Source organism: Vipera berus (assembly GCF_964194415.1).
Source record: "Vipera berus genome assembly, chromosome: 3".
Lineage (NCBI taxonomy): Eukaryota > Metazoa > Chordata > Lepidosauria > Squamata > Viperidae > Vipera > Vipera berus.
This window is the reverse complement of record NC_138204.1, coordinates 80,372,286-80,516,464: the sequence shown is the minus strand read 5'-3', so window position 1 is coordinate 80,516,464 and position 144,179 is coordinate 80,372,286. Positions and strand designations below refer to the sequence as shown.

At 39.0% G+C, this 144,179-nt stretch overlaps 4 protein-coding genes across 8 annotated transcripts in view; all 4 read left to right on the top strand.

Moving 5' to 3' along the window:
* The window catches only part of LPAR3 (lysophosphatidic acid receptor 3), a 35,304-nt gene extending 10,822 nt beyond the window's left edge, over positions 1-24,482 (top strand). The window contains exons 2-4 of one of the 3 annotated variants that reach the window (XM_081326078.1): positions 7,263-8,019; positions 10,966-11,016; positions 21,029-24,482. In XM_081326078.1, coding sequence (XP_081182204.1) covers positions 7,284-8,019; positions 10,966-11,016; positions 21,029-21,360 — 1,119 coding nt within the window. In that variant the 5' untranslated portion in view covers positions 7,263-7,283 and the 3' untranslated portion in view covers positions 21,361-24,482. Of the gene's footprint in view, positions 1-7,262; positions 8,020-10,965; positions 11,017-15,779; positions 16,413-21,028 lie in introns of those variants that run through there. The other 2 variants (XM_081326080.1, XM_081326079.1) reach the window with 2 other exon arrangements.
* A 31,323-nt stretch (positions 24,483-55,805) lies between these two features.
* Positions 55,806-87,645, top strand: SSX2IP (SSX family member 2 interacting protein). Of its 3 annotated transcripts, none has more exons than XM_081322401.1 (14): positions 55,806-55,844; positions 62,238-62,365; positions 63,604-63,770; positions 63,907-64,107; positions 67,495-67,605; positions 69,312-69,447; positions 70,043-70,118; positions 70,201-70,378; positions 72,978-73,128; positions 75,273-75,409; positions 77,306-77,431; positions 79,388-79,499; positions 83,714-83,834; positions 87,188-87,645. In XM_081322401.1, the coding sequence occupies exons 2-14, from the start codon at positions 62,323-62,325 to the stop codon at positions 87,357-87,359; spliced, it is 1,731 nt and encodes a 576-aa protein (XP_081178527.1). In that variant the 5' UTR covers positions 55,806-55,844; positions 62,238-62,322; the 3' UTR covers positions 87,360-87,645. The 3 variants fall into 3 exon arrangements, with proteins under 3 accessions (XP_081178527.1, XP_081178526.1, XP_081178528.1); XM_081322400.1 differs by having other exon boundaries at positions 77,258-77,431; XM_081322402.1 differs by lacking the exon at positions 83,714-83,834 and having other exon boundaries at positions 77,258-77,431; positions 87,188-87,300.
* An 8,805-nt stretch (positions 87,646-96,450) lies between these two features.
* LOC308666611 (vitellogenin-2-like) lies at positions 96,451-122,774 on the top strand (the record flags this gene model as incomplete). Its single annotated transcript, XM_081325505.1, has 36 exons — positions 96,451-96,490; positions 98,611-98,631; positions 99,942-99,962; positions 100,810-100,958; positions 102,216-102,461; positions 103,033-103,200; positions 103,392-103,537; positions 104,391-104,583; positions 104,786-104,937; positions 105,116-105,293; positions 105,425-105,547; positions 105,749-105,952; positions 106,364-106,581; positions 107,563-107,660; positions 107,878-107,996; positions 108,169-108,270; positions 109,035-109,148; positions 109,236-109,422; positions 109,939-110,008; positions 110,990-111,175; positions 111,652-111,766; positions 112,340-112,517; positions 112,612-112,724; positions 113,035-114,021; positions 115,009-115,062; positions 115,663-115,743; positions 116,686-116,865; positions 116,969-117,111; positions 117,870-118,008; positions 118,447-118,558; positions 119,184-119,370; positions 120,133-120,224; positions 120,625-120,722; positions 121,053-121,203; positions 121,550-121,711; positions 122,554-122,774. 36 exons carry the CDS (start codon positions 96,451-96,453, stop codon positions 122,664-122,666), a joined length of 5,640 nt encoding a protein of 1,879 aa, XP_081181631.1. The 3' UTR covers positions 122,667-122,774.
* Positions 122,775-127,346: 4,572 nt separating this feature from the next.
* LOC308666958 (di-N-acetylchitobiase-like) lies at positions 127,347-138,927 on the top strand. The gene is made up of 7 exons (XM_081325990.1): positions 127,347-127,514; positions 131,109-131,247; positions 134,423-134,631; positions 135,336-135,507; positions 137,851-137,948; positions 138,067-138,228; positions 138,674-138,927. The coding sequence occupies exons 1-7, from the start codon at positions 127,374-127,376 to the stop codon at positions 138,860-138,862; spliced, it is 1,110 nt and encodes a 369-aa protein (XP_081182116.1). The 5' UTR covers positions 127,347-127,373; the 3' UTR covers positions 138,863-138,927.
* Positions 138,928-144,179: the final 5,252 nt, after the last annotated feature.

The window sequence follows — 144,179 nt, the reverse complement described above, 5'->3', positions numbered from 1 at the left end:
TAAGAAATATTACAATAAAATATAGATGATCAGAAATGTTTTGTCTTCAATACTAATCAGAAATACATTCCTCTTGCCAACTCTATTACATGAAAGCTTTTGATTTCCTTTTGCTCTTTTTTATTTTTTATTGAAAAGTTTTATAAAAGTTACAATATTATCCCATCCCCAACCCACCCCTAACCCCCCTCCCCTCCCCCACTTCCCAAAGCTGATTACAGGGTTACAAATATATAATAATCATAATCTAACTAATATTAACCAACTATATAAATAACCAAATACATAATGCACTTTAACCCGCCTATAGCATAATTGCTTTCCTTTTGCTCTTGAACTATTCTTAAGTAAGCTTGTATGGTACTCTGCCAAAATACTAGGCCATTAGTTTTGTAAACCCGCACTTGGTGATGGAAATCTGGTAGCAAGCCTTTTCTCTGCAAATCAAGTTGCACTGCATAATGTTACACAATGTGCAAAGTTAATGATTCATAAAGCAAGTATTAATTTAACAAGTATATAAAGGTAAAGGTTCCCCCGCACATGCGTGCTAGTCGTTTCCGACTCTAGGGGCCAGTGCTCATCTCCGTTTCAAAGCCGAAGAGCCAGTGCTTGTCGGAGGATGTCTCCGTGGTCATGTGGCCAGCATGACTAGACGCCAAAGGCACACGGAACGCTGTTACCTTCCCACCGTAGTGGTCCCTATTTTTCTACTTGCATTTTTACGTGCTTTCTAACTCATAGGTTGGCAGAAGCTGGGATGAGTAACAGGCGCTCACTCTGTTACGCGGCACTCAGGATTCGACCCGCCAAACTCCCGACCTTCTGATCGACAAGCTCAGCGTCCTAACCCACTGAGCCACCACGTCCCTTAACAAGTATATAATCAAAGCCTAATCACAGCATTTGTTTTTACACTTCACATTTACACAGTTGTTTCTCAGTACTCTTCTCTCCTATAACCTCAAGTGGCTGCTTTGTTTAGAGTTAACCTTTTGATGGTAGGTGCACTTATATCATGCTAGTTTTTCTCAATGAGGCCATTTTGGGCCAGTCACACACACACAGCACAATCCATCCCACAGTATTGTTCTTGTGGGGAAAATAGGGGGAGGGAATTTTATTGAATATTAATGTGTATGTGTGTGTGTGTGTGTGTGTGTGTGTGTGTGTGTGTATGTGTATGTGTATATGTGTATATGTATGTATGTATATATATACACACACACATACACACACACACACACACACAGACAGACAGACAGACAGACAGACAGACAGATAGATAGATAGATAGATAGATAGATAGATAGATAGATAGATCTTTGGTCATTCGGGTTTTTCCCCACGTAGAATTGAAGGTGTAAGAGCAACGTTTCGACAAAATCTCATCCGTCATCCTCAGGCTGGTGGCTTCAGCTTCGTTCTTCTGGGAGAAGTGTGTGGTAGTGGCTGTTTGTTCCTCTTTTTTAAACTGCCAGAGGGGGTGTGTTCTGTGGGTGGAGGTGTGCTCTGATTGGGTGGGGGGTTAGCTGTGTTCTGATTGGGTGGGGGTGTGTTTTGAGTGGATGGGCTGGTCTCAGCTGCCAGCCTTAGACCTGAACTGGTGAGTTGTGCTGCTTTTGTTCGGCTCCGTGTTTGTGGTGGTGCCATGTTTTTATAGTGGGTGTCAGTTTGCTTATTGTGTGGTTTGGAGGGGTTTAAAGTGGCTGATGTTGCAGCTGTAGTTAGGTTTCTGTTTTGTGGTTGTGTCTCGTTATCGTTGTGGGTTCGGATTTGCTTTTTGAATGGTTGTCTGGTGGTGATGTCATGTGATGTTATCATGAGTTTGGGTCTGGTATCATTCTTGGTGGTTGGGACTCGTCTGTCAGTCAAGGCGGGTTTCCAAATGGCTGGTAGGTGAGAGGTATCATCTTGTTTGTTCATGCTGTGGGGGCGTTTTTATATATGTATATGTATGTATGTATGTATGTATGTATGTATGTATGTATGTATATGGTTCCTTCAAGTCAGTCTTGATTTATTTTAGATTTTTTAGATTTTTTAGATTTTTTAATCCTGCCTTTATTATTATTATAATAAATAAGTGAAGGTGGTGAACACATCTTCCAATTTATCCCACAACAACAAACTTGTGACGTGAATTAAGTTGAGAGAGAGTGACTGGCCCAAAGTCACCCAGCTGGCTTTGTGCCTAAGACAGGACTAGAACTCAAACCATCTCCCAGTTTCTAGCCTGGTGCCTTAACTACTAGACCAAACTGGCTGTCTGGTTACACATCACTTACTCTTCCTCAGAAATCACAGGACTTACCCATAGATGCTGCTCAGTAACTAATTTATCACGCTAACCTAACCTCCTAACTCTCTTGAAGCACAGAGAAAGAAAAAAACCACAGTTGTCAAACTGATAACAAACTGAAGATTGTGTGGGTTGTTTCAAGATGCAAACTCATAGATGAATGGTGATGCTGGTTCAAATACAGCAGCATCCTATCACCCATGGTTTCTTATACCCAAACATGAAGTGGTGCTGGGCAAGGATGAGCAGAGTGTTGGTCTACCTGGGTAATGGGAAGAGGGCTGACATTTTCAATGCTAATCAATGTCAGAGAGCTATGTGAATTCCATAATCAAATAATTCCATAATCAAATATTCACTATTTTATCAGATGGCTACATTGGTAAGTAGAATATAATGAGCTGAAATCCCTCTCTTTGTTGACCTAAAATTGGGTGTTCATTGCCAAAAGGGAAGTTAATTCATATAGAATAAATTGCAGAGATTGCATTTTCATAATTCTTGGTCCTTAGTCCTCTCCACATTTGGTACATTTTTGCTTTTCCTTTGGTAGGTCTTTGAAACAGAGGTTGCTTGATCTGGGGTGGAGTGTTTTGTTCCTTAAGGATTCCATATTCTACTGTTTATGTAATTGGCTGCAAAGATATGTCTAGCTTTATTTTTCAGAGTCTAAGATTTCCTAACAAGAAACCTGAATCTTCCTGTGTTTGCCAATGTATTGTTGATAGGAACAAGTAGAGGACAGGACTGGACTGGTCGGAAGGAGTAACACTATAGCAATCGAGTAGAAAAATTGAGAGTTCTATGGTTTATTAGTGTGGTTTGATGTTATTATACTCAAGTGATTTTCTTTGCACTAATTGTAACAGATTTGCTACTGTTTCCCAAAGCTGCAGTACAACTTCCTCAAGGTGTTACCTTCAGACTCAACTATTGTTTTATAAATGCAAGTTGTTACATGTTATTTGAACCTAAGACTTGTGCAATTACATTTCATTCGACTTTCTTTATGGATGTACGTTTCTGAAGTAAAATATGTCTTTCTGATTCGTTACAAGCCAAAAGAAAAGACTATTTTACTCTGATTAGCTCACAAATGATGCATTTTAAATTAATATTCTCAGTGATATCCATAGACATGTAATTAAGAACTGAAAACTAGCTATTATTCCCTGGGCATACTGTATACATTTTTTTTAAAAAAAACAAGTGTCATAATAAAAATGATTCTTTTTGAAATTTGGGCAGATTCCATCCATCAAAAAAAAAATTTTTTAACCGTTTTTAAAGTACATTTTATATTTACAAATGCTTTCCCTTAGAAAACAAATCTGAACTGGAGCTTTTGTTTTGGGGACTTTTCCCAGTCCTTCTTCATTGTTTTATCAACAGCTCTGGCTTTTTGTATTTTCAGCTTGAATATGATTGACCAATTGGAGAAAAGGAAACATTTCCTACCACACTTCACCTTCTAAAACAGGGGTGTCAAACTCAATTTCATTGAGGGGCGCATCAGCATTGCGGTTGCCCTCAGGGGGCCGGGTGGGTATGGTCAGGGTGGGCGTGGCCTACTGGGTGGGCGTGGCTAGAGTGCGTATGGCCTACTGGGTGGGCATGGCCAATTCGCATCAAAGGTGCCTATGGGAGCCTGGTCAGGAGTGGGACAGATCTGAGGGTCTCTGGCAGAAGGAGGGTCTCTGGGCCAGGGCCAAGGCAGTGGGGGCCGTTCCCTCACTGTTTTCAGGATGGCTTCGCGGGCCACATGAAACCACTTTGCGGGCCGGATCCGGCCCCTGGGCCTTGGGTTTGACATGTCTGTTCTAAAACGTTATGGAGATACTAGTCATTTCCACTCACGTATTCTGTTTTGGTTTCCTACCATTCTAGATGTGTGTCTCCTACAAAATTTGAGCTACTGTAAAGAAGAGTTTTGTCCTATGAGACGAAATGTATATATCCGTATAGATCAGCAAAAAAAGCAAAAGAGCCACTGGGAACCGGTTCCATCACATATAAAAAAAAGTGGGAGCTGCGCGCGTGCATCCACGCACGCGCATACGCATAAAACAAAACGTTTTACGCATGCGCAAAACCTTTTGTTTTTGCGCATGCGCGTGCGTGGATACACACGCGCGGTTCCACTTTTTTTATGTGGACGCACCTGCACGCCAGCGGCGACGGGTCTCCGTGGTGATGGGCGCTGGGTTGCAGCGCCGCCTTCAGCCCGGGCGTCGCCGGAGCCACCCCTGGGACCTCCAAACTGCCGCCCGAACACCCGCTTGGAGACCTGCTGGTGCAGCACCAGCAGGTGTCCAAACGGGTGTTCGGGCGGAGGTGCGCGTGCACCTCTCCAAAGGTTTGGAGAGCTGCGCGTGCAGGTCTCAAAACCTTTGGAGAGGTGTGTGCGCACCTCCGCCCGAACACCCGTTTGGACACCTGCTGGTGCCGGTTTAGAAAGCTTTCTAAACCGGCACCAGCAGGTCTCCAAACCGCACCTCCGCCCGAACACCAGCAGGTCTCCAAACGGGTGTTCGGGCGGAGGTGCGAGAGAGGTGCGCGCGCAGCTCTCCAAACCTTTGGAGTGGTGCGCGCGCACCTCCTCCCATTCGGAGTGGTGCGAGCGCACCTCCGCCCGTTCAGAGAGGTGCACGCGCACCGGGCGACTGGGAGCCGCAGGTTGCCGACCCATGGTATAGATAGAAGGCCGTTTTTCTTTCTCCTACCACTGATACAAATAGAAAATTCAGCTTTGCGTCCTAAATTTGTAATAGCCATCTTTAAATTATAACATTTAATAGTGTATACTAAGAAAATCGAAGATTTTCTGTGCTCTTGTTTTCTGATTTGAAGACATTCCTCTACTGACATTCTGGGAAACTTAAGAGTATGAGGCTGCACAGCAAGTAATATTAATAATCAGAAGACAAAGATGTTAGCAAATAATATGAAATTAGAAGATTTAATAGAACTAATGTATAAAACTGTTTTTAAGATTGAGAAAAAGTAAAATACATAAAAATGACAAATCTTAATTGTATGTTATTTCAGAAAAAATGTGTAAATATGTTAAGATGAAAGAAATTAAGGGAGACACTGTTGGGGAGAATTTATATGAAAAAAATGAATGTTTTGGCAAGAATGTTTTTCAGACAATACCTATTTTGACAAACAATGATGCCATTTAAATAATGGCAGAAAGATATATCTAAATTTGGATGGCAAAGGAATAAAAAAAACCACAAAATTGTTAAAGATGCAAAAGAAAGAGAAGGACTGGGTTTACCAAATTTGAAATTGTATTTTCTTACTTGTTCTATCTGGATGGATGTTGCTGAGAAACGAGGTATTTTTAGAGCTAAAAGATCATGACCTGAGGTTTGATAGCATGGATATTTATGGTATGATGATGTTAAAATTAACATGGATTTCAAAAATCATTTTATTAGATGTTCCCTATTGAAAATATGGAATAAATATAAACCCAGGCTGTGCCTGAAAACACCTTTATGGATGTTGGCTCAAGAAGCATATAATAGAAGAGAAACAGCAGACAAAGACAAATACAGGTAGTCCTTGACTTACAACAGTTCATTTAGTGACCATTCAAAGTTACAACAGCACTAAAAAAAACCTGACTTATGACCACACTTACAACTTTTGCAGCATCCCCATGGTCATATGATTTACATTCGGATCCTTGGCAACTGGTCCATATTTATGACAATTGCACTGTCCCGGGGTCATGTGATCAGCTTTTGACGAACTTCTGACAAGCAAAGTCAGTGGGGAGGCCAGATTCACTTAACAACCAGGTTGCTAACTTAACAATTGAAGTGATTCATTTAACAAGAAAGTAGCAAGAAAAGTCGTAAAATGGGGCAAAACTCACTTGACAAATTTTTCACTTTGCAACATAAATGTTGGGCTCAAATGAGGTCGTAGGTCGAGGAGTATCTGTAGTTGATGTATTGGAAAAGCATCAAGAGGAATTTAACATTAAATCAAGAGCATGAGGCAGAGTCATGGTAGACTTTTGGACAATTGCTAGGACAGACGCAAATGCCTTTGAAAGCATCGCTTTGTTCTACATCTGATTCAGTAAAACACTTAAAAGAAGAGCCCAGAATGGCTTGGATTGTAGAAACACCAAGCCATAAACCATGAGCACAGAATGCTTGCAGTTACGCATTGCCTGTAAATGAAGCCAAGCTTTTGTACTATAACTTGGCAAAATATGTGACCCAATCGTCTTTGTCTTCTTCATCTTAGAACCACAACTAATCTATTTTGTGATCTATGATCAAGGGATTTCAATCTCTGTGGGACAGAAGAGAAATCCTTCTCTTTCCTTTGCATCTTTAACGGTTTACATTTAATTTGTGGTTTTTATTCTGTCTAAATTTAGATATATCTTTCTGCCATTCTTTAAATGGTTATCATGGTTTGTCAAAATAAGTACTGTGTTTAAAAGTTTCAGTAAACACCAGGGGTGCTTAAATTCATTGATGGTACATGCTGCTGAAGATATTGAATAAGGAATATTTATTTATGTATATTATTGTGCATTCCCAAAGTATATCATAGCTATTGTATTAAAGTTATGGCTTATATATTAAGTCTGGATTTGAAGTTTGGCACATTATCATGTTTAACATTTCATTAGAAAGAATGTAATATTTCAGGTCAATGGAGTTCGCAATCCTATCTTTGTTTATTTAAAATGTTTTATTCCTGCATGAAAAATGCAGAAAGTGGAAGAAAATATCTCAGTTCTGTATCTAGCTAATGTTGCAATGTACACAGAGCTATATTTTGGGCAACATACAGTCGTTAAAAATGTTGATTTAATGGTATTAATGTGAATATCATTTTGGAGTGAAAGTGTAATAGTTACAGCAATTGTAAAAACATAATGAAGCAAAACTTTAACTACATTTTTTTTATCTTTCCCCCCCTCTAGAATGCAATTCCCAAGTCCAGGATGAATGAATGCCACTATGATAAACGCATGGACTTCTTTTACAATAGGAGTAATGCTGATACAGCAGACGAGTGGTCAGGGACAACTCTTGTAATTGTTTTATGCTTTGGGACCTTTTTTTGTTTATTTATCTTCCTTTCAAATTCATTGGTCATAGCTGCTGTGGTAAAAAACAAGAAGTTTCACTACCCCTTTTATTATTTGCTAGCCAACCTTGCTGCTGCAGATTTTTTTGCAGGCATCGCTTATGTGTTTTTGATGTTCAACACTGGCCCAGTGTCAAGAACATTAAGTGTCAATAGGTGGTTTTTGCGCCAGGGACTTTTGGACACCAGTTTGACAGCTTCTCTGGCCAACTTACTGGTAATTGCCGTTGAGCGGCACATATCTATTGTGAAGATGCGGGTTCACAGTAATCTCACAAAGAAGAGGGTCACATTTTTAATTTTGTTGATCTGGGCCATAGCAATTTTCATGGGCGCGGTGCCCACCTTAGGCTGGAACTGCCTGTGTGACATTTCTACCTGCTCTTCTCTCGCTCCTATTTATAGCAGGAGTTATTTGATATTTTGGACAGTCTCCAATCTGGGAGTTTTCTTCATCATGGTTGTTGTATACATAAGAATCTACATGTATGTCCAGAGAAAAACAAACGTTTTGTCTCCGCATACTAGTGGATCCATCAGCCGCAGGAAGACGCCAATGAAACTTATGAAGACCGTTATGGCAGTGTTAGGTAAGAGATGGGAGATGGTGAGCTGTGCTACTATTATCTAGTTTTAAAAAGTGTTTTTCTCGGCACCTGTAAATGTGTGTGTATGTATGTATGCATGTATGTATGTATGTGTATGTATGTATGTGTATGTATGTATGTGTATACACACACACACACATACACACACACACATACACACACACACACACACATATTTGTTGTTCCACCCTTCAAGTAATTAGGACTCAGCCTGTGTTCTTGTGATGTATTATACAATCTTGGTCCCATTCTTCAGAAAAATATACTCCGTTTATTTACATATTTAATTTAATTTAATTTATTATCATTTCTATACCGCCCTTCTCCCGAAGGACTCAGGGCGGTGTACAGGGCAAGAATAAAACACAGAAATTTACAAAAATTAAAAGATAATTAAATGCATGCCCGATTAAAATACAATTGATACATAGTAAAAACCCCAATAAAAATGATAAAAAACCCCACCAATCCCCCCTCAGGCCAGGCCGGCTTGCTCGAACAAGTATGTTTTCAGATCGCGGCGAAAGGAGCGCAGATCGGGCGCCGTCCGGAGCTCAACCGGTAACTGGTTCCATAGCTCCGGGGCGCCCACAGAGAAGGATCTCCCCCTGGGGGCCACCAGACGGCATTCTCTGACCGGTGGCACCCTGAGGAGGCCCTCTCTGTGGGAACGCACAGGGCGCAGGGAGCTTGATGCCGGCAGCATCAAGCTCCCAGCATATGGTTGTCGTGTAACATTGTGGGGGAGCTATGCAGCTGCTGACTCACTGCTAAGGCTTAAATTCCTCCTCTTTAGAGTTTTAATGCATGGACTGTTTTATTAGTGAAAAACATTCCATTTGCAGTTAAGAAAACTGATTCACTTCAGAGTCACTTAAATTCCCAGGCTGGTGTCTTAGTGCAAAAAGAGAAGTCTCCCCTCAAATGACTAGTTTAGATGGTAGTTTCAGCTTTCACTGTTTGTGAGGCTCTTGATATTTATGATAATAGCTTAATTTGGTCCAGTTTCTATCCATGCGAGTACTGGGGGAGTTGTTTAAGGATCATCAAAAAAAATCATGCAATACATTTGGCATGTGGGAGTAGCAGCAAAACAAGTCAATACTGTACATAGGATATCTTGTTAAGGTGCTGTATCGGAACTATTTGGTTAAAAGATAGAATCCATCAAAGGGCGACAAATATCAAAAGGCAATGTGTGAGTCTGTTAATAAGTAATAGAAGCACTGAAGTGAAAAATGGGGAGAAGTTTGGTTTGAGTTTGATAGTTATCACATATGCTCAATTGCCTCTCTAATTTAGAGGAGAATTGGTGTATTCTGTACTTCAGGCATAAATAAGACATATCTAATTAATTAGTTAACAGATTTTTAAAAACACCTTGGTTAGTTGCTTGAATGTCTGATATGGATTCTTAAAAATTGGGGTAACTTGGTGTTCTGCAAAACTAGTTTCAGATACTGGCATAATCTGAGAGGTCAAATTATAGAGGATTTAGGGAATTTGTCCCCTTTAAAATCGCTTGTCTTCTGACATAATTCTTTTTGCTTCTTTTTGACAATCTGGATTCCATCAGATGTAATGGATGACAGTTCTCATCATTCTCAATTATGAGGATGCTGGCTGTAATTTAGCATATTTGAAGGTTATCAGATTAGGACAGTCTAATTAAAAGTGTTAACTTTACTTAGCTCATGTCATATTTCCTAATTTGTTAGCAACTTAGTTAGGATTCCTTTCTTATGTAAGATACTTTTACAAAGATAATTTCTTCCCACAAATTCATTGTCACCTGATAGAAAAGTTGTTATGTTAGAAAGAAACATCTTGGACTCAAGCTGTTGAGCAGGTGTTCAGAAAGGAAGATGAAGTAGCCTTCAGAAGCCTGGGGGTGGCTGCTTGTAGCCTTTATCTCCTTTTGAATAGCTTCTTTCATATTTATGAATATGCCATGTTAATCTTCTTAGAGTTGCCTTCTTGACAGAAGATAACAACAACAACAAAAAAGCATTTCTCTGTCTTGCTGGGGACATCCATATTGTAACACTATGAGATAGACGTAACACGCAGAAGGCCAGTTTAACATTCTTATCTGTGCTAGACTCAAGGACATAGTCTGGTAAGTCATTTCAGTCTGGCAGACGGCTTGCTTCTCATCTAACGAGAATTTAGAGGGATGGGGGGAAAAAACCCCTATCTATATAACCTAAATAAAAAGTGGAATACTTAATAATAAACGTCAGTAATAGCCCAATTCAGGAGAAGGGTTCTGCACCTAGAGTGCGGTCTTCTATTACTTATCCAACTCTTTTGGCACCTCTGTCTGATTTTATTTAGCAGATGGAAAACTGTAGTCCATTTCTTAAATTGGAACATATCATTTGGCAAGAGCTTGAAATCGGTGCTAAGCCAAGTAAATCAATGCTATCACTGTTATACAGATATTTTGTATGCTTATAAATTGTTCGGTATTAATGTAATCTCTTGCCCTAAGCAATAAATTATGCTTAATTACAGTTATAATGCTCTTGTGATGTGAAACTTCTTGCAGAGTTTTTCTTTCTTCTTTAGGTGGTTATACATTTCTTCTTATTTTCATTTCCTATCAGAGCATCTGAGATCGATGTTATGGGGTGGCACAACCAAGACAGTCTCTCTAGAAGTGGTGCTAGATCAAACATAAAGCTTTCATAAAGTGAAGATTAAATTAAACCATAGTTCACAAACGTTGGCAGAATTTCCCAGTAGTAATTGGTTGAAATCCAAAATATCAGCAATACATTTCCTTTACTATGAGTAAAGCCAAAACAAATACCCATATTGCTGTATTTATAAAAGGAAAACTGTTAAATAACACACACACACACACACACACTCCTGCAATTTAGTGCTCTCCAGAAATTTGACTGCAAATCTTTTCTCTCACAGCCAGCGCATTGTTGGTAGAGTATGGCTTCCAAACACAGTTTTTCAGCACAGGTAATATTTACTGGGGCATTTAATTCCTGCTTAATATAGCTTTTTGCTGAAATGAATATTCGTGGTCGCTAGCAAAATTTTAAAAAGGGAACTTATGCAAAAATTTAAAACATAACATCAATTAACAATAATACTTAAAAGCATGGCATAGGAGATCCATCTTTACAGATTTTTGAGGTATCAAGAGTGGGGGTCAAATGCAGTTCCACACTAATTCTTTCCATAGCTTGGGAGCGATACAGGAAAACGCTAACTTCTATGTGGCAGATAAACAAACCTCTGACAGTGAGAGTTTTTTTAAAAAAGGGCCTTTTCTGTAGATAACACCAGGACAAGTTTGTAACAATGGAGGTGGTCCTCCTAGAGCCATGACCCAAGCCATTAAGGGCTTTAATGTTAAATTTTGTCTACTAAGCAACTGACATCCAGAACAGATTTTTCAGTACAAGCATAGCATGATCCCTATACCTTGCAGCAATTAATAGATTTGGGCTGTGCTTTTTTTGTAAAAGAAAAAGGTGCCAGAACTCACACATGTCATACAACCCGTCTTGCCTACCCTACAAGGTTCCATCCAAAAAAGGTGCCGGAACTCCGTTCTGAGCGTTCTATGAGAAAAAAAGCCCTGGATTTGGGTATATTACTAATTGCAACTTCCAGAAACTTTTCAAGAGAAATCCTTTATAGAATGTATTGGATTGTAGTAATCAAGCCAGGGTCTAACCATTTGCATAGTTGCAAGTTCCACATTTTGGATAGAGAGGACCATTGGTTTGAACACCCCTCCCTCAACAGAGGGGGAGGAATAAGACACCCCCTATCTCCAGTTTACAATGCAGCCCTTGCAGCTGTTCCAAGAAGATTCCACAACCAATTGCAACCTGATTCAGGTGACTCTGATGGCACAGATAAACCTCCAAGTGGCCTCAACAGTTTTCACAGAGAGTGCTAACAACCAGATGACTGCAAAAAAAAATACAATTCTTCCACCACTATCCACCTATCCTTCTATCCCCACACTTCCCAGTTTCAGTTGTCAGGAGCTATCCTTCCATCAACACACACACACACACACACACACACACACACACACACACACAAAAACACACACACACATCAGAACTGATGAAGAGTCTTAATGAGAAGTGAAACGTTTTCTTCCTCAAAAGAGAAAAACAGTCCAATTGCCTTTTGAAGAAAAAAGCACTTTTGAGACAACCATTGCATAGATTTAATTTAGTAATTTAGCCCACATTGTTGGTATATGTCTATGGAGATTCTCAATCATTCAGGCCATGTTTGTCCCAAAGGTGCCTTTCAAAAGGCAACTGGACTTTTAAACTTTTTTTCTTGAAAGCGTTTTGCTTCTCATTCAAGAAGCTTCAGAACTGAAGACGTTTCTTGGATGAGAAGTGAACTGTTTCCAAGAAAAAACTAAGAAAGTCCAGTTGCCTTTTGAAAAGAACCTTTGGGATTGTTGATACATGTTTTTTACAGAAGGCACTTTGATTTTTTTTTTACTTTGCCAGGATATGTATTTTTATATTGTAGTTCTAACCTGTATTAGTGTTCTGTACCAGCCTGCTTGCAGAAAAGGCAACCCCTTTACAGACGGCAAGAGGCTGGAATACGTCTGCCAAATTTATTACAAAAACAAACAAGACACGAACCAAGATACCAAGAGCTTTGAAACACTATCTGAGCGGTTGCTTTCAGCAAACCAGCCCTCCCCACACAAGTCCTTTATAAAGAGTTCAGGGCGTGGCTTCTCTCTCCCTCCTTCCGGGAAGCCCCATTGCCTTCCTCTGTTTACTCCTACTTGACTGCCTCCTGCGTCGGGCGTCCTTGAACAGGGCCAGCTGTGGGTCATCTTCATCCACACTGTCAGGCTCACACAGCTGGGTCTCCATGGTGACCAAGTGGGAGGGGCCTGCCTGAGGGCTATCATCAGCAAGGTCTTCAACACCCCCCTCCTCCTCTGAGTCGTCCGACCCAACTGCCGAACCCACAGGCTGACCCTGAATCACAACAATTAGCCACCCACAGTCATGTTAGCGAGATGGGTACCCAAAGAGATCAATTAAAATAATTAAAAAGTTAACTTGCTAAATCTAAGCAACTTAGAAAGAATCTCAGCTGCTTCACTGCAACAGGTACTACAAGTAGTCCTCGATTTACAACAGTTCATTTAGTGACCGAAGCTACAACGGCACTGAAAAAAGGGACTTATGACCATTTTTCACACAACCATTGCGGCCTCCCCATGGTCACGTGATCAAAATTCAGACGCTTGGCAACTGACGGTTGCAGTGTCCCAGGTTCCTATGATTACCTTTTGCCACTGTCTGAGAAGCAAAGTCAATGGGGAAACCAGAGTCACTTAACAACCGTGTCACTCACTTAACAACTGTAGTAATCCACTTAACCAGTATGGCGAGAAAGATAGCAAAATGGGGCAAAGCTCACTTAACAAATATCTCACTTAGCAACGGAAATTTTGGGCTCTATTGTGGTCATAGGTTGAGGACTCCCTGTACTTTAAAATCCTGTGATTCAAAGCCAGGGAGTACTCTCTAGATCAGGGGTAGGCAACCTTGGCTCTTTTATGACTCGTGGACTTCAACTCCCAGAATTCCTGAGTCAGCATGGCTGGCTCAGGAATTCTGGGAGTTGAAGTCCACGAGTCATAAAAGAGCCAAGGTTGCCTACCCCTGCTCTAGACAGAGAACGTCCTCTTTCAGGGGAAGAACATCCCTATCCATATAAGACAGAATCACTGCCCCAAGTCCAGGTCCCTGTTTATTAGTCTTCTACTACGACTACCTACTCCAGCCCAGTGTTAAACTTAATCAGTGTTCGAGAGTACCAGCTACTTCTTTGAAGTTGGAGGGCGAGGAGTGATATATCTTGATGCCATCTAAGGCTTCAGATGTGGCCTTACATGTGGCTTTAAGCTTCTCTTTTTAGTACGTAAGTGAAATTAAAAACTTGACAGCTAGATGAGGAACTGGCTCTGTCACATACACATGTGTCTGGGCATTGTATTTTTTTGGAAGGGCTCTGCCACACATGTTTGCAAATATAAAACTGCACTTTATCTTCCAATTCTAAAATGCTAAATCCATTTAAAACCTACCAAATGCAGTGCTTAGTTGTTTTCTTCCATAGGAGAATGCTGTCAATCCTTTGTACAGAAGAGAACAAAGAAATATATTTGGTGGACACCATTTTGATGTCAAGATTCAATCTGCCATTAATTACTTCAATTTCTGGAATTCTGATCAGCCTTTATGGTGACTCATAACCTCCTAATGCTTCCCCCCCCATGGAATTCAGGCCTGCAAAACCGCATCTCTAGGGCAGGTCTTAAGATTGTGGATTGATTTCCAAAGCGTAGCAGATATTTAGCAACCTAAAAGATTAAAAGCCTTCAGCAGGAAGGCCTTGAAATCTGAATAGGATTACACCCTGTCTCTTTGTCATAGCTTTTTTATTCTTCAAACCTTACTTATTTTTTATTCTTGCAGAAATTCAGGCAACTTTTTCTCTCAGGAATATTCATACAGAAAGCTCAGTTGATGAGTTCCTGCAATCAGGAATATTTCAAGGAAAAAATTTTACAACCCTAGTTAGGAGTTATAACACTAATTCTGAAATTTTTATTTCAAATAAGATCGGTTGGCATTAATGATTCAGCTTTTAATATACACAGTGCTTTTTTTGTAAGGCGTCATACAACCCGCCTTGCCTACCCTACAAGGTTCCATCCAAAAAAGGTGCCGGAACTCCATTCTGAGCGTTCTATGAGAAAAAAAGCCCTGAATATACATGATCAGAACTGCAAATGAAATGAGCATCTGACACGCAACTCTTGCTCTAATTAAGTACAGTTAACAAGAATTAAAGATGCCTCAAAAGACTTAATGCAAATATGTGCAATTAATGCACATATTTGCAATGTTTCAAGTATGTTTCATTGCCTTTGGGCGGGGAAAAAAGGGGTTTTCCAGTATGAACTACTTGTAAAACAAAGCATCTAGCCATTCTAAACTGATGGAAACATTTTCAGAAATCAGATAAAGGTTCTGTTTGCAGTAAGCTATAACTGATTAATTTGCTCAGCAGAACAGAAATATTTTCTTTAAGGTTGCACGTCATTGCAATTGCTTTTCAGAAGTTTCTAATTCTTTCTCCTATTATGTTTAGAGATAACAATCTACCTAAATTTTAGAATGACTGTTTCCACTCCCTGTATCTGCGTATTTTAGTGGTTGAAAAATTACTATGCTGCTTTCATTTATCCTAAGTTGTCCAATGTCTTGTTTTATTCCCCAAAACTAGTTCTCCATTTCTTAGATATTGATTTGTGGCAATGGGCCAATGGCTAGTGTTGTAATTTCTGAATTTGAGCTCTTTGCTGGAGCCTGACAGTAAGTGTCGGGGAGGCCCTGCTGAAAATTCTTTTGCCATCAGAGTGTTTGGACAACTCTTTTTAGCAAGAGGGTAGAAGATTGAACAGCCATTATATCCTACTAGCTAGCATGGCTGCCATCATCACTGGAAACACAAGGCATAGATTCCTTAGAATAATAAAAAAAAACCTTGTAGACTAACAGGATTGTATGCTGACTGCTTTAGCTACAGTAAGATTGAGTTTGCTGTAAAGCAGTGTTGGAAGTAACAATAGTGTATGGGGGCTTATATTTCTGCATCTCTTCTCCAAGCTCTTGATGCTTAAAATTGGACTCTTTTCTTTCTTTCAGATCTCTTGCTATTAATTCTCACTTCATCTTGCATAATAGGCTCTTCCTGATACATTTGACCTTCGCATTCACAGGCCAAAAACTGTTATCTGTAGCTAGGGAGGAAACCTGTATAAAAATTTACTCCCTCTTCTTACTTAAGATCTTTTTTTTTTAATGAAGACAAAGAGTTTTTATTTTGGCCAGTTTATTCACTTCTTCATATTCCTTTGGAATAGAAGACTAGAAACCAGAAGTGTATACTGTACATTTGTCATCCAGATTTATACACTCAGTTGTTGTTTAGTAACTGCGTCAGATACTATAGTTCATTTAATAGTCTCTGCTTTCCTCCGAAATGAATCTTTAAGTAGTTAACCATAACTAGAAAGAAGTGGCTAAAAGGATGATTAAGCAATCTGTATAAAAACATGGGAATTATGGTCAAAATATGTACAAATTATATGTTATATGTAATATGTATTGTATAATATATAATATATACCAAGAGCTAGGAAAAAAGTGAAGCCGGTCATTACTGTCCTGAATTCCTGATGCATCAAGGAAAAAATGTACAAACCTTTGAATGATACTACATAAACTTCTGTTGAATATTATACTTTTTCATGTCTCAGATCAGTGTGTTTCCTGACTTTGGACAATTTCAATTTCAAGTCATTGTGCTTATGTGTGACGATGGGATTACACTTCAAAGCATATAGAAGCTGCTGGGTTGGAGACAGTGCTCTAGAAACTTCTTGGTTTGCAGATTACTTTTACAAAAGTATCTTGGCTAAAAATTCAAAACAACTTTTTTGAAAAGAAAGAATATGGCATTCCAGGCAAGCCAGCACAAGACTTTTGGTTTGCTAATTTAAAGTGTGCTTGGCCGTTGTTGTGACATGCCTATATTTGAGAAGAAATGCTCTTATTTCCCTTAAGTCTCTCCTCATATAAACATATATTGCTTACATTGACAGTACACAAACATTTTGAGTGGATGTTTAAAAATGTACTTTCCAGAACGTGGAATGAAGGAAGTAATAATTGGAGCTAGAGGATTTATCAATGCAGTTTTAAGGAAAGACTTTAAGAGAAAATAGATTTAGGTTATAAACTCTTTCAATAGACTGGTGAATGCGGCTAATATTGTAGCAATGTTACAGAATATCTTCCAAGTCTCAAAATCATCCGAATTCTGAGAAGGTAACAAAAATATATATTCTGATTTGAAGAAAACAAGACTTGCAGTCCAAATGTACTTGCATTTTTAGTATCATATATGAAAGCAATGGGTACCACTTAGAGCAGCGGTCTTCAAACTTGGCCCTTTTATGACTTGTGGACTTCAACTCCCAGAATTCCTCAGTCAGGCACTGGCTGAGGAATTCTGGGAGTTGGAAGTCCACAAATCATAGAAGGGCCAAGTTTGAAGACCCCTGACTTAGAGCAATCTTATGCCTTGATGGGTTACAAATGTTTGAAAGTTTGGTGTAATTATTAAGGTGCTAGTCCAGAAACAGGAGACTCTTGAGTTCTAGTCTCCTCTTAGGCATGATTGCCAGCTGGGTTAGTTTGGCTCAGTCCCTCTCTCGCTCATAGGGTTGTTGTTGGGAAAATGGAAGGAGGAAAGAACATTATGTAAGTTGGTCACCCTGAGTTACTTAGGTAACTAATAGAGGCAGGATTTTTTAAAAAAATCATAAAAAAGCTTCATTACACTTTATTTACTTGTCCCATTTAAATGTTGTTCCAAATATGCTAATATTCATGTATTTGCAAAACATAAAAGGACTAGCCATCTGCATGCTGTTATAACTGCAATTTCAGGGGAAAAAAATAAAATTGAATGTGATTATGTTTAAAAATTGAATTTTCCCCAATTTGGTATTGTCTAGATATGGTGGAATTACAACTCCTATGATGATGGTAAATTATGTAAGCTGTAGTCCAATACATCAGAGAGCAGCAGATTGGGGAATGTTGCTTAAGATCATCTGTCTTGACACTGCTTTCTATAATTATTACTTATAAGAACTTTTTTCAACATCTGAAAATGTTCCATATTAAACCCTCTGTCTTGAATGTGCTTTGAATGTTAAATTATTTGGGGCTGTAAATTAGATTAGGAAGTTGGGACTCTAGAAAGAGTACAGAGAAGAGCAAAAAAGATGATTAGGGGACTGGAGGCTAAAACATATAAGGAACGGTTGCTGGAATTGGGTATGTCTAGTTTAAAGAACAGAAGGATGAGGGGTGACATGATAGCAGCATTCCTATATCTCAGGGGCTGCCACAAAGAGAAGGGAGTTTATTTTTCAAAGCACCTGAGGGCAGGAGAAGAAGCAACGGATGGAAACTAACCAAAAAGAGAAGCAACCTAGAACTAAGGACAAATTTCCTGACAGTTAGAACAATTAATCAGTGGAACAACCTGCCTTCAGAAGCTGTGAATGATCCAACACTGGAAGTTTTTAAGAAGAGACTGAACAGCCATTTGTCTGAAATGGTATAGGGTTTCCTGCCTAAGCAGGGGGTTGGACTAGATGACCTCTGAGGTCCCTTTCAACAACAACAACAACATCATCATCATCATCATCATCATCATCATTACATTCCAAACCACTTTCTATTGTTCCTAAAAAAAATGCAAGAACATAATTGTGGAGTCACCAGGAATCAAGCTTGATTTCCAGACTTTAGCATTCTGTTAGCTACAATTCATGCTCATGTGGTGCAGAATGGAAGCATCTAAGATACACATGCAACCTTGACCATATAATCTTTACTCACATGTTGCAGTTAGAAAAATGAAGGTTTTCCTTAAAGTTGCACAGCAACAAGTCGGGCAGAAACGTAGGAACTGAACTCAGCTCACCTTCCCTATGTCCTAAGAGTTACTGAGCTGGATATCAGTTGGATGGTATACTGGTAAATTGAACTCTAGGCACATAGTTGAAACAATTATTTCCACATTTCCCTGGTCAAAAGATATCCAGATCACTTGAAGAATACTTCCTTGTTGCCACAAGAACACTTTACTAAAATATTTGTAAACTTTAGAAAAGAGGGGAAAGACTACTTCAAATATAAACTGTGACTTTAAAAAAAAAGCAGATTTTCCTCTGTATGATTTCTACGGCCTGCCTTTTGTGCAGAGCTGTAATTTTTCTATTTTTATAAGCTGGGCTGCAATTGTGGCTTCAGCTAAGCACACATTTGGTTTATGAGTAGCCTTTTTCTCTCTTTCCCTCTCTTGTTTGCAGTGAAATCCTAGAGTACAGACTTGCAGTGTTGGCACTAGATACGAAGACATAATACATTTGAACTGCTTTATAATTATTTAATGTATTAGAAGGATTTTTAAATATTGTAGTTTTAATTTTTAATTTAATAGACTTTCTGATAACTGGGAATTTAATAATGGGATGTAAATAAAATAAAATGTACTGCCTAAGCTTTTCTAACTTGCTCACCTACACTTTAGTAATCGTTCTATTGTGAAGCCCCTTCAACCCATCGTTTAGTGGGTGGTGCAACTATTACAGGTAAATAAGATTTGCTACATTTATTTTTACCTTCTCACCAAACTCTAATTGCAGACTTGTGCTATATTACTTGAACGAATTCAATGATGAATTTGGGTTGCCTAGAGCCTGGAAATCAAGTTTTATTCCTGGTGACTCCACAATTATGTTCTTGCATTTTTTGTACATATGTTTAAGCTGTTCTTTTTTTCCCTGTATTGTACCTTCTAAGCAATACAGTGTTTCAGGAATACCAGCAATCACTCAGACTTAATATCTTTAGAAGGCGATAAAAACTGAACATAAGATGGGGACCTTCTTTTTATACTGAGAGGCTAGACCAGTGGTGGCGAACGGTGGCACTCAGAGCCTTCTCTGTGGGCACGTGTAGCACTGCTGCCAGCAGCTTGTGCAGGTCTATTGGGCTGCCGCCCGGAGCAGCAGCCCCACCCAACACAAAGGAGAAGAAGCAGCCGGCTAGCAAGCCCGAGTAGAGGTGGTAGGGCATGCCCACATCCAGCAAGCCAAAGGCCACCCCAAGCAGGAAAGGCCAGATCCCCATCGTTGCCAAGGCCCCCCAGTCCCGGCTAGGATTGTGTACCTCTCCCCCATCTATGTGGGGCCTCCTGCCCACCACCCCACCCACCTGGATCTCCCCCAACCCTGCCCAGCCCCCACAGGCGTCCCCACCCCATGCCCTGGGGTAGCCATGCTCACCCAATCTGCCATGACAACCGCAGCCACACCCACCCAGTGGGCCATGCCCCCATGCTCCCCCTGAGGGCACCACAATGCTTATGCGGCCCTGGCACTTTGCAATAAATAAGTGGGTTTTGGGTTGTGGTTTGGGCACTCGGTTTCTAAAAGGTTCGCCCTCACTGGGCTAGACTAACTTATTCTCAAAGAGAAAGTGATGGAGTGGGAGTAGAGAGAAAGATTATTCATTTCTGTCCATTACTGCTGCTTCCAGAATGTTACTAACCATCAACAGTCTCCTACCAATTCCTAAGGAAAATTACCTCAAGGAAAAAGTACTGATGAATTTATACTCTCAAATTTTACTCCAGGATTGGATTAGAAAAGATCCTGTGGAATCGTATGACCAACTCGTAATCTATCAGGGCTCCTCTTTTTCATAACAGATGAAATGTGTAAACACTGGATTTAAAAAACTGTTATGTAAGTTGAGGAGACATAATCTTTCTAGATGTTGCCATCTGAAAATTCCTCCACTTCTATACCAGCCTGGAATTTTTTTTTAAAAAAAGAATGATGTTATAACAAAAATTTACAATACAGGCTATCACAGCAAAGAGAGAAAGTTTAAGTCTGTAATTCACATGATGCTCTCAGTGCTTTGTGAAACAGTCAGCCACTTGATTCATATCAGTTCATAAAATATCTTGTAGCATTCCATGCTATCTTGAAGTTTCAAAGTGTTTTAGGCAATAATAATAGAGAATTTTGGAGGAAGAATAAGTTGAGCCTCCTTCTGCAGATTACCTAATGTAAGACTTCCAATGAGCATTGGTGGCTATAGTATACTTTCCTTTGAAGCAAGTATTAAAAAAATAATTTGGAGGGTAAAATAATGGAATCTTGCCCATCACAATCTGTAGATGAATTTTGCAAGTGTGGTACTGTTTTATGCCTGTACATTTTAGGATGAGTAGCATTTTTTTAGAAAATGCAAATTTGTTCTTCAACAATCCTTTTAAATCTTTCCTCTGTTTTCCCTCGTAGGTGCTTTTATTGTGTGCTGGACTCCTGGACTTGTTGTACTACTCCTTGATGGTTTGAATTGCACTCATTGTGAGGTTCAGAATGTGAAAAGGTGGTTCCTTCTCCTAGCTCTGCTGAACTCGCTCATGAATCCAATAATTTACTCTTACAAAGACGACGAGATGTCAAATACTATGAGGCGCATGATTTGTTGCTCATTTGAGGAGAAAAGCCAGGAGCGCCGGTCTTCGAGGATCCCCTCTGCGGTGCTCGGCAGGAGCATAGATTCCTCGAGCCAGTACTTGGAAAATGGCATTAGTCAAGTGACGATCAGTGGCAAAGAAAATACATGAATTCCTCTCCTCCAAATGGGGACCGCAGCAGGGGTAGGCCACAGTCCAAATGATCTCTGAGCCACCTGAGATCACTCAACCCTGAAACCACAGAAGAATATGTTCTCTGTACCAAAACCCAGATCCCAGGGTTACCTGACATCTTTGTAAATAATTACTGGATGGGAAAAAAATGTACTTGAAGGGATGTGAAAGAATAGAAGGAGTGGTTTCAATTCTGCAGTGTTCCTTTTAAGACTGGAAATGGTACAAGCAGCATTATGGAGTCTCCTTCCTCAGAGGTCTAGGCAGTGGTAAGATGTCACTGTGCCAGGGCTGCACCTTAACAGCCAATTGTGGCAAGGTGGCAGGGTCAGCTTCTCAGGGGAGGGGGGGAGGTCCTCATCCTCTAGTGTGGCTTTATTTTTACATCTTTTGAGGGCTGCCATCCCCAGTTACGTTTTTTTGTGCCTGGCACAAAAGTACCTCAGTTGCCAAACTTTGGACTCTCGGTGCTCAGCACTTCCTTCTGACAAACATTTGTTTAGAATTGGGCATTAAGCAAATACTCCAAAGCAATGAGTGCTTTTCTGCCACCCCAACAAAGCAGCTGGTTAGGTCTGTGGTGCCAAGTAGGGCATTTTAGTGGCCCAGCAAGCAGGAGAAGACATTCTTCACTCTCAGGTGGCAAGATATGGATTGCACCACCATTGCAGAATTGGGGTTGTTCCCTTTTAATAAAAAAACCACACAAGTAACCAGGATATTACGGAATAATGAAAGCAAACTTCTCCACAATGTTCCAGTTCTTTACATGAAGGGCTTTTTCTTTTGCGACTTTCATTTTTGTAATAGAGAGTATTCGATCACTTTTGCTACCTCTCTTCTGTCTGAAGTGGTACAGCCCAGATACCAATTTCTTTCTTTGGGAAGGAGTTAGGCCAGGATTAGTTTGGTTATTCGGAGTGGCTTTTAAATTGTTTGCTTTAGGTAGCAGCCTACAGCTGCTCTGAACTCTGGGACTTGCTTCTGAGTAAACATAGTCGGCTGTTTAGTTTTATAAGTGGAACATTGTACGTGTTCTGCAATTAAGCATTTTAATAAAGATTTTTCAGTCTGTAAATGTGAGCTGTAGAATCAACATTTGACCTTTATCTGCTATTTAACTTCACCCCATCCACCCCCAATCCGTGTAAAGTAGTAGTTTCTACACATGGCATTTTCTGTTCCAGAGGGACAATATTTAGTAGCATTCCCAAAAAAAATTACAGCATGCTAAAATCTTCCTAATAACAAGTTATTCCATGCACATGTAACTCCCAATACTATATTAATAGGTCTAGAATGGCTGGGCTTCCAAAATAGTAGCATCTGTTTTAATTGAAGGAGTGGACTGATTGTGGTATGTCATTAAAAATATAAAGGATGTTGCCTTACAGTGATTTATGTACATAAATCCCAGGGTATTGCTAACAGAAGAACATTAGATATTTTGTTAGTAAACAATTTCTTGAATGCATGTCATTTATCAGTATAGTCAAGTTAGTATGTTATAACCAGAAGAAAAAGAGAAAAAGGCAACAATATTTATCAGCTGTATTTGATAGTAGTAATCGTTTCAGGTTAGTCTAAGATCCTGGAAAGATTTCTGCAAAAGCATGAATTTGTACATACATTTATTATGATATTTTCATTTTTAAAAATCTTAATATGTACAGATTGCTTTTACTATGTTACTTTTTAAATGGTTTAATGCCTGTGGAAAATATGAAAAAAGGGATTATTCAGTGTTTTAAATAAATGCTTTGTATCTGAGTTTGAGCACCTCAAGTTACTGCGGTTTTTTTTAGAAGAAATACTAAAGGTCTAATCACACATGATGTTAATCTCATTACTGCAGTCATGTTTATTTAATTATATGTGATGAATGGGTAATGGTGGATAGTTTCTATTGAGGGGAGATTTATCCTTTTTTCATGCTGCAATTATCTTTAAAAAAATCCTGCCTGCAACTAACAAATAAAAAACAATCACTAAGATTATGTATGGTTAAGTTCCAAAAGGTTGACTGAATTGTTCCCATAAAAAAGGGATAAGGAATAGCTGCTTTCCAAGGTGAGAGGAAAATACTATTTGGTATTTATACAGTATGTATTCATTTATTCTGAAACATGAATGTTTTGGCCTCAGTTTGGAAATAACCATGTATTGAAAGAAAGAGGTGCATTTTCTCTTCCTGTGTGTTCCTGGCATGAAAAGCAATCAAAGGAGCCCAGATTAATTTAACTTGATAGACTAACTCAGATACAAGCCTCATTCTTTTTTTAAAAAAATATTTTTTTTCTTCTAAAAGAATTTCGTTGTAAGAATAAAAGGAAACATTGTATTCTGGATTTTCTGCAGTTGCACCCCGCAGAGGCATATGAGAGAATTTGTTGTTAGATCTCCTAGAAGGGCTAAGAATGGATAATGATGAAACAACTTGCACTGTTGTTGTTTGTTACACCTACATACTTTTATGTTTTCACTTTTAACACAATTAAAAAATATAGGCCACCCTAGAAACAAAAATATACATGTTATACAGGTTTGCGAGCACAATTGGGACCAGCATCTTAGTCATTAAGTGAAGTGGTCACTCATTGAAACTGACTGTACTTAAGAATTTATGTCAACTTTCCTTTGCTTTTACAGATCAGCAGAGTCATAAATGTAGGAACTTGTTGCAAAATTACTTTTTATTAACATTGTAACTGAGAACAGTCACTAAACGAGTCAGTTGCTAAATGAAGACTGCCTGTATGTAGTTTTTCTGTTTCCTACTGTATCCTTTATTAGACGCATTCCATGAAAACAAACTCTCATCTCTATGCCTTCCATCTCCTTGGTTCTAGTTGTTATATAGCATTGAAAAAAATTAATTGTTTCCATATATTTTTACTGTCTGTAAGTCTTATCGGTGAGAGGGGCAGCATATATATAAATTGTATAAATAACAATAAATAACACTATTAATCTCTTTTCCAATATAGCACACTTTTTCCTTCCCCCTTAAAAAAAACAAACTCCAGTTCTCCATTTTTGTCTGCTTTGTAGAAGGGGAAGTCATCAAATTTGAAGATGACAGTAAGCTGGCAAGAATAGCCAACACCCTAGAAGACAAGCTCTGGATCCAAAAGGTTCTCGACAGACTTGAACAATGGGCCCTATCCAACAAAATGAAATTTAATGTGGGGAAAAACAAGGTTTTACACTTAGGCAGGAAAAACCAAAGGTACAGTAACTATGAGAGGGACCTTAGAGTCCTAATGGACGGTCACTTAAATATGAGCCAGCAGTTTGTGGCAAGAGCCAAAAAAGCTAATACAATCCTTGGTTGTATGCATGAAGTATTAGTGCCGCTTTGTAAAGCTTTAGTAAGGCCACGCCTGGAATACTGCTTCCAGTTTTGGTTACCACATTACAGAAAGAGACGTTAAGACTGGAAAAAGTGTAAAGAAGAGCAACTAAGATGATTAAAGGCCTGGAGACAAAAACATGAAGAAAGATTGCAGGATTTGGGTTTGGCTAGTCTAAAAAAAAAGAAGGATGAGTGGGGAGATGATACCAGAATTCCAGTATTTGAGAGGCTGCTACAAAGAGGAGGTGGGGGGGGGGTGTCAACTTATTTTCCAAAGCCCTAGAGGGCAGGACAAGAAACAATGGATGGAAACTAGAAAAGCAACCCGGAATTAGGGAGAAACTTCCTGACAGTGAGAAGAATTAACCAATGAGAACAATTAACCAGATTTATTCTGATTCTGATTTAAATTATTTATAGTCCCAGAGCAATATGTATAGTATTTATAATTCCAGAGCAAAAAAACACAGGTACAAAAGTACAAGTAAAAAACTTAAAATACAGAAACCAAATCTGAAAAAAGGAGAGGCTATCAACTGGCTTCTATAAGCCATAGGTTAGCTAGAAGCTTGTATTTTGACTGTGCTAAAGTTAAGTACTGAAGATTCATTTATCTCCTGTTTGCCCACCTTGAAGATATATTACTAACCCCATGACGACATAGCTGCATAATCACTCCTAATTTGCCCCAACCCACTCACCTTGAGGTAGTGTTTTAAGTTGGAAGCAGCAGCTCTGCTGCTGGTGTTCTTGTGGGAACAGATCAAGAAGGCACCTTCCCTTTCTTTTCCTCCCCACATTGACTGCCACCCACAGCAAGAGGAGGGAGCAATGGGGAACTGGGTGTTTTCTCGCTCTGGAGAACCTGAGAGCAAGGTGGCTCCTTTTGTACCAGTTCTATGACCCAACGTGTGCAGTTGGAAAACTGACAGCCCAGGTCCCACAGGACCAATATCTCTTATAGGTAAAGGTAAAGGTTCCCCTGCACATGCGTGCTAGTCGTTTCCGACTCTAGGGGCCGGTGCTCATCTCCATTTCAAAGCCGAAGAGCCAGCGCTTGTCCGAGGACATCTCCATGTTCATGTGGCCAGCATGAGTAGACGCCAAAGGCGTACAGAACGCTGTTACCTTCCCACCGTAGTGGTCCCTATTTTTCTACTTGCATTTTTTACGTGCTTTCAAACTGCTAGGTCGGCAGAAGCTGGGATGAGTAACAGGCGCTCACTCTGTTACGCAGCACTTGGGATTGACCCGCCAAACTGCCGACCTTCTGATCGACAAGCTCAGCATCCTAACCCACTGAGCCACCACGTCCCTTGATATCTCTTATAAGTAGTGCCAAACGAGACATTGTCCCAGAGCTTTTGCCCAGAGCTTTCAATGTGGATGGAACCTCTAATTCTTCTCTGACTCAGCACAATTTTGTGCCAATTCCTATACAGGATAACAGCATGTAGACTGCTGTGGGAATAGCCCTGAATATAAAGCCTTTTGCATGCAAAATTGTATTACTGCAGTGCCACAGCACAGTCATTTTCTAAAACCCTGTTAATTTATTTTATAGAAATAAAGAGTTGGAAGACATTTTGGCCTTGATCTAGTCCAGACATGTGCACAGGCATTTCTGAACAAACATTTCCAGGAGCTGCAGGCACCTTTTCTAACTAACATCTTAAAAGTCATAAGCTTTGGTGAGTTGCAGCTCACTTCATCAAATGCCCAGAGTGACTAGACTGATATAGGGAAGGGTTGGTGGTGGAAGGATTCCAAATAGGATGGGAAGCCCTTTGTTAGAGATGTTGGGACTAACCACATTCAGGGGACCAAAGATTCCCTATCCTTGATCTACTTCAATTCTTTAATTAATGCAAAAAAATGCAATGCAGAATAAAGTTATATTTCTAAAAGGTACTACTTCCACAGAAGAAGGAACACCCCCTTAATTTCTGAGATAGTCTTTTGCACAGTACTGCCCTCTGGAGAACATAACTTTCCTACTAGATTAAAAACTCTCCTCCTGATGGTTGAATGGAGGCATTTGAAATAGGAAGGTAAATGTGTGCCGATAAGTATATGCTTCTGCTTCTCCCTGTGCAATCTTGAAAAAACCTGCTTCCTCTTCTCACAAGTCTAAAATGTGATTCAAATAGTAACTTATTGCTTTATCTATTGTACTCATCTCTCTGACATTTTTCTTTCACACTCAATTCCCTTCATTTTCCCTCAGAACTACAGCCAAAGCTATTCACCTCTCCCGTTATTCCAATCTTATGGCACTTGCTATGATTCATCTAAAAGAGCTTCCCATCCTATTTGGAATCCTTCACCCACCAACCCTTCTCTGTATCAGTCTAGTCCAGGGGTAGGCAACCTTGGCTCTTTTATGACTCGTGGACTTCAACTCCCAGAATTCCTGAGCCAGCCATGCTGGCTCAGGAATTCTGGGAGTTGAAGTCCACGAGTCATAAAAGAGCCAAGGTTGCCTTCCCCTGGTCTAGTCACTCTGGGCATTTGATGAAGTGAGCTGCAACTCACCAAAGCTTATGCCTTTTAAGATGTTAGTTAGAAAAGTGCTAGAAAGCACCTTCTGAGACTAAGAGCATTCAGGGCTGTACTCTAATGGTAATCTATCCACATTAATCAGAAAGCCAACCTTCATAAGAATTCGAACATTGCCATTTAGTTATGTTACGGTCCTATGAATAAACACCCATTGAAAGCAGTGGCTATGACAAATTCTGGTAACTTTTTTTTTTAAAAAATATTCCACATTTTTTTAATGTGCTTTCTTCAACCATTGCAACCAGGAATGCTGCCTACAGCTTTTAAGTGGGTGTAGTAATTGATTCATGATAGTCAGAGGCAAGGCAAGGCAAGGCAAGATTTTGAGGACAACTGCCTGTATAAATAGGGAATATCAAGTTGGGCAGTATTGTAAGCCACCTAGAATCACCTCTTGGTGAGATGGGTGGTATATACATTTAATAAATAAATAAATAAATCTGGATGGGGGGGGTCAAGATGGCAGGAACAAAACCCTGTGCTTTTTCACATGCATCATATATGAAATGAATTAAAACCATTAACTTCATTGAGCGAACACTGTTTTCTAGAGAATATGAGAGTGGTAAGAACATCAACAATCCTATGAACTTTTAATGTGTGACAAATCACAGAATGGAAGTATTAGCCGTCCTGAACATATCCAAAATGGAAGAAAATGAACTCTTCTGTCAAGAAGAAACACCACCTAGAAAGAGAACAGTCCCAGTGCTAGATTGGTGGAAAAGCCTGATGAGGAAAGTTCCCATTGCTCCTTTAAGAGAGATGAGTATGCATTTTTAAGGAATGACAACTAATTTTAAGCAATATTTTTAAGAAGGCTTATACAGAATTAGAAAATGTTTAATCAAATGGTTGAGAACAAATCATGCCTTCCCTTTGAAACTATAATCTGGAATGATTTATTCAATAAAAAATTATAATCAAATATTTAGCACTGGAGGGTTTGGTTTCTTTTTTTATATATAAAATTTTATTGGTTTTCCAGTTTTACATTTGAGTATTTAGAAGGCAGTGTGGTGATTGGGTTAATCAATAGTTCAATAACAAAATCTTTAGTAGTTATCTCAGGTTACATCAAATATTTCTTCTGTGTTTCCTTTAACATTTGCTATTTTGTGTTTAAGCTAGTAAATTTCTAACTGTATCAAACTTAGTAAAAACTTCATTATTGCATTATATAACTACATTTTTTGCTTATACATATCTTAATAAATCTCGATAAACAATCCATGTCCTGTTATTAAGTTTTGCCTAATTTTTATAGTATTCCAATTTGACCTTTAATATCCATAGTATTTAGCTTTCAGGTAACCCAAGTTTCCTTTATCTCACTTCATAAAAACTATAATGTCTAAAATACACATTTTGTTACTTAATTTTATTCTTATTCTATTTTGTATACATTTTCTATTTCTCACCCTAATACATCACCACCTTAATAATAGAGTATCCTTTATTAGTTCAATTCCATCATCTATATTGTCTGGGCTAATCAATAATTCAAACTTATTTCCTAATAGTTAGTTTACATTTCCCTTGTAAGTCTAAATCCTCAGTATTAGACAGATTAATCCCTTCATTTTTACTATTTTTCAACTATTTTAAGTCTAGTAATCAAATTTCCCCTTGTCTCAAAATCTCCCTTTAGCCCACTAGTTGACAGTTTAGGGTCCTCTCTAGTAAATCAAAAGGCTCCAGTTTTTCAACCTAATTCTAGCTTTTTTCTTTTGCCAACTAGGCTTCCATACCAATGCTTTTAAATCATCGAATAGCTCTCCCTTCATTCTTGTATATGTTACTTGGATTGAAGGAGACCAACTAATTGCCAATTTTCGAAAGATCTGGCCCATTTATAATCATTAGGTTGCCACCCTGGTAACCCAGATCTCCATGTTTGTTCTGGTATAGCTGTGTTCAATTCGATCTGGTCTTCTTCTTTCTCAGATTTCTTCTGGTTTATATAGAAAGTCATTTCCAGTTTTAAAGTTGTTGTTTCGTAAATAGTAAACTGTACTTGTTGATCTTTAAAGCCCTCTGTTTTGGTATTTATTTCTTCCACTCAAGTTGTTTTTTGAGTTGTTAGTTCTTTAGTTGCAATCAAGGTTTTGCTTTGTAGATCTAGGCTGGCACCTTTATCGTTCATATTAGCTTTGAGTTTCTCAGTATCTGCAAGAATACTTTCAAGTAAAGATTTTAACATAGCCAAGGTTTTTTGCTGATCCTCCTCCATTTCTGACATGTTTATAGATGGTCTTTCTAGTGAAGGCTATTTATTAAACAAGAATCAGTAAATGTTCACCTCCACAGTTCCTAGAGACCAATTTCATTGCCCAGCTGCTCTCTCACGGTTAAATTTCTCATAGATAATACCAAGGTCAGGTCTGGGCTGTAAGCAAGTCTCTTTGTCAGAAATAAATTGCTGTACCAAGCTTCTCCACAAGATGTCCCCAATAGCATTTAAAGTCTTTTCCAGATCCCAGGCTAGGTTCTTATCCAATTTAAATTCTTTTTTGCAAATAAAGTAAAATAGCAGGTCCCAGTAAGAATAGGAAATTTTTGGGTCCCCAAATTAAAAAAAAGTATAAATCCAATTATATTAAGTTGATCTTTTCAATGCTTTATTTCCGCTAGGTGATCAGACGCCACCATTTTAAAGGGTGGGAGAAGAAAGTTCCCTTCCCTGTCTCCTCACAGGGGAAAAAATTTTCAAGAAGCTTTTAACAGGAAAGTACTTGGGGTACAGAGAAGATAAAGTCTCACCCGATTCCTCCACATTGCTTTCAAGGTGTTTGATGGTAAATTTGGCCTTGGCTGTCAGCAGCTTGTTGATGGGCCATCTTGATGGCCGATCTTTTCCCCGTCACTTTGAAGAGCTGCCCCGGATCAAACAGGAGGGCTACCGCCCTTCCACAATCACTCGGGTGTCCTCTTCTCATTCATCGCTCCTACAGGGCAACTTTCAACCCTCTTCAGGGTCCCCTGGTGGGAGAAAACCGGATGGTGGAGTGATCACTGCATACATCCGCTGACGCCGCGATTGCAAACCAGAAGCCGGTTTGGGGGTTTCTTTGACAAGCCTATTGATAGCTGGAGAGAGCCACTAAATTGGATGGGCTAAAAATGTTTTTTTTACATGTAGGGTTAAGTTGCTTTAATAGTGAAAAATTATGCACTATATTAATTTTTTCAGAGAAAACTAGGTTGGGTAGATAAATATCTGTGTAATAGTACATGCTTAGGGGATTGTTGAGGAGTATACATGATATACTGACCTCAGGACATAGATTCCTGATTTCACTGAGTATTTCTTCTCAGTATGCAAGGTTTGGGCTCCCTCTGTTTTACTGCTTCCATCATAAACTGCAGAATCTAGAGTGGAGCGGGTATTCCCCAGGGCATGGACTACTATGAAAAAGCCACACTTTCAGGGTTCCAATAGATGGAAAGATTTAAGGGAAGGGGCCCACTCAATATGACCTAGTGGGATGGGCATGTGTCCTCAGGACCAGATGGTCTTGCAAATAACCTAGCCCACGCCCAGTGGAACATGGCAAGTTGATGACCAGCACCTTGAATTGCATTCATTAAGAAATGGGACCTACCGCAGCTCGCAAAACAGCAGTGTAACGAGGACAAACTAAGAGACACTACATGCTGCACATACTGCTGCATTCTCTACTTGCTGTTGTAAGTTCCAGGTGTTGGTTTTTTTACATTTGTTTTATTCCCACCTTAATATTTTTTTTTATAAATAACTCAAGGCATCAAATAACCTAATACTTTTTCCTCTTCCTATTTTTTCCACAATGACAATCCTGTGAGGTGAGTTTGGCTGAGAGAGAATGACTGACCTAAGGACATTCAGCTGGCTTTCATGCCTAAGGCAGGACAAGAACTCACAGTCTCCTGCTTTCTAACCTGGTGCCTTAACCACCAGACCCAACTGGCTCTCCATGTAGAGCTCATTTCAATAGTCAAACTGGGAACTGTCAAAGTAAAAAATCTAGGTCTTTCCCAAACTACAGATAATGTAATCTTTGAAACTGATTCCATAACTTAGTAGTACCACACATACTCCTTGAATTCATAACATCACTGCTTGAGATATTTAGTAAACCCAGTTCAAGGGATTACTCAGAAGACCACTCCATTCTGTATTTTTAAATAGGATTCATATTTATATTGTCACTCGTATCAAGAGTTACTCACAAAATGGAAACATTATCTGTCCTGAGCATACCCAAAACCTAACCTTTTGGGCTGGGTGTGTTAAAATTTCAAAAAATGCCTAACTTGACTCCACTGGCACATCACACATACCAAACAATAGAAACAAGTCTCTGCCTCCCCCCCCCACACACACACACAAACAAGGCCACTCAGAACCTGAAGTTGAGGCCTCGGCCTGGGGATCAGCTCAAGCACTCAAAATGGCCGGTGTTCCCCAAGGTGCCTGAGCCTTGGAGAACAGCAAAATTGCCTCTGCAGCCAAGTACTTCCCAGGATTTGCTGTGTTCTGCCTACCTTCAGACGGGGCTCTCTTTCTGTTGACAGGCCCTTGTGGCTTACCCGAGGCTGCTCTGGGTCACACAAGGCCTCTGTTCCTGAAGCAGCTTTGGAGAATGCTCTTCCACAGTCTCTGCAGCACTGAAAACCATGCCCTGTTCTGGTGTCATTTTTGGAGAGACTGCAGTTTGTGTGAGACCACGGCCCTCTTGTATGGCCTCCGCAACCTCTGAAAATCACACGTGAATGAGGCATGCTTTCAAGACTACTTATTGTGTGTTGGTGGACACTGGCGTGTCACCCAAAATGTGGTGTTTCACTTTTGACATGCGTGTCATGGGCTTGTCATCACTGCTTTATGATTAGATAGTTTAGTAGTTTCTCTGAATCTCCTTTTGCAGCATTGTAGTTGATGATTCTCAGCTGTTGGGCAAAAGAAGAACGATGGAATATCTGAGACAGATCAAAGGAAGCATATTTTCACACAAAACAAAACTCAGTGTAGATTTCAGTGGTGTCACCAGGGAGGATTTCAGGGCAGAACTCCAGTTTTCTGTAGAGCAGAATGAGCAGGAGGGATCCACCAAAAGCAACAAAACTGACTGACCACATTTTAAGTGATACATAAAAATAATCTTTTGAAGTGGTATTTGAAGTATGTGAAGAAATACACATGGCCATTTAAACAATCTTCATAAGACCATTGCCTCTTGAATGAGACTGCACTAAGGCCATTAGGTCCAACAAATAAAGTGTTAATCACTGGTAGATGTTGCTGACTGTAAGTTGCAACAATGCCCATGAACTACAGTAACTTTAGAGAGAAATTAGAAAAATTCAAGGAAGTTTACAGTTATCAACACATACCAATCATTAGTTAAGAAATTAAGCATTAAGAAAGGAGGGATTTTGTTCAGCTGTGCTATTATCAAACAAATGAATTAATTCTGTATTTCTAGATACTGTGGTAGAATATGCCACCATTAAGGATACAGAAAATGGCACACTTAGTCTCTGCTAATATCCCAAATGTTCTTCCTTGGATTTCATTCCCACAAAAAATATATCACTCATCCTTGTAAAACAATAATATGAAGCATTTTGGGCAAGCATTTTTATTCTACTACATTGCATTGTCTTGATTTGTTCTCTATCTGTACTGACGTATACTTTGCTTTACAACTGTATCTATTGTCCTTTTTGTATGCAGCTTTGACCCTCTTTATTTTCTTTTTAGGAGTCCATATTTTTTGGGAATATGCCTCCACCCTGAAAGATGCACTGCTTCAGATGGTGCACACATATCATTGATCTGATATATCCTTCCCATTTCTTGCATATGTTTCATTCTTTGTACATGGATGATTTCCCTGCCTTCATTAAGTGAAAATAAATGACCAAAAAGTAAATATTTACTTATGAGTTATCTAATGCTTTGAAAGCAACAGGCTCGCTCATGCTTGAAAGTATTTGATCGTTAACTAGGTGTAGTTTTGCAACCTATTCCATTCTTTCTGCTTCTATTAGTTGATTGGTCCCTGAGTACCTTATCAACTACTTTACTTATTCTTGAAGCAAGGAGATAATAATCACTGCACACATGTTAATGGGAAGGAAGGGAAAACACTACTTTAAAGCTGCTTCTGTGGAGTGCTGGAGATGAAACAAAGACTATGTAATGGGGTGATGTCCTACAAAACTAATTACTAGGGAGTGTTCATCCTGTAGATAGATTAAACCATCTCTTATACAGTACATATTCTACATACTAAGCCTAATTTCTGTTCTGATATAGTTCTGCCTATCTAGGGAGACTGTGGGAGGAAAATTTTGTGTTCTGTCATCTATGTACCATATTTGTATAGCCATCCATCTCACAAGAGAGTGAGTCTTGGAGGCATACACAATTCAAAAAGGTAACCAATAAATGCATATAAAAAGAATCATTATTTAAAACTATAATACAAGAGAGGATGATGTTAGCCATATAAGGGAGCCATCACAAGATCTCCTTGGTCCACTGGGATTCTCAGGCCTGATAGCATAGCCAGGTTTTGAGTGATTAATGGTATGTTAAGAATTTATAAGAAAATTTAAAAAATGCAGTGCTGAAAATAAAGATACAATACAGTGTTGTTTGGTAGGTGTGAGGAAATGAGAAGGATGTCCAGTACGAGTAGTTGTGGGATGTCCCAGTGGGACATATCATTCCTTTTTAATAGGTGGTCACAGAATGTCCCCTTTTTTGTAGAACACTCAATATTTTCTCTCCCTCCCTCTCTTCTTATAGAAAACTCTGGGACAATTCAGTTTATCTTTACAGGACCAAAAATCAAGACATCTTTTAGAAAGTGCTTTATTTCTTTCTTGAATTGACATGCGAAGCAAACAGTGGCACAGTCACTCTGGAATATACTATCCCTGAAATCTTTGTGCTTCCATACTCATACTTTTGGAGAGCTGTAAAAACTTGGCTCTTTATAGAACCTGTGGAACTTAAGATCTTGTTGGGCATCACCATTTTGATTTTTTTTAGTTGGTTTGATTTTAGAAGATACTTAAACATTAAAGAGGAAATACTGAAAAATCCTAATTCTGTTTTTTTTAATTGGCTGATTGTTAATTTTATATGACTTATTGTTTTATTTTTAAATTGTGTTAAATATTCATTGTTCTTTCTTGCCAGCTGCCTGGGATCTGAGAGAAGAGACAAAAAAAAAAGGAAATTTGTATTTTCAAGTCAATTTGTCTCCTAGAAATTGCCTGGAAAAATCTGTGCAGTTTTCTTGGCAACATTGTCAGAGGTGGATAGCTAGTTCCTTCTTTCTAAGGATGAAAGAAACTGACTGGCCAAAGGCAGGACTAGAACTCAAAGTCTCCTGGTTTTTGCCTAGTGCCTTTACCACTCCTCCAAGCTGGGAGAAGCAGCTTTAATTAAATACACAAATGCAGGTTCCGTTGGAACAATTTGTCCCCAAGATTTGGATAATCCTAACTATATTGGCCTTTCATGAGGCTCCTAAGACCTGGTTGTTCCTTCAGGCAATAGGCCAGATTGTTGAATGAATTCATTTTTAGCAAGTGTTGTAGTTGTATATTGGTTAGCATCTTCAATTGCCAATTTATTCTGTTTTGAGATGGTTCTTTTAATGGTTGTTTTTGATTTGTTAGTATGTTGCCCAAAGTTCCTGTTAAATAGGTATACACACTAGTTAAATATTAAAAAATAACCACTGATATATTTAAAACAATAATGAAGCATAAACTTCTAGCAAAGTAGCATCTGTGGTGATAGCTAACCTGACCAAAAATGTCTGCTAGTGAAAAGATAATTGTGAGGCAGCAAGCTAGACCTTTCTTTTGAGAGAGTTCAAAGCTCTGATGATGGGAAGAGTAAAATTAGAGTATCTGCCAGAGATGTTGGAGCTCAAGAGAGACTACTAAGGGAACTTGTAATATTTCAGATTTCATTACTAGCATTTGAATTAGTACTAAAATCAGACTGGTTACCAACTGTATCGTTTTAATAAGTAGATCTAAATTTATGATATTTTGTTGCAGATAATTATACAGTACAGATAATCCTTAACATACAATCACAATAGAGCCCAACATTTCTGTTGCTAAGTAAGACTGTTGTTATGTGAGTTTTGCTCCATTCTACTTTCTTGCCACAGTTGTTAAGTGAATTACTTCAGTGTTAATAACATGATTGTTAAGTGAATCTGGCTTCTCTATTGACTGCTTGTCACAATGTCGCAAAAGGTGATCACATGACACCGGGATACTGTCATAAATACCTAGCAATTGCCAAGTGGTCCAAATTTTGATCATGTGACCATGGGGATGCTGCAATGGTCATAAAAGTGAAAAATGATTGTCATTTTTTTCACTCCTGTTGTAACTTTGAACGATGGTTGTAAGTTGAATTTGGGTATTTCAAATTTGGGCTTATTTTTATTTATTCATTTTATTTTATTAATTTCTATTGATGCTGTATATTATTCTATATCAGTATGATGAAAATGTTGTTAAAGAAAAAAGTCCAAATAAGGTAATCAGACACTAGTTGCAAGTATTCTCTTAGGGAAAGCAAGATCAGGATGGATGAATAAACATAACTGAATTTCTACTTTTAGTTTACTTTCTGCCTATAGAAGGTTACAGAAAAGAGAGGTAAACAGTAGGAATGAACAGAAGACCCAGTTCACCACTACAAATGTTTATACAAATGCTCATTTAAAATCATGGTACCATATTCAACAGCATAAATTTCCTAAAATCATAAATAACTAATGGACATTTTCTCTGTTTCCTGATACAGTTAATTCAAAGGATTCTGGTCGAAGGCTCTTTAAGTTAGTAAAGCCGCGTGTGGTCCTCTGAGTTTATAGGAGAACAAACAAAAGAACATCTTGGAAACTCTTGGCATCTGAACTGTTTACATGGTGTGCACATTATCTCTTAGCTACTACTTGAGATGTCAAAATGGGTTCAGCCATCCAATATACAAGGTATTAAACTGCCTGATGAAAGTCTTGTTGTTGCTTATTTTTTAGATGCACAATTTTAACTCTGTTATCCTTGTATGATGCAATTCCTGGCAAATGGATACTTTGTGAAGATTTGTTACTACCTTTGATCTTAACAAACTAAGACTGAAACATGTTTATTCAAATCCTATGTGTCTTCCGTGCATAATCAGGAATTTGGGTGGTTTGGTTTTTTAAAAAAAAAAAATCTAGGAAAACTCATTGTAATTAATCTGAGAATCTGAAGAGTTTCAGCAACTCCCCACAGAGACTGCTCTGAGAGGGAAGGGTCTTCTTAGTGAATTGTTCCTAATTCTGAGGGTCACTGAGAGTTTTAGCAAATAAAAAAGAGGAACTGCACATATAAAGAGGATATACAATGTTTTAATTGAATTGGATTCAGAAATGGAATTAGTTAAAGATTGTATGATAAAGTGGGCACAAAATATCCAGGAACCATTTCCGTTGGATACTTGGGAGGTAATTTGGGTTGTTGTTGTTAGTTGCGAAGTCGTGTCCGACCCATTGCGACCCTATGGACAATGTTCCTCCAGGCCTTCCTGTCCTCTACCATCTTCTGGAGTCCATTTAAGCTCACGCCTACTGCTTCAGTGACTCCATCCAGCCACCTCATTCTCTGTCGTCCCCTTCTTCTATTGCCCTCAATCTTTCCCAGCATTAGGCTCTTTTCCAGTGAGTCCTTCCTTCTCATTAGGTGGCCAAAGTATTTGAGTTTTAGCTTCAGGATCTGGCCTTCTAAAGAGCAGTCAGGGTTGATCTCCTCTAGGACTGACCGGTTTGATCGCCTTGCAGTCCAAGGGACTCGCAGGAGTCTTCTCCAGCACCATAGTTCAAAGGCTTCAATTCTTTGGCGCTCAGCCTTTCTTATGGTCCAGCTTTCACTGCCATACATTGCAACTGGGAAGACCATAGCCTTGACTATACGCACTTTTGTTGACAGGGTGATGTCTCTGCTTTTTAGTGTGCTGTCTAGATTTGCCATGGCTTTCCTCCCCAGGAGCAAGCGTCTTTTAATTTCTTGGTTACAGTCCCCATCTGCAGTGATCTTGGAGCCCAGGAAAATAAAATCTGTCACTACCTCCATTTCTTCCCCATCTATTTGCCAGGAATTGAGAGGGCCAGATGCCATGATCTTGGTTTTCTTAATGTTTAGTTTCAACCCAAGTTTTGCACTCTCCTTCTTCACTCGCAACAAGAGGCTCTTTAGTTCCTCTTCACTTTCTGCCATTAGAGTGGTATCATCTGCATATCTTAGGTTGTTGATGTTTCTTCCGGCAATCTTAATTCCAACTTTTGATTCATCTAGCCCTGCCTTTCTCATGATGTGCTCTGCATATAAGTTAAATAGGCAAGGCGACAGTATACAGCCTTGCCGGACTCCTTTCCCAATTTTGAACCAATCAGTGGTTCCGTGTCCAATTTGGGTTAGAAATGTTAAATTTACTCAGGCTCAAAATTTAAGAGAAAATTTTTATAAAATGTTTTATAGATGGCATTTGGATCCCAAAAAGTTGTCTAACATGTATCCTAACTTACAGTCTAAATGCTGGAGATGTGGTAGTTTAGAAGCCACCTATTTTCATATGTGGTGGACTTGCAGAAATATAAAAGCTTTTTGGGTTAAAATTTGGTGGAACATTCAAAAGATTTTTAAGAGAAAGATAAAGTTCTCTCCACAATTGTTTTTATTGGGCATTGTTGTAGATTGTGATGATGTTAAAGAAACCAATTTGATGTTGAATTTGATAACAGCAGCACGGTTACTGGTGGGACAATACTGGAAGAAGGATAGTTTGCCTACTATAGAAGAATGGGTGTTTAAAGTATCGAATCTTGCAGAAATGTCTAAGATTTCTGCTTATTTGAAGGATCATTCACAAGAAAGATATATTTCAGTTTGGAGGAGATGGATAGATTATATTCAGAATAAATATGGGACTAAAAAGTTCCATTTAGCTTATGAGTAGATTTTAGAGGGATATTGTTATTAATTTTAGTGTTAGTACTTTGTATGTATCTATGTTAAAGGGGAGTTAAAGCACATTATGAATTTGGTTAATTTTATATTATGGATAATTTTTAGTTAGAATATGATTATTATATCTATAACCCTGTATTTAGCTCTGGGAAGTGGGGGGGGAAGAGGGGTGGTTTGGGGTGGGTGGGTTTTGGGGATATGTATTGTAAAATCTTTTTTGGTAAAACTCTTTAATAAAAAAAAGAGGAACTACTAGTTGGTACCTAACTGTGCCTGTCTTCTGAAAGAATATAGAGAACTGATGAATCAGATTCTCTCCCCCAATACCCTGCTCTGCCATCACTTTTGTTCCACTGGATTGGAGACCATCTAAGTGATGGAGGGATAGTTCCATGCACATGGAGAAAAGAAATGGAGATTTCCTCCATTTAGCTGTGATAGGCAGTCTGATTTCTCCCTCCAGCTCCCATCTAATTATATAGTTTTTTTATTTGTATTTAAATGAACACAGTGGAAGGGAATATTATGTCACCTTAGTTTGGAATGTGTCTATTAAATGCTGGTTATGAAACTTCATTATACTGGAAGCAGCTATTCATAATGAAAACTCATCTGATTCTATAATTTTCTTAATGGGCAACCTGAAATAACAAGTAAGGAATAAACATAATGTAGCCAATATAATAGGATCTTGGCAAAAGCATGGAAACAGATTAAATCGCTGTCTGTAAGACTTGAAACACAGAATATTTAAAAAGTTGAATTCACATTTCAATATATAATATTTTTATTAAAATTCATTGAACCTTATATCCTCAAAATATATTGAATTAGCTCTACAATGCGATTAACTGCTGCAAGGATATTAAATAGTGTAAATTCAGTAATATTATCTTCACATCGTATCATATCAAATTTTATTTACAGAGTATTATTGTTTTCTAATATTTGGAATGCTTTGGGCTGAGGAAAACATTACAGTATATAAATGAAAATGCCAACTATAAAATAAAATTATTACAATAACTACAGTGCTTTCAGTTTTGTTCCAATTGTAGCCACTAGATGTCTCCATCAGCTTGAATAAAACGTCATGTCAGCTATTTTTCACGCCTGTCTTCAGTACTCACAGTGTATCTGAATTGAAAAGTGGTTACCGTATATATATATTCTTAATCTGCCCAGTAGCTAGAATTTCCTGGGCAGATCTATTGTGGATTAGTGCCTCTGACTCCTCGCAATAACTTTTGTCAGTTTCTCAGTCCAAGCCCCGAGCACCTTTATTTTTTCAATCTTAAATTCATTGGTTCATCCAATGCCTTCACTTGACTATTTTTTAAACAAAGGGCTGGCAAAAGAAACCCCAACAACCTTGCATATACATCTATTTTATGTGTTTCTCATAATGTACCAAGGCCCCTACAGAATTAAATTAAAATGTGATCTGTTGCAGCATAAGTCTATTGCAAATGTATCCAAAAGGAGATCTGGGAACATAAGCAGCAAGGCAGTATCCCCATTTCCTTCTATGTTTTTCTTGAATTGCTGTTAAAAGCCCACCATCTCTCATGCTAGAAAACTATCATGCAATGTAATACCCACAAACATTAGAAGCTGAAAAAAAATATTAAGCTAAGACTCCTGCAGATTGGAGATAAACTTTCTCCCCTCCAATATGGAAAAAGGGATTGCCCTCCTTCAGTGCTGAAAAGCAAAAAGATAGCGATGGGGGTGGGGAAAACTTGACAGTTGAGGGATTATTTGAGAGTTGCATTTAATTTTCTCTTTGCCTGAAAGAAATACCACCACCCTAATTCTTATTGTTCCCATCTGGTAGTGACTGTTTCAAGCAATGCAGTTACAACAGTTTAGTTATCAATGGCCATTTAATGGAGCTGCTTGGGGGCTGGATGCATTAGGCCCATTAGCTCAAGAATGATGGCTAGGAAGGCATTAGCTCTAAGGATTACCTTCTGCCACCTGATCCCTGTACATCGGGGCACTGGAGATTCTGCATATTTTTACCAGTTTCACATGACAACATTTTAAAAGCTACTGCTAAGCTTGTAAGCCGCCCTGAGTCTTTGGAGAAGGGCGGGATATAAATGGAATTAAAATAAAAATTAAAAAAAAACAATTCACAATTCTCACTCGTATTTGATATAAGTGTTATTAAAGTAATTGGTGGATGAAAATCACTTTTGTGGTTACTTTAATCGTGGAAAAAGTAATATGAGAATCAGACTTGAAATGTTTGGATCATGCTTTGGATTAGACAATTGAGAATTGGAGAGAAGATAGAAACTTAGAGGAATAAGTCTTTCTTCCAATAGTGCCAAAGTGATTCAAATTCAGGCCAATGTTGTTGTGTTTTTTTAAAAAAAACCTCTTAAAAATCATACTTGTTTTACCTGTGTTACCTGCAAAGCCCCATTCAATAAGTGGGGAAAAAGTCAAGCAGAGTGTCCTCAGCATGTAATGACCAATGAGGTATACTCTTAAACATGTGACTTGTATGATTTCAGGCCATTTTCACACAGCCACAGGCTATACCTGCTATATCTTCGGCACCAGTTTTCTGTCGCTCCACTCATCTCCTAATTCAGCCATGGAAGTAATCAGTACTCCCTCCTGCTTGGCAATGGTGGGGAGGGGGGCCATAAAAAACTAGCCAGACAGTGCCATCCTTGTTCTTCCCTCACTGCATTTGCTTTTTTTGCAAAAATAATACCAGTTTATCTATTTATTGGATTATCTAATTTTCCCTTCAAATTCTCATACGGCTCATTTTATCTCCATTTTATGCTCATAGTAGTTCTATGAGATAGGTTGGATTAGAAGAGAGTGATCAGACCAAAGTCAGCTAGAGAGTTGCCATGACTGAAGACAGACCTGAGTCTGGGTCTCACTTCTTTAGTCTCATACTGGAACTACTGTGCCACACAGGCTTTGAAAGCATATTCAGGTAAACTTGATACACATCAATTTGGGGCTATCTGACTGCAATTCCTCAAATGCTGTTGATTACTATGCATTATATTAGTCTCTTCTGCTTCAACATCTAGTTGTTTTATAGTTCATGGAAGAAAGATTTATGCAGTGTTTTTGAAACAAAAAAGGTGCCAGAAATGCACAGCTCCGGTGGACTGGCAGAAGCCTCTAGCACGCCTCATCCAGCTCCAGTCGAAAGCCCTTTACGGAGCAGGGGGGAGGGGGGAACGCTTGAGGGAGCTTCCAAGGCACAGATCACGTGAGCAACGTCAGCTGACTGATGCCATTGCCACGGCTTTTGAGAGGGCACATGTTCAGAGCTGAGATGTCTTCTTCTACCTTGTCTTCCTCCATCTCTGATGACACAGAGGCTTCCCCAGGAGCCAGAGTGACCAAGATGGTGGTGGCGCTGCTACTTTTGGAGCGCACCTGGTCCCTCAAAGAGATTTGCTCCAGGAGCCAGTCCTGGTCCCTGGCGGCCAACCCAGGGGTGAGGACAGGTGGAGACGGGAGCCCCATGAACCAAAGCAGAGAAGAGGGTCTGCTTCTAGGGTCATGGAAGTGTTTCTGGATCGACCTATGTCCCTGATTTACCCAGGCAGCTTCCTTTCACCGAACCAGAGCTTTATTCTTACTGGCGGCTTAAAAGGAGCTTCAAAAAAAGGTGCCGGAACGCTGTTCCAGTGTGTTCTATGCCAAAAAAAAGCACTGGATTTATGGATGCTCAGTTTTACAAGGGGAAGATATATCTAGATAACCCTCAGATGGTGCAGCCAGATCATGAAGATGGAAAATATGGTGAGACTGAAATGTCTTCACTTCTAAAACAGGATATTTGCTTGACATTTGTTGCTTAAATAAGCACTGTGGGAAGAATGGTATAATTATTCCTTAGCATCTGTTGTAGAATGAACACACAGAAATCAATGGTAACAGAGAGAATTCCCACTGCAGGTTTCTGAGAATTTCTGTGCTGTGTTTGGAATGAGTGGTTTTGAATATAGGTTCTCTCGAGTCATCTGTCTTGTTTGAAATTTCATCTCTTTGAGCTTAAGTAATAATAGTAGTTCGGTGTGACAGATATACACAAATATGTGTTGTTCAGGCAAGATGTATCAAACCTTTGGGAAAAAAATCTAGGCAAGGGGTCTGCAACCTTGGCAACTTTAAGGCTTGTGGACTTCAGCTCCCAGAATTCCTCAGCCAGCTATGCTGAGTCTTAAAGTCTTAAAGTTGTCAAGGTTGCAGACCCCCAATCTAGACTGATACTTCCTTCTCCCTCAAACCCCAATCCATAGATACAGTTCTCAATGTACGGTCATAATTGGGAGCAGAATTTTCATTGCTAAGCAAGGCACTTATTAAATGAGTCATGCCCAATTTTGTAATATTTTTTTTTGTTACAGGTGCTAAGTGAGTCGTTGCAATTGTTAAATGAATCATATGGTTAAGCAAACCCGGATTCCTCCATTGACTTTGCTTGTCATAAAGTCGCAAATGGTAATCACATGACCCTGGGATACAGTCATAAATTCATGCCAGTTGCCAGACTCCCGAATTTTGATCATGTTACTATGGGGATGCTGCAATAAGTGCAAAGACCAATTGTAAGTTATTTTTTTCAGTGTGCCATTGTAATTTTGAATAGTTGTTAAATAAATGTAGTATAAGCCGAGGACTACCTGTATAGTCCCATTCCTTAAATGTTTCATTTTCTAATAAAAAATAAAATAAAGGACAGACTTTTACTGATACACTGTAATGATCATTTAGCTTTTATCCGGTAGGAACTTACAATGATGAAAATAGAAAAGTAATGCTTGTCAGTTCTTCTTTGCTAATGAATCCCTCGTTTCCTTGACAGCCTTGTGACGTTATTATCATATATCTAGTGAATGAAGCAGCAAAAATCTGATTCTTATACTAAACCTTGACCCTCCTTTGTAGTCAGTGAATGGTTACTGATAGACATCTTTTTCTGATTCTCATGCAGAGAGAATAAATGTTAATAGTCATATGGCACCTGATTATAAAGGAAATTTATGCACACCTCGCTGCACTGATTCCCTCCCCCCAAGAATGAAGCTACTTTATGCAATTGCATTAAACTGGGAATTTTACTGTAGTCTTTCAGTTATACCAGTCCTGTGTTTTCCATCTTTTTCTTATCAAGAGCAATGCATTAAGTTCAAAAAGACTGACTGATAGCGATAGGGAACAAATTTGGGGGAAAAAATAATTATCCGATTGATTGCAGTGATTCTGGTTATAGTTTTACTACATATTACCTGATCGCTCTCAGGATGAGGTGAGATGAGATTACATAGGAATGCATACATCCAGTCCACGGTGAACTTGCTTGCTGAAAATTTTGTAATCCGAGATTTCCATCATTATAGCAACTGCTCTGTAGAAACAATAGTGACTTCCTTATGCAGTACTTTATCAAAAATTGGAATGCAGATTTAGTTGAGTCACACTCTGTGAACTGCATAAAGAATGCTTAAGGCATCTGGTTGCTAGGCTGAAGGTCCTGCTTCATGTTAGCAGGAATGAAACAGAGAGTAGCCTGTTTATCAAAGGAACAAAGGACTAATTTCCCTACCAGCCTAGCATAAGTTGTCTAACACACTTCGGACACACATTTTCTGTAAAATTAGTAAGTTTTGGGTTCTAGCATGTCCACGGAATATCCTTTAATTATGAATCAACATTATCAACTACAGACCTTCAGAGGTATCTTTGAGGGAAGATTAAGTTTTGGAAGGAGAGGATTGTACAGAAGATAATAAAGACTGGAAAATTATATATTTCTCCCAGTAGGTTCTCAGAATTGGGGAGTAGAACTTGCTTGTCTGTTCTTTCAGATGCTAATCATCCTAGTCCTTATTCCTTGCATGGATATCACTATACCTGCCACCTTATCCAACAACAAATTAAGATTTAGATTCTGCCTTGCTAAAATCTAACCAATGTTCAGTAATGAATCTGTTTTTACACTGTATGTCAGGATTTTTTTTCTTTTTGGATTTGGGATATTTTGCTCTGTTCTACAATTCAGTAAGAGCAATTGATTAAAGTGCGAATGCTTTTTTCCATTAAAAAGTAATATATTTAATAAAATAATGCACCCTGTTCAGCTTGTTTAGGCTTTCTGTATATAGATATATGGAGACAACCTATGAGCTTTTGGGTCATTCTTCTTTCCACATATAATATAGGCTTTTGCCATTTCCCCTCATCTTACAACACTCAGGTGAGCTTAGGTGAAGCCCCTCGTCCTCGTCCTCCTCCACTTTGCTGGGAGAGGGATAATTTTCTTACAAGATTCCTCAGTGGTAGAGCTTCTAATGTATGTCTTCATTAGAAAGGTCTTAAAAATTCTGATGTGTAGAGATATATCTGCCTTGATAATAGCTCATGTTGAACTGTACAGTCAACATCAGGAACTGACCACAGGAAAGGTTTGATGCAAATTTTATATTATGTCAGAAAATGCCTCATGGTAATGTTTATATCATGTTTTATTAAATTTGCAAATTTCAATTCCACGAGAGTCATGAGTTCCAGATTTTGAACACAATAAGTAAGCCAGCCCAAAACCTTGTTCAAAAGGTTTTGCCCTATGACGAACCATTTCATCCATTTAAAGGTTATACATGAAACTTTTAGTAGTATATACAGTAGATGATTCATAACAATGAATAACCACACAGAGGTTGAGCAAGAGAGATGATGTACGAGCAGCTGTTGACCTTTTTAGCTTGCTTTTCTCCCATCCTGCCTCTAAGATGTCATGCAGAGAGAGGGACAAATACTCAGAAATTACTTATGTAGGAGCAACTGCTTCATCTACATAATTGGACAGCTTTTCCCTCTTTTGAAATGAAGGATCTTCTGAGATCTGAAGAAAGAGTTTAAAAATAGTTTGATAAAGTTTAAATTGATCCTTTCTAACATTATTGCCCATCTGTATATTTTGATCTACCCTATTCCCTCAAGAATAATTTCAAAATACATAATAGTCTAGAACAGACATGTCAAACTCATGACATCACATGACATCGCGTGATGTATTGGCACTGTTTTGCCATTGCCAGCAATGGGGTAGGCGTGGCTTTCGCATGACGCATCCGGCCCACGGGCTGGCAGTTTGACCTGCCGGTCTAGAAGTACAATTTCATATCTATAGAGTTATTGAGATTCATGTAGTTTTCCTCAAAAAAGGAATATGTAAGACATATATCTAATTCGGTCACCATTTTCTCTCCCTCCCTAAACAGATCAAGATCACTGTACATTTGTAGGGATGGGTTCTGTTTTGAATACTCAAGATCACTCCTGCTACAAAGTCATAATTCATGATCCTACTGACCAAATAAAAAACAAAGCCCCAAAGGTAAATGTAAGAAAGAAATATGAATGTATCTTAAAAATGTATTATGAAACTGATAGACTTCATGGTTTTTTTTCCAGAGAAAAACTACAAAGGAGAAAAAGATATATTAACTACAGAATGTATTTTGAAGAATATGAGAAACCCTGTCTGAAAATATCCTTACTGAAGTTCACCAGGATATGTTTTTACGTTTCTTTGAAAAGACTAGATAAGTACTTCTAGAACAGGGGTGTCAAATTTCATTGAGGACCGCATCAGCATTGCGGTTGCCCTCAGGGGGCCGGGTGGATATGGCCAGGGTGGGCGTGGCTAAAGTGCATATGGCCTACTGGGTGGGCATGGCCAGCTCTACAATGTTCGCATGAAGGGTGCCTATGGGGGCCTGGGCAGGAGTGGGACAGGTCTGAGGGTCTCTGGCAGGAGGAGGGTCTCTGGGCCAGGGCCAAGGCAGTGGGGGCTGTTCCCTCACTGCTTCCAGGATGGCTTCACGGGCCACATGAAACCACTTCGCGGGCCGGATCCGGCCCCCGGACTTTGTGTTTGACATGTCCGTTCTAGAAGAAAAATAATGGAGGAAGTGTCTCAAAGGTGTTTTTTTCTTTTCTTCAAAAGGCAAATGGACTGTTTTTTCTTTGATAAAGTGTTCAGCCTATACTATAGTAAAGATTTCCTGGGAAATAAACAGTTTAAAAATGGTTTTGCTCTTTTCTCTCAAAATAGAATGGGCATTGGTGTGCAGAAGATAATATATTCTTATTATTGCCATAATCAAGAGTAACCACCTTTGTCAAAAATAGGCTTTTCCACATTTGGAATTTCCAAGTTTGAAAATTTTCCACCTTGAAATACTGAGAGGATTCTTAGAAATCCATCTTCATTTGAAGAGGATGCAATACATTTTAATCTTTTTTTCTTGTCCCTGATCTATTCTAGATCCTTGAAAAAATATTTTTAATCCTCACTTAACAGCTATTGAGCTGTAAAACTCTCTTTCCTCCTGCATTTTATATTACCTAATAAGCTGTAAAGATGAAAGGGCATTGTGCTAGGATTTTTGGAACCTGGTGCTTTTTCCAGTATCTTTAACCATCATTGTATGCGACCATGACAGCTGGAAGAGGCTGAACTGGGAAGATATCTCCTGAACAATACAGAAGCCAGAATAGGCTACAGATGGTGAGCCAAAAGATAGAGGCAGGAAAAGTTCACAAATTCTGCTGAGCTGCAGCCAGGAATAACTTTGTTCCAGATTGTCATAAATCATCACAGAACCAGAAAAAAGAAAGCCATTTTTGAAGTGGTGGGGTTTTAAACTCTAGCAAAGAGCCAGCACAAAAGAGGCAGTTCGTACTGTTTGTCATAAATTTCTGTGGATCACCATGTTTATCTGTGGTCCTTCTGCGAAACTCTGGCTCTGCACAACTAAAATCAATAACCTACATTTGAACTTTATTTTCTTCCTCCCAAGCCTGGAGCTTTTTCCCACTGTTGCTATCCACCCATCCCTTGAGTAAGCAAATCTGTTATCGGCATCAAATTCCTATACTAGAGACTATTACCAGGCCCTGTATTACTGCCTCCATTTTGGCTTTTTGAAGAACTGGGATATTCTGATTTTACATGTCACTCTGTTTACCCATGTTCTTCTCTTCCACTTTTGACAAGATATAAACCATTGTACATTCTCAAAAAAGTCATAGAATAAAATATCAATCACTCAGTATGTTTGAACATTTTTTCTCAAATACTAATATGTTCTTAAAGTTTTGGTGTGATAATTTTCTATTTTTAAAATGCTATTCCATGAAGTGTGTTGATTCTGCTGCTCTAAATATATATAATACAATATGGCATGAGCTAAATGTAAGATTATTACTTAAAAATAAATTAAAAATAAATAAAAATGAATAATCAAATACTTGATTATTTGAAACAAAATTGGATACAATGTGAATTGTATCAATGCAACTGAAAATTCCAGCAGATTTGGATTCTAAAGGAACTATTTTCTTCAGAACCGAATTAAAAGTTCTCCAATTCTCACTGCACTGAATTTAAAAAACAAACTCACTCTGTGGTAGTTTTTAAAAAAATAGTAATTGTGGCATTAAAGAAAAAAAGATAAGTAGTTTTTGTCATTTGTTTGTGTTGTCAACATTTCAACTTCCTTTTTCCAAGGAAGACTTTTCAGCAATATAACCAACAGTTTTGGAATTGTTCTCTTTATAATATACGTTTTAGGGCTCCCTCCTCTCCTATCCTTTTAATTGTAAAGGTGTTATGCTTATTGGTTTTATGCTGGTTTCTTAAAGCTATGTTATATATTTGTAATTCTATTTTGATTATTAGGTTAGCATAATAAAATAAAGCAGATAATGTTAATAAATTTAAGATGTTATGAATATATAATAATTTAATTTGAAAACTGATACAGAATTCCAAAGTAAAGTCAAATTTATTTTGGTTATGTATTGATAGTTAACCTTTTAAAATTGTAAGTCATTGTTAAGCGTATCTTTTCCTTTGTAATTTACTTAAAAACCTTTATATATAGCACTGCTCGATTGTAAGGTTTTTCTAAAAGGTTGTCTATAATTAAAATTACATTTTTATTTGAAGAAGTGCATTTAACTCTGAGAGATTAGTATGACTAATAACTGACAGGCAGTGGGTGGAGGGGTTGCAAGATGCAATTAGAATGACACATTTAAGCAAGTTATTTTAAAGGAAAGTTTATTGCTTTTTTAGAAGAGTGGGTAAATCAGCTGATATGGGTGGTCGTAGGCTATCGAGGTAGTCCTCAGCTTACAACCACAACTGGGACCAGAACTTCCATTGCTAATCCAGGTGATTGTTAAGTAAGATGCACCAGATTTTATGATCTTTTTTGCCACTGCAGTTAAGTGAATTATGTAGTTGGTAAGTGAATCTGGCTTTCCCGATTAACTCTCCTAATCAGAAGACAGGTGGGAAGGTTGCAAATGGCAATCACATGATCCCAGGACACTGTAAGCATATAATACAGGTAGTCCTCTATTGACAACCACAGTTGAGTCCAAAATTGATGTTGTTAAGTGAGAAATTTGTTACATGAGTTTTGCCCCATTTTATGACTTTTCTTGCCACCTTTGTTAAGTGAATCCCTGCAGTCGTTAAGTTAGTCACACGGTTGTTAAGTGAATCTGGTTTCCTCATCGACTTTGCTTGTCTGAAGGTCGCAAAAGGGGATCACATGACCCTGGGACACTGCAATTGTCATGTCAGGCAGTTATCAAGCATCTGAATTTCGATCACATGACCATGAGGATGCTGCAATGGTTGTAAGCATGAAAAATGGTCATAAGTCACTTTAGTGACTTTGAACGGTCACTAAACGAACTGTTGCTAAGTCGAGGGCTGCCTATACATGCTGGTTACCAAGCTCTTGAATTCTGATCCTGTGACCATGGGGATGCTGCAATGGAAGACTCAATAAACTAATGGCTGTAAATTGAGGGATAGTTGTAGTGGGATGAAGACAGTATACCATTGTGCAGCTTCCCCAATACTTGTTCAGTCAATGCAGTGGGTTGCCCAATGTAGTACAAATCACTCTTATGTACCAGAATACAACCTCTTGCCCTGTACTTGTCAGGTGCTCATCATAGATACACTATAACAGACTACAATTCGAACCACGTTGAATGATCAATCTGCCATAAAGTATTTTAGTTTCAATATATAATGCATTTATTCACATATCCTTGTTCTACAGTTATTAGGAAATGTTCATTCTTAGGGGTTTCCCACAATTAAAATCGGTTAAAAGATTTCTAACTACCTATGAGGATACAGACACATTCTTAACAGCTCATGAATATATGAGAATATGTACTTAATTTTCTTAATTTTCTAAAAAAATAATTGTACGTATCTTAGGAACTCCATTAAGATGTTAGGTAAGTAAGATTGGTTTCCTAATAATTTTCATATTGTCTTTTAAGCAAATTGGGAGAAAAACTAGAAAGCAGCTTGGTTATAAAATAAGAAATGTTGTCTATGAGAAAAAAGAAACTATTATTGTAGTGTATGCGGGTTTTGCATACACGTGAGGGTCAGTGAATTTGGAGGTGGGGAGCTGGACAGCTCCAAGCAGGAACAGCGTTCGTTCGGCGGGAAGCCAGAACAAGGGGACAGCGTTCAGCGGGAGAGCAGGATTTAAAGGGATTGGCTGACCAGCCAGCAGGATGCTTGGATTATACCCATTGGCCAGGCAGTTACCTGACCAGGTATAAGTGAGGGCTCAAATCCTTTGTTTCCCAGTTCGGCCATGTTCCTCAATAAAACAACTTAGTTCCTGAACCTGTGTCGCCTCTGATTCTGGTCCAACACAACAATTATTTCCACAGCAATAATAATAGCCATTTAAAAAAATAACCATCAGTGCTTTCTTGAAAAACATAATTAAAACAAACCTATAAATGGGTTAGTTTGCTTTTTACATTAAAACTAATGGAAAACAGAAAAAGCTAATTTTCCACAACAATTATAACTACCTCATGTTGCTCTCATTCAATTATTACCTTCACAACAATAACAAAGTTTATGAGCTCAGAAATCATTCAAGTGAACTGTATTATGTGCAAATAGGGATTGTACACATGACTAATCTGTGACTTTGATCACAGTAGTCATTTCTGTATTCTCTAGAACTTATTTGTGGTTAATTTGGTAAACAACTCCTGGGTTTGTAAAATTTATCACACATCCTTCGTATTAGTTTTGAAGGATTGAGTTTAGAATTGCATATTTATCCACACTTTCGCCATTTACATTAAGAATAGAAATCATAATCCAAAATCCAGCCTATGATTTTGGATTCATTTTGTAAATTAGCCTATTTGAGGTACGCTGGTCCAGAAATTATTGATCTATGGTGTACTGTTTTGCCCTACTAAAGATTACAGGAAAGAAAATTTTAGTAGTATATGGGTTAGACAACTCATGCCCTTTTGGGTCATCGCTTCAGAGATATTTCCTTACAAATTCCTCAGTGCCTTCAACAATGACAGAACCTCTACAGGTAGTCTTCAATTTACAACCATTTGTAACATTCAAACTTATGTTTTTCAAATTTATGACCATTGCAACATCTCCATTGTCATATGATCAAAATTTGGAAGTTTGGCAACTGGCATATATCTATGACAGTTGCACTATCTTGGGATCATGTGATCACTTTTTGCGACCTTCTGACCTGCAAAACCAGTGGGGAAGCCAGGTTCACTTAACAACCATGTTACTAACTTAGCAACTGCAGTAATTCACTTAACAACTGTGACAGGACAGGTCGTAAAACGGGGCAAAACTCACAACAATTGACTTGCTTAGCAATGGAAATTTTGGGCTCAACTGTGGTCATACGTTGAGGACTACTTGCATTCACTGGAAAAGTTGGGAGACACTCAGGTATGTATTTGCCTTGAAAATAGTCCATGTTGAACTGTGTAGCTAGCATAGTCACACATCAGCATAGGAAATGTTTTATGATATTCTGTATTATGTCATAAACTACTTTCTTATAATGTTTAATAAAATTTGCCAAAATTTAAATTTTATGTGTCTCTTTTTGGATGGATTCTATAAGTTAGCCATTTGAGTTATCTTGGCTCAAAAGGTTTTGCCCTATGGTGCACCCTATGGCCCAATTAAAGATTATAGACACGGCAGTTTTAGTAGTATATAAATGATTATTTATAAAGATATATATAATTATAATAATGGATAGCCACAGACAGACTGAGCAAGAGAGATGATGTATGAGAGTTGTTTCTTTTCCAGCTTTTACGTTTTCCATCCGGCATTTAAGAACATGTCAGGCAGAGAAGGGGAAAAAGTCTCAAGAGTTTTAGAGATAGATGATTTGAAACGCACAAAAAAGACTGGATCTACACAGTACTTTGGAAAACAATTACAAAATATTTTTCAAACACATAGCTAAATGTGTGTAAACGGTGTAAAAATACTGCAGCTGTTGAATGTTATAACTATATATATAAGTTGTTCAGATTCAAAATGGCACTACCAAAATCTAGTATATGAACACTTCTTGTTCCGCTAATAGCTAGAGAAGTGATAATCAAACCTACTTCAGGTGAAGTTGATCACAGTATTTCTTTTTAAGTCTTTGTGCACAATTAGCACATTTATAAATGATGGCAGTTGACAGTAATCAGTTGGCTCACACTTCCTGATAGAAACATAGTAGATAGCTGGTCCAAAGTCTTTGCCATAAAACAAGTGCTATGAAACAAGGACAACTGAGGGAATAGGTTCAGAGTAAAACATTTAATAACCAGCAACTGTTCTTGGAGATTAGTATTATAGCATTAAATACATCCAAATCATGTACTGTATAAGTTAGATCTTTAAACTACGGTATATCAAGAATTGCAGCTCAATAATATTCAGTAATACTGAAGGTACAGAGCATTTCTGAAATTCCCCTTAATTTTCTTCATACAGTTTATATACAAAAACTTTCTATAATTTTGGAAATTGCATTCCCATGTTCAGACTGGTTCTAGAACAGAAATCTTCCAACAGATAGTTGTTTTTTTTACTTATGCATACTATATCTTTATTTTTTAATTCAACTTTTCATTGAAATCTGCTGCGTATATAGATAGCTAAGTAAGCCTGGAATTTTACTTATAAATCATTGCAGTCATTAAGCAGGCCATCATGTGACTTGACTCAATTTTACAACTTTTACAACTGTTGTTAAGTAAATCATGTAGTCGTTAAGCAACCCACATGTCAATAGGCAAATCCAGCATATTCAATGGGTGTTTTTTTGCCGATTTCTGCCAGAAAACAACAAAAACATAGTAAACTGTGGTCATGTGATGCAGGGTGCTGCAATTGGTTACCGGTTGCCCTCCGGGTGAGATTTAAGGTGCTGGTACTTACCTTTAAAGCCCTACATGGCTTAGGCCCGGGATACTTGCAGGACCATCTGCTGCCGGGAACGAATTCCCATCACCCAGTACGCTCACACAGAGAAGGCCTCCTCAGGGTACCGTCGGCTAGATAATGTCAGCTAGCGACCCCCAGGGGGAGAGCCTTCTCTGTGGGAGTGCCAGCTCTATGGAACCAGCTCCCCCCTGAGCTTCGGATGGCCCCAGATCTCCAGTCCTTTCACCGCGGCCTCAAAACACTCCTTTTCCACCTGGCTGACCTGGACTGACAGGGATCTTAATTATGTTTTTAATTTTTTAACTCTAATTTTTAATTTATTTTAATTTTAATTTTAATTTATTGTACAGGGGCCTTTAATTTTAATTTTATCTTAACTTCTGTATTTATTGTATGTTATTGTTGTTAGCCGCCCTGAGTCCTTCGGGAGATAGGGCGGCATATAAGTCCCAATAATAAATAAATAAATAAATAAATAAATAAATAAATAAATAAATAAATAAATGCAAGCTGATTGCCAAGCATCTAAACTGCAATAATGAGATCAAAGGGAAGGGTGCAGCAATCCTAACTTTGAGAACAGGTTGTAAGTAACTTTTTAAAATAACTTTGAACAGTTGTTAAGTGATGGATCATTAACAATGGATTACCTGAATATTTCTGCACCTGCTGTCTCATTGGGAAGAATTATTCACTTGGGTTTTTGAACAAAAGTTTATCTCTCCTACATCATACCAATAAAACCACAACTTCAGATAAAATAAATGTTGGGCTATATGTAAAGTTATACAGAAGCTAGATAATAAACATTCCAATTTATTTTCTTCTCACATTTATATAGGCATATCCCTTAATATCTCTCTGAAGTAAATTGTGCTGAAAGTAACCTTGAAGTTATCTAATGACTTCAGTGCAAATGTAAACCTTGATTTTCTTGGTCCTAGTCCAAAACCTTAGCCATTCTAATACATAAAAAAATACTGATAAAATGATTCCTCGTGCAGAGTCGGAAACCTACCGTATTGCTCTTCAGATTTTACTGAGTTTTAAATCCCATCTTAAAACAAAGCATAAGCAACAGTAAAGAATATGTAAATTTGTAATTTAACAAGTGGGAAGTTACCATTATTGTGTGCTATAATATCCAAAGCTAACCAATTTAGACTTTATTAAATATTTACTCAGAATTAATTGAACTGAAAGTAAAAGGTACAAATACTGCTGCCCTATAATCTGCTGCAGTTATTTAGGATTTGGCTCTGTGTTCCTTCACTGATCTATTAATGCTCATAAAAGTAGTCCTCTTCAGTAATAAACTGTATCATAATTATTAGGATTATGTTGGATTGTGGTGTCTAAATTTTATGCAGTTTGTGATAACTACTACTGTCTCATTTGCATATCTTGAAAAATCTGGGATGCAAAAATCAAAGTGATTACTAAGGGGATTTCTTTCCTGCTTTGTAATGATCATCCAAATTCTGCATGTCAAAATGCTTTAATTAATAATTTAGGGAGGAAGAAAATCAAAAGACTTCACACCCCAACACACTGTGAGGCAAAGACCTCAAAGGGAGTGTAGTTTACAAAAGAGGCCCAGAAGGTGAGTTCACTCTCTGTAGCCATTATCTAATTGTGTACAGGTAGTCCTCGAATTACAATGCCACTGAAAAAAATGACTTATGATCATTTTTCACACTTATGACTATCACAGCATCCCCATGGTCATGTGATCAAAATTCAGATGCTTGGCAACTGCCACGACAAGCAAAGTTGATGGGGAAGCCAGATTCATTTAACAACTGTTACTAAACTTAAGAATTACAGTGGTTCACTTAAGACCTGTGGCAAGAAAGATCTTAAAGCGGAGCAAAACTCACTTAACAACTGCCTCACTTAGCAACAGAAATGTTGGGCTTAGCTGTGGCCTATTTAAGGAAAGCTACCTAAACTCAAGAGCTGATCAACCTATTAAACACCATGCTAAGCTTTTATGAAACCAATAGAAACATCTCTGAGCACAGAATCAACAGATAAAACAACTTTCTATGCTATTCCTTTCTGATTTTATGGAAACCTAGCTATGATAATACTCAGCCACCTGGCCAGTTAACCTCCACCCTTTGGGATGGTAGGAGTTGCAAAAGACTAAGGAATAAAGTTGGGTAACTAATTAAAGGTACGCCTGGCAGTTTGTCACATTCGTAGGGGACAGAAAGATAATTTTCTAGGAAGTCAAAATATTTTTTTCAGGGAGCAGAGAGGAAGCGGCAACAGTAGCATGACCTTCTTTCCCAATCCACTGCAGGGGAGACAAAATACTGCCAACACACAAAGGATGGAAAATAGTCACGCTGTGTGGAGCAAATTTAAGCTCTGAGCGAATGTCAAAAATGCAAAACTTCTGAAAACTTCTTAAAAGCTCCCTGGGAAATTAAGGCTCCCCCCTCCCCCCCCCCCCGCTTTTTGAAACCAACCAGCGCATCTTCCTTTCTGCGAACTTTTAATAACTGGAAAGCTACCGCCTCCCTCCCCCACGCTAATCCTCTTTTCCTAAAGCTAACCCTGCCCCTCACAAATCCTTTTAGTAAGAACCACCCGAGCGCTCTCCTCGCCTTAGAAGTCTTAGCACAACCCAACCATAACTTCTTGCAACAAGCTTCAGAGGAGGCAGCAAATACCTAGAAAGAGAAAGTACCGGGGCAACTTAAAATACGAGCCTTTCGACTCTACTATCACTGCCTCGGGGAGAACAAGCCGAGGCCAGTCCAAAAACCCTGAGACCCCGCGGTCCTATGCTTCGGTGTATCTCCGGCGAGCTTTAAACGACGGCGGAGGCCGCAACAGGTGAGGAGCCAGAGGGCTTCTGGCTGGCAGGGTAGCAGCTGCAGCGTCTCCCAGGCCCCTTGTTGAAAGGTCTCCTAGCAACCGCTGGGCCAATCGGGGTGCCGCGTGGGGGGGGGAAGAGAAGGCGGGTTTTGCGCCCAAGGCCGCGAGCCGCGCGCGCGAGCCAGCCAGCGAGCGGGAGGGAGGGGCCGGGTCGGTTGGCGGAGCGGGGGCAGCGGCGGAAAGCGGGGCGAGCAGCTGCAATTGGGAACCCGAAGCCGGCTGGCCTGTCCGGACGGAGCCCGGCCGCCCCGCCCTTCTGTGCAGCAGGTGGGAAGTGCCAGAGGCATGTCCACTAAAGGACGGGCAGCCGCTGCCCAACCCCGAGAGAGAAGGCGGTGGAATGTCCCACCCTCCCGGGTCTCCTGGAGCAGGTCTGGGCTTCAGCTCTGCACGACGCGGTGCGGGCGGGGGGGCGGGAGAGAGAGAGAGAGAGAGAGAGGGAGGGAGGGAGGGAGAGAGAGGGAGGGGGGGAGGGAGGGAGCCGGGCGCGCGCGCGCGCTTGCGTCAGGGTGTTGGGGGGCTGCTGGCTGCCGCGGCACGCCGAGGGGAAAGCATGCTGGCGGGGTGGTGCAGGCTGGGAAAACGGGTAGTCGTATTGCGGAGCGCGAGCGAGAGCGTTCGCGTCGAAGTCGGGGGGAAAAATGGGGAGGGGCGAGAGGGTCCCGCGTGCGGACCGCAGCCTGCTTCCTCCGTCTGAATTAAAGTGATCCTCTCCGTTTAAGGCGGCTTCTCTCTCCCCACCCACCACCCACCCCCCGCCCTTCCACATATTTATTTCTGGGGTGCAAAAGGTGCACATGAAGGGAGCACGAACGAACACGCGTCGGGCAGGGAAGCTTTGGAGGCAGGCGGGGGCGGTGCGGTGGCGGTGCGGGGGCGGGAGGGACCCACGGCAAGGTCGGAGCGGTGCGCGCGCATTCGGGAAGCTCCGCTGCCTGCAACGAACCTGTGAACCTGCCGGTCGGGGGGGGGGGGGACGACGGGATTTTGATAAGCCGCGGCGTCGGAAGCTCTATGGGTGATGTATGTTCCGTGGATGATAAATCACTTGAAGTCGCCTGAGAAGATGACGACGTAACGAATAGAATAGAATAGAATAGAATAGAATAGAATAGAATAGAATAGAATAGAATAGAATAGAATAGAATAGAATAGAATAGAATAGAATAGTTGGAAGGGACCTTGGAGGTCTTCTAGTCCAGCCCCCTGCTCGAGCCGGAGAACCATTTCAGACAAGTGACTGTCCATTCTCCTCTTAAAAATCTCCAGTGATGGAGCACCCACGATTTCTGGGGGCCACTGGTTTAATTGTCCTCACTCTTAGGAAGTTTCTCCTTAATTCCAGATTGCTTCTCTCTCTGATCAGTTTCCAACCATTGTTTCTTTTTAGAGCTAGTTGCTCCAGCTGCCCAGTTTCCAAATGCTCTCTCCGGATGGATTCTCTGCTTGATGCACAGAGAACAGACAATTTGGAATTTGCTCCATTCAAATTGATTATTATTTTTTTTAAAAAGTATTGCTTTGTGTTGTATCAGCTTTTCCCCAATCCGCGCCTCCCGGATATGCCTTGTTGAGATCAGCAGTTTAAGTCGCCCGAAGGCTGAGATTTGGGAAGGCTGAGTAAACTATTTTTTCGTGACTAATGAGGACATTCAGTGAAGTTACAGGTTGCTTTTTTTCAACCTTGTATTATGTTTGTTAGGAAGCATAGTTTTTTTTCCCCTCCCCAAAGTGTGTTCAGGGTTCTTGTAATCATTACAAAAAGGAATGGCATCAGATGTCTATACTTTTTGGCTGTTCCATCCCAGTATAATGTCTGTTACAAAATTATTGGTATTGCTTTGAAAAGAACCTGCTACAACAGTGGCAAGATTCTTAAAACCAGTTGTTTTTCTTTTGCAATGTTGCCTCTTAATGGAGGGAACTATTCTTTTTAACTCAGTGGGAGAATTGTTTCCAGTATTGGAAAATAAATGAAAATGGTTCTGCAGTTCTTGTAGAATATTTTAATTGTACTCTAATTCATTCTAGAGCACACAAGTTAGGAAAAGTTAATTTCCTCCAATTTGGGAAAAAATTCTTTTTGCAGGTCTTCTACATCCTTCACTGTGCTTAGTTTATACATAAGCATGCATGAAAATATCCTGTTTAGTATATTTAGAAAGCAAGTGTAAAATATTAGAATTCTTAAATATTAGATGTAAAACTATGTACACTTGAATGGCTTCTGGGGTCTTTTAAATTCCCATTCACAAAACTGATTTTGTTCCACCTGGTTTAGAACATTCTGTACAATGGATTGCTTGCTTACCGAAGGGTTTACACTTTTACAAATTCTTGTTGCAAGAATTTTTCTTGCAACAGTTGGTGTTTCTTGTTATGTAGTATTTTTTGAGGGACTAGTAAAATAGACATTCTTGCACTAAAGTCAGATATGAAGATTAGACGTGAATACAAAAGAGTCCAGTATCAATTTTCTAGTGATATTTTGATTTGAATGCCTTGTTTCATCATTGGTAGAATACTTTGCTGTCTTTTGGACAGCAGTATGACTCTATTGCAAAAAGATAACTGAGTTTATATAAATCTTGGACAAATATCTCCCTTTTTGGGTGTTGCTGCACCCATATGGTGTAATCTGAATGTGCTCTTGAAAGTGCGCCTTATGTATATATTAAATTTCAACGACGTGCAACACTATCAGAATATATAAACAAGATGGTAATTAAACCAACTTGTACAGAATTTTTTATAATTATAATCTGTATAAAAATGATGAAATATGAAGCAGTTATGTTGAATAGATAATTTTGGACATGACTAAACTGTAGAGAAGCAGGTGTTTTCTAACTTAGAATTAATTTTGCATTATCTTAAAATATATATTTCTCTTCAGATTCTATTGACAAAGAATGGATAACTGATTTAACATAGCTAGACCAAGCACTGCCTCTTACATTTATCATATAAATATTATGATAATAAGAAATTTATCATATTAAGAATATTAGGGATGAGGAGGTAAAATGAGACAAATCTTGGCATGTAAGAATTGAAATGCTATGTATAGTTAGTGATATTAATTCTTTTGAACCTGATCTGGATGAGTATCTAACCAGATGAAGAAGTGAGTTCTGAAGTTTGTGTGTGATGTTCTTGCCACATGGAATTGCTGCTGCATGGAATTGTAAACCATTTCCATGTGAAATTGATTTGACAGCAGCAGAATGAATTAAGGCACCAGAAATGATTGTGACAACATTATTTAATCTAATTTAGAATCTGTGGTTAAGTTTTTCTTTCCAGCTTTGAAAATCGAGCATATATATATATATATATATATATATATATATATATATATATATATATATATATATATATATGTATGTATGTATGTGTATGTATGTATGTATATACATACACCCAGCAAAGATCAACTCCGTAGCCAAGACACTCATCTCCAGAACAAAACACCTAGCTGACGAACAACACCTAAAAACCGAACTACACACTCTCACTAATGTACTAACAGCCAACGGATTCCAAAGAAACGTGATTACCAACTTAATCCGAAGAGAGACACCCACAAAAACCCAAGACAGAGAACAAGAAAATGGCAAAGCCCTCCTCCCATACTTAAAAGGGACCACAGACAGAATCAGCAAGATCCTCCAAAAACACAACATCAAAACAGCATTCTACACAGACAGAAAAATATCCACCATCCTAAGAAACCCCAAAGACATAATTGGGTTAGAAAACCAAGGAGCACAGGAACTCACTCAGAAAGGGAGAACAAACTTCATCCCTGTTCCAACACTTCAAAGCCATAGGTCATGAAATTGATTTAAAAAAAACTAAAACTATCGCCAAAATTGAACATTTTAACAACAGAATAATCAGAGAAGCCATCGAGATAGAAAAACGCCCCCACAGCATGAACAAACGAGATGATACCTTTCGCCTACCAGCCATTTGGAAACCCGCCTTGATTGACAGACGAGTCCCAACCACCAAGAACGATACCAGACCCAAACTCATGATAACATCACATGACATCACCACCACACAACCATTCAAAAAGCAAATCCGAACCCACAACGATAACGACACACAACCACAAAACAGGAACCTAACTACAGCTGCAACATCAGCCACTTTAAACCCCTCCAAACCACACAATAAGCAAACTGACACCCACTATAAAAACATGGCACCACCACAAACACGGAGCCGAACAAAAGCAGCACAACTCACCAGTTCAGGTCTAAGGCTGGCAGCTGAGACCAGCCCTTCCACTCAAAACACATCCCCACCCAAGCAGAACACAGCCCCCATTCAAAACACACTCCCACCCAATCAGAACACAGCTAACCCCCCACCCACAGACCACACCCCTCTGGCAGTTTAAAAAAGAAGAAACAACAGCCACTACCACACACTTCTCCCAGAAGAACGAAGCTGAAGCCACCAGCCTGAGGATGACGGATGGGATTTCGTCGAAACGTCGCCCTGATAGCTCCAATTCTACGTGGGGAAAAACCCGAATGACCAAAGATCTACATACAAACACACACCCGCGAAAACCTCAGAATATATATATATATATAAAATGCTTGTTAACTATTTAGATTACCTTGCTAGGCCCCAAACATGGGACAAATCTTTATTTCCTGTTTCAGCCTAACCGAAGGCCATCGACAGGCAGTAGTCACAACAGTGACAGCTCATATTTGTGTAAATTTTTTAGATTGCTAACAAAGAATTAAAGGGAGACTGATATGCATTTCAAACTTATTTGTTTTCATCAGTCAGCCATACCCTTCTGAGATTCGAACCTGGGCTGATTGCACATTAGGCAGTTGTTTTTACCTCTAGGCCACAAGCTAGGGGCCTAGCAAGGTAATCTAAATAGTTAACAAGTATTTAACACATATCTCCCTTGCTTCTCAGCTAACAAAGTGATATATATATATATATATATATATATATATATATATATATATATATATATATATATATATATATATATATTTGTGTAAATTACTAACAAAGAATTAAAGGGAAACTGAGATGCATTTCTGACTCCTTAGTCGTCCTCAGTCAGCTATAAGGAGTCAGAAATGCATCTCAGTTTCCCTTTAATTCTTTGTTAGTAATTTACACAAATATATGAATTGTCCGGTGTGACTACTGCCTGTTTGATAGCCTTCAAGATAGGCTGAAAACAGGAAATAAAGATTTGCCCCATGTTTGGGGCCTAGCAAGGTAATCTAAATAGTTAACATTTGAAACATTATATATATATATATATATATATATATATATATATATATATATATATATATATATATATATATATATATATATATATATATATATATATATATATATATATATATATATATATATATATATATATATATATATATATATATATATATATATATATATATATATATATATATATATATATATATATATATATATATATATATATATATATATATATATATATATATATATATATATGGATCCTTGGTTTTTCGGGTTTTTCCCCGCGTAGAACTAAAGGTGTGGGCGCAACGTTTCGACGGAGTCCCATCCGTCATCATCAGGCTTTAGCTTCCTTCTTCTGGGAGAAGCATGTGGCTGTTAGTTCCTCTAACATATATATATATATATATATACATATATATACATATACATATATATATATATATATATACACACACATATATATATATATACATATATATATATACACACATATATATACATATATATATATATATATACATATATATATATATATATATATGTATATATATATATGTATATATGTATATATATATGTATATATGTATATATATGTATATATATATATATATATATATATATATATATATATATATATATATATATATATATATATATATATATATATATATATATATATATATATATATATATATATATATATATATATATGTAGCAGTTTTTCTTCTCTCCATGTATATTTTGAAACTAATGTTTAAGTATAATGAGCATAAAAAGTCAGGTAAAATATCAAAAGAATCTGGTGGCACCTCCAAGATAATTTTTTATGATATTTAATATAAATATGCTTGCATGATTTTTATGTACGGTGTACTTCAATAGTTGAACAATATGAAATTACAAAGTACTGTTGTACTTTCAACTTAAAAATGTCTTATACTGCTTACAGAAGTTTTCTTGTAAAAACACTGCCAGGAAGGCAATGTATCCAATTCAGGGCTAGGTATCAATAGGCTCTTGCTATGGTGGAGGTCTCTGAGGTTTTCTTCCCTAGATCAGGAAACATTGGTACATCATTACATCAGCCTCCATTATCCTTGGCAGCCCAGCAAAAATGTTATCCAGTTAATTCAACCCAGTTATAATTTTTAAAACACACATTTGCCTTATCACATTCGAGCAAAATGTCCTATTTTATTTATCTATGTGTAAACATTGGGGAGTATGAATCCAAATTTTTTGTCAGATGGGTAACCATATAAATGTCAAATCTGAAAAGGCAAAGTGTGTTTTAACCAAGCAGGATGTCTTCTAGGTCTGCTTGTGCTCAGGTTTGGTTTAAATAGTTTCATTAATTTTAAACTTTTTTTGCTGTTTTAGGCGATGCTGACATAGGAAGCATAACTCACAGTAATCATAATGGTCCTCTGCTGATTAATGAGGCTTCCTAGATGTGTTAGTTGCTATGGGAGATTGGAGCAGTGTAACTGTGGCAGAGCCGTCTTCAGGTAAACCAAAAAATAAGTGAAAAATTTAGGATTATTTATTTATTTGATTTGTACTCTGCCCCAAATTCAGGACATCTGAATCAGATGGGGTGAAACAAAGAATAGGACTGAGCAGTGTTATGAATTCATAACATGAAGTGTTATGAAGAAAATGGGTGTGTGTGAGGTCACAAACAATCCCGGGAGAACCATGAGCTACTTGAAGTTAGTGTTAATGCCAACCTGCACTCCAAAATGAGGGGGCGTGACGTCTTGGTGGTTAAGATGCTGAGCTTGTCAGCTGGAAAGCTGAGTTTGAGCCCCGAGTGCCTCTCAATGGGGTGAGCTCCCATTACTCGCCCCAGCTCCTGCCAATCTAGCAGTTCGAAAGCATGAGAATCCGAGAAGTTAAATAAGTACCGCTTCAGTGGGCAGTTTACCGTATTCCATATTTTCGTGTTGGCCACATGATGATGGAAACATCTCTCATCAATGCAGGTTCCCTTGGCTGAAAATCGGAGTTAGTCACAACTGCACAGGACACCTTTAAATCTTAAACTCCAAAATATCTTTTTGGAATTGAATCCAAAGCACCGCATAGGTCCTGGGTTTAATGGAAAGGACTTAATAGCATTCACATATTTTTGCCATTCCTAAGCTAATACTCTGGACATTTGTGTGTAATGTATGTAACATTTCAAATGGGAATGCAGAATGATACCATGGCTTATAATTCGCTTTGCTGTAAAACCAGCCTTTGCAGACCTGTCACAAATTTTCATATATTTTCATTGACTAGCCAGTGATAAATCTAATGTTTTCCATGTGTTGTGCTAAAGTATTACAATATGGAAAAGCATACAGCTGGAAGAAACAGCACATTGACCTACGAATTGGAATGCTAGTATAGTTATTTAATCAGATGCAGATTTCTCTATCAAAGCGAAATTGCCACAGACGTAGACTTGTTTCGATAATAGCTTTCTTAATAAAGATTGGTATGTTAATAATATTGTAGCCTTTCCCTCATTTTTCTGCAATTTAAACAGTCATGGCTTAGTGAGCAACAAGTTGAGAGGTAGACTTGGCTCTCAAACTTGGTTTGAAGGTATTTGTGAATAACCTTTTTTTACCTTGAAGGTTATTTAAAATACCTTCAAGCCAGGTTTGAGAGCCAAGTCTAGCTCTCATATTGTTGCTCGCTAAGCCATGATTCTTCTTTATTGGTGTATGACTTCTTGGACTTTTTCCTTCCCCAGATAATAATATTACTTGGTGTACCTCATCCAGAAATATGTCTCCCTCAAGCTTAAGTGTGCCTCAAGTGCAAAACTCGGCACTGCCTCCGTCTAAAAGCATGCACAGCTTTTTCAGCGTCCTCTGCACAGAAGAGAATATTGAACAAAGCCTCTCCTATCTTAACAAGGTAAAAAAATGTTTTATTACCGAGAAGCTCTCCTGAGGGATACCCACCCTTGCAGCTTCAGTCCCAGAAATTGGTGATAAGAGTTCAGATTTTACCACTGTCTGAGATTGATTTAAAAATACTGTATCTGTTGTAGGAATTGACCACACTTGGCTTCCCATCACTTTACACTGATTCCAGAGGCAAAGAAGTAAGCATAGTTTCTGTATTAAACTGTATGAATGAGCTCCTGCTGATGCAGCGTAAAACACTACGTGCTCAGGAAGAAACAGAAACCCAGCATCTGAAACTGGGCAGTGATATGGACCACCTGCAAAACAGCTACATTAAATTAAAGGTAACATTCTGTGTTACGATACCCCTTTTTAATATGTGGACATGCTCTAATCTTACTTTCTAAAGGTGTTAACAGATTGTGAAGAAATATTTGAACATAAATGCTATATCATCTTTGGCCCTTTATAATATGTGCAATTCAATCTTTTGCACACAGAAATTAGACCAGGGCATTCGTTGTCTTTGAAAATGTTCAACAGTTAAAAACTGCAGCTCAGCTGAGTGTTTTAAATCAGATTATTTCTAGAAAGAGTCTAGAAATAATACGGTACTTGCCTGTGAACTTTTTGCAGTGTCGGAGAAATGTTCTTACCGGTAGTCCTCAACTTACAGCCATCTATTTAGTGGCGATTTGAATTGCCGTGGCACTGAAAAAAGGGATATGTGACCGACCTTCACACTTAAAACTGTCATATTTTCCCCGTAGTCACATGATCAGAATTTGGGTGCTTAGCAGCCAGCAGGCATTTATAATGGTTGCAGCATCCTAGGGTCATGCGACTGTCATCTGTGACCTTCCCAGCTAGCCTCTTAAGAAAGTCCATGGGGGAAGCTAGATTTACTTAATGACTGTATGATTCACTTAATAACTGCTTTGTTCATAAAAAGGTCATAACAAACTTAACAAATACTTTGTTAGGAACAGAAATGCTGACCCAAGTGTAGACATAACTCAAGAACTATCTGTACTCTTTTGACTTCTATAATTCGAATTGTTTGGGAGGGAAGGTCTGATTTTATTAGGATGTATAAAATGTTTAATGAATGCAGAAACTTAGAAAATAGTGTGTACCTCATCTAGACTGATAAACACTTGCTTAGATATATGTAGAAAAATGTAACTTGTGCGATTATTATATTGACTGATTATGGGCCCTCAAGTCATGTTTGACTCCTGGCGATCCCATAGATTATTCTATAGTGCTTCCAAAACTGCTACTTAATGCCGAAGTTTGCATTTGTGTTTGTTCCTTGTTTTCTTTTTCTGGATGAATAATTACATTGAATATATCCCATCCCTTTTGTGTTGGAGGCACCATGTAAGAAACTTCTGGGTTGAAGGGATTAGCCAGTGATATCACTGTTGCCCGTGGGAGCTACTTTCACGTGCCCGTCATGGAGCTGGAGCTTGCTAACTTCCAACCCAGCGTCCTGATCACATGAGCTACCTCACTTCATTGAATATGCAGTATTGAATTAATATATATGTTCATACGGTATTAATATAATAATACCGGTATATGAATATTAAACATAATATTCAATAATATATATTATGATAATATTGTATATATAGTAGCTAGTTTTTGGTTTACGAATAGCCAAAGATTAACTGTAAAGGAGCTAGTTCAGGGGTAGGCAACCTTGGCTCTTTTATGACTCGTGGACTTCAACTCCCAGATTTCCTGAGCCAGCTGGCTCAGGAATTCTGGGAGTTGAAGTCTACGAGTCATAAAAGAGCCAAGGTTGCCTACCCCTGAGCTAGTTTAATTGCAGCTTAATTTCAGCCAATTACTAATGCATCCCTCAGGTGAATGGACAGGGTTTGAGGAAGAGAAACTGCGAACAGGTGAAAGGGTCAAGATGTCCAACTCTTGGCCAACTCTTAGTTTTCAAGATTCCATGGAATGATTTCTTAAAAAAAGATTAGAGGTAGCAGACATTACTGATTATGATAGCAACGCAGATCCAGAAATAGGAGGAAAGTTTTCACGAGGCAGAACGTGCATTCTGACCCTTGCCTTTCTTTCGCCTTCTGAATGGAAAAGAAATATCAGATTATTTGATTTTTCTTTGAACACTGTGTTGATTAGTATTGTGTTTCTGCTTGCTCCTTGGTTTTTTTTTTCTAAAGAGAAAAAATACGAGCAACTTGTAGTTCCACTTGGCAGAGAGCCAGCATGGTATGGTGTATAGTGATTAGATTGGTACGCGGGAGATGCATCCCATTCTCCTAACCACCGTGGAAGCTCACTGGGAGACTGAACACTCTTGCTCAGTCCAGTCTATCTCACAGAGGTGTTGGGGGGCAGGGAAGAATGTTGGGGGGCAGGGAGGAAGGAATGGTGTCAGTGTTCCTTCTAAGGCAGAGAAGCAGATGTGGAAGTCAAGAACTGTGGTGGCTCAGTGATTAGAATGCAGTATTGCAGACTAATTCTGCCAACTGCCAGCAGTTTGATTCTCACCTGCTCAAGGTTGACTCAGCCTTCCATCCTTCTGAGGTTAGTAAAAGGAGGACCCAGATTGTTGGGGGCAATACGCTGACTCTGTAAAGCACTTAGAGAGGGCTGTCAAGCACTATGAAGTGGTATATAACTATTGCTAGTGCAATTATCTGTTGTAAGCAGCTGTTGGGCTTGGCCTGGGCAGCCCTGGGCTAGGAAGTGGCTTAAAGGAAAGATTGCCTGCAGCAGCTTTAGCCCAGTTATTGACTCTTCATGCTTCTGGAGTTGCAGGCAAAATTAGATTCTTCCTTTAGGGCTTGTTCAGCTGGGAGTTAGTCTCTTGCAATGAAAAAGAAAAACTTCAGATTTCAATTCTAACAGAATGTGGAGATGGGTTGCAGTGCATTTTGGCAGCCTCAATACCACTGGTTCCAACAGTGGCCCTTTCCTCATTGACTTGCCCCCTCCCCCCACCATCTGTTCACATTTGTGAAGTTCTGGGTCAGTTTTTTGGGAGCTTGAATCTTGTGCAGTGGTGTTTGATGTTGGTTTAGAGGGAACACTGTTCTCTATGCTGTCTTGAGCTCTTAAAGAAAATGCAGCATGCAAATCAAACTAACTGAAATAACAAACAGCAGTAAAAGTTAAAAACATTTTAAAGTAAATAGTGGTCAGTGAGTAAGCTGTACTTTCAGTTTTATACTCCAAATAGTTACGGATAGTCTTGACTTATAACTATAATGGAGAGCCTGTCTCTTAAGAGTCAGAAATTGTGACAGTTATAAAACGGGTCATTACGTAACTGACCCAAGTAAACAGCCTTTTTTTTTTTTGCAAAAGTTATAAAGCGAACACATTCTTTGCTATGGGATATTTTTGCTGAAAATCCGAAGGAAAGGCTAGTTTTCAGCAAAAACATAAATTGTGATCACATGACTGGGACACTGCAAACAGCTGTAAATGCAGGTTGGTCGCCAAGTACCCAAAATGTGGTCACAGGAGTGTGCCTAGCTCTCAGGAATCGGGTGTTAGTAACTTTTGGATGGGTCTGTCATAACTTTGAAAGTGACCAGTTGTAAATACCTGTGAACGTACACAATATATTTCAATTTTCCCCTAATATCTTTTTTTAAATAGAAAAGCCCTTGTTTCCTGTTGGTTTGAAATCTCAAGACATTTTTCATCTGTAGTAAATTTTAGGTAACAATTTTGCTTTTTACTAGGAGCAGCTGGAATCCTCTAGAAGAGAAATTGTTGGACTTCAGGAAAGGGATAGGCAACTTCAGTGTAAGAACAGGAATCTTCACCAGTTACTAAAGAATGAAAAAGATGAGGTTAGTTAACATGTACGTCTGTGGCAAAATTATTGAACTTATTGGTGGACTGGGTGAGTTTTGTAAATATTCCTAGTTGTTCGTTTTAGAACTTTGTCATCCTATGGAACTTTAGTTTGTAGCATCCATTGTGATTACATGGTTATTTTGTCCAGCGGATTCATATTCTCCGTATTCTCTGATGCTGAGAAACTAAAAATGATATATTTAGTGAACTTTGCTTAACAAACCATTGCTTACCTCCATGTGTAAGCCCAGTCTTTGTGCTAGAACAGAGTTCCCCAACCTTTCTGGTTTTGCAGACCAGTGGCTGGGGTGGGGGAAGCGGAGAAGAGGGGATGGTTCCACACGAGTGGTGGGCATGGGTACGCATGCACAGCTCCATTTATGCGAGCTGCGGGCACTTGCTTGTGCAACTGAGGCACATGTGCTCATCCTCTGCTTATGCAAGTGGGATGCACATGGCTCACCAGCCACTTTCACAGTCTGGTTCCAAACTGCTCAAGTCCCAGTAGTGGGCCATGGCCCAGGGGTTGGGGACTCCTATGCTAGAATTTGTCCTTTGCATGTTTCCAAAGAAATAGAAAGAATCAGTGCTGTGCAAAACCTTCAGAAGAGTTGTGTGGCAAGAGCCTTGGTGGAGCAGTGGGCTAATCCCTCCTTAAGTAACACCAGCTGCCTGCAATTAGTGCAGGTTCGAGTCCCACCAGGCTCAAGGTTGACTCAGCCTTCCATCCTTCCGAGGTAGGTAAAATGAGGACCCAGATTGTTGGGGGCAATAAGCTGACTTTGTAATAATGCCTCTTGGGGAGGCCGAAAGCCCTAATAAATAGGCATATACATAGAATGAAGGCTATTGCTAAGCACATTGATTTGTGCTTTAGATTGTAAGCCACCCTGAGTCTTTGGAGAAGGGCAGGATATAAATGGGAATAAAATAAAATAAATTAAATCATATGTGAATGGAAACAAGTTATTTCTGTTAAATGGACAAGCAGCTATGTACTTTGCCACTCTCAGATGTTTCAGAAACTGTCCCCGACTTTAGAAAGCAAGGCAACGTCAACAATTGAGGCGAAGTGCTTTATTTCCTGCAGAAAATTCTGCAAAGCATCTTTTGGGGGGATTTTACATGTCTATTTATTTCAATTTTGGCAAGAACAAGAAGGGGAAAAACCTGACAGCCTCTAATGTGTTCTGTGAAATGTTGCATCTGATATCTATCTGGAAGTGCAGAGGGATAGCAGCAAACATACAAATAAAAAGAATTCCAGTGTTCTTTCTATGGTCCTCAGACTTACCTAGGCGAAATATATGTGCAAGTTCCTCTAGCAAAACCTGCACCTGTTTAATTTTATATAGTTGTTCTTTAGGAGCTCAGTTATTGGCAAGATGGAAGCATTGTGACTGATGTGTCTTTATTTTGGGGGAAAGAGCAGGATCAACAGTTCAAAGAATCAAGAACAGAAAAATCCTTGTAGTTATCCTTCTGAAAGTACGAGAATGGAGACATTCTTGATCATTACAAATAGTTTCCTGATCTGAAGCAGCCTACAAGAGTTACTGAAATTATCCTATCTTGATGACACTCTTAAAGAATTATTATTATCTCTTAGTGGATATTTTTGTGGCTAGACCTCTGATATAAATGTGAATTGCTTGGGGTTTCTAAACCATGCACTTTTCTTTAAATGTATGTATTTTAGACCCAGAAGCTACAGAATATTGTGTCAAGTCGAGCATCCCAATATAATCATGATATGAAGAGGAAAGAACGAGAATATAACAAGCTAAAAGAGCGGTTTCATCAACTCCTGATGAGTAAAAAGGATAAAAAAATAGGTATAATCATTTATTATGGTAAAAATGGTGATACGGATGTTTGCTTCTGCTTCATATTTTAATGTGATGTTGAGTGATCTGTTAAAAGCATGCAAAGAGTAGCAAAAATACACTGATGGATAAAAGATGGGAAACTTCTTTGGGAATGTGTGCCAAAGAAGTTATTTATCATTAAGGACAAATAGGTATACAGAACAAAATGCATGATAAATCCCAGCCAACAGTAGATCCTATAGTATCTTAGATGCTGTGGGTTAGCTTGATTCTAAACCTAATTCCTCTAAAACAAAATGGGATCTGGCGCTTTACATTTACTTATTTATCCATCTATTTACTCATAATATCACTGTGTGTAGAAATATATTTCTAAATGAAATAGCATTGGCTTTGTTTAAAAAAAGCTTGATCCTATGAAACAGATAGAGGAAGCTTCTGAGAAGGCGAGAAATGAAAGTATTTACAGAGGAGATGCGATTTTGGTTTAATTTTGGATTACAAATTTAGCAGTAAATCAGCTCAGCTCTTCCTCGTGACAAGTTAATTTTTATTAAAGATCTTTAAGACATTGTTTTTTTAAATTCTTTTCTTGTTATAGCTATCGATATTTTAAATTATGTCGGCAGAATTGATGGCAAGAGAGGTGCCTGGAGAACTGGGAAAACTGAAGCTAAGTGAGTTGGCCAGTAAAATGTTCTTTTTTTTGCTTGCTACTGTATTTCATATTAAGTTACTTTAAGAGGTTTTTTTTTTCAGAAATGAAGAAGAAATGTTCAAAACTCTCTTAAATGAGTACGAACAGCGCCAGAAACAGCTCCTAGTTGAAAATGCTGAACTGAAAAAGTTACTTCAACAAATGAAAAAGGAGATAATTTCTTTGCTACCATCACAGAAGCAGATGCCTAAAGAGAAGGTTGAAGATAGCACTGGGCCTGTAAGTGTGTGTGAAGCATATGCTTAAAATAAAATTGTGCGTTGCTAAATCTTGTGCATAGGTAGTCCTCCACTTAACAACAGTTCATTTAGTGACCGTTCGAAGTTACAATGTCACTGAAAAAAGTGATTTATGACCAGTTTTCATACGACCATTGCAGCATACCCATGATCATGTGATCAAAATGTGCATGCTTGATAACTGGTTATCACAGGGGTAGGCAACCTTGGCTCTTTTATGACTCGTGGACTTCAACTCCCAGAAATCCTGAGCCAGCCATGCTGAGGGGAAAGGGAGAGGTTTCCAAGCTGAGCCATGCTGGCTCAGGAATTCTGGGAGTTGAAGTCCACGAGTCATGAAAGAGCTAAGGTTACCCCTGGGTTATCATATTTATGGGATCATGTGATGACCTTTTGGGACCTTCTGACAAGCAAAGTCAATGGGGAAGCCAGATTCACTTAACAGTTGTGTTACTAACGTAACCACTGCAGCGATTCCCTTAACAGCTGTGGCAAGAAAGATCATAAAATGAAGCAAAATTCATTTAACAACAGTCTCACTTAGCAACAGAAATTTTGGGCTCAGTTATGGTCGTAAGCCAGAGACCACCTGTACTTCTGTCATCTGTTAATTTTGCTTTGTTTTTAAAGGGGGAGAATTGAATTCACTGGTTGTATTTTATTATTTATTATTAATTCCATTTGTATCCCGCCCTTCTCCGAAGACTCAGGGCGGCTTACAAGCTTAGCAGTAGCCTTCATTCTATGTATATGCCTGCTTATTAGGGCTTTCACACACCCCCTCAAGCGGCATTATTACAAAGTCAGCTTAATTGCCCCCAACAATCTGGGTCCTCATTTGACCTACCTCGGAAGGATGGAAGGCTGAGTCAACCTTGACTTTTGGGCACATCTGAAGCTTTTCGGGATTTTACGTACCACTTTTTTGGAACAAAACCATTGAAGATAAAACTTAAGTATAAACATAAAATATTTAATGTATGATATTTAAATATAATTATTAAAATATAAAGAAATACCCTAAGAATTATCAAATCAAATCAACCTCCATTATGGTCAAAGATCAGCATAAGGAGGGTGGGCTACAAGGAATTTAAAGGCATTAAAAAAATGCAAAAATAAAATTACGTAGAAAGGTAAAAAAATGTAAAAAGAGGGATAAAAACATTGTTCTTTAGATCGTATAAATTTTTCATTTAAGAACAACAGTAATAAAACACCCACCTCGTGTGATTTTAAGTTCCACAATTGATAAGTTCAAGTCCCCATATGTTGTAAGCTTCATAAAATGTTTTCTATATCGAATCCTCTATCTTTGACACAGGATATGTATGTGAGCCAGAGCATTATGATTGATTGCTATTTCTATTTTGGACTTTTTTTCCCCCTTGTGGGCTATCTATAGTCAACTCTCAAGTTGGACAACTATAGAAATTCTTTAATAAATAATATGGAATGTTTTTCCCCCCCCCCGATGCAAACATAAGAGAGGAATAGAAAAGTTTTAATATTGTTTCCATTCAAGAGACCATTGCTCTTTTAAGAGGAAAGAATATAAACCAGTTACACTCTTAGAATTCTGGGTAGTTTCATAATAGATGTTTTCCAAACTTTATATTATTTTGTAACATTTCCCTTTTTATTATCCATTACACAGATGTAAGGTTAGTCTTGTGTTGGAGATACTGAACTAGTAACAATTGTGGTTCATAGATAACTTGCTCTGGATGGACAAATTATTCTAATCTGGGGAACTTGGATCTTGTTTCAAAGGTGCTTTGTTTTTCTGCCTGTGATCCTTTCCATCATGTTAATACATCTGTTGATTACCTTTAGTCTCTTTCAGTATATTATGCAGGATAGGAATGCAGTGTTATTACATCTTTACTCAGGAGGTGGAGGTAGTACTTTTCTTTGACCTAAAGAACAACGTTATTATAGACATGATGCCAGACTCTAGGACAATCTGCTGTAACTAGTGAATTCATGTACATTCTGTAATTAATGTAGGTTTTTAAAAGACATTCGCCCAATATAGTTGATCTCAGTTTATGAGTACTAAAACATTTTATAAATAATCAGTTCTGAATGTTTCGTGGTTAGAAAACAAAGGTTAAAAATCAACTCTTCTGGTGCTTAATTTGTAAGAATATGGTGATAGACTAGGACACAAGTGGTTTTTTGTTTTTTTTTAGGAAATACTGATTCTAGTATTATTAGAGGAATCAAATGATAGGTGATAGTTGTGCCATATGAAGAATACCCATAGATAGCCAAGAAAAGGAGATTTCCCAAGATTGTAATTGATTTAATATGTAAATATACAGATATATTAATATTAAAATATATTTATAATTTTAATTTACATATTTTTGAAGTTAACGGTAGTATTCTAAATAAAAATGCATACAGTAAATACCCCTAACAAAATGCAAATGAAATCAGTAGAATTATCTTAACATCAGGGAATAAAACTTTTATTGGAATGAAGAGTTTTGGACTTTCTTGCATTTAAAGATGCATTTTTAAAGTGCATATTTATATTTATTTATTTTATATATATATATATCTGTTTTCAGATGCTGTCAGACTTGGAGGAAGACTCTGGAGAAGCAAATAAAGAAGGCATGTGGGAACTTTCTTGTGAAACAGTGCGTGAACAGCTTGCTAATAGCATTCGAAAACAGTGGAGAATGCTGAAAAATCATGTCGAAAATCTGGATAACCAAGGTGACATCTATTTTCCCTACAACATTTACTTGATTTCTGTTTAGGCAGATGGCTAATATAGTTTGATCTGGATTCTGTGATCACCAAAAATGGCTTTAGCCATAGGAACATAATATATTAGCGTAATAAAAATTGTGGAAGAAAATTGTGTTTCAGATAGCAACAATATAGTTATAAAATATTATTAAAGTAGAAAAATCATGAAACACAATATGTATTTACTGTATTCTTAAGCCTATAGTGAATTTTCTGTTTTAAACACTTTTATTTTGAGAAATTACTTCCTTTCATAATTATTTATTTTGACAACAATCTTCCCATTATCTTCTTTCCAAAGAATTCATGTCAGTCAGCTTGACACTAAATATGACAACCATGAATTAGGAAAAAATGCAAAGAAATAATATAACTTTAAAGAAATAATATAACTTTAAGATTATAATATATAATATAATATAATAATATTATAATATAACTTTAAGATTATTGTAATTTTGATTTAAATATAAGTATAGTGCATGCTTATGTTTTTTCCTATTTGATCTCTGTGAATGATTAAGGTTTGGCTTTGCTTAACATTTCACAGAAATTACCCTTTTTATAGCTGGAAGTCCTTAATGAAGCCATCGATATTAGCGCATATTTTTTTATTCCTTTGTTCTCTAGGCCACGGGTCCCCAATCTGTGGGCTGCGACCCACTACTGGGCTGTGGCCTACTGGACACCAGGCCGTGGAACAGGCTGGCCAGTGTACGCACGTATGTGCTCGTACTCACCCCCAACTCACGCTAGCACCGCTCCTACGCAAATGGGGTGCCATATGGTGAAAACGGGGCGGTACCAGTGAGTGTCACATGGGTGCTAGCACCGCCTTGTTTGCGTTGCACATAGTCCTGTTTGCGTACGTGTACACACGAAAAAATGCTTCCCCCTCCCATTCCCTCTGGTCTGCCAGCTGAGAAAGGTTGCAGACCTCTGCTCTAGACAATCATGTCTGATTCTACTCTTTTAAGACAAAGCCTTATCCATTATTTTTGGGGGTAGTTTTACATAATTACTTTCAAACAGCCCTGTTAATCTAAAGCAGGGCTTTTCAACCAGTGGTACGGGTACCACCTGTGGTACATTGGCACCTGGCAGGTGGTACGTGGCCATCCTAGAAAAGTGGTAGCGGGGGAGAGGAATGAGCTGAAGCAGCGTCAGCCTGAGCGAGAGACGGCTGGAGCTGCAGGGCTGTCAGGCTCAGCGGAAGCTCCAGAATCAGCGCTGCTTTCTAGCTGATCGGCACTTTTTCGGGGCTATCAGGGCTTCTGATATCTCAACAATGTGATCATAATTTCCAGTAGTCCCTGCCTTCTTCTCACAAGCAAAGTTATGGGAAAGCTGGCAAGAAATTGGAAGTTGTGGTCATGTGAGGTCCTTGCTTAATGACCCAGGAGATCCTCACATAATGACAATTGGGACTCCCAGAACTGCCATCAGTAAGTGTGTGACATTGCACTGTGCAACCATGTTTCTTAGCAATGGCAATTCCAGTTCCAATTGCTGTCATAACCCAAGGACTGCCTGTACCTGTACCTTAGCCTCTACCTGACTACAACCAATGGCATGACAAAGTAGCAATAATGCTGTGCAGAGAATAATATCATTTGCCTGCAAGCAAGAACGACTTGCAATAATAATTGAGGCTAAAATTTCCGCTGCTAAGCAAGACACTTGTTAAGTGACTTTTGTCTCATTTTGCGATCTTTCTTGCTGTAGTTGTTAAGTGAATCACCGCAGTAAAGTTAGTAACGCAGTTGTCTGGCTTCCCCACTGACTTTGTAAAAGGTCATCCTCTGATCCTGGGACACTGCAGCTGTCATAAATACAAGCCAGTTGCCAAGCGTCTGAATTTTTGTCAGGTGACCACGGAGGGCTGTAATTGTTGAAACTGGTCATAAGTCCCTTTTTACAGCGCCCCTGTAACTTTGGTTACTAATTGATGGTTGTAAATCGAGGACTGTCTATACTACATATCAAAGAAGGCCCATGTCACAGCTGGTAAATGTGCAATATACCGTATAAATAACCAGTTAATTGAACATAGTATGCAGTGCAAAGAAATGCACCAAAAATAATCGAGCACTTTTTCAAATGTGTAGTATCGCATGTGTATTCTGGCTCTCCGAGTGATAAAGATACAATCTCACGGCATGAGCATGAATCGGAAGTTGAAGGACTACAGCTGGAAATTCAACAGTGCAAGGAGATGATAAAAACTCAACAGCAGCTTTTGCAGGTAAGCATTCAAATATGGACCAGTGTCAGAATCCATTTATATCACATTCATAAACATCCCCCCCCATGGATTCTGCCATCTCCCGAGGAAGGAGGAGCGCATGTGGATTCAGCCTGCCTTAGGTTATTTCAAAGAGCAAGGGAAACCTTTTGAACTGGGGGAACAAAAGGGAGGGTTAGGGAAGAAGGCATCTGGCCTGTGTCTCCATTTGAATCTGTAAAGGAAGAAGGCAATAACCATAAAGATTTGAAGTTCCCTTTTTCCCACGAAAGGGATGACATGAAGTAAAATTATGGGGGGCTGACCAAATGGGGTTGAGGGAAGGAGGGTTGAACCGGGAACTCTTTATAAAGTTTCAATTTGTAAAACAATACCAAGTCCTGTCTTGTATTTGCACAACCAAGCATGTCCTAGTAAAAATTCCTTTTGGACTAGAACTGACTCCGAGAGTTTTTGTTTTCCTAAGACATGGATTGGGGTGGGTCCTGACAACCAGTTTCAAAAAAGAGATGAAATTTATGAGAAGAATAAAAGGAGCTCATCGGACCAAACTCCTGCTCGTTGCTAGTTGTACAAATGGAAGAAAACCATATCTTAAGAACTGGCATAGCAGTGATCTTCAAAACTTGTTTAACATTCTAAATATTTAATTGGCTTTGATATATTGATGAAGAAAGGAACACTGCATGAATCATCCACTTCTGTCTTCTTTGCATTGCTTGGAACTAGGCTAGTGTTAACATTTTTTCATATTTGCTGTAAGGAGAACAATGAGCGGTGTGGTGGCCCAATGGTGAAGACGCTCGCCTTCCACTTAGAAGGTTGAGAGTTCAATCCTAGATAGTGGCAAATGTTTCTCTCTCCTAGGGTGCAAAGGAAAAAAAATCTGCTGTGAACTCTGTGTGGCATCAGGAAGCACATCCGGCCAGTAAATGCTCAAACGCCCCAACTCTATCCCGAATTAAGGGATTACAGAGCTGTAAAAAGGGAGCTGTAAGGAGAACGGTGTTCACATAGAGCAGGGGTGTCAAACTGCCAGTCTGCGGGCCGGTTGCATCATACAGAGGCCAGGCCCACCCCAGCTCCGGCAATGCAAAAAAAAAGTCACGACACATGGCAACACATCATGTGATGTGGCGACTTTAACACCTGTGATGTAGAGGTTTGGCTTATTTAGTAATTTAGTTTTTGGATTGCCCTCTCCATTTATCTAGCCTAGTTCCAAGCAATGCAAAGAAGACAGAAGTGGATGATTATCTTAGGGAGCACCTGCTGCCAGCATCAATTTCCCATCGTCCTGTGCGCTCCCACAGGGAGGGCCTCCTTAGGGTACCGCTGGTCAGTGAGTGCCGGCGGGTGATCCCCAGGGGAAGGGCGTTCTCTGTGGGTGCGCCTGCCCTGTGGAACGATTTGCCTGTGGAACTCCAGACCGCCCCCGACCTTCTTTCGTTTCGCCGGGACCTAAAAACTTGGTTATTTGATTTATCTGGCCTGGACTGAGGGGTTTTAATTTTTAAACTTTTAAACTTTGGGCTACTAATTGTTATTTAATCTTATTTTAATTCTATTTTAACTCTTATTTTGTCTTTTAACTTTGCCCTGTAAACCGCCCTGAGTCCTTCGGGAATAGGGCGGTATATAAAACTAATTAAATAAATAAATAAATACATTTTATATATTCTTCTGACTTCTGGCTTAATGTGATACATTTTGCTTTGTTCCAGTTAGGTTTTTAATGTTATTTGATTTAACTTTTTTCTGGCAACTAATGATAATTTGATTGTGGCCAGAGAGGTAGCTTTCCAATGACCTCTTTTGAATTTTCCGTACTTCACATTCTGTCTGCAGCAGCAGCTAACTGCACCCTGTGATGATGATACCAATATGTTGCTACAGGATTGTTACTTGCTGGAAGAAAAAGAGAGACTCAAGGAAGAATGGAAGTTGTTCAGAGAACAAAAGAAGAACTTTGAGAAAGAGCGCAAAAGCTTTACTGAAGCAGCTATTAGATTAGGACTGGAGGTACTCAGTAGTTCTTTGTTTCACAAAACTGGAGATTAACCATTTTTTAGGCCACGAGAGACCAAGAATTATGCCCACAAATGCAGAAGGCTTTGTTTTTACTTTACTCATGTTTCATATGGGGAATCATTGAAAAATTCAAAAGGACTATTTATAACGGCATGTGCACTTTTTTACTTAAAGATCGTCCCATTGTCATTGCATACAAGGCTGTTTTGAAAAGTCTGAATCTTTCATTTTCAGCCATACAACTCAAGTGCCAAAGTCACCACAATTCTATAAACTTCAGGATTAGTTTATCATCTTATTAATTGGTGGCATGCTGTTGAACCTCCCCTGAAGGAGCTGGTTCCCAATTTAGGAGTCCTTCCTGATCTATAGCTGCCACTGGATTCACACATAGCAACTGTGATGAGGAGCTGCTCCAGAGCTGGTTAGATTTGACAATAGTTATCTGTGTTGAGTGATAAACCCTTCTTGACTACTGCATGCTTTCTATATGGGGGCTACTCCTTGAAGGTGGTCCAAAAGTTGCAGTTGATGAAAATTAAGCAAGTAAACTGCGAAGTAGTAGAAAGGACAGCAAGCGCATGGTATCTAGAAAAAGATCTGCCCTGGTTACTAGACATTTGCCAGGCACAATTTGCACTATTGATGTGGAAATGGGATCTTCCCCTAATCTACTAACCACCTTCAAAATGGGAGACCCCTGGCCCCAAGCCAGATGGCAAAGCCAGGTTTTTCAGGCTCTTTTGGAAGGCCAAGAGGGTGAGGGTGGATCTCACCTTGAGGGCCACAATGTTTCGGCAGGCAGGGGCCACGGCATGGAACTGGTGGTCCTTCTCTCCCTGTCTCTGGGGAGCTCTCCACAGAAGCGTAGAGAGAAGGATTTTGGTTACTGAGATCCAAGCGTGCTGGAAATGTAAGGGCCCTCTTTTATCCTGCTCCCAGAGATATGAGAGCGTCCTCTTGGCATGGGGCAGTTGTTTGCAACCTTCCAGGCTATAAAGTGCTCTTTCTGGGACCTGTAATTTCGAACCAGGCTAAGCAACTGCTCATTAAGCAAGTATTGATAGGTTTTTGTTTTGTTTTTTGCATTTTTTTGTTTATTTGTGTAACAAACAAACATTAAGTCAATAGCGGTCTACATCACATTGCGAAGAGGAGATAAAATTGTCCCATTACATATAAGAAAATAGCCACAAAGAAAGAAGAAATTCTTACATATAACAAGTAATAAAGTTCAATTAACAACTCTCTTTGACATCCAGTTGTACCATTGACTCCAAGATAAATAATATTCTGTGTCCCCTCGTCCCCTTAACATCAGTAAGCCGATCTGATTCCGCACAGTTCATTATTTTCTGAATTATTACTTGGTCGGGTGGGCTAACATCCCTCTTCCAACATTGGGCCCACACCAATCTTGCAGCAGTGGTTATATGTAACAGCAGGTACCATGCAGTTCTATTTATATTTTGTGGTCTTATCCCCAATAAAAATACCTCAGGACACAATTGTATATGGTATCCCAACATCTCAATTAGCCATTTCTGAATTTTCTTCCAGAATTTCATAGCCTCTCGACAGGTCCACCATTGGTGGAAATATGTGCCTTCTTTGACCCCACATTTCCAACAAGTTGGGGATGTTCCCAGAAACATTTTGGCGAGCCTGGCTGGCGGTAAATGCCAATGATATACCATTTTATATATATTTTCTTTATATGCTATTGACCGTGTTAACTTAATATTCTTAGTCCAAATTTCGCTCCACCTCTCAGTATAAGTATTGATAGGTTTTATTACCTACCAGAGTAGAAAATGAAGCACAGTATAAAATAAATGATACACTACCAAATACAAAAGAATTTGCCAAAATAATTTTTGCGTCATTTTTGAAGCTGACATTAAATACATAACATTCCTTGTAATTTTATATTTTCTCTTGATGCAGAGGAAGGCATTTGAGGAAGACCGTGGAGTTTGGCTGAAGCAACAGTTCTTAAATATGACTGCTGATCAAAATAAGGCTGACCGGATGAAAGCACAGAATGCTTTCCTTGGAAGTAAGACTTTTATATATGTTTTATCAAGTTTAGTTTCTCCTTGATATCTCAAATACTACTTTGTTGGTATAAATCACTGGTGATGCCCAAATAGAAGGTTGAAGCCACCCAAAGATGCATGCCAGCTTATCTTTCTGGTGTGGCCAAATTTGTCCAGAATGGTATGGGGTCTCCTGCTTGAGCACGGGGTTGGACTAGAAGACCTTTAAGATCCTTTCCAATTCTGATTTTCTATATTCAACAGGATGACTTGTGGGGGAAGAAACTTTCTCATTCCTCTACTATTAGTCTAAACAAAAGCTATGCCAACAACATTGAGAAACAGACATTCTGATCTCAGCTAGTCAGTGGTCAAAATTTGGTGATTAGTGGCCAGTGGGAACCAGACTGCTTCTACTTAACAGCAGAAACCAATCTGTTTCATATGATTTAGTGGAACGTGTTGATCTTCTAGCCACCCAAAAATTAAATTAACTGACACTCCTCAGAGCTTTACAACTTGTTTAGTCTTGGTCCTTTATGTGATAATTCTTACATTCTGTACATCTACATTTGAGGCCGAATAAGTAATTGTAAACGGATTTTATTTTTTTCTGTTTAAGACAATTGTCCAAAAATTGGTTAATGTGGAATTTAATATTCCACACAACTATATGTCATTTCTAGGGGAAGTTCAAGGGATTTCTGAAAATAAGTCTTCCACGCAAGAAGTGATCTCATATATTTCAGATACAGTGTTTCCAAGCCAGACATCTTATCTATCTAAATTTAGCACATCTCGTAGTTGTTTTTTTATCATTTATTAGATTTGCATGCTGCCTATTTCGTCTAGAGCAGTGGCCCCTAACCTTTGTGGCTTGGCAGCCCGGCAGGCAAAGGGAAAACGGCCCTTGCAAGTGGTGAACTGGTGCACAGGCATGTGAACAACTCGCACAAGTGGTGGGCCGGTGTGCACCTGCATGAGCACGCAGTTTGTATGAGTTGAGCTGTGTGTGCTGCGCTGGCCTGCTGCTCGGGTGGGCCTGTTACAAATAGGTCACAGCCTGGTAGTGGGTTGGCGGTTGGGGACTTCTGGTCTAGAGGCCACTTATAAGTAGAGTATTGTCTTTAGACATATCACTAGTATAAATTTTTATGTTTTATAGCAGGGGTCCCCAACCCCTGGGCCGTGGACCAGTAGTGGGCCGTGGCATGCCAGCAACCGGGCTGCACAAACAAGTGAAGCCCCATCTGTGGAATACAGGCAGCACACAAAACTATACCCCCTTAGGGTCCATGGAAAAACGTAACTCCACGTAACCGGTCCCTGGTGCCCAACAGGTTGGGGACCTCTGTTTTATAGAGCAGATTCCTGCTATATCCCCAAAGGCATGCCTGACTGCTCTTTCAGGTATCTCCTTAAGTACGCATACCAACTCCAAAAATTCTGAAGGTTTGTATGTACATTCAGTTGCTGTCTAATAACTACAGCAGCTTTAAAGACTATGATTGCATACCCAGAGTCAATCAGAAAAAGGTAATGAATGTATTATAGCAGGGTGTTATGTAGTTGTATTGGCTCCCATAACTTCCAAACAATCCAAATCTAGATATTGTTGGGCAATATATAGATTGTTAACTACAGCAATGTTTTGCAACCTTTTTTTGCCCATGGCCACCACCTAAGCTTGCTTTTCATTTGTGGCTTCCTAGGTCCCATTACTGGTAAATAAAATTTATTAGATTTCTGTGCCATCCATCTTGTTTATAGATTGTCACTTGGCTTGAAACTATAAGAAAGGCAGTATTTGCAGTATGATCACTTAGCTTTTCTGTAGCCCCCTTGCACATGCCATAGTCCCCTGTTGCATATTTTTCATCTGTGGCCGTTTTTCACCTGTTGAAATATCTTAGGGACACCATATGGTCCTGGTTCGAGGACTGCTGAATTAGTGGATGTGTACTATTTCTGGGTGTATGTAATAAGGCTTATAGGTGGCTAATTTAGGATTAAGGAAACTAATTAGCAGCTGTGGTGGCCTCCAATATTTGAAGGCTTTTGCTGAAAGTTGCTAATGAATGAGGCTTGAAAGGTATATCTCTCTGGTCGCTTGTTTTTGAAGTTTGTGGTGTTTTAGTAAAGCCACCAGTTCTCAAATTTGGCTTGCTGTATTTTTGTGAATATGCATAACATATACCAAGTTTATGTTATCCTCATTTCCTAAAACAGTGATGGTGAACCTTTTAGAGACTCAGTGCCCAAACTGCAACCCAAAACCTACTTATATATTGTCGGGTGCCTGGTGGGCGTGGCCCATTGGTGGGTGTGGCCCATTGGGTAGGCGTGGCCGATTGGGTAGGCATGGCTGTGGTAGTAATGGCAGACTAGGTGGGACTAAAAAGTTCAATCAATTCCAACTTTGCGAGTGCTCTGCATGCCACAGGTTCGCCACCACGGTCCTATGACTTTCTGCAAAATTCAGTTATGGGAAATGAAGATTATGTCCTGAGGTTTGGGGTATATTTTTTTGTCTGTGACTCCCATCTAGAAAGATAAGATGATTAGATAAAATTATGTTACTTGCGTCCTTGATGAATTCGGTCTCCCTTCTGTTCTCAGCTGAAAGTCTCTGGGATTTACTGCTTACAGCTGCAGCTACTATCTGCAGTTCTGAGCTACAGCTTCTTCTCTTCCATTGTACTTTTCCCGTATTGTGAACACATTGCATAGTGCTAATGGCAGATGGCCTTCCTAGTTGTTCGTTACCTTTTCAATACATGTATTTTGTTCTTTGGTTTATTTTACTTATTATCGTCCTCTATTGTGCTTCTAAAGTATGTGCTTAAATGAATTCTAGCATGCATTCTGGTAGATTGGGTATTTTGATTCCAGAGTACTCCAAGCTAGCTGAATACCAGCCAGGACACATATCTGTGTAAGTTCTCCCCTTTTCCAGGGTGGTTGGTGGTACTGTAGAAGAAAATCAGTGGCCAAGGTGAATTTATTTTATAAGTTTCATAAGATGAGGATATGTTGCTAATAAGAAAACAAAAGAGGTTGACCTACGTAGAGTGGAATGACCATATCACTATACCACAAGCTTTAGCTTTATAAACAAATAAAGAGGGGGAACCCCTTCAAACAAAATGGAACTCTTGGCCACTGTTTAAAGCATAAAGTAAATGCAATCCCCATTATTTTCTCAATCTGACCCAATGAATTTTCAAAGATTTTTAATTTAAAAAATAATTTAAAACAACAACAGAACATTTGTCAGCTTGGAAATCTGTCTCTAGAATCAGATTGAAAGAAAAGGAATAGACTTAGCTGTGATTTATTGATTTCTGTTGTAAACTTCCCAACAATCACCTCTCTGGAGACTATACAAATCCATTACACTTTCTATACAATCAGGTGATATAAAAAGCAACACAGGGAAATAATGTTTATAATATCAGCAATAATAATACGAATCACAACAAATTGTGATTCAGCGTCTGCCTGTGGTTCTGGCAGCTGAGTCGGATGATTCTGAAGAGGAGGAGGAGGAGGGGTTTGGAGAGCCTTTGGTATCAGAGGAAGGTTCTGATGCACTGCAGAACTCTCAGCCTGGCCCCTCCCATCTTCTTCCTCCTCAGACTCAGCCATGTGAGCATGAGGGATTGGAAGAAGACGATCCACAGCCGGCTCTGTTCAGGGACGCTAGGAGCAGGAGGCAATTTAGCAGAACAGAACAGAGGAAAGCAATGAGGCAACTCAGGAGAAGGCAATGAGAAGCCACGCCTTGGGACTGCTGATAAAAGGGGAATGTGTGGGAGGTGCTGGTTGCTGAAGGCAACCGTTTGAAGATCTTCTGCTAGAGTCCTGGTCTGTTATTCTTGTTTAACTCTTGTTTAACCTTTTCGTTTAAGTCTTGTTTGAACTTTTTGTTTAACTTTTGTTTGAACTCTGTAAATAAATTTGGTTGGGTTTTTTCCAGCCTGTTGATTATAAAAAGGGGTTGTCCCTGACATTCAAATAGGGCCGGTCGTAGGCTGGAACAAAATACAAATATGGCACAAATAGTAAAGCTAGTAGCAACTGACTAAAGAATTAATAATTGTAAAAAACAGTTTTAAAATATCATGGAGAATTAAATAAAATACAGAATTTTCCCTTGGTACTGAAAAAAAAGTGGTGCTGGCCTTTTAGGGAAGGACTGAGCCTTTTCTGAGAAACGGTGTTTGTCTTTCAGGTTCTGAATCAGATAATCCATTAACAAATGTCAGGTCGCACCAAAAGAAATTAAATCACTTGTCCAATGTACCCAAATTTTCAGATATTTATCAACCAACTCAGCATATTCTTGAGAACAGGTATGTAGGTTTTTTTTTTCTAATTTTCTTTTCCAACAACACAAAACATTAAACAGCTAAAATCAACGTGTTTGAATTGGGAGAAATTATAGTTAGCTGTTCAAAAAGATGGCAAAATAGTTCTTTTTCAGTATGACTTATTGGAATACCGTATATACTTGAGTATAAGCCGACTCGAGTATAAGCCGAGACCCCTAATTTTACCCCCAAAAACTGGAAAAAGTTCTTGACTCAAGTATAAGCCGAGGCTGGGATCCGCCGAGTGGCTTTCAGCACTGGAGAAAATGCAAAATCGCTCGAGACCAAACTCGAAGGAATCAGCTGCCGGTGGGAGCGAGGCGATCCGTGCGGTCCCGTGACAGCCAGTCGGGCAAGCAACGCGAAGAGCGGCAGGGCTTTATTTTTGCACCGTGGAGCTCCCCCTCCCCCTCCTCCCAAACTCCCCCTCTCTCCCCCTTCCCCCCACTTCCCAGAGCTGAATACAGGGTATTAACCGGCGGCGGAGGCTTGCAGAACGGCGGATCGAGCCTCTGTCGCCGGCGGCTGGATCCGAGCTCCGCAAGCCTCTGCCGCCGGCGGAGGCTGGATCCGTGCTCCACAAGCCTCTGCCGCCGGCTGGATCCGCGCCCTGCCGCCGGCAGAGGCTTGCGGAGCGCGGATCCAGCCTCCGCCGGCGGCAGAGGCTTGCGGAGCGCAGATCCAGTGGGGGGGAAAAGCCCTTTAGCAGGATTTGCCTGCATGCTGGCGGAGGCTGGATCCGCGCTCCGCAAGCCTCTGCCGCCAGCGGAGGCTGGATCCGTGCTCCACAAGCCTCTGCCGCCGGCTGGATCCGCGCCCTGCCGCCGGCAGAGGCTTGCGGAGCGCGGATCCAGCCTCCGCCGGCGGCAGAGGCTTGCGGAGCGCGGATCCAGTGGGGGGGAAAAGCCCTTTAGCAGGATTTGCCTGCATGCCGGCGGAGGCTGGATCCGCGCTCCGCAAGCCTCTGCCGCCGGCGGAGGCTGGATCCGTGCTCCACAAGCCTCTGCCGCTGGCTGGATCCGCACCCCGCAAGCCTCTGCCGCCGGCAGAGGCTTGCAGAGCGCGGATCCAGCCTCCGCCGGCGGCAGAGGCTTGCGGAGCGCGGATCCAGTGGGGGGGGAAAAGCCCTTTAGCAGGATTTGCCTACATGCCGGCGGAGGCTGGATCCGCGCTCCGCAAGCCTCTGCCGCCGGCGGAGGCTGGATCCGTGCTCCACAAGCCTCTGCCGCCGGCTGGATCCGCGCCCTGCCGCCGGCAGAGGCTTGCGGAGCGCGGATCCAGCCTCCGCCGGCGGCAGAGGCTTGCGGAGCGCGGATCCAGTGGGTGGGAAAAGCCCTTTAGCAGGATTTGCCTGCATGTCTCAAGTGCTACCTAATGTGCTTTCAGCCACAGTCGGCCACTCCACATTGTAATCACGAAGGTAGCTCTATAACGGAAAGGGAAGGGAAGGGAAGGAAAGGAAAGGAAAGGAAAGGAAAGGAAAGCCCACCATCTCTCCTCTGCCGCTCGCTCTCGCCGCTCCAGCCCTGGCGAGCCAAAGAGACGAAAGGCCCCGAGCGATAGGAAGGGGATCTCTGCCCTAGAGCGGGAGGGGGGAGGGAAAGGGGGGGGAGGAAAAGCCCGATCGCTTTGTGTTGAGCTGGTTCAGCTCAGCCGGACTAGGCGGGGCTGCGGCTCCCAGCTGATGCCGCTGCCGCCATCCAAGTCCGGCCGGCAAGAACTTTTTTTCTCCCCGCCCCGCAGTGACGAGTAAAGCGCGACTTACTTCCTCCTCCATGCCCACGTCGCCTTCTCGCCCAACAATCCCAAGTAAGGGGCGGCCTCAGAAAGGGGCTCTAACTTTCCCCTACCGCTCGAACTTATCTTGGAGAGGAAGGCAAAATCGGGAGAGGGAAGAAGAGCGAGGACTGGAGCAGCGCTTGCCCGGCTTCTCTCCCCTGCAGGGAGCGGCGGGGTCGGTTCCGCCTCCACCATGTTCTCTCTCGAGAGCCTTGTCCCACCCGCAAAACGCCAGCGCCGCCGCCGCCCCCTTCCTAGCCAGCCCTCAGCCGCTTCACAAGCACCCGTTGCCGGCCCAGTTCTATCAGACCCGCGCGGTGCCGCACGTACTCCGTTTACACGGCCCCCGTACTTCCCCCACACGTCCCTTCTCCCGCCTCCTTCCCATAACGGCCTCTACCTACCGGACGGCGCCTCAGCTCCCCGTGTCCGCCGCCACCGCCACCCTGACCAAACCCTCTCTGCCTGCGCGTGGCCTCCCTCCCTCCCTCCCTCCTTCCTCTCTGTCTCTAGCTGGGCGAGGCTTCCAGCCGTCGCCGTGACGCTGCACGCCCAGCTTCTCTCTGATTTCCCTGGCCCAATCCAGTGATGCTTGAGAGGAAAAAAAAAGCGAGCGGGCGGGCGAGGGGGGGAGGGAAAGGCAAGAATGACCGCTTTGTGTTACCTGCCATGAAACCAGTCCTTGCAGGCATCGCACTCTATCATGAAGCGGGTTACATCGTAGGGCAGCCAGGCAGCGGAAAAAAGCAGGCAGGCAGGGCGCGGAGGTCCGGAGACCTGCCGACGTTTGGGGAGGTTTGGGGAGGTGCGCGCGCACCTCCCCAAACCTCCCCAAACTTCGGCAGGTCTCCGGATGGCGGCGGCTTGGGAGAGGTGCGCGCGATCCCGGAAGCACCGAAGCCTCGGCCGCGCGCAAGTCCTCGGTAAGTTCTTTTTTTTTTTTGTTCACTGGAGTATAAGCCGAAGTGGATTTTTCAGCCCAAAAAGTGGGCTGAAAAATTCGGCTTATACTCAAGTATATACGGTAATTAGTTTTAAGAATTCAAGTGCTATTCAACTCTGCAGATTGGAGCCAAATACATGCAACCATCTCTTCTTAGGACTTCAATAAAATTATTGGTTCTGAGGCTGGTTTTGGAATTCTTTGGCATATGCCATTTTGTAAGTGTACACGTGTACAACATCAGCTATGGATGTCTTCTTGCACAGAGAGTTTTTTTAATTTTTGTAGCAGTAAAGATATAGAAGAAACTGGATCCTATGTTTATGTTGTTGAATATTGTTGGCAAACTATTTGGTTTGGGATGGATTAATGTTTTCATAAAGGGAGCAAGCTTTTATTTATCTTATCACTGTATTTGTACACAAACCATATTGCGAACCAGTAGCAGGTGCAGCAAACCCTGATGTCAAAATGATGTCCTTATGTACTTGGGTCCTGACATCTGAGAAAAATAGATAAGACATGATGTTATGATCCTAATTTTATCATTCCTTCCTCTTCTGCAAATGTTAAGACTAGTGCATTAATTTTCTTATTTTTTGTTTTCTCCCAGTTTGAGTACTTTTCTGGATAAATTACCTGAAGACCAAAAGACCAACCAGATTAAAAGTGAGCCATTAATGCTGCAGATGAAGGAAGCCAGCCCAGTGGCAGAAGACAGTGGGAACAACATAAATGGGCTACCATCAGATTTATGCACAGGGCACATCATTAATTCATCATAGCTTTTTGAATATTCTTGCTCTTTTTGTTTAAGCTGTTTCACCGATAATTTTTTTGAGTTTCACAAAACAGGATATTAATGAATGGAATTGATGGTGATAGCTGTTATGCTGTATGTGTGGCTTTTTAAGATTCCCTCTCTGCCTCCCAAAAAACGTTCCGGTATGCCCCATTTAGAGAGAAAGTATCTGCCCTTTTCTCAATATAAATAGTAAATCTTTATTCAGATTTATGTATATTATTATTACAGATGGTATGGTTGTTTAATTGAAGGAATGTGTGATTTTTTTTTTAAAAAAAGATGAAATGCTTCAGCATTTATATGTTTTCTTGCAAGCAAAAGTAGCACTTTTAGCAGTCAATTAGTTTATGATGAACTGGTCACTTGTATTTCAAGTGTAACTGGCATTTAAACTTTTTTTCTCTTAACTTGAATGTATAGTATATTATAGAGTAACATGGCGGGTTCTATATTTATTGTATAATTTTGGATTACCTCTTTTCATATATTTTAAACAAAAAGCAGGGCCTTAGCTTTCAAATGGATAAGATATGAAACATTGTGTGATAATGCCATAAAAATCTATGAAGCCCTACATTCCCCCAAACCATAGTATTTTACATGCCAACATAAACAATGCTTATGGATGAGGGTTTTTTAAAGATTATTTCAGGAAAACAAAACTTAATAGAAAAATGAAGTACTACAAAATATAGACAAGTGTATATGGGGGTACTTTTTTAGGGGAAGTCCTTATATTGTGGATACTGTACAGTGAATCAGAGATAAGCATTTTGTCTCTAATTTGTCAAAGTGTTCTTACTGGCCTTTGGAATTCAACAATCAGATAATATGTCATGTTCCTGATGTAAGAATTGTTGACGTGTCTATGCTTGAAGAGCCAATCTATATTTACTAGAATGGAGATACGCCAGATGATTTAAAAGATGATTGTAATATTTTTCCACTGCACAGTCTGAATGTAGATGAGGCATGCTTCAACTAAGCAAATCAGTCTTGAACCCCTCTGAAAATGTCACAAATTTTAAAGTGAAATAAATGTTACAATGTGTATTTCAGATTTAAGAGCCTTTTTTCCCCACTTCCAATTCACAGATAAGAGCAGACCCAATACCCATTTAGAAGTTCAGAGTAAAAAAGTTGACAGCAGTTTTTACAGTGCTTATGAGTTTACAGTGCTTTGCAACAAGTGTTGCAAAGCGGGTGATTGATCAAATGGTGTTTCGAATTAAGCCAAGCATTAAATGATGCACTTTGGAGCAAAATCTGAAACTTCATAGATACTCTGAAGGAGTCTAAACCAGACATGTCAAACACAAGGCCCGGGGGCCGGATCCGGCCCACAAAGTGGTTTCATGTGGCCCACGAAGCCATCCTGGAAACAGTGAGGGAACGGCCCCCACTGCCTTGACCCTGGCCCAGAGACCCTCCTTCTGCCAGAGACCCTCAGATCTGTCCCACTCCTGTCCAGGCCCCCATAGGCATCCTTGATGCGAATGATGTAGAACTGGCCACGCCCACCCAGTAGGCCATACGCACTCTAGCCATGCCCACCCAGTAGGCCACACCCACCCTGGCCATACCCACCCGGCCCCCTGAGGGCAACCGCAATGCTGATGTGGCCCTCAATGAAATTGAGTGTGACACCCCTGGTCTAAACTGACTGTAACTAAGTGGGAAAAAGATACTGGGGTGATATAACTCAGTAAAGATGTGAACTCAGCAGTAGAAAAAGTGACATTGAGTAGGGACTTCTAATCCAGAAATATACACAATTGATGCACAAAAGGGATTTGTGCAAAAGCCTGGGCTTTTTTTCTCATAGAACGCTCAGAACGGAGTTCCGGCACCTTTTTTTGGATGGAACCTTGTAGGGTAGGCAAAGCGGGCTGTATGACGTGTAAGTTCCGGCACCTTTTTTTTTTTTTTTACAAAAAAAGCACTGGCAAAAGCTATCCAAATTGCTGGTGCCATCTGTTTCTCAAGGAGCAGAGAAACTGCGCACCAGCTATGTATGGGGAAGTGGAAACCCACCCACCCCCCAAAAATAAAAATCTTTTCCATAAAAGGAAAATTAGGCCAAGGGATCCTAACTGCCATAGCCAGTCAAACTCAGTTGAAGCTTATTCTAACCCTAACCCTGACAATGGTGGAGGGCCAAAACAGGAGAAGAGGAAGGAGCACAGGAGCTTATAACCTATTACTACGAGAGGCCTTGCAATAGCCACAGCATGCAGACCAGACTTCCAAATGATCTGTTACAATTCCTGCTGTCACCAACATTGTTATCTGAGTGTGTAAGTCCTACAGAACACCAGGAGCAAGCATGCCCAGCTTACCCCCATCACTGATGTAAAAATGGACCCAGCCAGATTCAGCTCCTCGATTTAACAGCAGTTCATTTAGCGAACATTGAAAGTTACAATGTCACTGAAAAAAGTGACTTAATGGCTGTTTTTCACACGCCGTGGCAGCATCCCCAGGGTAACGTGATCAAAATTCAGATACTTGACAACTGACTCACATTTATGATGGTTGCGGTGTCCAGGAGTCATCTGATCACCTTTTGCAATCTGATAAGCAAAGCCAGTTGTTTCACGTAACAACTGTGTTACATAACAACTGCAGGGATTCACTTAACCGTGACGAGAAAAGTCATAAAATGAGGCAAAACTCAATAAATGTTTCACTTAGCAACATAAATTTTGGGCTCAATTGTGGTCGTACGTCAAGGACTACCTGTAATATAACTCACCAGCATGCAGAGGTGGACCATAGTCGGATCCATTACCACTGCAAAGATCTCAGTGGCCTGTGTCTGGCAACTGAGAAGCAACATGCTGGACTACGATTGACCTTGACCTGGTCCAGCCAGTTTGTTGTTACATTCTTAGCTCTTTCTCCACCCTTGCAAAGGAGAGATGGTTTGAAGGACATCTTCCAGGGATCAGATATTGTATCTTAAACCTTCAATGGGTTTAATTAAGCTAGTTATGGCAAGATGCAAGCAAATTTAATAAAACAAGTTACTAATATTGTGTGTTGTTTAAAAATAAATTTGTGTCTAAATTGTAACAAATACCTTGCAGTTTTAGGAAATTTGAGAAGATTCTGCCTAATATAAATATGGATCAGGAACAATTCTATTTGCTTCTAGATTAAATCACAGCAACCACCCAATAAAGAAAAAATAAATTAATAGCAATGCAACAAAGCAAATTGTCAAGCAGTAGAGACTTCTTCAAGCGTGATTAGCAAAAATGCATTCTATAATGGCATTTCTTACAGTGACATTTGATTTCTGTCACAAAGCTAAGAGGGGGGAAAAAGTGACTCACTAATAAATTATACCTGAAAGAAATAGAAATATTCTATTTGTCATTTGTTTATGACATTCACAGTTTCATGGAATATTTGGCAATATTTGACAATGAACAAAAGTAGATCCTTGATTGACTTGCCAGGTCAGTGAAAATTTCAATAAGGTCATACTCAGTTAATTAGTATCTAACAGTGAAATTGCAATGAAGAGTTGGCCCACCGAAAATAATCTGTATTTGTGGCTATGTGCAACATGCTGGACCCAGTTTAATTTAGTAATCATTATTTTCATAATCAATTTGCTCCGCTGCATTCAGTACAGCTAAAATATGAATTAATGACATTATTACATTTATAAATTAACCCTCACTCATCAAGTTTCAGGTTGATGAACCAAAAAGCAAAGTGCAATTAAAACTTACTATAAGGCCAAAGAACAGGAACTAATGTGATATAATATAAGCTGAGAATGGAATTGAAGTTAGAATAAAATAAATCATTAATATTCTTTAACATCTTTAACATTTATAAGGGCTGCCTAATAACCTTGTTCTCATAAAGAATAATAAAAATAAAATAACAGAAAGCAAGAAATTGCAGTAGAAATGATATATTTTTATTAAATTTTTTCTTAGCATAAAATACAAATAGAAATAAAGAGAAATAAAGAGAATGGAAAAAAAAGAGGAGGGGAAAACGATAAAGGCGATAAAATGAGGGAAGAGGATAAAAGAAAGAAACTAAAAGCAGCAACTTCCAACATTTTTGGTGCAATAAGATATGTAATAAAGTTATAGTATCAATTTTTTAGTTTTTTGTTTTGTTATAATTGTTAATACTGGGAGAGATATAGCTAGTTTCACCTCATGTCTAAAACTATATATTACAACAGGTGACTAGCGGCTTTGTTATAAATATCAAAGACTTTATGAGACCTGGCCAAAGGTTTTTATTTTTATTTTAATCCCATTTATATCCCGCCCTTCTCCGAAGACTCAGGGCGGCTTACAAGCTTAGCAGTAGCCTTCATTCTATGTATATGCCTGCTTATTAAAGGTAAAGGTAAAGGTTCCCCCGCAAATGCGTGCTAGTCGTTTCCAACTCTAGGGGCCGGTGCTCATCTCCGTTTCAAAGCCGAAGAGCCAGCGCTTGTCCGAGGACGTCTCCGTGGTCATGTGGCTGGCATGACTAGACTTCAAAGGCGCACGGAACGCTGTTACCTTCCCACTGGAGTGGTCCCTATTTTTCTACTTGCATTTTTACGTGCTTTCGAACTGCTAGGTTGGCAGAAGCTGGGACAAGTAACAGGCGCTCACTCTGTTACGCGGCACTCGGGATTCGACCCGCCAAACTGCCGACCTTCTGATCGACAAACTCAGCGTCCTAACCCACTGAGCCACCGCCTGCTTATTAGGGCTTATGAATTTCACTGGAATGCTACCACTAAAATGATTTTCCCCATCAGCCATCATCCTCAGATTACTTGGTGGTCAAATGGTAGTCCAATTGGGTTGAGATGGTTAAAGCAGGACTAGGACTAATTCTGTTCTTACATAATTCTTCAATCTTTTATTTCACTCACAGACCAAAATTAAAACATTGAAATAAAACAACAGACCAGAACAGACATAACACCATATTGTTGTTAGTGGTGAGTTTTAAGACAGGTGGCCAATTTCTGCCTAATTTTACAGATAGCAGAATTTAACTACATTCAAAGAAAACATATCATGCTGATTCAATAGTAAAAACTACACACACGAAATATCAGAATTTCCTGGATATTGCATCAAGTGAAAAGTAATGAGTCCATACATCTTCACAGAGGTACAGTATAACAGGTCATGTTCTAAGTATTCAGTGGCCCCTTGGGCATGGGGCACAATCTCAGCTCATATGGGGCTTTTTTGTATCTGCCTCCAGAATTGCTATGGTGAGAGCATCACCGCATGCTAGAGTTAGTGCCCTTTCAAAATATAGAAACAGATAATAATATAGCTTATTTCTGATTTATGGGGGCTACATAACTCTTGGCTTAACTTCAAGAACCTCTTGCAACTGACATGTAGATGTATACAGTGAGAACGATTAATCAGTGAAATAACTTGTCTCTGGAAGTTCTGCATATTTCATTATTGCAGGTTTTTCAAAAGAGGTTGGGCAGCCATTTGACCATAATGGTACAAGAGTTGGACTAGAAGGCTTCCACGGTCCTTTTCAACTCTATTATTCTATATTCTGCCATCTTTCCTTTTCTTAATGGTCTCCAGGAAAAGGAAGAAGATTATTTTTTTTGTTTTAGAAAGGGATATCATAAAATGTGACAGAAAACAATGGGGCTTGACTTTATTCTGACCTTACTGTAATCTCTGGTCATTAGTGCCTTAAAACAACTCATTCATAAAAAAGAGAGAGGAAAAAAAATCTTGTACCCGTTCTAAACACTTAAAAACTTAGTCACTTATAAATAGATCTCTTGTATAGAATCTAATCTGGACATATTATAAAATAGAATAAAAAGCAAAGAATTCTGCTTAGTAACTATCAGCCTGGTTTTTGTTTTCCTAAGATGACTTGTTTTAAGAAGAACAGAACGTTCTTATTGATCCATAGGTCAGCCTGAACCCGGCCTTCGGGAAATTTCTGGCTCATAGTCATTTCCATTTTAATCAGGTATTTATTTAGAAAGCTAGAGTATTTGCTGATCATTGCTGATATTTTCACTTTCAAATAAATTCTCTGGCCACTGTGACCTGCATCACAGGGCTATGTAACCTTGGCAAGTAGTGTTGCCAGAATGAAAAAATAATTTTAAAAAATATATTATAAATTAATATATTTTAATTTTTAGTCTTATGAATACTTATTTATCTTTCCCAGATCTTTATATTACTTGTCAGTATTTGCTTCTGGGTGTTCTTCAGAATGGTTGCCAAGATTTCAACAAAATGTGAAAAAAATATATTAAACATATTAAATAATATTTAATTTTTCATTTATCATACATTAAAGGATAATTTGGGGGGGAAATATTCAAAGTTTCTGGATCTCAGGTTTGATTTCATTTAAATCCTATCACAGACCCATAATTTCAAAACTTTCATGATTTTTACCCATTGCCCTGTACGGAATAACTAGGCTGGACCTGATGGAGGGGTCAAATGCATCATCATTCATGAGTTCCTTTGCACCTGCAAAAAATTTAACACCACTCCACCTTGAATTCCTCCTACTCTTATCTCCCACTAATTTCCCTTGGCCGCTAGTAGTTCAGGTTCATGTCAAGTGCCAGGAAAATCAGGAGATCCAGACAGTTCGAATGGATATAAAGATTTATTGTAAGTTTGAGCTTTTACAAGAATCTGAATTACTAGCAGACAAGGGAAATTAGTGGGAGATAAGAGTAGGAGGAATTCAAGGTGGGCTGGAGTTAGATCTCTTGTGGGCACGAAGAGACTCATGATCCCTCCCTCAGGCTAAGCATAGTCATTTCCTACATGCACCTTTCTTTCCTTTCTTTTGGATCCCTTAGTTATCTGACTGACTTCTTTAGCCATCTCTCCCCTCCTTTCAGCCTCTCTCAGTGACATGTGGCATTGAAGAAGAAGAGGAAGGGCCCAGTATAACAACTCTTAATCCTGGTTTTCTCTAGTTATCTGAAAATTACCAAATGAAGGATAACAACAACAACAACAACATCCTTCCAGAATATCTGTATATCATGATCTTCTTTTCTCTCTTTCTTTTACTAATTTAAGATCTCATAGATCCCTTTTCCAATGCTAAACATTTCCAGGCTCTCAATGTTTTTTTTTTAAACGGTTGGCTAAGTTTTTAGTTTGATAACTTGGAACTCAATTTCAAAAGTTGCCTGTATTTTGATGCTATTAACATATGATCACAACATCTAGGAATTAACAGTAATGAATACAAAAGTATTGTGAGAGTGTCTTTTGTGAGCTTACATGTAGATGCAATTAATTAATAGGTTAGATCAGGGCTTTTCAACCTTTTCACCCATTGTACCACTTTTAGAACATGGTAACATCTGACTACCACCAGTCGCCTAGCAAGGTGTCAAAAACTTGATGACTAAAAAAAAAGGAAAAAAGTGATGAAGTACAGGTAGTCCTTGACTTACAACAGTTCACTTAGTGACTGTTCAAAGTTACAATGGCACTGAAAAAGTGCCCCCCAAGCCACAGCCGAGCAAGACACCTACCTGCGCACCCGGCAGCGCTCTTCCTCCTGTCCAAGCTTTTCATTGTTGTGAGCATTTCTGTTGAGGATTGGCAGCGGGGGTGGGTGGGGTGGGTGTTTGGTTTTTATTCCCCCCGTCCGCCGGGCATTTGCAGCAGGTTTTAGTCACTTCACATGACCCTGAGACACTGTGACCATCATAAATATGAATCAGTTGCCAAGCATCTGAATGTAAATCACAAGACCCTGAGATGCTGCAATATTCCAGCCGATCGGCACTTCTTCTGGGCTCAGAAGCGCCAGGATCAGCGCCGAGCTCTAGCTGGAGCCTGGCGCTGATCCTGGCGCTTCCACTGAGCCCTGACAACCCTGTAGCTCCAGCCGTCTCTCGCTCAGGCTTGTGCAGTGCTGTCACCGGTTAGCTCATTCCCCGCCCCGGCTACCACTTTTCTAGGAGGGCCGCATACCACCTGCCAGATGCCAATGTACCATAGGTGGTACCCGTACCACTGGTTGAAAAGCCCTGGGTTAGATGCTATGAATTACTGTAGAACTGGGAAATCCCCATCACGATAATATTATCATACCACTGTTGGATCAGATTGTTGGATCTCTCTAAAAATGTAATTCAAAATTACAATAGCACTGGAAAAGTGACTTATGACCCTCTTTCACCCATTAAGCCACTGCAGGATCTCCATGGTCACGTGATAAACATTTGGACTCTTGGTAACTGCTTCATATTTTTGACGGCTACGGTATGCCTGGATCATGGGATTACCTTTTGCGACAGTCTGACAAGCAAAGCCAGTGGGGAAGCCCTGATTCACTTTACAACTGTGTTACTAACTTAACAACTGCAGTGATTCACTTAACAAATGTGGCAAGAAAGGTCATAAAATGGAGCAAAACTCACTTCACAACTGTCTTAGAAACAGAGATTTCGGGCTCAATTTTGGTTATAAGTTGAGGACTACCTGTATAGGATTTCTCTATATTTATACACTACATACATGGGACTTACTTCAGAGTAAAGACATATAGGATTGCACTGTCCAGTACAAGAAAAAAAAAACCCTCGTATATCAACTAACTTTACAAATGTTATGCAAGATACCAGTGTCTTTTCCCCATGATGATCTGTTAAATAAAGATTTGCATCATACATTAGGTCAAAATAACCCCAGGCAAAGTTTTCATTCCCTAAAATACTGCCCAAATGGCCATCAGCCAGAATCAAAAATTGAAAATAAACCCTCTTTAAAAAATATTTTTATGACATATTTGATGACATTCAAAAATAGCATAGCAATATATATGTATGGTGAACTTTAAAAATATGGGCATATTTATGGGAAAAGAGAGAAAAAGAGGATTCATTTCTCTCCAGGATTAAAAGTAGGAACAGTTCAGCAGTCCAAAAAAAAAGTTTGCTGAAAGTGATTAAAAAATGTGCAATCAGCAAAATCTTCGTTGACATAGATCACATGATGCTTTCCATTTCTCTATAAAATACCCAAGTTGGGTGAGCATTGCCATTCACCTTCACCATGAAGGGAATCGTCATATTTCTTGTAGTGGCCCTTGTGGGTAAGTATGCTTTTCTTTTTACTATGACTCCATTGTAACATTTTGTGTAGTTTAGTCATATATATATATATATATATATATATATATATATATATATATATATATATATATATATATATATATATATATATATATATATATATATATATATATATATATATATATATATATATATATATATATATATATATATATATATATATATATATATATATATATATATATATATATATATATATATATATATATATATATTTAAATTAAAAGATGATTCCATCCTACTATGTCCATATTGTAATCTCTTGAATTTCTTTCCTCAGCTGCTGAGAAATTCCCAGCCCGTAAGTTTAACATTATATAAATATATCTTATATTATTTCTGTTTCATACCATGCATGTTTTTGAACCAACATTTTTTCCACCATTGAAAAAGGGGTGATGTACTAGCTTTTGCAGATAAGTCACAAGTCTGCCAGTGCCTGCTATTATTAAAATCTAAATAATATAAGTCTAAATAAATAATAAATAAATCTTACAAAAAGTAGGACTATTATCTTGTTACATTAGCAAAATAGTAATAATCATTCTGCAAGATATTTCTCTAACATTGTGAGCCACCAGAACAGTATATTAAATGTAATCAATAATCAGTTAAGTCAAAAGAGAAGTTATATGCTTTGGTCAATTTGAATGAATAGTTGTAGCCTTATATACAATGTTATAATCAAGTGCAGTACAACTATAGAATTAACACTTGAAAAAAAAAAAAACATTTTCATTAACATAATATAAAACAAAACTTTTAGAAGGGACATGCTAAATAAAAATAACTTCTATACATTTATTATGACTTGCATGTCATTCAATTGTCAGTACATATGTCAAAACCATTAGCTAGTTTTGTTCAGGGCTTTTTTTGTCATAGAACGCTCAGAACGGAGTTCCGGCACCTTTTTTGGATGGAACCTTGTAGGGTAGGCAAGGCGGGTTGTATGACATGTGTGAGTTCCGGCACCTTTTTCTTTTACAAAAAAAGCACTGGTTTTGTTCCATGTTTTTAGACAAGAATTTAAGGAGACTCAAGCACACAGAAGTGTGCTCTTTATTTTTTAAAAAATTATTTTTATTAAAAATAAATAAAAACAGAATGTTTTTAAAGAAACACAGAAAGAAACAAAACAATATTAGTTTCCCATACCTTGAGAAACATGCCTAAAGAATTTTAAACTACTATACTACTAATTCTATTTGCAACTTATTAACCTGTCATCTATATAGTATACTAATGACAAATTGTTAACCAGAAGAACAATGATAAAAAAGATAATATCCAATAAAAATGTAAATCAAATAAAAGCACTTTTACTATCCAGGAATACACTGTGATTTTCCTTATGGAAAAGCAGGAATTAATGAAAACAGCCAGATACATAAGCAGCAAAAAGCAAAAAGAACAGATAAAATGCAGCAGTGGGTTGAATAAATCAGCATTCAACCAGCCAGTTAACTTTTAAAGATAAAAAAACAAAGCAAAATAAAAACTTCAAAAAGTGAAGTTAAAACACAGGCTTGCTTATGAGAATAGATGCTAAGAAAAGGTGCATGAAAGACCAGTGACTTCCTGGATGTTTCCTCCTGGATGGATCCATGGCCATCCAATACTCATGCTGGGTCATTCCTAAGTGCCCCCATTTAAATCCAGGGAGTAATGCTACCAAAAAACCAGTTTTGGCAGCAATATCAGCAGATTGTCGACAGGAGAGAAAAATCTTCCTACCAGTCAGCAGCCATCTTGGGGAGGAAGTGTGCTCTTTATTTCCAGTTCTGCTAATTAAAAAAACCTGCCTGATTATTTTATACTTCAATGTAATTATTTAGCAAATTATGCAATTAAAACACGTCAGTCCAATTATTATGTATTTATTAAAGGCAATGGATGTAAATGGAACTTTTTAGTAGTCTTTGTGGAAATTTTTCAGCCTCGGAGAACTCTGGTGGGATTAACAACTTTTTATCATTAACCAGCATACAACATAGGATATTTTTTGGAAATATATTTTACATATAAATGATGTACTGTTAAAACTAACGTTATAACATGTTCATTTTCTTTCTACCAGGGAACCAGAAGCTCCAAGCAAGTAAGCTGAACAATTGCAACAAGCCTAAACTCTTGTTGAAATGACATTAAGCAAAACTGTTAATTAATCAATCGATACTCATTTAAGGACCATCACATTTAAAGTCAAAGCTTTATATCATTACTTTTTTGCTTGCTAAGGGAAGCATGAAACAGATGTGATTTAGTATGCAACAGTTCGCTATTTAAAGGAAACAATGATACATCAAAACAGGTGTACTCTTAAATGAGAACCCTGAAAATTTAAAATGGCCTCCCTGGTTTTCAAGTACTTTGGTTAATTTAGTAATGAGTCTGGCTAATGATTTAGCCTTTACAGTATGTAAGCAATGGATTAACATTTGTAGGAGATGACCAGGATAAGTCATCGGTCTTGAATTCCTTCATACTCACAGGAGATCTAAGTCCAGCTCACCTTAAATTACATTAACTCCTATCTACTGCTAATATGCTTTGACTGTTAGTAGTTCAGAATCTTGTAGAGAGCTTAAGCTTGCAATAAACCTATCTATGTGTTTGAACTGCCTAGACTCCTGATTTCCTGCACTTGGCGACATTGTTACTAAAGTGTTTTCCTGGTACAAATGTGAATATACTGCCCACTCTTAAAATCAGTCTTAAAAACCAGTGGCTGCTAGTGAGATCCAACAAAAACAGAGACTGTGTGGAGCAGTAAAAGATAAGGATGGTATCGAAGGAATGCCATGATTTGCAGAGATACCCATTCCTGCCAAAGGGAAAACACCACACAACTGGTGTAGGAGAGGGAAAGACAAGGCATAGTCAGATAACCTGACAAAAAACTTGGAAACAGTGGGAGGTAAAATATCCTGAAAGAGGGGATCCCTAGGTGACTGGAATCTTGAACAGACCAGTATAACTATGTTGTAATTCCCACTTACGTATTTTTTACAATAAAAGTAGTTTAGAATGTTATTATATTCACTAAATATTGCATTTGTGTCCCACAGAAACCCAGAATCTTGAACCTGGTGAGTCTAATGATGATAAGACAACTCATCAGTATATTTGTGTTAGAAGATGATAATGTAATGTAATGTAATGTAATGTAATGTAATGTAATGTAATATAATATAATATAATATAATATAATATAATATAATATAATATAATATAATATAATATAATATAATATAATATAATATAATATAATATAATATAATATAATAATATAATAATATAATGAAACATAACAGTTGCAATTCTCATTTGGATATTTTAAATAAGAGAATGTATATTCTATTGTTTTATTCTACTATTGTATTCAACAATTTTCCTTTTTTTATCCAGGAATTGAAAATGTTGACATCAGTAAGTATATTTGTATTTATATTTAAATCAGCATATTAAAATGACATTTTGGCTGTCACTGCTGGGTAAAGGAAACAGCATTAACTGAGTTGGGTAAGACACATGAGTTGCAAAAAAAGAAATTCTTCATTTAAATCTTGCTTAGTGGTCAAAATTATATAATGTTGATCTATATTTTGGGGTTCATTTTTTTTAAAATAAAGGTAAATGATTATTCAATGCACAAAATTAATAGCAATCTGCTCAAATGGAATACATCCTTTTTGTTCCCTTTTGTGATTTGCACAGCAAATCATAAAGAGGCCCAACATTGGCATATAGAAACAGGCTTTAATGAAATTATAATAAGTAATAATAAGGCTTTAATGAAAATATCCTACAATTGTCCCATTAGTGTTAGTTAATAATCATGGAATGTACTCAGTTAAAACCTGTAGTGTGTCAAACTCAATTTCATTGAGGGCCGCATCAGCATTGCGGTTGCCCTCAGGGGGCCGGGTGGGTGTGGCCTGGGTGGGCGTGGCCTACTGGGTGGGCGTGGCCAGAGTGCATATGGCCTACTGGGTGGGCGTGGCCAGCTCTACATCGTTCGCATCAAGGGTGCCTATGGGGGCCTGGGTAGGAGTGGGACAGATCTAAGGGTCTCTGGCAGAAGGAGGGTCTCTGGGCCAGGGCCAAGGCAGTGGGGGTCGTTCCCTCACTGTTTCCAGGATAGCTTCGCGGGCCACATGAAACCACTTCGCGGGCCGGATCTGGCCCCCGGGCCTTGTGTTTGACATGTCTGCTGTAGCCTAATATAAATGTCTTCTTTATTGAACACAGCATAAATGTTTGTTTCTATTTCTAGAACTAGAATTTCCTGCTGGACAAATATTGATATACAATTACACCTTCCATTTTGAAAGTGGAGTTGAAGACCAAGGTTATGGAAAGGCTCTTCTAAGGGGAGAAGCTGAGGCAGTGATCACACCAGGTCAATCAGAGCATATGATTCAGGTAAGCTTTTTCTCTAAGGATAAAGTTCCTTTCAGTCACCCTTAAGCCCATTCAGTTGAAGAGAAAATATACTCTGCATTCATTCAAGAAATATTCTCATATGGACCACAGATTGATACAAAGAGCTAAGCTTCGTATCACAAAATGCAAAGAGATTGCCAGCTTTGTTTTGGCTTCTCAGAGAGTAAAGTAGGCTTCATATTGGAAAGGTCCAAAGAACTTCATAGCAAGCAGATAAAACAGACACCTTAGAGAGAATGTTTACTCGATACTGTACATGTATGTTCATTCTTAAACCTAACATTTCATGTACAATAGGCTAAGGGAAAAATGATACTTAAGCTTCAATACATTATTTGTCTGCAGTTAAGAAAAATCAAGCAATCTTATAACTATTCATTCACAAGTACATTATACTCCTAACAAGAACAAGTGTGATTATAAAACTGAGGCATAATGGAATTTTAAATTTGTGTTCCACAAACTAAAATGTAGTTAGTGAAGGTGTTTCAAATAGCTGCTGAACTAGGATGGACCTGGTGTTACTTCTGTGGGTGTTGGTCCTCTGGGTCTTTGTGCAGTGGGAAATATTGCAGAATAACTTTGCAATGCTAAAGCTGAAGCTAGGGAGCAAGCAGTTTCCTGTGGCCTGGAATTTTTGTATTTCTTGTCTCCTGCTCTTTTTCCTACTGGGATAGAGATGACACAGGGACATGACACCACTTCATTAGCCTTTTGAAAATAGATCTAGCTGATTTTGCAGCTCTTCCTCCCAGTGAATGATAATTTTCTTTTCCACACTGCAAAAAACGAGTGCCATATGAAATCACGTCAGGTGTGAGATGCTGATTGATGGACAATTATACTCCCTTATTGATCAATTGGAGGAAGTACTCATCAGTACATCAGTATCCTCCCATGGCATTATGAGAACAGTAGGGATGAGGTCAGTTGTAAATCAGATAAGAGACTCTGCTGGTTTACATCACTATGACAATTAATTATTAACGGGAACGGGCTTTTTACGGTTGCATGTTGCTGTGATTGGCTAGTGCAGAAATTGTCTTTCTTTTTTTAAAAAAGCGGGAGAATAGCAGCTCAGTAAAATAATATTAGTGCATTTTTTTTACTTGCTTCCTATTTGTATTTAAAATACATTTTGTAATGGGGAAAACACACTATCCCCTCTCCTACTGGTACCCACAAGACTTAACAATTGCTTCTTTTCTTGATTTCCACCCTCCATTTTGTTTTTAGTTTAGGAATATGAAACTACAAGATGCTGTTGGATTCCACCCAAGAAGTTCTTTGTCAGAACCACGAAGGGAATATAAACAGCTCCTTGACTGTCAGAAGTTTATAGTCTATGTCGCCTACAATGGGAGATTTGGCTCCATCCGTATGTCAAGGAATGCAGATCCATTTTGCAGGAATGTTTACAAAGGCTTCATGTACTTGTTTGTTCTCACAACACGGAACCATAGAGAGTATGAAGTACTGGAGGTTAGGCTTTTTTATATTTTTTCATCTTTCCAAGCTTTACTTTACTGCAGTAGAATACTTCCTTTCTTCACAATTTACATTAGGATAAAAAAAACCTTGGAGTCTTCCAGATGTTGCAGAACAATATCTGTGGCCATATTGTCTAAAGTTGACAGCGTTTTGAATCTATTAACATATGAAGAATTGAATGTCTCCTACCTTCCTGACCAATGTGATTTCAAAGCACATTGGACTGCTCTTTTAATTTTCTACTTTGCTTACCTTTTTTTCCTGAATAAGGAAATAGTGACTTCTAGATGACAGGATTTGAACCAATTGGTTGAGGTATCAATTGCTATTCTCCCTAAAATATGTGGCTATTCATGCCCAAGGGCTTCTTTTCTATTTCCTGCTAGCTTTTGAAAAATGTCAGTAAATGAACAGAATATAAAAAAACAGATAAAGAAGGGGGGAAACGATGCCCTTAAGGTGTAGCCATTATTTAAACCTGCTGCCAATCTCTTCCTTTGACTCTCATTGGGAATGTGAGTTTCCATGTTCTTGTACAAACTGATTTTCTAAATATTGGCAGGAGGGACTTGAAGGCGAGTGCAACACCAGATATGTTGCCTATGAGGAGAAAAAGAACGACGTCTACTTGTATGACAAATTCAGGGACCTGAACAACTGCAAACAAAAAGTTATGCTGAATGTTGGAATTCCCTACCTTCAACTTTTCCAGCCTCTCAACTGCTTACAAGTAAGAGGGCTCTTTATTTTTTTCACATGTGGGTGTGGGTCTCTTAGCTTTAATGGAGGGCTTTCCTTCTGCAAACTACAAATATGAGATCCTGAACTGGGACACAAGGGGAGGTGAGTCCCCCATTTTTCTTTGGTTACAGTTCTGATCTGGACCTGGACTTGTGAACTATGTCTCTTTTTGTTGTTTAGAGGGAAAAATTTGTTCAAGGCTCATCTGCCTATGTCACCAAAGTGAAGCATGACAGTAAAGGAGATCTGATCACTGAAGTCAAGGCTGAACAAATATATGAGTTTCCTCTAGGCGGACAAGATAGTACTGGATATATGAAAGCTCAGTAAGTAGCAACATTAAAAAAAAACATTTTGTAGTATGTTCAGTCTCCTTTGCCTTTTAGTCCAGGGGTCTGCAACCTTGACAACTTTAAGACTTGTGGACTTCAGCTCCCAGAATTCCTCTGCCAGCTGGCTGAGGAATTCTGGGAGCTGAAGTCCACAAGTCTTAAAGTTGTCAAGGTTGCAGACCCCGGTTTTAGTCCACCTTCTCCATGCATTGAAAGGCATTTCTAAGTTTAGGATGGACCTTCAATAGCTCTGTGCTTCTCCATTCTGCACTAAACTCCAGTAGTCTACCAGCAAATCCAGGGCTGCATGGAAATGGAAACCAATCCAGAAAATATACCTTGGCCTACGCCACCTTTCATTTTAGGAACAAAAGAAGAGGAACTTCATTTTTATGGCCTTAAATTTGAGGAAGGATAACATTGGCTCTCAAGGACTTTGCCAAGGACTATATTTGTTTAATTGACAATGGCAAAAATATCTTAGGTGTGATAATACTGATCATAACCTGGCAATTGATCTGATTTGCAGAAAAACCTCACAAAAGCCACAATTTTCTACGGAATCTAATCCATTAGCCTTACATTTAGGGATGAACGCTACAATGTTGGGAATTCAAATAAAAAACTTTTAGAAAATGGCAAATAGAAATGGCTCAAATATGTTTCTTTTATCCAGTGTGAGGAGAAGTCCAAGTCTTTGAACAGTAGTGCATTTTTGTTGGCTTATCTCTTATCTCTAGTTACCTTCTTCTGCCTTTCTGGAACCAATCCTGCAGTGTTTTAAATGGGTGAGCCCGCATTTCTTATGATTTAGTCATAAATGTGGGTGTGTTTTGTTTTCTTCCAGGCAATTATTGACCTTGAGAGAAGTGAGACCTGATCAAGATCAGCAGCAGCAGCAACAACAACAACAGCAGCAGCAGCAGCAACAACAACAACAGCAACAAGGAGAGCTTGAAACAACCACTATTCGTTATGAGATTCCCAAAACTCTGTCTTTGCCTGTGTTGGATAATCCCAACAGAGATCCTGTACAACAGGTAGAAAATTATTTGAAATAGTGAACAATTTAACATTTTCTAAACCAGGGGTAGGCTATGCTGACTCAGGAATTCTGGGAGTTGAAGTCCATGAGTCATAAAAGAGCCGAGGTTGCCTACCCCTGTTCTAAACCAAACAGAAAACACCACGATCTTGGCAGTTGGAATGAGTACATGCTCTTCTTGATTTTTCCTTGGACAGGCTGAGGAACTCTTGCAAGAATCAGTGCATTGGCAATTCCAGGATAAAATAGTTTCCACCAAGATTATAGTGTTGGTCCGACTCATACAACGCATATCGTATAATGATCTGAATACTCTCTACAATAAGTTTTCAAGACTTCCTGTTGCTAGGTATGTTGGCTGACTTGTGTATTGCATACTAGCTTTTACTTTAATCTCCTGAAACCTCAAATCTTGTTCTTCCAGAGGAATTATATTAAGATTCACAGAAAAATCAGCCAGAAACCATTTCACCATTAGTGGAGAATTTACGATATTTTAAAAAAATGTGTTCTTGTATTCATTGCAGAAGAGTCCTATTGATTTCATGTGGCCATGCGGGTAATTTGATCACAATGAAGTTCATCAAGGACAAAGTAGTCAGTGGAGACCTGACATATTATGATATGCTTTGGCTTATTCCCACAACCCTCTATTTTGCCAACCCTGATATTACCAGAGTGGAGGAAACTGCTAGAGTGACAGCAGTGAGTATATGTTACATCATTGTTTTTATGGCAGTATAAAATATTTTTCAAAATCTACATAGGATGCTTTATGACCCTAAATTAGAATGTTCTCCTAAACTCTAAGGACAATTTTGTCTTCTTCCCAACAGGAAATACTTTCCAAAATCCCTGACAAAACATCTATCCTTGGAAAAGTCGTTTATTTGGCATATGGGAATTTGGTGAACAAGCAATGTTCCACTTCTCGAAGTTGTCATCCTAAATTGCTTGAGGTATGTGGCTAATTCTATCTATAGATCTAGATCTACATTATAGCTATTGCCAATGCAGGTCTAGATCTAGATCTAGATCTTTATACATGTGCATCTTGGCAGAAAGCAATACAGACTATTTGGATACAGAGGTGAAAATATATGCACACGAGTGCACAGACCCATAACCTGTTTGATTATTTCTTTATTTATTTTTAATAGCCTCTCCACAATCTCCTAGCTGAGGCAGTTCGGGAAAAAGAAGAAAACAAGATTGCATTAGCTCTGAAAGCTATTGCCAATGCAGGTCAGATCATCAGCCTGAAACAAGTGAAACTCCTGTGTGAGTCTGCTAAATATCCTGAATACATCCAGGTCATTGCAATTCAGACCCTGGCGCAAATCGGCAAGCAGGATCCTACAAAGGTAAGTGGCAGAAGACATGTCTTTTTAAGAGTAGGTAGAAACCATATATCTAATGGCCTTGATTTGCTTTCAGGTAATTGCCAAACTTTGTAACCCAGCTGAATGTTTGAGCTTCTGTCAAATGATTGCTGAAATCACATTGCAGAAGAATCTTTACAGCAATTTTTGGAATTGGTGGTGGCTTAAATGGAATAGAAAAAAAAGAGAGAAAGTAGCTAGTCAGACCACAAAGGAATTCCCCACTCAAAGGCTCAACCACAATAGAATCATAGGAGCCATATTTGGGGTTATTTGGCCATCCTATAAGTCACAGAAATCACATTGTTACAAAAATCATTAGCAATATTCCCACTGATTGTTTTTATGTCTATTAGCTGAGCTCCAAATTCATTTGTTTCTTCCTTCCTCTAGGTTCAAGGTTTTCTCCTTCAGATCTTTATGGATGTTTCACGTTGTGAGCCCGTCCGAATAATGGCTTCCATCGTCCTCCTAGAAAGTGCCCCTCCTCTGCCTATAGTAACAGCCATGGCCAACGCAATGCTATATGAGGAGAATCCGCATATTGCCAGTTTTGTCTACTCTCACTTGAACACCATAACAAAGATCAAGGACCCCATGTACTACACCTTGTAAGTAGAGAGACATTTAGACTATGCATTATATTAGATATAGATATGTTATATCTATTATAGACCTAATGTTTTTCTTATAATAGCTTATGGGACAACTTAATTTTTAGCAGCAGCCACAATTTCCATTCGAGAGATTTACTTCTGACATAAGCAAAAAGTAAGGGAAAAGTAAGGATGGATAAAGGACATTTCACTTCTATTCATCTCTGAATAGAATATATTCTTTCTTTTTTCTTCTAAAATGTTTAAATGTATGTTTTTATTAACACAGGTCATTTGTTCACTATGTTATTGTATAATAAAACAGAATATACATTATATACAAAATATATATATCTCCAGGTCAAGATGATGGACACAACCATGCCACTGAAGCCCCACACCTTTTTGATATGCATCATGAAACACGTAACAAGAGCTGGGCTTCAGTGGCATGGTGGCCATCTTGGATCCCTCCCTCTGGACACCTGTTTGACAAGGACTGAGGTAGTCCTACAGATTTGAGGGTATTGTGTTGACCTTTATTTATTTATTTTAATGTGCGATATTTTAGAGACAAGCTTCGATGGACTGACTTATTCCATTATAAGATCAGCAATGTCATGGCCCCACTTCATTTCCAAAGAAGGCAGCAGATGAAATCCTTTCATTTTGATGGTACCTGTTCACAAGTCCATCAGGTCACTCCAGGAGTGAAGGGAGTCTGCAGTAATAAAAGCTGCCTTGAATCTATATTTCAGCTGATTAGAGAAAAAGCCTTGTTGGATTGTTCTCATCATACACAGTTTTGGAAGTTTGTTAAGCCTGTAGAAGGTTGCAAGATTGTTAAGTTGTAACCCTACACACAACTTCTCAGAGGATACAGGATGTTAGCTGCATTGCGTAGCGTCTAGTGCTGCCTGTTTTTGAGTCAGGTGTATGGAACGTTGTCCCAGTTAATAGAACCTAATATCAACAGTGTCCTCTTTTTTCATTTAGGGCTTCTTATTGCTCTATGGCTCTCAGAATTCTGAGCCCCAGATTTGATGAACTGACCTCTCCTTTCAGCAAGGCTCTGTTTTTCCCCTTTTACAACTGTGAGTAGCTGTTAATTATGGGATAAGTCACAATATTTGGAGTAGGTTCACCTGCTCCTTTGCTCAAGTGGTCTATTATATTCCAAGTGAAAAGGAATCACCTTATTGCAGGGGTCTTCAAACTTGTCCCTTTTATGACTTGTGGACTTCAACTCCCAGAATTATATAATAATAATAATTCCATGATGTCCTTTATGTTGTTCTTTTTCTAAATCAGGTTTACTAAACAATGGAGTTACCTTGAAATTCTTCATGTCTGGTGACAATAGATATCCTTCAACTATCATCTGGAAAACAGATGTAACACTTTTCCATACCTCTGCTGAACTAATAGAGGTATATATTACATTTTTAAAGTTTATTACTAAAAAACATTTCAGATGTTAGTATCACCTTACCATGTTACTTAACACAGGATACATTTTTATTTCTTTCTTTCTTTCTTTCTTTCTTTCTTTCTTTCTTTCTTTCTTTCTTTCTTTCTTTTTCTTTCTTTTCTTTCTTTCAGATATCAGCGCAATTTGAACGTATAGATAAATTGTTTGAGCAATCAGACAGCCAGTCTGAACAACACTCTACCAAGCAAAAGATCAAAGATACCCAAGAAAAGGTATATTTATATATTTATTCCTTTGAATAGGAAATGTTGGATAAGATTATTCCAGGAGATTTATTAGGAGGGCTGCCCTGCTAAAATCTTTAATCTGCTAGCAAAATTCTTCCCAGACTGATATTGTAATTTAAGATAACGTAAATCATCTGATCACCTTATTTAAGGGGTAGAATCTAAATACAGGTTGTCCTTGACTTACAAACTCAGTTGAGATCAGAATTCCTGTTGTTAAACAAAATAGTTGGTAAGGGAGTCGTGCCCAATTTTACGACCTTTTTTCATTGGCTTGCTAAGTGAGTCACTGTAGTTATTCAGTGAATCGAGTGGTCATTAAAGCAAATCCAGTTTCCCCCATTGACTTTGCTTATCAAAAGCCAGCAGGGATGCTTGCAAATGGCAATCACATGACCTTGGATATCATACATACGAGCTTGTTGCCAAGTGCCCCAATTCTGTTCACATGACTGTGAGGATCTTACTATGGCTAAAAGTATGAAAACTGGGCGTAAGTCACTTTTTCCCAGTGATGTTGTAACTTTCAGCGGTCACTACACAAACGGTTAAGTCAAGGACTGCCTGTAAATTAAAGTGGTCTTGAGGTATTGTAGAATCCTAGCATGTCAGAACTGGAAATATCTTTCTGTAAAGTGAAATGTTTGAAGGGGGGGATGCATAATATCCCAGAGCATTACATTGTCCTCTGCTCTTTATTTACTTGAACTGACCCAATACTAAATTGCTCACATTGGTTTGACTTTTAGTTCCCAGGATACCAAGAAGTACCTGTCAAAGAGCCCTCATTGGGTCTGTCAGTCAAAATTCTAGGAAACAACTTTATATATGTCCACTCTTCAGAAATGTATCCACATTTGAAGGTAAAGATGTCTACTACATTTTCACCATAAAATCCATATTGTTATCTCAGTCACCTTAAGGCCTCTTGTCTCTTGACCCTTTTTTAGGCAGAAGAGTATAGACCAGCTATGATCAAAGTGTGGATGAAATTTATTGAAACGTTTTTCAGATTGGTCAGCGTTCAAATGAGCCATCACTTTGTTCTAGATATGGGGCAGGTTCTTCCTACAGCTCCTGGTTTCCCATTCCAAATAAATCTTAATGCTGTCTTGGGAGCAGATGTAGTCTGGAAAGGTAAGGATGGAAATCACTACAATTCAAAATAGCATGGGTAAATCATATGTAGTGGGGGAAATGGCCAGGAATAACACAACTGAAAACTATTAGCAATGCAGGTTGCCCAACCAGTCTGAAGCAAGCGAGATTTCTGTCTGTTTCTGATAAACATATAATTCATAACCTGATAATATTATAGTGCTTAAAATGTAGTTGTATTATTGTTGTTTAGAAAGGCAACAATTGAGATTTCTTTCTCTATGACACATCCTTTATTAGCTTAAAAATTTCCAAAGTAGGGTATTATCAGGCAATCTTGCTTTATTCTTGCTATAAAACTATAGAAGTACAGGCAATGTCGTATTTCATTGTAATCTTTCCATCTTTTCCCATTCTTATTTTGGCTCCCCCCCCCGCCCCATTGTCAATTATATTATACATCCTCAATTACACATTCATGTAAAAAAATATTAGTACTAGAGGGCCCTGGTTTTTAAGTTAAATCATTTTTAAAATAATGTTTGTTTCTTCTAGCAAAATCAGAAATAGCTCAGCAAGATCAAACCATAGCCAAATTACAATCACAACTTGACAGCAAAGTTCGGTAAGCAAAAGAACATTCCTTTCTACTTTCCACCCTCCCTCCCCATCAGGTAAGCAGAATTCTGCAGCAGAATGAACTCTACCCCTATCCCCACCTTCTCTATCACTGACATATAAAATGTAAAGGTAAAGGTTCCCCCGCACATGCGTGCTAGTCGTTTCTGACTAGCTCATCTCCGTTTCAAAGCCGAAGAGCCAGCGCTTGTCCGAGGACGTCTCCGTGGTCATGTGGCTGGCATGACTAGACGCCAAAGGCGCACGGAACGCTGTTACCTTCCCACCGTAGTGGTCCCTATTTTTCTACTTGCATTTTTACGTGCTTTCGAACTGCTAGGTTGGCAGAAGCTGGGATGAGTAACAGGCGCTCACTCTGTTATGCGGCATGCGGGATTCGACCCACCAAACTGCCGACCTTCTGATCGACAAGCTCAGCGTCCTAACCCACTGAGCCACCGCATCCCTTTTTATCATTGACATATACACAATACCAAAATCAATATACAGAAGTCAAAACTGGCCAAGCTGCTTTTGTGTCTGGAACCGATAATCTCAAAAGCCTTAAAATAACGAAACCTTTACCACACTTTCATGTCACTCAAATCCTTTTGGTCTGAGGTGGTGTCCTCTGTTATGTACTGGGCTTTTGGAATATCACCACGTGCATTGCTGGAGAACTAACGGTTCTCCAGCAACTCAGACAGGATGTCTCTGGTCCTGCCATTGTGCAACTTTGGGCGGCAAGTATAGCTTCAATCCGATTGGTTAATACCATAGGGCCTGGCTATATATTGAAGCAGGGTGACTCCAATCTCTCAGTACAGTTTCTGCTTAAATAAAGTATGAGTTTGTCTGTACTCATCTGCGTGTTCTCGTTCTTGCTCATCATAGCCCACGACATAATATCCTCAATCTTCTTGACACTAGAATTTCCTCTGTTATTATAATCTGAAACCGTACCCTACTATTTCTCTTCTTCTATTAGCATCCATGGTTTGGGAAAGATGAGCTGGGGAATTAAGACAGACGTTTTGGATAAGGGAATAGAAATTTCCGGCGAGATCCATTCAGATACTGCACTCAAAATGAATCTTTCACTGGACATGCAACAAAACAGATTCAAAGTAGACATTGATAATCTTCAAGAGAAGCGTGATGCACTGGTTGCAAGGTAGAAGAAGCTATTTTACAATTTGTGTAATATCTTTTTGTCATGCTACTTGCTGCATTATGTAGGGCTTTCATCTTCTGTATACTGTAAACATTATACATATAATTCAGTCATAGCTTATCAATAGGTGTAAATCAAGAATTATGGCTAGCTACCTGTGCTCTTTCTCTGAATTTTTCAATTTTACATTGTAACAATGTTCTTTCTGGTAGGTATCATGAAAAATTATAAATATATATAATAATATTCATAAACCTTTGACTCAGTTTATTAAATATCTGGCCTAGTACCATAAAATGTACCACTGCTTTTCCTCCATCTTTCTCTCCCTCTACTCCTGGGCTTTAACAAGGAAAATTTCATCTTATTACTTCATTCTCAGGCTGCTTTGATATACAGTTTGTGTTCATGGTATATTAACTTACTGTGGAGTATAATAGAACACTTTCTTATTTCTCCTCACTGAATTTACTTAGCCATAGGGCACAGGCTGTGGTAAGGTACCCACGTATTGAGGAAACAGCTCCAATTCTTCCACAACCAGTTGATATTGAAGAATGGGATGAAGAACCCGGCAAAGGCAACATCAAAGTAATTATTGTATTTGTTTATATGTGTCAACACTGATATCTGGTGGTCTACTGTGCAGTTAATCTGACTGATATCACTTCTTAAAGAATAGCCATTTTAATTTTTGTAACCTTATTTAGAAATCTTAATATACTTTTGTTTATATTTAGGATTTTGTTGTGTTTTCAACTTGTTCAAATACATCCTTTTTAAAATATAATGCTAAACAATATATTTAGAGCTACCTACAAACGACAACGTTTGTCAAGCTTCTGATAGTGTATGTAGAATGATAAGGTATGAACTTTGGAAAAAAACAATTAAAAAACTAAATTCATCTTATTATAGAACTGTTTTCTATAGAAGTATAATTGGCATATTTTTCTATCCTAAACATCTGTTAGCTTGGTAGCTACAGAGGCACAGAGCTCCCAATTTTTTGGTTTCACTCATACTACTCATAAGACCCGTCAACCTTTTACTATCTATTAGACTTAGGATTTTCTTTAACACCCAAGTTTGAGTTCTATTCTTGACATAGATGAAATAGTAGGTTATTATTGCTGAATTCTGACATGTCTATCTTCACTTCAGCAACAATCTAAAGGTGATCGCAGACCTCCAGAGCTTTTGAACAGTTGCTGGCCTCTAGCTTGGCTCCCAATAAACATGTGCTGGAAAACCACCAAGACAAGAGGATATGTGCCCTACCAGAATACACTGATGCATGTGCTATGCTCAGAACATGAAATGAAGTATTGGTTCGAATCAGGTATTACTGTGTGGTGAAATGTTCAGTTTGTATACTTGGAAGTGTTCATGCTGATCACTTTCTAAAACATGTGTCTGCATTATAATCCATGCAGATCCTGGTATGACTAAGATCCGAGTAGATGTTAACCTAGACTCTGAAAAAATTAGGATGAGAAGAGAATTGGTGCCCGAAGAAGAAGAACAAGTAAAAGCAGAAAAACAGAAGGTACATATAACACATGGAGGAAGGCACATTTTATAAGGTCTAAGTTAGCTAGGTATAAAACAAGGTGTTCCATATTTATTATTTATTTATTCAATTTCTATAGCTGCCCATCTCAGTCATATGTGAAAGGTCAGTTTTCTCATGGGGGAAATGGATATTTGAATTTTGTCCAATTCCACCTTCCCTCTGCTAATAACATAGCAATTCCATGGCAAAATATTACAAGGAAGGAACTCTTAATTCTTAAGAAACTGTGAATTCTAAGAACAACTTAAAAGAAGCAATATTTTAACCTTCAACTGTGCTGTAGATTGATGTCAAAGATCAGAGGAAACCAGACCAGGATACCAAGCACCCAAATCTGGACACCACCTCTTCCTCTGATTCTGCTCCTCCGATGAAAAAGGGACAAGACCAAAAGAAAGGTGATACCACCAGCAGCAGCAGCAGCTCCTCCACCAGCAGCAAGGACAGCAAGAGCAAGGATACCGTTGAAAGCGACAGCAGCGAGGATACTGTTGAAAGCGACAGCAGCAAGGATACCGTTGAAAGTGACAGCAGCAAGGATAGCAGCAGTGAGAGTAGTAGCAGTAGTAGTAGCAGCAGCAGCAGGAGAAGCAGCAGCAGTGAGTCTCAAGATAGTTCTTCCAGCAGCAGCGACAGCAGTGACAGCAGCAGCAGCAGTGAGAGTAGCAGCAGTGACAGCAGCAGCAGCAGCAGCAGTAGTGACAGCAGCAGCAGTGATAGCAGCAGTGACAGCAGCAGCAGTGACAGCAGCAGCAGCAGTAGTGACAGCAGCAGCAGTGATAGCAGCAGTGACAGCAGCAGCAGCGACAGCAGCAGTGACAGCAGCAGTAGTAGCAGCAGTGACAGCAGCAGTGACAGCAGCAGCAGTAGTAGCAGCAGCAGCAGCAGCAGTGACAGCAGTAGCAGCAGCAGTGACAGCAGCAGTAGCAGCAGCGACAGCAGCAGCAGTGACAGCAGTAGCAGCAGCAGTGACAGCAGCAGTAGCAGCAGCAGCAGCGACAGCAGCAGCAGCGACAGCAGCAGCAGCAGCGACAGCAGCGACAGCAGCAGCAGCAGCAGCAGTAGCAGCGACAGCAGCAGCAGGAGCAGCGACAGTAGCAGCAGCAGCAGTGACAGCAGCAGCAGCAGTAGCAGCAGCAGCAGCAGCAGTGACAGCAGCAGCAGCAGCAGTGACAGCAGCAAGAGAAGCAGCAGTGAGGAGGGTACTGTCGAAAGCCAAAGCAGTGAGAGCAGCAGTGAGAGCAGTGAGAGTGATAAAGTTTCCGAGAAGGTAATTATAATGTCACTTCTCTGAGTCTAGTTAACGGGAGCAAGGAGGCAGAACCAGTTTCATTCAAGGAAACATGTGTAGCTTTATCCTTTCTGACTAATGTGAATTACAAGTTGGCCAAGAGCTATGAGAGTCCATCTGACTTAAGAAGGAACTCCCCAGCTGCCTTGCTTGTTAGTCCTAGGTTCTGATCCTTGGAATTTGAAAGCTAAGCATTAGCTTACACATGCATCAAATGGAGCTCACACACAGAGATTTCAACACCATGTTATTAGACACGGCATTTAAAAAGAAATCTTGACATGAAATAGGAAGGTTGATCTCCATCTTATTAGCTGGCTATTGTGAAACTTCAGGTCACCTATTGGGCTTTCAATGGAGCATTGGAGTAAGCAATTTTACCAAAGAGTATGCCTGCATCTGATTCCCCTAAATTCCACAAAAGCAGAATGATAGTGAACAACTATGCACACTTAAAATATAACAAGTTCCATGGAAGTAAGAACAATGATTTGGTTGTGATTTCCCTTCCTCTCTCATCATGTTGATCTGTCATCTGCTTTCTGGAGTATGAGAAATCAGCACTGGGTATTTAGTAGTGTTGTACCCTGCAGTATTGTGTTTTGAATTAGCCCACAATGCAATAAGATAATAGTACTTGTACATCAGTTATTTGGGAAAGTTTATAGTGATGGCACTGTTGTTATATCACCAAATATTCATTTTAAAAATAGCATTTCTATCAAATTTGGAAACTATGAAAGCATCCCAACCTATTATTTTAGCCATAAAAAAGCATTATTAATGAGGCTAGCCACTTTGTTTTAATCAATCGTTCAACAAAGTGGACATGGATTTTGATCTTCAAAGAGGATCTTCAGGGACATTCAGAAATAGCATTTCCATTCATATTATTTTAAAATTAATAGTTTATGTAGCACAGTGTGAAAATTTCTCTGAGTGTTCTTTTTTTTTACTTTTTTTAAGGGAGTACCAAAAGAGATTCATACATATTCTTTCCGATCTATAAAGAGAGAGAAGGTAAGGCATGGGAGTACAGAAAATTAAAACAAAGCCAGAAAACTATTGATGGGATGTTAATGGCAATGCAGTACACTATTTCTTTTTGGGGGAATGGTGGAAATATAATGTATTGAGATGAAGGTATCTGATTCTTGAAATGTTTCCATATTCTCCATCTATCAGTATAATATCTTTTGCTATTTATTATTGAAAAGATGGATAATTTCATCATACAGTTTGTGTCCCACATGTTTAAAGTATTGATCATTACTTTCCTTTGTCAAAAAAGGAAAACCAAACAGAAAACCTATATAAATAAATCACCACATCACTTTTTCAGCAGTGAAGTTTCTTTTCTAATCTGAGGTAGAAGAATGGTTTTTCAGCCTGGCACCTTTTGGAGATATTGAGAATGCAAATTCCATAATTCCCTGCCATCATGACAAATAAGCTTGTCCTTCATAAATGTGTATTCTGCACATTTTTGGGTGGCATTAGGTTAGGGAAAGCTGTTCTCATTGGGAGACTTTCTTCCGCTGCTCTAAAGCTGCTCCAGGGAAGCTACCCTGTTCATGGCACTGCATAATCTGAAATTTGCTTTAATATTTTTGATTTCAGCAGCCAGGAAAACAATCTGATGACCCTTCTGATTCTGACTCTCAGCTGGACTTTGATGAAAAAAATATAAAAGGCTCTGCGGTCAGTATCCAAATAGCTTTCTATTGGGAAACATTACTCCTGAAGAAAATTTATCTGTCTGGCTTAAGCATGAGAAACAGAAAAGGCAATAATGAGATTTAAGTAGTTTATATTTTATTTTTACCATTGTATATGTAGGCATTATTTTAGACTTGGTATGCTAATTGGTTTTAATGGAGCCATGGCAGCGCAGTGGTTAGAATGCAGTACTGCGGGATAACTCACTGCTCACTGCCAGGAGTTTGATTCTGAGTGGTTCAAGGTTGACTCAACCTTCCATCCTTCTGAGGTCAGTAAATGAGGGCCCAGGTTATTGGGGGCAATATGCTGACTCTGTAAACCGCTTAGAGAGGGCTATAAAGCACTGTGAAGCGGTATATAAGTTTAAGTGCTCTTGCTATTGCTAAGCCAACTGAAATTTCATGTACATAGTGAAAATATGTGATCCTAATATTGTGCAAAAATGATCATATATACAATTGTTATCAATGAAAAAGCAAGTAGCCAAGGATTGACTTTAAAGAGATAGACACACACACACACACACACACACACCTCAAGCCTAACAAACAAACCTCATTATTCCTTGAAAGCCAGGATGACAACCTATAATCCTACAATTATTGTTGGACTACAGCTGCTGTCAAATATGATTGTTGGTCAGGCTGATCTAGTCTTACAGGGTCTGGGGTTTAAGACTATCTGGTTATATTAAACAGATAAGTAATTGAGAAACTTTCAGGCGTGCTTTTTAGCTCTCAGAAGTTTACCTAGATGCCAGAATGGTCTATGTAAGCTAAGCATCAACTGATGAGCCTCTTTACTAACACATTTGGGAGTTAGAGGTAATTATGTTAGTCACATTAAAACAATGTACTTGTTAAATCCAGATCAGCAATTAAATAAATTTCTTCCTTTGGATTTTTTTTCTTTTATCTAAAGTTGGAGAGACGTATGCTCATTACTTTCCGCTACCTCTATGCTAATAAGAAAGAAAGTGGACATGATGTTTTAGTGCTCAAAGGTGACTCTGCACTTAAAGTGACAGTGAAAGACATCGCCCGCCCAAGCAAACCAGTGGCATGCTTCACCTACATTGAGCAAAACCCTCATAAAATAATGGTGAGCCTTTTCAAAACGTACTGGTTCCCTATGAGCTTTAAATCCGAATATCAGTGACATATGTTAAGTAAAATTATATCTGATATATTTCTTTCTTTCTTAGGCAATTCTGAGAGCTGGTCAGGATTGCAGAGACTACAATGTTCATTTATCAGTAGAGACCGGTTTGTTTGCTGACAAGCCAGCTCTTCAGGCAAAATTTAAGTACCCTAAGGTTCCTGAGAAAATGAATTATGTTATAGATGAGTAAGTAAATGTTTCTGATGATCTAATGCTGTATGCCACAGCACCTGAGGTATGCATGTGTGCTTAAATGAGCCTGAATCCTTCACAACAAAGAGGTGACTGGTTTAATCTAATGTGTGTTTCAAGCTAGTAACCAAGTCTCGCAACATTAGAAATTGATCTGTGAATAAATCTGCATTTACCTCATTTTTCAAGGAGAATAGCCTTCAAAAAATAGCTAGTTTCCCCCCCCCAATAAGATCAAAAATTATATTTGATGGAGGCCGATCAGAATTATGCAATACACTACTCCTTCTCTATGAGTATTAATCATGCATTTATTTCTATTAACAAAAGAGCTATTTTTATTACACCTGATCAACATGAATAAATGAATTGGTTCCTCAACCAAGTACTCCCTTCTCAAAGGCAGCTGTCTTTAAATAACTTGATTGGTTAAGGAAGGAAAGAGTATTGGCTATTTTAATTTGATGTTTTCAAACTATCTATTGTAACCTATTGCTGCATGAATCTAGATATATTTTTTGGGGGGGAGATTCCCTATAGGTGCATTTCCACTGCCACTCCATCACCCCTACAGGTAATAGAATAATAAATGTCTAAGCTAAATGCATATCATCCACCTACTTTACAGACTAAATATGATATATTGTGGATTATCAAGTTTGTTCTAAGGGTTGTTTTCTTAGATACAGAATGTCCTTCCTATATCCCTTAAATTATATGTCATTAAACCAGGTTTTTCTGTCTTTGTCAAGATTTCTTGCAATGCTCCCTGGAATTGCTTACCTAGCAGACTTCACTCACAAAGTCCAAAAGAACCCTCCTCGAGAAATGTCAATGATTATGTCTCTAAAAGGTCCAAGCGAGTGTGTCATGGTCATGAAATTGCCAGAAGTGAGTTACACATTTTTAAGACAACTGGGTTTTTTGTTGTTGTTGTTGTTTAAAAAACAATCAGTTCTACATTTACTTGTTCATTCTAATCAGCTTTGGTGGGATTCTGAAAACTGCTGCTCTATAGCCATGTAAAAATAGGGAGAGTCACAGGAGAATGTTATTGCCATTTTGAGGGTGAGTTTTTGGCCTGCCACATGTGTTGCTGAATTCTTCCTATGTATACAGTAAAGGCCAGTACGGTCTGGCTGTCCAATCAGTCAAGGTAAATCAGTAATCCAATGTGAGAAGGAAATTGATTAGGACTAGTGTACTGTCGAACTGTATCTATAAAGCAAATAAAAACAGAATCATTGTGCCTCATTGAAAATGCACTGGGAAAAATAACTAAAGGTACCAGCTCTACTTATTTTTTTTTGTTTTCTTATTTCTTTCCAGGATGTCCTCTACAATGACAGATGCAGACTTCCATTTTCACTGCCAAAGGATCTCAAAGCCCGAACTTCAAAAATCTCTGAAATTCCAAAATTGCTTCTTGCTAGTCTGAATGGTCAGCAGTTTTGCTATGTACTTATAATTTCTGGATAAACTTGTGGACCTTTCAATGATGTTGAATATCAGTTCCCATAATTCCCTTCCAAATGATCAGTAATCAGAGCTGATGGGATTCAACATCATATGAAGGTTCACAGGTTTCCTTCCTCTACTTCAACTGTTTAAAATATATATTATACTATAAAATTAATTTGATTTATTTAAATTCATTTGAATATGTAGAGAAAGCCATAGCAACCTAAGATCTAAGTTTTATTCTTAGCTCAAATAAAAGGCATATGTAGAATATGTATATAAGAATATACCTCAAAGTGTTTCATAACCGATGTGGAGCAATCACTTTAAATCTTATTTCACAAATAATTTAAAACCCAATCAGTCTAAAAATTCATCACTTACTCTAACTTAACCTGTGAGAATGCAAAGAAAATATTAAAATGAGCTGAAAATAAATCTCCCTTTAAAAATATCTACAGATTCCTACATTAGGTTTCTGTGAGCACAAATGTAAAGTTATTTTCTCAGAGTTCTAAAATACAATTTATTAGCTGCTTCTCTAAATTGTCAAAATATTAGAAGCTTAATTCTTCTCTCATTGCATTCTTACTTGCTGTTATCAGGTGTTTGTACAGTAGAAGGCAAAAAAATTACAACATTCAGCAATGAACTCATTACAAAAGGATTGCCTGACAACTGTTTTATAAATGTATTGGGAGATTGTACATGTCACAAGAAGCTGATGGTGCTAATGAAATACGAAACAGCAGAAAATAACAGTCTTCTAATTGAAATCCATACACATGGCATGTAAGTAATTTCCAGTGCATTTTTAATAATCTAGCCTGAACTCAGGATAAGAGAAAATGTAATTTCTAAATTATCAGAAAAGAATCATTCTATTATAAATTTTGTAAGTTTTGTGAAAACTTAAACAATTTTATTCAATATTTGAGCAAATGAAATATAACTAAGTCAAAGCAATAACCCAAACTGCAACAACTGCAATAAAAATGAAACCTCAGCATTAGACAGTAGAATAAATCATGTATAGTAAGGATGAGGGTAATAATAAGAGCATCACCTGCATAATAATAGTAACAACAGCAGTTATATATTATAAAACACCTGTATTACTGGAAGAGAAGAATAACCAGAAAAGTGTTTTGTGTTAAAAAAAAAGTCAGATTTTTCTCTGAAAATCAAGAATCCAACTTTGAGGGAGATGGATGGTTCAGAAATGTGAAAAATAAACAAATGAGTGTTTCAAGATTGGTCTTGGCAGGAACTGTGAAGGAGGATATTCTGTGCTGTGCTTGTAGGTGAAAATTCTGTTACCTCTAAACAACCAGCATTTTTCAGCCAGTAATTAGGATTTTAGATATTGAGATACTTGTTATAATTAGCTATTTTAAATGGTATGTCTCTTTATGCCTGATAAAATAAACTTGCGTAAGAGAATAAGATAATGTTCAGTGTTAACTCACTTACTAATGTAAACATGTTGACCAAAAACTCATAAATTTTGAACTCAGCAGACTAATTCTTTTTTACGTTTTCTGTTTCTATAAGTGTATGTATCATGAAGAAGCGTGATGGTCAGCTCATTGTAGAAGTAAACGGCACTAGGCTACTAGATGGAGTTCTCCCTCGTAAACTGCAACGTACGTAAAGAAAATAATCTTAATCATGAGTTAATGTAACAACTGAAGAATTTGCTTTAAAAAAATCAAAGAAACTAAATTTATTGCAAAGAAATAGAGAGTAATGATACAGCATAAATAGAGGAGAAAAACAATCTAAAAACAAGCATTGATTGATTCTGGATTTAGAAATAGTCCTTCAGTTATGTGTTCGCCATACATAAAGGTAGAATTGTTTATATTTCCTGACTCTAAAATATATTAGAGGGGTAGTTTGATGATCAGGAATGTTCAGATGGGAATGGGAGAAGAAACGAAGAACAGTAGTCCCTGGACAAATTTTATTTGAGAGGAATTCCATCTACTAACCCTCTTGGTAGAATCATCAATTGAACTTTCATTTCACTTTTTGCCCTTACAGATTTGCCACTTCAATTGAAGAAAACATCACGTGAAGTGGTCTTTAGTATGCCCTCAGCTGGACTAGAAAAAGTGACCTACACAGGATATAATGCTGAGGTGGTTTTTTTATTATTATATATTGCTGTCATTATTACAGAATATTTAAAGTCGTAGAATGTTAAATGATTAAGAATATACAGGAATGAGTCTCGCTCTTTTAGAGATTAAGTTCTTGGTGTGCTTAGGGGAACAGCAGTTGAATCATATAAGATTTTGAAATAAATTGGTCTGAGGAATCCAGTTTAAACTTCTGGGCGGGGGGGGAAATGAACAAAGACAATTGGAAATCCACTCAATCCAAAATCCACTGTTTTGTATTTATGAGGTTACATCTCTTTTCATGCCTGTTGTAAACAAAACCCCATTTATTTTTCTCTTTTTGTGAAGTTTGAAGTAAATACCGTGATAGAAAATTTATGTGGTATCTGTGGATCTCGTGGATCAGAAGCAAAAAAGTTCCGGAGACCAAGTGGCCACATAGCTAAAGATGAAGTGAGCTTTGTACAGTCCTGGGTGGTCCCTGATGCATGTGGTGGAGGTAAGCAGAGTCCAATGGTTTGCTTTAATAGTCACCAACAATCTGCTCCAGATTTTTCCTTGCTCGGCTCAGCATTTTGACATCACTATTAGCAACTGGAATAAACTATCCTATAATGGTTCAGGAAAGAGGAGCCTATGGCTGCTAGGAATTAGTATTGCCCCAAAGTTGATCATTGTATACCTGTAGAATAAATTGTTTGGAATAAATTCATTTAAATCACATACCTTCAAAGCTAATAAGCATGAACATGATGCTTTAATAAATGCTACTTTGGGAAATGAAGCTGTAGAGCTCCTAGTTTCCTTTAGAAGGCTTAAAAGAAATCTATGTTGTTCTCTTGTAGACTGTAAACTGCGACACACAACCGTAAGAAATGAGAATCCAATCCTAATGGGCCAAGAAAAATCACAGTGTGCAACCAATCTTCCTGTCACACGCTGTGCTGAAGGATGCTCAGCCACCAGTACTACCAAAACCTTAGCTAGCTTCCATTGTGTGCCTACTGGTAAGTACATGTAATGTTTACTTATTTCAGATATTCTTATAACCTGTAATATATGGGGCGGACACACTAGATGATTCATTTAAGAAGTATTTTCTGGGAATTTTCTGCAGTCTCTTGGTTTTCAAATATTTTGTTTTTAGAGAGGAGCACCAAAGAGCTTGATTTTATTGGGTCATTAAACATTTTGTTTGCTCAATAGTGGGGTTTATCTCTTCCCACTCTTGCTTTTATGTGGAGAAGAAAGAGTCTTTAAAAAAAGGGTCCTGAACGGTACAACAGCCATAAAACTTTAAAAGAATCTTAATGTTTTTAACATTTTGTCTTAATAATTGGTTTAAAGTGGACTTCACTGTTACCTGTTTTCTATGAACATTAAATGCATGTACAGATACCTAATGGACTTCAGTCCAGTCTTAACTCATAAATATTAAGAAATATCTCCTATATTATGAACAGGCTTAAAGACTAAACAGGAAATAGGCTCTGCTGTTCTAACTGAGCTCTTATCTTGGCATAAAGGACTGGGCCAAATCAGATTTGACTATTTGCTTGCATAAATTCAGGAAATGTGCATATCTGAGAAAGCTGACTTATCCTCTGGATTATGGAAAGTGAGATTGAGGGAGGGGGAAATTATCCCCTTTCCCTGCCGCAGTCCCAACTGAGTCTCTTTCTCAACTTTTCCAACACAATAATACCTTGAGGAAAATTATTCTTGCCAAGACTGGGGTGGGCTTTAATGGTGGTGAGGGAGTTTTCTTTGGCCTTGCAGAAAAAAATATTCTTTGTCTTGCACCAAGTTTCTTCTTTTAATGATTTTATTCTTTTTCCTCTTCCTCCAGGAACAACCTTGCCTACTGACCTGACCCTGCTGGCTGAAAAGTCTGAAGATTTGATAGACTTAGTTGAATCTCACACATCCTGCTCTTGTGAACAGGAACGATGTGTTGCATGATCCTTCAACTGAGCAGACTCAGTGCATGTTCTCTTGTTTGCTGTGGGGGCTAATGTGTCAATTCTAGGCTACTACACAGTTGTTAATTAAATTATTTTAAGAACCCTACTGTACCCTCTTAAAGAATCCAATTCTTCCTAAAGTAAATCTAAGCCTTATTCCAATATAACAAAGTCAACTCTAAATGAAAGAGAGAATTTTCTAATAAACACTTGCATTCCAAAAGAAAAATAAAGTGGTGGCTTCTTTATTTCATTAGCAAAGTGCAGTGAAAGGTTGCATTTGGTAGAGCAAAAATGATTGGGTATTTGGATAATAGGAAGTGCTTTTTAAAATTATATGTTACTGCTAGAATTTTCATTAGAATTTCTGTTTTAAATAATTACTTTCCTGCTCAGTGAAAAATGTATGTTGCTCACATCATTGAGAAATACTATATATGGTAAACTTCTCACAAGCTATATATGCTAACAGAGAAAGAATAATATTCAAATTTATGGAGTAAATTTGAATTTAAATTACTTGGAGTAAGATAAGCAGACTGAACTACCTTCAATTATAATTATAATACCCATAAAGCCTCCATGCTACATAAGTTAATGCATTTTGTTAACTCATTCACATACCTATTCCAAAAGAAAATATTTATCTTGATTTAAACCCTCTTCCCAATTACCAGAATGTCTTTATTTTGTTTTAAAATCACAAATTGAAAAATCAAGCCTTCAATGGCATAAAATAATATAGTAATACCGGTATATGCATCCTATCCAGAATCAGTAAAAGGAAAAAGAACTAAGTTTGTGTGTGTGTGTGTGTGCGTGCGCGCATGTGCACGCTGTGGGTGGATATGTATGTAGGTGTGTGGGTTTGTGCATGTGTATATATATTTGTGGCAGTAAGAATATGTATTACTCTATACCTGTGTGGTTATGTTTTCATAAACAAATCTAACCATTCAATAGCCCATATATGAGCAGAGATGACAATGGCAGTTTCAAAATAGGGTGAATGGTGGAGATACCATTTTAATGGAGTAGAAGCTGATCCAGTGTTTATCTTTCTTGAAATTAAAGCACTGTAATGAGATCTGCGTTCTCCACTGTAGTCTTGGCTCCATGATCTAGTAAGATTGTTATTCCAATCCAGAGGTATTATTCTATATTTTTTAGATCAAGGTGTGTGAAATGGGAGAATAATAGCTATTTTTAGGTAGCATTTCTCAGTAGTGCTCATCAGTACCCATAATAAAATGGTTGCCATCTAGATGGACAAATATTGCCTCTAATAGTTCAGCAGTATGAAGAACAGTGCAGGATGGAGTGAGTTTGCAAATGTATTGACATAGGTTCCTACTGCTTCATCATCCTACCTAAAAGTATTGGTCCATTGTTGGAAATAAGGAATCCACATAATTAAAACAGAGTGGTATTAATTGAATAGAACCCTGTGCATGAGCAAAATGTCTGATCTCATAGCCCAAAACAAATTGGTCATAGTAGGTAGAGCTATATGATTAAAAGAAAAGGAATATGCCCACACGAGCTTCAAGTGGCCATTGGGATCCAAGTAGATCACAGGTCTAACCATGTCTTTTCCAACCACCTCACTGAAGTGACACAAATCGCTAGTATGATAACATTTGTATTGGGAAAAGACAACTCCTTTTTAACAGCACACCAAGTACACTACCTCTGTATCAGGCTGCAAATGACTTAGAGGTGATGATATTTCGCATTAAAAAGTCAATGTTCACGCCCTGGTTAGGATATAAAAATTAACCATACACCTTAAAGTAGTATGAGCAGGTTTGCATTTGTCTGATTGTGTGAAACAGCAACAACAACAATCCTGAGGAGTTGCAGTGAAGAAGGATTTTTGAAACTATCAGGTTACTTTTTTTCTTTAAGCATCTATGATATGACTTCACGCAACATATCGGGACAGTTTTGCCATTGCTGGCAATGGGGTGGGCGCAGCTTCCAGATGACATGTCCGGCCCGTGGGCTGGCAGTTTGACACCCCAGGATTATAGGAACACAGGCCTTTACTGCTGCCAATAGAAAGAGTATTTCTGTGTAATTTACAATGCTCCACAGCTAAATCAGTTATAATTTCAAATCTCACAGAGATGGCAGCATGTGAACATAACAATCTAGAGTTAATTGTAAAGAGGTGCAAGGAGAGTGTAGGCAAGTATCCTCAGAAGCAATGAGAATCAAAGAGCAGCTGGTGAGGAACTTTCCACTCACTGCTGCTGCTATACCAACTGAGCTGCATTTCTACCTCTTGGTTTCGCAAAGGTCATCATTTCCTGAGAGGAAGAACAATGGAAAGATCTACATTTGCCAGGCAGATCTAGATTCAATTAACCTGACCTACATGTGTTCAAGCTCACTTCTTTATTATATTCTGCCTATTATACAGGAATATTATACCGTTCCGAATCTTTTGCAACTGTGCAAAGACTTAAGGCCACCTCCTGTAATGGCTCAGCTCCTAAAGCCACATTTGAGGCATATGTCTGGACAATAAATCTCTTTGATGGGTCTGGAGAAGGGGCTATTTGGTAAAGAGCTGTTCTGGAAAGAACTGTTGGTGGTGCAGTGATTAGAATGTAGTATTTTGCAGGCTAACTCTGCCCATAGTCTGGAGTTGGATCCTGACAAAGCTCAAGGTTGTGTCAGCCTTCCAAGATTGGTAAAATGAGGACTCGGATTATTGGGGTCAATATGTTGACATTGTAAACTGCCCAGAGAGTGCTGTAAAGTATTGTGGAGTAATATGTAAGTTGAAGTGCTATTGCTATTTAACTTTTCAAATGGAAGATTGCTCTCTTTCTGTTCAAATGTCAAATTTTACTTTCTTTTCAGCAATTGAGTGAGAGGCTTAACTTTATGTGCAAAGTTAGGAATGAATTACCTTTAAAAATTAGCAAAGCCTAATAAATGCTGAACCTCTTTTGCATTATAGAGGACTGTCAGGAGAGTACTGCCTGCACCTTGGGGGGTGGGGATCCCATCTGTGGAAATGTTTTAACCCAGAAAACCTAACTGCTTCAAGTCAAATGCACATTTCTCCAACTTACCAAATAGGTGATTTTCCTATGGTCTGTGCAAGACTTCTCATACATGGTGCTTATAAATTTTCTCATCCTCTGAGCAAATTAGGATATCCTCCAAATCAATCACTACAAATATGTCAATTACATCAGAAAAAAAATTGGTTCATAAATTTAGAAAACTCTGCTCCATAGTTGAAGTACTAGCGTCATACTGCAGCACTAGTCATGCAAAAATGATCTGTGATCTAGTGAAGGAGTGGATCCAATTGTAGTTGCAGTGGTACTTAGTATAGTGAAACTTCATTTTGGCATATCTCAATATATTAAATTTTTATTTTATTTTTTTTATTTTTAATTCCATTTATATCCCACCTTTCTCCGAAGACTCAGGGCGGCTTACAAGCTTAGCAGTAGCCTTCATTCTATGTATATGCCTGCTTATTAGGGCTTTCACACACACCCCAAGCGGCATTATTACAAAGTCAGCTTAATTGCCCCCAACAATCTGGGTCCTCATTTTACCTACCTCGGAAGGATGGAAGGCTGAGTCAACCTTGAGCCTGGTGGGATGCGAACCTGCACTAATTGCAGGCAGCTGGTGTTACTTAAGGAGGCATTAGCCCACTGCTCCACCAAGGCTCTATTTTGAATATAATAGTTGCAAATATCAAAAGTTCATCTAATGATACAAAAAATGATGGATGGATAATGATATTATTGTACAAATGATATAAATCACAATGACATATTAGCTTAACAGATACTTGTGAATAAGGCACACCCTTTCCACATTTAGTTTCTTAAAACAAGATTTCACTGTCTCAGTATGACGGCAAGAATTCCAATTGGCCAATCTCTTTCCCCTTTGTGAACGCAAACATAGCAGGAAAATTATATAACACAAATGAAAAGTTTTGGGATGATTATAAAAGTATGGATTTTTGCATTTATTATCCTCTTTTTTCTCTCTCTCTCCAATCCGATTGAAACGAGCAGATGCATCGATTACAGAAACCGGTTCCCTTGTGTTCATCAAGGCAAACTTCTGACAAGTTGGGGAGAAATTATTTTATTGGGATTCTAGCCAAAATGGTAATAATAATAATAATAATAATAATAATAATAATAATAATAATAATAATAATAATAATAATAATAATAATAATAATAATAGAATCTTTTTCACCAGGGGGTGTATACATGTATGCATGTATATCTGTGAAACACAGAGAACACGCCTACCTTGCCACAAGCAAAACTTGCGACTTCAAGAGGATTCTTCTTCGTAAAAAAAAATAAATAAATAAAAACAAAAACGGGGAAGTCTCTGATTTCCTTCTTGACTCATTTTTTTTTTCCCCGGCCCCCGTATTACTGGATGAAAGACAGCATCAGCGCTAATCACGAAGACCGACGCCTCGATCGACGCTAGGGGGCGCTCGCAGCCCCTATAATCGAACAACCCAGATTCCCCCCCCCCACCTCCCTCCCTCTCTGAGCGGCGCCAGGTCCCCACCTTCCTAGCCAGCCGGCAGCCCGGCAGGTTCTTCCCCAGCCTGAGGCAGGGAGACCGAAGCGGAGGGCAGGGGAGCGCGTTGGGGACGCTGTTAGAGAAGCCGAAGCCGAACCGGCGCGCCCTGGCTATGAAGAGCTCGGGAGGGGGCGGGGACGCGCGTCTCTTGACCGCGATCCTCTTCGCCCTGCGCTTGCGGTTGGGTGCCGGCGCGTGCCCGTGTCAGGATCCCGCGCTTTGCAAGCCTATCTCGAGCCCCAGAGACTTTGAGGTGAGCTCCCCGGCCCCGCCCTTCCCCCCCCCCTTCTCTCTCTCTCTCCTGGAGCTGGGGTGGGATCGGGCGGACTGTCTCGCTCGGGTCGGTCGGTGCCCGACGAAGGTGGAAGTTTACGAGACTTTTGACCTTTGGCTGGGGACAGTTAAGAAGGCGTGGCCCCGTGCGCGACCCTGGGAGGCAGGAAAGGTGGCTGCCTTTTAAAGATGGGAGGGACCGGGATCCAGTGAGGATCCTCCCCTCAGATCCCAAATATGGATGCAAATACTTCCTTAGCCAGCCTGTTCTGTCTAACACAGGGGTCCTTAAACCTGGCCACTTTTAAGACTTGTGGACTTCAACTCCCAGAATTCCCCAGCCAGCCATGGCTGGCTGGGGAATTCTGGGAGTTGAAGTCCACAAGTCTTAAAGTAGCCAGGTTCAGTGGCGTAGCGTGGGGGGTGCAAGGGGGGCCGGCCGCACCGGGCGCAACATCTGGGGGGGGGCGCGCTCGCACTCACAGCTCTCTGCCCCTGCCTGGCTCATTCACTCTCTCTCACTGCAGTGCTGGCTGTGCGAATCCGAGCCGAGCCGCCGGGTCGCCGCCCACTGTAGAGGGGAGGGGGTGCCAGGCGTGCAGTGCAGTGCTAAAATCCACGGGTTAGGGGGCGCAAATTACTTGCCTTGCCCCGGGTGCTGACAACCCACGCTACGCCACTGGCCAGGTTTGAGGACCCCTGGTCTAACATATTAGCCTTCTCCCCCTTAATGGATCTTAGACTACACGAACTGTGTGCGGCTGAGGATTTTCCCGTGATTGCTTGTCCAATCCAGGAAAAATGGATCACTGTTGGAATGGTTCAATGCCCTTTATTCACGCGGGAAGGAAAAAAAAACGGAGGCGTCTTCTAGCCTAAGTCTTCACAGTGTAACTGGTCTTTGTCTTCTTCAGTTTCCTGGTGCTGTTGTGAAACTTTAGGGCAGTGGTTGCAAAATGAAAGCAAAGGGTGACCAATCTGAAAATAACTGGCAAATATTCATAATTGCCAGAAATTACTGGAGAGGGGAGAGATCCGGCCCTCAGCCTCTGCTTTGCACGGTGCCATAGGCCTCAAAACCTTTCCTGCTCCTGTTTATCACTTACAGTACGTGAAATGACTGGCGATGTGATCCATCAGCAGAGGTAGAAATGCCATCATTACGCTGATGACACTTCATTGTATATCTATGCCCTGAGCCACCTGGGTAATGCATAATTGAGCTGCTTTCCTAGAGCCTGGATGGAGGCTATGAAGGTCTGGATGGCGAAGAAGTCCCTTGGGCCTGACCCTCAAGAGAACAAATGGCTGTGGTTTTTGGTGTGCCCCCATAATCTAGTGAATTTCCATCAATGACTCTGAATGGGCATTAACACTCCCCAAGGCGGAGTTTGTGTATAACCTGGGGCTTCTGAAAGAACAGAAGGCAGCTATGGCTAAGAAAGTTTTTTGTGTGTGCCACAATTACATTTTGTGCAGAAGTTGTACTCATTTTTAGATTGAGAAGCATTGCTCATGCTCACTTGTCACTGCAACATGTTTTACGTGAGACTGTCCTTGAAGAGTGTTTGAAAGCGTCAGCTGGTCCTGAATGAGGACTGGGCCCTCACAGTATGCCCGCATAATGTTGCTGCTTTGTGAAGTATACTGGCTCCTGGTGGGCTTCCAGTTGCAATTTGAGGTTCCGGTTGTCAATTTTCCCAAGTCCTGCATGGCACGGAGCTAGGTTACTTGTGGGACTGCCTCTCCCTGATGATCCCATCAGAAAGGGTAGAGTGGGCATCCTCCAGGTCCCATCAATGAAGCTGTGTTACTTGGTAGATCCTTGGAAAGTGTCTTCTCTATCATGGTATTGTTCTGTGGAAAAACTTCCCCCAGAGATATGGATAGCCCCAGTGCTTTTTTTTTTGTAAAAGAAAAAGGTGCCGGAACTCACACATGTCATACAACCCGCCTTGCCTACCCTACAAGGTTCCATCCAAAAAAGGTGCCGGAACTCCGTTTGGAGCTTTCTATGAGAAAAAAAGCCCTGGATAGCCCCAACCCTGCTGGCCTTCTATATGATAAAGACCTGGTTATTCTTCCAGGGGGTTAGGGTATTAATGGAGTTCTGATGTGGATCCAGGTCCACCTGTTTACCACGATGAAAGTGGGTTTTTGGGGGTGTGTGTCAAGTGCTATTGCTATTTTTTAAACTGTTTTTGCTATTATAGGTTTTGTTAGTTGTATTTATTTACTATTCAGAGTGCTTTCGGAGAGAGGCAGGCTTGACATATAAGTAAGTAAGTAAGTAAATAAATTACATATCTTGGCTGAACTGGAAAAGCCAATCAGTATCAGGTCTGATTAATACTTGAATGGGAGCTCATCAGGAAGTAGCAGGGCTGCAGGATAGACTGGGAAACAGGAAAAAAGAAAACGCAACAGAATGTGGCAGTGGCAAGCTATTTTATGGCTAAGGAAACTACACAGACATTAAGAGATGTGTTGGACTCATGAAGGAGGCTTTATTTTTTTAACATAAAACACTGTGCAGTTGACAATAGCTTCCATGTCCCTATCAGGATTTTTTCTAGTCAGTTAACATATCCTGCTTCTTCCAGCATTTTGTAGGAATCTGTCTTTAAACCATCACCAGAATGCATGAGACAAATAGATGGGCTTTCATAAAAGTATCACACAGCCAAGATACACAGTCTGCCTAACATTTTCTAAAGCCTTTACTGTACAAACCTAAATTACAATGGCCACTTATGGAAACTGAAAGACAGGATACTGTATAAAAATATAGGTAGTCCTTGACTTATAACTACAATTGACCACTACAATTGGTGTCCCCCCGCCCCCGGAAAATGGCAAGAAATGTTGCAAAACATGATTAATGACAATAGGATGCTGCAACAGGTAGTAAATGCAAGCCAGTTGCCAAGTGCCTGAAATCATATGATTATGGGAATGGCATAGCAGTGATAATTTTGAGGACAGATTGTAAGTAACATTTATTTGAGTCTGTTGTAACTTTGTTGTTAAGCAATAGGTTGTAAGTAGAGGACTATCTGTAATGTTAATGATTTTAGAAATCTTACAGCTTATTAAAAGATGGCAGATAACCATTTTTATGGTTAAGAAAACTTTGAATTTTAATTAATCTTTTTAATATATCTGAATCAGTAAATACAAGCAGTTATGAAAGCATTTATTATAGAAGGGACTTGTAGAGACTTAAAGACTTAAAGGCGCATTCTTTATTAATTAGGGAAAGGAATCTTTATGTATATTTTTATGCAGAAAAATGCATGAGTTCCTCTAGGAGGGATTGTTATTGAACTGAGAATTTCTGAATTCCGAAGTATCAGAATGTACACTAAGCAAATAACCTTTAGGCCTTTTTCCCAATCTGATGCCCTTTGACTGTGTGGGACTTTGGACAGAGAATTATGGGTATTGGTTCAACATGCAAAAAAAAATCAAGTTGGAGAAAGTTTTTCCCCCTTAGTCCTAATTAAAATAGTTTTCTTTATCAGTTAAAGAACAGTGATGAGAATGACACTTTTATTTTACTGTACCTCTGTAGGTCTTTGTATTTGATGTTGGTGGGAAGACATGGAAAAACTATAATTGGTCATTAATTACGACAGTGGCCACGTTTGGAAAATATGACCCTGAGCTTATGTGTTATGCTCATTCAAAAGGCTCCAGAGTAGTACTGAAAGGTAAGTTCTAATCAGGATAATGGTTTTCTGCACCTTGTCTGTATGTCTTTTCTCACATGTAGCACCCACTGAGCTTAATTAAATTTATTCTATATTAAGTGTGTGCAAGAATTCAGCTTTAATCATTGTGTAACACTCTAGCCATTATGATCATAGTTTACTCCTGACATATTAAAAGAATTTGCATTAGGGCATCACCAGACTCAGGATAAAATGTTTTCTATTCAATCCAATCACTTTCAGCAGAAAGGAATTCTAGATAAGCTGGAAAATGCCAGTTTAATAGGCATGTGTTTCAAAATATTTAGAGTGTGTTCAATACTCCATCACAAACATAACCTCATGTGTATATATTACCCAGGTCTGGTATTTCAAATAGTATATACCTTGGAGTACTTTTGTGTCCTCTGAAAACCATTCTCCAGTTGTACATTTAGAGCTGATTGCATGTAGAGATAGTCCTCGGACTTACAACAGTTCATTTAATGAACATTCAAAGTTACAACAGCACTGAAAAAAATGATGTATGACCATTTTTAGAAATACTGTTGCAGCATCCTAATGGTCACATGATCAAAATTTGGATTCTTGGCAACCGGCTCATACAGTATTTAAAATGGTTGCAGTGTCCCGGGATCATGTGATCCCCTTTTGTGACCTTCTGACAAGCAAAGTTGATAGAAGCCAGATTCATTTAACAACAGTGTCACCAACTTAGCAACTGCAGTGATTCACTTTAAAACTGTGGCAAGAAAGCTCATAAAATGGAGCAAAAATCACTTAACAAATGTCTCACTTAACAACAGGAATTTTGGTTGCAAGTCAAGGACGACCTGTACAACTGCATTGGAATAAATATCCGTTTCATAGTAAAACTTATTTGTATTCATATTTAACTCCATTACATTTATGTTGACAGAAGCACAACTCTATGGGCCCTTTTCTGTGTTTATAAAATTCAGAGAATTGGGGCCTTCTTTCACAGCTTTTCCTAATAAAACAAAGTTATGCTTTTCAAAAACAAGCAAATCATGTTTAATATAACATATTTTGGTTATTTGGCTTCACTTACTAACTGTTAGGGAAACACTGACATCCTAAATTACTGGTTAACCAGATTATATAATAATTGGAAACAAGAATTCAGACTGCTAAAAACTTCATACTGATTTTTAAAAGTGATGCAGTTATAAGCAAATTAACCAGACTTTCACAAAATAAATTCATTCACAAGGCTCCAATTACAACAAGGAAATAAATTTGAACAATAGTCACTTATATCCAAAATCAACCTCTTAAAAATGGAGGTGGTCAGTTTCTTTGATTATCATGTGAAATGGAGACTTGGCCTTGACAGAAAAAGTAAATATGTTGTCCTAACCAGGAAGTTATTTCTCAAAGCCAACTGATTTTGTTCTGGTCAGCCTTCCCCAGTCAACCCATCTATATAAGTATTAGATTTGTAGCATGGTTGAGGGCTGTGGACCAGTTCATCTGGAATGAATCCACATGAAACAATTACTAAATCCAGTTTGTGATAATATTCTGCCATAATTAAATTTCTCTGCTAGATTTTTCTCATACACTGTTTTTCAGACAAGCCAGTATTACTGTTAACACTAAACAGTATTCAAATAATGGGTTTGTCCACATAAATGTCACCAGCAAAGCAGAATAGAAAGCACAGCAGAAAGATTATATAAATCACGATCCGTGAGTACACAAAAGCTGAACAATTTATTTTATGGCTATTATTATTTTGGTATCTTAAGCAACATCTGAAGCACTTACGACCTTGGTGTTCCTTGTTTCACTTTCTCTCTCATGTAGTAATGAATTTCTGGTCCTCTCTTCATGCTCATGTTTATGGCCTCTTTTTAAAGATATGTGATGAATAAAATTCAGCACATATTTATTACTATGATCTGCCCTGATATGCTGATTAAGGCTTTTTTAAAAAAATCATACTTAATATATGAGAGGTGGCTATAAATCTTTTACAACCTGGCCCTGCTCTTCTGAAGAGATATAGGTCTTCAAAGGTGAATTTCAATACATAAATCCATGGACAAGGATAATCATGTGGATTTTCCTTCCTTGTGGGAATTCTCCTTTCTTAGAAGTAATTTTGCAAAAGCAAAAAGTGATTTAAAATCATTACTTGACCATTTTTAATGGTGTTATCAAATAGGGGTTCAGATCTACTTGTGAAATGTACAGAGATCATGATTTCTACAGTTGCTGGGCACGTACTATTATGCTTGGCAACTTTGCTTCAAATGAGGAATTTTGTACAAACAGGAATCTTCCATTTGCAAGCAGAAAGTACAACTGCAAAAGCAGAAATAGATATCAGTAATAGGGACGCGGTGGCTCAGTGGGTTAGGACGCTGAGCTTGTCAATCAGAAGGTCGGCAGTTTGGCGGGTCGAATCCCGAGTGCCGTGTAGCAGAGTGAGCGCCTGTTACTCGTCCCAGCTTCTGCCAACCTAGCAGTTCGAAAGCACGTAAAAAAATGCAAGTAGAAAAATAGGGACCACTCCGGTGGGAAGGTAACAGTGTTCCGTGCGCCTTTGGCGTCTAGTCATGCCGGCCACATGACCACGGAGACGTCCTTGGACAAGTGCTGCTCTTCGGCTTTGAAACGGAGATGAGCACCGGCCCCTAGAGTTGGAACCGACTAGCACGCATGTGTGGGGGAACCTTAACTTTACCTTTTAATGATATGCATATCAGTAGCTTGGCTATTAGTGGGGACACTTGCCCAACTTCATTTCTGTTCTCAGAAAGACATGATTGTAAAGAGTTCCACTGCAGGGCTACTCACCATGACAAACAGACAGAATGATTTTAATTACTTGCCTTCCTTTTGCTATGGGGGATGGGAAGAGGATTTATTTGCAGAAAAATGGACGGGGTTGCCATATGCTAAAAATGAATGAATGAATGAATGGGCATGGGTAGAGCTATGCATCTAATTGCTACCAGCATTGACTGAGATCTCTGTGCATTACTGGTCAATAGCTTCAGTGTTGCAAAATAGCAGAACAAAACTGAAATTGTCAGAACAGAATATACTTCAAAGGGATTACGACAAGGATGATGTTGATTTCAGAATATTGTTAATGCCTTAATAAATGTAGCAATTTGGCAAATCATCACCATTTTTATTTCAGGAGACATATCTGTGAAGAAAATTATTGATCCTGCGATTAGGGCAGCCTGGATAAACCAGCAGGTAGACCTGGCCAAAACACAGTATATGGACGGAATCAATCTTGACATTGAGCAAGAGATTAACCCATTGTCAGCGGAATATTATGCATTAACAGCTTTGGTTAAAGAAACTGCAGATGCTTTTCACAAAGAAATTCCAGGATCCCAGGTAAAAATAGAACAGTGACTCTTCTCGCCCATACACTAGTTCAATTTCATGCTTCTAAACTATGCACCAGAATGCAGCAAGACTTCTGGATATGATTCACACATGCTTGTTATCACTCCTAAGTCCTTATATGGCACAAGGCCAAGCTATTATTTTATCTCTGATTATTTCTCCTCACCCCACCAGAATTAACAGGAATGCCATGTTCCATGTCTTGTCTACTATGTAATGTCATTTTCCTGGACACGGGGGGGTGGGTGTCTTACCTTCTCTGTTACCGCTATACACTGTACAAGCAACACCCTCTTCAGGTTCCAGATGACCTGGATCCTACTAGCCTTTTAGAAAAAAATAAAGTTCTCCTGCAGTTCCCCCTAGGAATTTTGTCCATTCGTCATTAGATGCATTTTAGTTTTGGTTTCTAAGGGGAAACTTGTCCAATGTTTTATGTTATAGTATGGTGCCAGTGAAATGCCTTGGCTTCATTATAATGTTTGAACCTGTTCCACTGCACTTTAACATTCCTATTAGTAATTTTATGGTTCTGTGCAGACCTATGATTTATATTGCTAGTGTAGGATCAACATTTGGTTGATCCATAAAAAGTGGACCCTGCACATGTGGAAAACCTGCACATGTGGAAAAACACTAGGCATGAAAGACAGAGAGAGAGAGACAGATGGTTATGTTTCTTTCACACACAGGTAACCTTTGATGTGGCTTGGTCTCCTGAATGTATAGATAGAAGATGTTACAACTATACTGGGATTGCTGACTCCTGTGATTTTGTGTTTGTGATGTCTTACGATGAGCAAAGTCAAGTGTGGTCACACTGCATAGCAAGAGCCAATGCTCCATATAACCAAACCTTAGCAGGTATGCTATAAAACAGGAGAAAATGTTGGAAGTCCTACAAAAAACCTACAATATCTGCAGTATTTCAAATTTGAAGAATGTAAAGTATGTTTAGTTAAAGCATTTTATTCTGCTCTCTGGTAAAAATAGTCCCTAGGTAGTTTACAAAATCCAGAAATTAACCAGTCTGTGCTGTGTGTACAATTAATCAATAATTAAAGCTAGGGTTTTTTTAAAAAAAATACCAATTATATCTGTAGTCTTTAAAGATTTAATTGTCATTACTATATCTGAAGGGATCTAAACATACTATTTTTAAAAAAACTTTTGAGAGTAAATAAGGTAAAAGCTAAATATAATATCGATTCTTCAAAAGGGACGCGGTGGCTCAGTGGGTTAGGACGCTGAGCTTTTGTCAATCAGAAGGTCGGCAGTTTGGTGGGTCGAATCCCGAGTGCCGCATAGCAGAGTGAGCGCCTGTTACTCGTCCCAGCTTCTGCCAACCTAGCAGCTCGAAAGCACGTAAAAATGCAAGTAGAAAAATAGGGACCACTACGGTGGGAAGGTAACAGCATTCCGTGCGCCTTTGGCGTCTAGTCGTGCCGGCCACATGACCACGGAGACGTCCTCGGACAAGCGCTGGCTCATCAGCTTTGAAACGGAGATGAGCACCGGCCCCTAGAGTCGGAAACGACTAGCACGCATGTGCAGGGGAACCTTTACCTTTACCTTTTTATTCTTCAAAATGAGGGGTTCTTGATACTCTGTGAGCTTGGTTGTTTTTTCATCTTGCAGATGTTTTATTACCCAAATTAGGTAACATCATCAATGTTAGTCCTACAATTTGTAGCTAGAGCTACAAATATTCTCCTTTCCTGGAATCTTCAAAATATTTGCTGAGAATTACATTGAGGGCAATTTAACATAGGAGATACCTGATTAGATTGGATGGAAGAGCTTACTTGGCTTTAATTGCAAAAGACAACCTCAGTTAGTTTGGTTAATTAGCAATAATCTTGGTCATGTACCTTTTCAGGTTTCTAAGGCTACGTACTATTAGTTCTTACATTCTCATGAAAGCGAAATAAACAGTAAGAAAAATTAAAAATGTTTGTCTAGAAAGTAGTGGGGTGCCCCAGGGCTCTGTTCTGGGCCCAGTGCTCTTCAACATCTTCATCAACGATTTGGATGAGGCGATAGATGGGGAACTCATCAAATTTGCAGACGACACCAAGCTGGCAGGAATAGCCTATACTCCAGAAGATAGGCTTAAGATACAGGAGGATCTGGACAGACTCGAACACTGGGCACTATCTAACAAAATGAAATTTAATTGTGAAAAAAGTAAGGTTCTACATTTAGGCAGGAAAAATCAATTGCACAGGTATAGTATAGGTGGTACCTTGCTCAATAGTAGTAACTGTGAGAGAGATCTCGGAGTCCTAGTGGACAATCACTTAAATATGAGCCAGCAGTGTGCTGCAGCTGCCAAAAAAGCCAACACAGTGCTAGGCTGCATTAACAGAGGGATAGAATCAAGATCACGTGAAGTACTAATACCACTTTACAATGGCTTGGTAAGGCCACACCTGGAATACTGCATCCAGTTTTGGTCACCATGATGTAAAAAAGATGTTGAGACTCTAGAAAGGGTACAGAGAAGAGCAACAAAGATGATTGGGGGACTGGAGGCTAAAACATATAGGGAACGGTTGCTGGAATTGGGTATGTGTAGTTTAATGAAGAGAAGGGTGAGGGGTGACATGATAGCAGTGTTCCAATATCTCAGGGGCTGCCACAAAGAAGAGGGAGTCAAGCTATTCTCCAAAGCACCTGAAAGCAGGACAAGAAGCAACGGATGGAAACTAGTCAAGGAGAGAAGCAACCTAGAACTAAGGAGAAACTTCCTAACAGTTAGAACAACTAACCAGTAGAACAACCAGAAGTGGTGAACGCTCCAACACTGGAAGTTTTTAAGAAGAGACTGGCCAACCATTTGTCTGAAATGGTATAGGGTTTCCTGCCTGAGCAGGGGATTGGACTAGATGACCTCCAAGGTCCCTTCCAACTTCTTCTTCTTCTTCTTCTTCTTCTTCTTCTTCTTCTTCTTCTTCTTCTTCTTATTATTATTATTATTATTATTATTATTATTATTATTATTATTATTATTATTATTATTATTATTATTATTATTATTATTATTATTATTAGACCACATCTGAGAGATCTGAAGGTTTAATTGTATCTTGAATGTTTACCTCAGTAGCTTTTGTTTGCTTGATGATGCAAATGTAACTATAGGTATGGAAGTGTAGAAGAGCAAAACAAGCATGTGGATAAATTCTGAATTTTATATTAAATTAGGTTATGATAATTACACTTTCATGGGCATTAACCAAAAGAAGTTGGTGATGGGAGTTCCATGGTATGGCTATGATTATACTTGTCAAAATTTATCAAAGGTAAGAGAAAAATGGATGACTTGTTTATCTTTATCAACTGTGGCATTTACTTTACATGAACAATAATCCTTCTTAAAGTGTTAATACAGTTCCATAATAAAAGTTGTATTTTTTTCAGACTCATGAGTGCATCATTGAAAAAATCCCTTTCCGGGGAGCTCCATGTAGTGATGCAGCAGGACGTCAGGTTTCTTATAAAACAATAATGACTCAAGTGAATAGTTCTCTTTCTGGGATTCTGTGGGATGAGGAACAGAAAGCACCATATTTGGAATATAAGGTAATTAGTTTACTGCACCAAGCATATAAGATAGCTATGTTGATTCATTGGTGGTGGTGGTGGGGGGAAATCACCAAATAAAAGTACTGCATTACTTTTACTAGGACCAATATAACAAATTTAGAAGGAAGCTTCAAATCGAATCCAGTGGCAATATGTATAGAAATTAAAGAGCTTACAATAAAGGAAAGAAAGGATAAGGGGAGGGGAGAGAAAGGAAGGGAAAACATGAAGGAGATTATTTGGGTTGGGGACTGAATCCAAATTATTCAGCTACATTAAACTCACTTGGTGATCTTGTCAAATAATTTGAAATATGTTTAGCAATTATAGATTTTCATATTTCATGCAGAAAGGTGACTAGTGATTTGAAGGGCTGAGGTGAAAAGAACATCAGTTAATACTTTTGTTAATATTTTTGCTGTTACATTCTCTTGTCTTACAGGATTCACATGGTGGTTTTCATCAAGTATGGTTTGATGATCCCAGGAGTATTTCTCTGAAAACTGCCTATGTGAAAAAACATGGCCTGAGGGGCATCGGAATGTGGAATGCAAATTGTCTTGAATATTCTGGGAGTGTTAAAACACAACAACAGACAGAAGCAATGTGGGACGCCTTGTTGCCAAAATAATATTGCTGTGTACATTGCCATTTTAAATTTAATTCTGTTTTAATTATGCACCATTTGAGTTTTAATTATACTGTATACACTTAATCTATTCTTGTCAACAAATAAAAGTTGCAGAATATATTCAGGACCCCCCTTCACCTTTGTCAGTTTTGTTTTGCTGCAGCCTGATTCTACCGTTGTTGAAATTCACTTTTTTCTCATTAATCTACACTTAGTACCCCATAATGACAAAGTGAAAACAGAATTTTAGAAATGTTTGTAAATTTATTAAAAAGAAAAAAAACTGAAATATCCCATTGGCATAAAGATTCAGACCCTTCACTCAGTACTTAGTTGAAGCATCTTTGGCAGCATTTACAGCCTCGAGTCTTTTGGGGGTATGATGTGACAAGCTTTGCAACCTGGATTGGGGGATTTTCTGCCATTCTTCCTTGCAAATCCTCTCAAGTTCAGTTAGATTGGATGGTGACTGTTGATGGACAGACGTTTTCAGGTCCCTCCAGAGATGATCAAGAGGGTTCAAGACAGGGCTCTGGCTGGGCCACTCTAGGACATTCACAGAATTATTCTCAAGTTGTCTTGGCAGTGTGCTTAGGATCATTGTCATGTTGGGAAGTGAACCTTTGGTCCAGTCTGAGGACCTGAGCACTGTGGAACAGCTTTTCATTGAGGATATTCCTCAATCCTGACCATTCTCCCAGTCCCTGCTAAAAAACACCCCCACAGCATGATGCTTTCACCACCATGCTTTATTGTTGGGATGGTACTGGGCAGATGATGAGCAGTGCCTCGTTTTGTCCAGACATAATTTTTAGAATTGAGGCCAAACAATTCAATCTTGGTTTCATCAAAAAAGAGAATCTTGTTCCTCACAGTCTTGAGAGTCCTTCAGGTGTTTTCTTGCAAACTCCAAGCGGGCTTTTGTGTGTTTTACACTGAGGAGAGGCTTCCGTTTAGTCATGCTGCCATAAAGCCCACATCAGTGGAGGGTTGCAATAATGGTTGTTCTTCTGGTACTCTGTCCCATCTCCACACAGGAACTCTGGAGCTCAGTTAGAGTGTCCATCGGGTTCTTGTTCACCTCTCTTCCTAAGGCCCGTCTCCCCCAATTGCTCAGTTTGACCAGGCAACCAGCTCTTGGAAGAGTCCTAGTTGTGCCAAACACCTTTTATTTGAAAATTATGGAGGCCACTGTGCTTTTCGGAACCTTCAGTGCAGCAGAAATTTTACTGTAGCCTTCCCCAGATCTGTGCTTTGCAATAATCCTGTCTCTAATCTCTGTAGGCAGTTTCTTTGACCTCATGGCTTTTGCTCTGCTATAATATGCATTGTCAGCTGTGAGGCCTTCTATAGAGAGGCGCGTGCCTTTCAGAAAGAAATCATGTCCAATCAATTTAATTTACCACAGGTGGACTCCAAACAAGGTGGAGAAACATGTCAGTAATGATCAAGAGAAAAAGGGAGGCACCTGAGCTAAATTTCAAGAGTTGTTGAAAAGGGTCTGAATACTTATGCCAATGTGATATTTCAGTTTTTTCAGTGTATTAAATACACTTACAGACATTTCTAAAATTCTGTTTTCACTTTGTCATTATGGGTACTGAGTAAATTAATGAGAAAAATAATGAATTCCAACTCTTGTAGAATCAGGCTTCAGCATAACAAAATTGACAAAAGCGAAGGGGATCTGAATACTTTCTGAATGCACTGTGAATTTAACTTTCTTACATTTGTATGGTTTCTTCCGTCCAACTAGTTTGGCTTATTGTAGCCAATGCATATTCTGGTTGATTAATATAACCCCAAAATTATGAAAGCCCTAAAAATATTTGAATATCTTTGAATAATTGATTTCTTTTTTCTAATAACAAGTGATTTTTTTATCATCATCTTCCATCTCCATCCTAAAGTTAAAGCTGCAGAACTGAAGTGCTCCTGAATCTTTCCTAATTTAAGCAGATTTCTAATCTAAACTAGCCAAGATGTGATGTGAGGGAGAAGACTGAATAACAAGCACCCAAAGTGTGATGGGAAACATAAATAATAAGTCAAAAATCCTTTAATTGATCTTTATTTGGCTGTCAGTATTGTATTCTCAAAGGCCTGATTTTCTACTATCCTGAAAGAAAACTCAACCCTCCAATTCCAGAAGGGCTCCCCAGCTAGACAAGCCCCAAACTAGATCAAAAGGAAGAGTGACCTAATTTCTATAGATGCCTTATGGAGTATTTTAAACAGCTCTTTGATGTATTCCTTTTAGTAGCTATTGAGTATATCATACTAGCAGTCAAATGAAAATAGTAAGCAGAGGACATTGCTCGGAGGCCATTTAGAGTCTATCATCATCTGCCTTTTTTTAACTCAGGTGATAAACTGAAAGATTGGAGTGGCATAACATGAAAGCTTTCCTTTGAACAGATGTACAAAATGGAAGGGAGAGAAGAATATTAATGGTTAATATACTTCTTTATACCTTCAAGTCAGTCTGGATTCTGAGAACTAAATGCTCAAGCATGGGGTTTCCTACTTGAGTAGAGGGGTTGGACTAGAAAACATCCAAGGTTTCTTCCAACTGTTATTCTATTCTGTTCTGTTCTGTTTTGTTCTCTATGTGGAATATGTGAAGGGTTGTTTCTTTGTTTTTTGGCATTTGCCATAAGTGGCTTGTCTTTGCCTTCTTTCTGTGGCTGAGAGAGAGTGACTGGCCCAAGGTCACTCAACTGGCTTTGTGCCCAAGGCGGGGTTAGAACTCAGTCTCCCATTTTCTAGCCTTGTGCCTTAACCATTACACCAAATCGACTCTCATTTATTATATAGTAATAATTAAATGAACAAAAATGTTGTGTTGTAGTTCCTCTCAATGCCTTCTTTTATATACAGTAAGCTTACATTGTATTATAATGCAATATAATATTGTATTATAATATTATACATTGTTTTATAAAATAATATAAAACCCTTGCATTTTAACTTGATTGTATTCAATTTTCTTCGATCTGAAATAGAGCTTTTCTCTAAGTTTAAAGTTATATATCCTTAGAAAGCAGAAGAAAGAAAGGTGTTATTTGATGCAAATGAAGTTCACATAAAGAAAAAAAACTACAGTTTTCTGCATTGTTACAATCAAAAGAATTGCAAGATTTCTTATTTTATACAAGAATAGAAAACAGAGAATGTCTGGTTAATAATACTTCCCATGAAAATAATAGTTAAGATAATTATTTTTTCATCACGTGGAGGTGATTGAATTCTAACCATAGATACCTAACCCTCTGAATTACATAAAGTATTAACAAATTTTGCTTGCTATGTAATACTTGTGTTTTTTATAAATTCAGGGCCAGAGCAAATATTTGTTTAGAAAAAGAGAAGCCAATGAGTTAAAGTGGTTTCACAATGTAGCAAGCGAACCATTCATGTGACAAAAGCAAAACATTAATCACATTTTAAGGCTGCTTCCTTAAAAACAAGCTTATTAGAGACTGAGGTTCATTAAGACTTGTTTGCTTTTAAATGGATCTTTTTTTTTGCTACTTTGAAATGGAACTGTTGACAGTGCTATATTTATACCTTACAAATGAATTTGGATTTGATCAGTGATGACGAACCTATGGCACTTGTGTCAAAAGTTACACATCACAAAGTTTTGTGTTGATATACCAGCATTCACCAACCCCCACATTATTTTCAAAATCGCACCCGATCTCACATGATTTACAGAGACTGTGGAGGCCATGTGAGAGCGGGCTATCTTTTGTGCGGCCTCTGGAACTTATGTGAGAGAGCTATTTCTTGTGCAGTTTCTGCAGCCTCCAAAAAATACCAGAATGGGGCATGTTTTCACACTGTTTTCAGAGGCTGCAGAAGCTACGAAAGAACATTATCTGAAGCTGCTTCAAGAATAGAGGCCTTGTGTGACCTGGATTAGCCTCGGGTAGCTTACAGGGTCTGTCAACAGAAAAAGAGCATCTCCTGAAGATAGGTGTCATGTGGCAGACTCCTTGGGGAACAGTACAAGGTGGCTCTCTTGAATGGCAGTGGTGGAGCTAAGGCTGAAGCTAACGCCTAGGCATTAGGACTTGCCCTGGTACTGCCACTGTGTGTTGTTGCTCTTCAGGATAGTATGTATGGTGAGGAGACAGAAAATTATTTCTCTTTTGTTCCTGGGTAATTTTGTGTGTAAGGGACGCGGTGGCTCAGTGGGTTAGGACGCTGAGCTTGTCGATCAGAAGGTCGGCAGTTTGGAGGGTTGAATCCCGAGTGCCGTGTAACAGAGTGAGCGCCTGTTACTCATCCCAGCTTCTGCCAACCTAGCAGTTCGAAAGCACGTAAAAATGCAAGTAGAAAAATAGGGACCACTCCGGTGGGAAGGTAACAGCGTTCCATGCGCCTTTGGCGTCTAGTCATGCCGGCCACATGACCACGGAGACATCCTTGGACAAGCGCTAGTTCTTCGGCTTTGAAACGGAGATGAGCACCGGCCCCTAGAGTCGGAAATGACTAGAATGCATGTGTGGGGGAACCTTTACCTTTACCTAATTTTGTGTGTGTGTGACATTTCAGAAAAATCAAGTTCGGCATTTTCTGAATTTTTGACATGCCAAGCGCAAAAAGGTTGTCCACTACTGGACAGATTGATAAAGTTCTCTCCAAGTTAGCAAAGAGGCTCTGTTGCTTTCTAATAAATTTCCTCCTGTTCAAAAAATCTGTTTGATCAATATCTGCCATTACTGCACAGCACTAGAGGGAGCCCATAGACACAAAATGAACCCCTGGGTTGCAGTTTAACTTCAGAGTAAAGTGAAGAATCTAGAATTAGTCTGGATTGGAATGACAGCAGTGGTATCAAGGTCTGGAAGTGTGGCTTTCTACACAAACTGGCCAAGTAGGGATTTCTTGGTGCAGGATTGTACTGCCCAGAAATTGACATGAGATATTTCTTTTATTGGTGAAAGGAATAAAAGTATTATTCAGAAATTTCTAATGAGTCTAAAGGTTGAAGCAGAAGCCAACTGAAGATCAGAAATAATATTTCATCTGAGTATTGACAGGTACAAATGTGAAAAGCAGAAGTTACAAATTGTAAGAGGAAATATTGAAACAACTATAGGAGACGGACTGTGATAACAGAAAATTAGATGGTGAAAGGTAGGATATGGACAAAGGGGCTTCCTGGAACATGGGAGGGACAGTGGTTTTAGGCGGTCCGGATAGTTTATCGGATGATTAGGGAAGGGGCGTTGAGTGCAATAGGGGAGGGGGAATAGGGGAGGGGGAATCTTCGTCGGGGATAGGATATAAAAATGTGTCAAACAGC

Coding starts and splice junctions, on each gene's coding strand:
- SSX2IP (XM_081322400.1), top strand. CDS start 62,323: ATGGGAGATTGGAGCAGTGTAACTGTGGCAGAGCCGTCTTCAG. Junction 70,379..72,977: donor TTGAAGATAGCACTGGGCCT/GTAAGTGTGTGT, acceptor ATCTGTTTTCAG/ATGCTGTCAGACTTGGAGGA. Junction 73,129..75,272: donor CGAAAATCTGGATAACCAAG/GTGACATCTATT, acceptor TCAAATGTGTAG/TATCGCATGTGTATTCTGGC.
- LOC308666958 (XM_081325990.1), top strand. CDS start 127,374: ATGAAGAGCTCGGGAGGGGGCGGGGACGCGCGTCTCTTGACCGCGATC. Junction 127,515..131,108: donor CGAGCCCCAGAGACTTTGAG/GTGAGCTCCCCG, acceptor GTACCTCTGTAG/GTCTTTGTATTTGATGTTGG. Junction 138,229..138,673: donor CACCATATTTGGAATATAAG/GTAATTAGTTTA, acceptor CTTGTCTTACAG/GATTCACATGGTGGTTTTCA.